At 43.7% G+C, this 101,884-nt stretch overlaps 2 protein-coding genes and 1 long non-coding RNA gene across 5 annotated transcripts; 1 reads left to right on the top strand and 2 right to left on the bottom strand.

Moving 5' to 3' along the window:
* Positions 1-2,226: 2,226 nt before the first annotated feature.
* cep57l1 (centrosomal protein 57, like 1) lies at positions 2,227-7,149 on the bottom strand. 2 transcript variants are annotated; one of them, XM_029737059.1, is made up of 11 exons: positions 7,001-7,149; positions 5,946-6,120; positions 5,652-5,816; positions 5,059-5,180; positions 4,333-4,449; positions 4,158-4,235; positions 3,870-3,959; positions 3,701-3,778; positions 3,362-3,606; positions 3,071-3,215; positions 2,227-2,908 (listed from the first exon to the last, which is right to left on the bottom strand). In XM_029737059.1, exons 1-11 carry the CDS (start codon positions 7,001-7,003, stop codon positions 2,678-2,680), a joined length of 1,449 nt encoding a protein of 482 aa, XP_029592919.1. In that variant the 5' UTR covers positions 7,004-7,149; the 3' UTR covers positions 2,227-2,677. The 2 variants fall into 2 exon arrangements, with proteins under 2 accessions (XP_029592919.1, XP_029592835.1); XM_029736975.1 differs by lacking the exon at positions 7,001-7,149 and adding an exon at positions 6,496-6,703.
* A 624-nt stretch (positions 7,150-7,773) lies between these two features.
* On the top strand, positions 7,774-81,223 carry LOC115176573 (sestrin-1). 2 transcript variants are annotated; one of them, XM_029736680.1, is made up of 10 exons: positions 7,774-7,833; positions 8,675-8,986; positions 76,453-76,518; positions 76,677-76,877; positions 77,328-77,510; positions 77,828-78,064; positions 78,232-78,492; positions 78,698-78,888; positions 79,060-79,204; positions 79,385-81,223. In XM_029736680.1, the coding sequence occupies exons 2-10, from the start codon at positions 8,708-8,710 to the stop codon at positions 79,469-79,471; spliced, it is 1,650 nt and encodes a 549-aa protein (XP_029592540.1). In that variant the 5' UTR covers positions 7,774-7,833; positions 8,675-8,707; the 3' UTR covers positions 79,472-81,223. The 2 variants fall into 2 exon arrangements, with proteins under 2 accessions (XP_029592540.1, XP_029592621.1); XM_029736761.1 differs by lacking the exons at positions 7,774-7,833; positions 8,675-8,986 and adding an exon at positions 74,912-75,186.
* Positions 81,224-82,516: 1,293 nt separating this feature from the next.
* Positions 82,517-83,586, bottom strand: LOC115176679 (uncharacterized). The gene is made up of 2 exons (XR_003872266.1): positions 83,324-83,586; positions 82,517-83,106 (listed from the first exon to the last, which is right to left on the bottom strand). It is a non-coding gene; the product is annotated as an uncharacterized LOC115176679 (long non-coding RNA).
* Positions 83,587-101,884: the final 18,298 nt, after the last annotated feature.

Genomic DNA, 101,884 nt, shown 5'->3' with positions numbered 1-101,884 from the left:
CATTCTTTTTTGAGAGCAGAGGCTTCTTCCTTCCTGACCTCCCATGTTGGCCAAGTTTGTGCAGTCTCTTTCTGACAGTTGACTCATGCACTTCAACACTGATTATGGCAAGAGGTCTGTAGATCCCTTAATGTTACCTTGGGGTTCTTAGAGACTTCTATGAGCATCTTTCGTCAGAATTTGGTGGGACGATCTGTCCTAGGTAGATTGCCAGTGGTCTGGAGTTTTCTCCATTTGTAGATGATCCGTCGGACAGAGGAATGATGTACTTTGATTGGTTGTAAATGGATTAGTAACCCTTCCCAGACTCACTGGCATCAATAATGTTTCTTCTGGGGGCCTTGGAGGTATTTTCATCTTGGCATGATGTGTTACCACACAGCGATATGGTTAAGACTAAACCAGACCAAGTTTCTAATTTAAAAAAAAACAAAAATAATTTCACCTTTATTTAACCAGGTAGGCTAGTTGAGAACAAGTTCTCATTTACAACTGTGACCTGGCCAAGAGAAAGCAAAGCAGTGTGACACAGACAACACAGTTACACATGGAATAACATGGAATAAACAATAAACAAGTCAATGACACAGTAGAAAAAAAGAAAGTCTATATACAGTGTGTGCAAAAGGCATGAGGAGGGAGGCAATAAATAGGCCATAGTAGCGAAGAATTACAATTTAGCAGATTAACACTGGAGTGATAAATGAGCAGATGATGATGTGCAAGTAGAGATACTGGTGTGCAAAAGAGCAGAAAAGCACATAAAAACAGTATGGGGATGAGGTAGGTAGATTGAATGGGCTATTTACAGATGGGCTATGTACAGCTGCAGCGATCGGTTAGCTGCTCAGATAGCTGATGTTTAAAGTTAGTGAGGGAAATATAAGACTCTAGCTTCAGCAATATTTGCAATTTGTTACAGTCACTGGCAGCAGAGAACTGGAAGGAAAGGCGGCCAAATTAGGTGTTGGCTTTGGGGATGACCAGTGAGATATACCTGCTGGAGCGTGTGCTACGGGTGGGTGTTGTTATCGTGACCAGTGAGCTGAGATAAGGCGGGGCTGGGAGGCTGGACCCTATGTACTCTAATGACTTCCTAATCATTTGCACCTGTTTTGGTGCACCCGATTCTAATTCTAGCCATTTTAGGTGATGGTAAAGCTACGGGTGTACACATTTTCTCTGCTTAAGAAAATTGCATTTTGTTTATTTTAATTGCATAACATTTTCAAAGTAAATTCTTTTGTGTTATTTGTTAAATTGGGTAACCTTTATCAATAAATGTGTTTGGAATTTAGCTCAAATATCCAAATATGTTTGTCCAAATACCACTTTCTTTTTCACGACTCTATATACTGTTAACAGAGTGTACAGTTTTGTGTGTGCTTGTTTTGGAGGATAGACTTGGTTCACTCGACCTTCCTCTATGGGGGTTCTAAGTCCTCTTGCATATATGGTGTCCCCTGAGTTTTGAGGCCACTGTGAATGGAAACAAAGACAAAGCTCATCTCAAGTCTCACTTAGTCTACATTCCCAACTCCAGCCTGTCTCACATTCAGAGTCAGTCTGTGTGCTAGTCTGTTTCTGCTATTTCCAATCCTTATGTAGAAGGACTGGCACCCAAGCCAACTGTACTGCACCACCTCAGTATTCCCGTGGTCAGAAAAACATAGATGCTCCTTCGTGCTGCTGTTGGTCAGCTGTCTGTTGACATAAGCTTTCTCAAACAGAACACAGCATGGGTTGACTTTCAGATAAGGAAGCCAGCCGTATGATGCTTATATTGGGTATTATCAAGCTGTTCATACCCTACACAGTAGGCCTTATGGTGTCAATAGGTTTCATAACAGACTTGTCTAGGCAAGGTTTGATACTGGAGAACAATTGGGGAATGTCAGTTGTCTATTAATGTATTGTAAATAAATACTGTAGTCTCTATGTCCCTAAATGAAATATGTCATAATTTCACAACAAGCTGAAATAAATTACAAACTGTAGTAGGGCTGGAGGCCCTAAATTGACAGAAATGTAAATGGTGGCCTCTTCTTACCTCTAGTTTCCTATCCAGGAGAAACATCACCATCTAGTGGATATTGACTATGTGCCCATCAGGGCAGAAAACATTGGACTGAAGTAGTCTGTCTGGGCAAATCTGGCTTTAATAGATGAATGAAAATCACAGGAATATTGAACATAAGAAAAAAAGGTTGAGGTAAAACAAAAGTCTGATGCTGTTATATTAAGTGTTTATTAGACAAAAACGTGAGAATGTTTGTGCATGTACAATGTGTATAACAAAACAAACATAACAAATAATAAAAAGTAACTTCAAATACAATAATATAATGGAAATAAAATATGTCCAAACGCATCACTTCAAAGCTCGCTAGAGAGAAAACTCTTGGATATAAATGTTTATTCTTCAAGGTGAGACATTCATTGGTCATAAATATCTGTTTAGAAAACACCTGACCATGCAGAAGCTGAAAACCACAATGGGGGATCCACAATGCTTTGCTTCTGTGGCTCCCGAAGCCAGACCTGAAGGACCACTATGTATGCAGGCTTTCATCTACATCTCCAATTGGTCATCATTTGTATATAATCCAGTATGGTTTGAGATGAACCTGTACACAGAGGGGTCCTTCAGATCCAGCTCTGATACATGCTGTCCTAGCTATGTCTCCCAAGTGATGTCATCTTTCTTCAGGCTAGTGCAGAGTCTCTGGGTCTCTCTGAGCAGCTGGAGGTTCTCCTCCTGACTCACCCCAGCTCTCTTACCCCCCCGTGAGGTGGTCTTAACTGGGGAGGGGGGCAAGGGTCTCACGCCACCCCCCCCCTTAGCCCTGCCATCCTCACTTGTCGCCCGCCGACGAGGTTTCTGGGGGTTCTGTTTAAGTTTGTCCACCTGAGTGGGGAGAGGAAACAGGGAGAGGTCATACAGTATTATTAGACATGTCAACAACAGCAAAAAGTCCCTCCCCAGTAATCCTCCTCCCTACCCCTCCTGCAGATGCAGAACATCCCCTTCATTCCTCCCAACTCTCTCTCTGCAGTATTATGTACGTACAGTCTGCTGGTGTTTGCGGAGCTTGGTGATCTGAGATCCCTTCTCCTCCATCCTCTTGACCAGCAGCTCTAGCTCCCTCTCCAGGTCCTCCCTGGTATCCCGACACCGCGTCGCATCTATTTGACAAACCAGCTCTTGGTGCTCACTAAATTACACAGACAGAAATATTAAACACACTCAGTAATGTGTGTGTTTAATAATTAATGTTAACACACTATCAGCCCCCTCAAAAATCAGTCAGAAACTTGCATACACATTGTCCACAAACACACACTCTTAGCTAGTACTCACAAGCTCATCTGTCCCAGTTCGTCCTGCAGTGCCAGCAGTAGCTCAGACAGAGAGCCCAGAGCAGGACCTGCCAGTCCAGGGGGAGAGGTGGAGGTGGATGGGGCCCTATGGAGGGCTCTCCTGGCCCCAGCGGAGCCAGACCTGCGTAGGGAACGCACCCGCTCACACAGGTGGGGCTGGTGGTGCTTCATCATGTGGAGGACACTCTGCATGTTAGCGTGCACCGAGTGGCTGGGGCTTGTCGACTAAGAGAAAGATGGGGAGAGATGTGGAGCTCAGTCACAGAGGGATTCTCTCAACAAACCCAATAAATACTTGCAAAGTAAAATGCAGACGTACTGTTCCAGCTACGAAGGGCAGTTTATTTTTGGGGAAACATGGTGGTGCTGGGGCCTCTTGCCGCACCAAACTCGTTTTCTGGAGAGGAAATGTTCTGACATTGTTATGTAGCACAAAATAAAGTTAATTGCAGTGCGCGTCATTAAGTTGTAGTTATTGAATGCAGTACCCTGGAGACATTCTTGGACTTCTTCTTTGATTTAACCTCATCCGGGACTGCAGGACACAGGCAGAGGTTGGTCTCCAGCTCTCTCTGCAGCTGTTAAAGGATGTTTGGGCTTGATGAAAGTGGAACCTTGTGTGTTCGATCATCGGTCATGATGAAAAAAGTAACGTTCCCTATACTTTCAATGTATTTTTCCGCAAAAGGCAGGTAAACGCTATCGGATAATAAAATAAAGTTACAACCGTTTACCCTCCACTACACCACTGCTTGTGTATGTGTTATTACACTAACCTCATCTGCTTTCTCCTGCACAAGTTTCCGCTCGTGTTCCTCTTCCAGGAGTTTCTTTTCCAGCAGCTCAATTTTCCTCTGAGGACAACAGAGACAAGTTGAGAGATGAACTTTTGATTTACCACCACAGACTATGGTTAGTTACGCCTCATTCAACCAAAGCACCACTGGTTACCTCCGCCACAGACTGTGTCTTGGACAGTTTCAGACAGTCCCTCTCCAGTTTCTCCAGCTTTTCCAGCGGAGTGTGGGCATCAGAGCAGTTCTGGAGCCTCTGCTTCTGAAGGGACAACTCCAATGGATAAACAGACACGTGTTAATCTAGTCTGATGCAGAAACAATAACATGCAACATGTCTGCCTAGTTGATGACGAACTGGTGAACAGAGGCCAGCTTATTCACATTCAGCTATATATATGGACAGTTGTGCTCTGGGTGTTCGTAAATTCAGAGCGTTGTCAGATTATCCATTCATAAACGCAGAGTGTCCTACTCTCGGAGCGTTCAGAGCCACACTGGACGCTCTGGCCGAGGAGTAGAGTTGATCCGAGCAACGGCAGTCAAGGACCCAAGCTATCTGGCTTAAGTTGGCTAGTTTGCTAGCTATTTCTAGACACAAATGAGAGGACAACACAGTCTGACCATTGTACTCATCCTAGCTAACAGAGCTGGTTAGGCTGTTTTCATGTTATCTAGAGTGTTGGTGTCTAACTGTGCTCCTGACAACAATTGAATTAATTTTTTTTGCCGACATTGACTGACACCAGCCATACTCAACAAGTGTTGCACGTTTGTAAAATTCATCAGTTATTCTGCGCTCTGGCACACTCATATGAAAGTGCTCTGAAATCAGAGTAGATAGCCAGAGTGAGTTTATGAACACACCCTTAGTGGCATGTACCTGTTTCTCAGTCAGAGTGTTCTTGTCCTTCTCTGCATTCTCCACCATCTTCCTCATGTAGTCCAGCTGCTTCTCAAGGAGCTGACAGCGAGCTTCCGCAGACTGAAGCGGAGTGACCCGCTCTTAACACAGACAAAACACAGGAGTGAGAGATTAGACATGGTTCCTTATCACCATAAGCATCATTCTGAGTACACAGCAACAAGAGACACAGATATGGCAAATAGAAATCGAACCGGATAGACATCAGCAATAGATGGGAGAGGTTGAGGAAGGTCAGGTGTAAAAACAAATAAAATATAACTATTGTAAAATAGACTGTGTCCATAAAATGTATGTAGTGTGTATAATCTGGAAGTAGAGGCCTAAGCGTTGTTGTTCACTAGTTTACTCCAATTAGGGGAAGGGTGGTAGGGTTAGAAAGCAATAAAGTAAAATATATGGGGGATTGGAAGTCATGCAGACAATTACATTGATGGAAGCTACAATCTATCTGTAATATTAAAGCTGATCTACCCCCTTAAAAAATAAAAAAACAAGAGGCACAGAGAGTGAGTTGCAGATATACAGTGTATAGTCTCAAAGTCAAGTACCTTTCTTCCTGGAGCCGCCTGTTTCTGTAGTGTTGCATGGAGCGATGGAGCACTCATATCCATGGGCTGCCTGGGAGAACTGTTTGACGTTCTTCTCAGCCTGCTTCCTTTCCAGCTCCAGACGATGGATCTTCTCCTGGAGGGTCTTGAGAGCAGCAATGACTGCTACCGGGGAGAAAAACACTTACCGTTAGTAACCAAGCTACAAACCACATGCATAATAGTTAGACCAAGGACCTAGAACTGCAGACAGTCCCATAAGTAAAGGCATTTCATTGTCTACATTGTGCCTACCTTTGCTGCCAGCATCAGGCGTAGACCGATACACCTGCGGAGTGATGTTCTGCATGTTCATGGCCGTCTTGGTAAGGGGGGCAGGGGCTTCCCGCACATATGAAGGAGGTGAGAGCCTATCTGGAGGCCGGTAGTAGCTCCCTATGTAACTATTTTTGGAAGGGGAGTCCAGCAACTAGATAGAAAAGCAGCATGGTTGAATGACTTAGCAAAGACACCAGCATGAAGACCACCCAAAGAGTGCTAAACGTGCCCAGTCTTAGCAAGGTGGCAACGCAGCTGTTTTCAAAAAGGCAAACAAACTCTCCTGGAAACACATCGAACGTTCCATTGTTCCTTTTAGCAAGCTAGTTTTAGTAGCTAGCGTGACAATCATGACAAAGTCCCAAACAAAGATAATCGGTTGCAAACAGAAGCACTTGCATCGCTAGTTAGTTACGAGGAAGGATAGCTTGCCAACTAGCTAACGTTATGCGTTGACTAACTAACGTTAGCTAACCCAAAGCATGTCTGGAGTTGTTTTGCTAACTTAGCTATGAAATTGTCTCACCTGATCTTGATAAGCCTCCATATGTAATGGTAGAAAAAGTACCCTCGAAATAAAATACAAATATAGTACATGTATTATTTATCTGGTTCCGATTTGTTGACTTTGGATGGCTAAACTTCCAAATGTTGACAGCAGGCAGTTCTTACAATTAACATTTCCCTCCTACACTCTTCCTTTTACCGCTCTCTGGTTCAGCCTGCGCAGTGTGTTCTCTGCGCAGTTTATTCTAGGCACTATCCACTCAAAAGATTGTCTGCTACAACAGATGTATGGATAAAATAATACTGTAATCCAGACCCAATATAATATATTAATCAAATGCGGTTGGGAACCGGAGCATAACTGAAATGTCTGAATTTATCAGTCTAACAGGAATTAAAAGCCCATCTGCCATGTGTTACAAAGTCTGAACCAATGATTCAATTGATTGAAGTGGCCCTTCAACCAATGTTATGCAAAATATTTGGCCATGGAGAATATTATGAGGAAAATGATATTTTCATACCATCAGAAAGGGGTCAAAGCTGGGAGGCAAGCAGGCAGCCTGTTTGCAGATGATGATGATGACGACGCAGATGAATGCGCAGATTTCTTCACATGCACACGTATGGGTTTTGAGAGCTGTGTGGTATGTTTATAAAGGAACGGAATAGCATGTGCCTGTCTGGCACTAGCCACCTGGTGACAGTCTTGAATGGGCCAGCAGTTTGCCCACTTCCCACTCTGGTAATCTCCCCATCACAGACACCCTGGCTGGATGTTTAGTCCAAATGATGGAAAAACCTCAAAACGATGATGGCATTCTCTACTTACTCTTGTGAATGGCACTATATTTTCATATATAAAAATACACATTTCTATATTCAAAGAGTTGTAATGGTGGCACTGTTGCAAATAGTATTTAAATGTCTTTGTGTCACCTGAGGTTTAGAATTGCTTGTCTGAACATTGAGTGCACTTCTAAAATGTTGTTAATTTACATTTCTGATAAACAAGGGGAAGGGGGGGCTCTGCGCAACAACATCCCTATGTTTGCTGGGAAGTGTATTTTTTTAATACCTCTTCATTCCCGTTTTTTATGTGGGTCCGATTGCTAAAATAATCAAACTCCCAGGTTTCCCATGTCATGGTTATGGGCACGCCTTACACCATACCTATTGGTGAAGATCTGCATAGATCCTCCTTCATTGTATTATGCAGTAGACCATTGGACATGAGTCTTTCCAATCAACTGTCAACTCAAGTTGCTGCTCTGTATAATGAAATCTGCCTCCGCATTTCAGTGCAGACTCAAGACGTCCTACGGCTGCAGGATCTGTGCAAAACAATGTGAATAAAGTAAGTATTTGTGAATGACACCCTTCGTTTGTAAGAGGTACTGAAAAATGAGGGTATATAACTGCCGTTATGCTATAGATATTTGTACAATATTCCTGTTTTGTAGCCAGCTAGCTACTGTTAAAAGGCTTAAGACCGAGAGAGCGAGAAAAGATTGAATGGGCATTTTGGCTAGCTAACCAAACCTGCCTTGTAAACCAGATGCCACACATTTATAAGTAGCTAACGAGACTACTAAAACAAAGTGCAATGGCTGTGGATACAGTCAGATCAGTGCCAAACATTTTGGAAGTACATAGGAAACATGTTTTTATTTTTGCATGTTGAGCAACCTTCCTAGCTGCCAACGGACTGCAAAACGGCTAACTAGCGTTGTAGCTACAGCTAGCTTGTTGTTCTCAGCAGCAGTACTGTACAACTAGGCTTTCTTTGTTGGCAGTAACTTTCTGGTAAACAAACGACTGGCTTTCTCAGTGTTCTCCGTACAGGTTGGAAAGGAAGAAAAGTTGTCTGCATTGTCCATTGATACGCCCACATGTTTATTTTTTTGTCCATTCCCTTTCACTGGTCTCACAAACACACAGAAGCATCTTGGCAATGCATACAATGGCCTTTTTATCCAGTCAAAGTATTTTGTTTCTCATTTGCATTATCAATGCCAACTCTCTAGCTGCGTTTTTGAAGTTTTGACTGACATTGTTTTAGAATTTTCATAAATATTTGTGGTTGTACGGTCTATTGAATGCATTTTGGGGATGCTAACGTAGGGTATACATAAAATATTTTAGCATCTGAGTATTTGACAGCAAACGGTTGGTATTTCATGCACTTCATATTATAGCCTGCCACGAGAAATCAAGAGAATCAGAATAAGATGGACATCCAGGATCAGGATGCCACAGCCAGATGGGAGGCTCTGGGCAGCCGTGACGCGAGATCCAGAGGCACAGCAATGGAGCACATCAGCCAGGAAGTGATGCGGAGAGTGGAGAGTATAGGGCCGATACCAGCCACCGTCCCCTCGACTCTAGCTACTGCAGGGCACCCCACCAGCGACCTGAACGACATCCTGGCCCGTCTACTCATGCTGTCCAAGCGGTGCCCTTTCGATGACGTCAGAGAGCGATGTGTTTGGCTGCTGCAGAACGTTCAGGTAGGAGAACACGCATCGCGAGGTCGACAGATGTGGTGCTGTCTGATTTTATACGGCAGTGGCTGTACCACTACCACAGAGTTTCTAATCCCAGAGGTGCAACATTGTGAGCAGGGCTGGTCCTTGCTGTTCTGCCACCCTAGGCAGGACTCTAAAAAATGCAGAGCTAGAATATCCCCAGTAAGCTAAAATACATATTTTCCAGTAGTTGAAGTTAGGTTCAATTTAGGTTCTGAATGAAAGTTTAAAATACATAATTTATAGATGTCTACGTTTGGGCTGAATCAAGGCTGGTCAAGACTGGACAAAATTGGAGCCAAATTTAGACGTCTATGATTGGTTCAGATTTGGTCCGGACAAAAAATTGATGTCTGTGGATGTGGAAATCAAGGCCGGTCCGGACTGCACCATAAAAAGACTTCCAAAAGGTGTCGGCTTTGGTCCGTGCTTACTGAGGTGCCTACAGTGTTGCCTGAAATATAATTTTATGAATGCCCATCTGTGTGGTAAGCCTACCATTTGTAAAACACAAAAAATAAGTCCAGACAGGACCAAAAAGACATCCAAAAGACGTCGGCCATGTAGGCCCCCAATGTACTTTTATGAATGCCCGTCCATGTGGTAGGCCCACCATTTGTAAAACATGCGTTGCATTGGCTTTATTAATCCTGATTTCTGTGACTAATCTATTTATCTATTTAAGCTCTGAATATCAACTACCCAACTTTGTCAGCAGGTATCGTGAGCCTATTTGTTATGTGTTTACACAGGGAAATGTAGAAGTATTACATTTTTTCTCGCTATGATCAGCTTGTGAAAAATTGACGGATACAAACTTGAAACCACTAATAATGACAATGGGGTGAAACTCCTGGACAACAGTTGTGATTGTCCATTTTACTTTGACCTGTCCTGTTTTTAGGATATGTTTTGAACATGACAGCGCATTTTTATTTGATTGGTTGCCATATAGGTTTGGCTATTTGACCGGTGAAACCTGCATGATGTAAAAAGTGTCCGTCTCATTACATTGTCATACATTTGATCTCCAGCCTGTGGGCTACAGAGAAGGCCACACACTCTTTCTACCATATCCTATATCTGCTACATGATTTATATTAGATTGTATTTTTGACGGAATGTTGGAGTGCCGCAGCGATGCGGAGAGCTACACGGATAGGCGTGCTGAGAATGGACAAGCAAAATATTTGGTGCCTTTGACAAAGTCGGCACTGCTTATCACAGGGCGGCATCAGTGCTCAACTAAAAAGACCATATGCAAGTGAGTGAGAGAAAATGTTTGTTGGAGGTGCGTCTTAGTCAGTTTAGCTCAGAAAATGCCGCCTTAGGCGGCCGCCTAATCCTGCCTAATGAGCGGGATTTTTTGTTTAAAAATGACCCAAAGCTACAAACAAAACTGGGTCAGGGCATAGGGACACTTTGCCTTGTTAATCATCCTAAGGGTGTCTGACTACATAAATATTGTAATGTGTTGCATGCATTGGGAAATGGGCTGAACACTGCACTTTATAGAATAGACCGTAAATGATTAGTAATTTAACCTGAGCTGGTGTACACAGCCTGTATCCTCTTCAGCTAAAAACATGATATGTCTATAACTAACAAACCATTAGAACAGCTCATGAGGATATGGCTCAGGATGTTATTCATAGAAAAAAACCCTGTTAGGTTCCGGGTATAATTCATGTTTGTGTGTAGAAGTGTATATCTGGATGATCGAGTGAGTAAAAGCACGAGGGACACAGCATAGAGAAAGCGGCTTTGCGGTTTAACAGTGGGGGTATTCACCGAGGGTACGCACCACCGTCTGGTATTTCCAAATTATGTTAAGCTGCAATTGTTGAGGTCTTGCCAAAGGTTGCGTTTATGAGTCCTGCACGTCTGCGGCTCCCTTAGACTCCCTGTGTTCTGGTCGTCCGTCCTCACACATATCCCCCGTTTAAGATTGGGGGGGGGGGGGCTTTTCTAATTCTGCTGATATAAGAGAGCGTATTGGAGAGCACAGGGCAGGCAGGTAGGTCAGTCTAATCACACAGGCAGTCCCCTTCCAACAATAGTCTCAAATGTGAGGATTTCCTGCTTGGTGAGAAGAATGCTTCTATAATACCCCTGTACTTAATCCAGGGATTATATCAGTGATGTATAGCTACATGCTCTCACAGTAAGGTACTGTAGGTAGACTGTTCAGAAGGGTCTTTTTTAAATTACGTAGCTTCCTTTCAAGAATGAAATAGAATAATATATTGACGCCTGAGAGATTAATGTGTTTTGTAAATGTTGTTTTTATGTAGAAATAGTCTAATTTACAGTGCATTTGGAAAGTATTAAGACCCCTTGACTTTTTCCACAGTTTGTTACAGCTTTCTAAAATGGATTAAATAAATATTTTTCCTAATCAATCTACACACTATCCCATAATACCAGCGAAATGTTTTTTATTTATGCAAATATATTAAAGATAAATACCTTATGTACATAGTATTCAGTCCCTTTGCTTTGAGACTTGAAATTGAGCTCCGGTGCATCCGTTTTCGTTCGATCATCCTTGATGTTTCTACAACTTGATTGGAGTCCACCTGTGGTAAATTCAATTGATTGGACATGATTTACAAAGGCACACGCATGTCTATATAAGGTATCACAGTTGACAGTGCATGTCAGATCGAAAAACAAGCCATGAGTTCGAAGGAATTGTCCGTAAAGCTCCGAGACAGGATTGTGTTGAGGCACAGATCTGGGGAAGTGTACCAAAACATTTCTGCAGCATTGAAGGTCTCTTAAACACAATGGCCTCTATCATTCTTAAACGGAAGAAGTTTGGAACCACCAAGACTCTTCCTAGAGCTGGATGCCTGGCCAAACTGAGGAATCGGGGGGGGAAAAGAGCCTTGGTCAGGGATGTGACCCTGAACTTGATGGTCACTCTGACAGAGCTCCAGAGTTCCTCTGTGGAGATGGGAGAACCTTCCAGAAGGATAACCATCTCTGCAGCACTCCACCAATCAGGCCTTTATGGTAGAGTGGCCAGACGGAAGCCACTCCTCAGTAAAAGGCACATGGCGTCACATTTGGAGTTTCCCAAAAGGCACCTAAAGACTCTCAGACCATGATAAACAAGATTCTCTGGTCTGATGAAACCAAGATTGAACCCTTTTGGCCTGAATGCCAAGCGTCACGTCTGGAGGAAACGTGGCACCATCTCTACGGTGAAGCATGGTGGTGGCAGCATCATGCTGTGGCAGGCAGCATCATTTTGGTGGTGGCAGCATCATTTGGTGGTGGCAGCACTGGGAGACTAGTCAGGATCGAGGGAAAGATGAACAGAGTAAAGTACAGAGATCCTTAATGAAACCCTGCTCCAGAGCGCTGAGGACCTCTGACTGTGGTGAAGGTTCACCTTCCAACAGGACAACAACCCTAAGCACACAGCCAAGACAACGCAGGAGTGGCTTCGGGACAAGTCTCTGAATGTCATTGAGTGGCCCGGACTTGAACCCGATCGAACATCTCTGGAGAGACCTGATAATAGTTGTGCAGCAATGCTCCCCATCCAGCCTGACTGAGCTCGAGCGGATCTGCAGAGAATGGGAGAAACTCTCCAAATACAGGTGTGCTAAGCTTCTAGCGTCATACTCAAGGCTGTAAGGCTTCCAAAAAGATGCTTCAACAAATGGGTCTGAATACTTAAGTAAATGGGATATATATATCTATATCTGCTCAAAAAAGTAAAGGGAACACTTAAACAACACAATGTAACTCCAAGTCAATCACACTTATGTGAAATCAAACTGTCCACTTAGGAAGCAACACTGATTGACAATACATTTCACATGCTGTTGTGCAAATGGAATAGACAACAGGTGGAAATGATAGGCAATTAGCAAGACACCCCTAATAAAGGAGTGGTTCTGCAGGTGGTGACCACAGACCACTTCTCAGTTCCTATGCTTCCTGGCTGATGTTTTGGTCACTTTTGAATGCTGGCGGTGCTTTCACTCTAGTGGTAGCATGAGACGGAGTCTACAACCCACACAAGTGGCTCAGGTAGTGCAGCTCATCAAGGATGGCACATCAATGCGAGCTGTGGCAAGAAGGTTTGCTGTGTCTGTCAGCGTAGTGTCCAGAGCATGGAGGCGCTACCAGGAGACAGGCCAGTACATCAGGAGATGTGGAGGAGGCCGTAGGAGGGCAACAACCCAGCAGCAGGACCGCTACCTCTGCCTTTGTGCAAGGAGGACCAGGAGGAGCACTGCCAGAGCCCTGCAAAATGACCTCCAGCAGGCCACAAATGTGCATGTGTCTGCTCAAACGGTCAGAAACAGACTCCGTGAGGGTGGTATGAGGGCCCGACGTCCACAGGTGGGGGTTGTGCCTACAGCCCAACACCGTGCAGGATGTTTGGCATTTGCCAGAGAACACCAAGATTGGCAAATTCGCCACTGGCGCCCTGTGCTCTTCACATATGAAAGCAGGTTCACACTGAGCACATGTGACAGAGTCTGGAGACGCCGTGGAGAACGTTCTGCTGCCTGCAACATCCTCCAGCATGACCGGTTTGGCGGTGGGTCAGTCATGGTGTGGGGTGGCATTTCTTTGGGGGGCCGCACAGCCCTCCATGTGTTCGCCAGAGGTAGCCTGACTGCCATTAGGTACCGAGATGAGATCCTCAGACCCCTTGTGAGACCATATGCTGGTGCGGTTGGCCCTGGGTTCCTCCTAATGCAAGACAATGCTAGACCTCATGTGGCTGGAGTGTGTCAGCAGTTCCTGCAAGAGGAAGGCATTGATGCTATGGACTGGCCCGCCCGTTCCCCAGACCTGAGTCCAATTGAGCACATCTGGGACATCATGTCTCGCTCCATCCACCAACGCCACGTTGCACCACAGACTCTCCAGGAGTTGGCGGATGCTTTAGTCGGTGGTCTGGGAGGAGATCCTTCAGGAGACCATCCGCCACCTAATCAGGAGCATGCCCAGGCGTTGTAGGGAGGTCATACAGGCACGTAGAGGCCACACACACTACTGAGCCTCATTTTGACTTGTTTTAAGGACATTACATCAAAGTTGGATCAGCCTGTAGTGTGGTTTTCCACCTTAATTTTGTGTGACTCCAAATCCAGACCTCCATGGGTTGATCAATTGCATTTCCTGTGATTTTGTTGTCAGCACATTCAACTATGTAAAGAAAAGTATTTAATAAGATTATTTCATTCATTCAGATCTAGGATGTGTTATTTTAGTGTTCCCTTTATTTTTTGAGCAGTGTATATGTTTTATTTATTTAAAAAAAATTGTAATACATTTTCTAAACAGTTTTTGTTTTGTCATAGGGTAGTGTTTGTGTAGATCCATTTTAGAATAAGGCTGTAAAGTTACAAAATGTGGAAAAAGTCAACTGGTCTGAATACTTTACAAATGCACTGTGTATGCAGCCTAACATACTATTTGCCAGTTGCAGAATTGCCTACGACCTAAAACAAGCAGCTGTCATGTGCTATGTTTTCCAAGGAGGCAGCCTCTGTGAATTTGTAGGACAGTGTGTTGACAGTTGCAGGGAAGGGAGCGGTCTGGGGTTTTTCTGGTGTTGTGTTCCTCCAGTACTGGAGACTGCTGGGGGTGAAGGGTTAGGAGAGCATGCTGCGGGGGAGTAGGGGTGGGCAGGAGGGTCGAGTTCTCACAAGCTGGCTCTGTATAAGGGGTTCAGAGAGATCAACACTCGGTCAGAACAGCTTACCCAGGCAGTTCATTAGACATGGTCAACGTAAGCAACATCGGTCAGAAGTTCATGCTGGTCTTGTTAAAGCGTTGTGCTTTCATTGGAGGTTCAGTCAATGCATGTAGGAGCGCAGCTTCTTTACACACACAGAGAGAGAAAATACAAAGTCTATGAAAGGCGCGGTCAGACTGATTAGCTCAGTGTGGTCACTGTGTTCCTTAGTGAATGAAGTGCCGTTCTTAACTAAAATGTAGATATAAATAGTCTATTTAGCACATGCTCTTATCCAGAGCGACTTACAGTAGTGAGAGCATACATTTTCATACTTTTCTTTCTGTTAGACAACACAGAAACACCACACAGCGTCTTTCTGTGAGTTATGCTATGAAGCATTTGTTACCTGAAATAGCGTTGCATATTTTGGGGAATATTCAGAGGTGGAAACTTTCCGTGGGAATTAACGGAAATATATGCAAATTAATATGAATACCATTTAAATGTAGATTTTTTTTTTTTTTTTTTGCATTGGATATATTTATCATATGAAGACAAACAAAAACCTTTTACCTCATAAGTAGACAATTGCAAATTATTAAATCCTTCCAATAGAAAAAAACTTAGTTACGAATTGAACTTTAATTAAATGGGTTGAGTCGTCACATGGGATGACTTCACTGAACAACAAAAGAAAGGGAGTATTGAATGATCCATCGCATCTCGAATAGAAGTAGAGGGACTTTTGTCAGCTTGCTTGTTGTGAGCGCTGAGGGAACTTTATGCACTTGGCCAGATGATTCTGCATCTTTGTTGCATTCTTCACATATGATTTGGCACAGTATTTGCAAATGTACACAGCTTTTCCTTCTACATTCGCTGCAGTGAAATGTCTCCACACATTAGATAGTGCCTGTGGCATTTTCCTGTAAATAATTTTTTTATATATAAATAAATAATACAATTCCATGTACAGATAAATAGTTAAGCAGTTAGATGAAACAACTCCTTTGTAAGATACATTTTTAAAAATGAAACATGTATGGCAACAGGTGAATTAACACTCCTCAGTTAGCAGGCTCAAGCAAGCTAAAACCCACATGGTAGCAAAAAGTAACTAGCAGAAATTAACAAGTTAAATGATTTAAACACTCTTTGCTGTAGGCTACTATTTACTAGTTAACAAAAAAAGAATGTATCTCATATTAAATATATTTACCCCACCCAGTATTGTAATCCAAATTTACCAGAAAGCATGTAGTCCTTGGCTCAGACAGTAGTAATATGGGCTCAATAGCATCTCATTCGTGTGCAAGATCTTGAGAATCAGCTGTACATGTGATGGAAGAATGCACTGTGCATGCAGAGGTTTGCAATTCTATTGAATTAGGGATAGTTTAACCAAAATATGCCATAAGATCTAGAATTGCCTTGTGTATCCCACAAAAAAGGTTCACTTTTAAAAGCGTACTTTTTTTTGATGAATTAAGCAAAATTCGCCAAATTCCCGTGCTTAACTTCCCATGAGAAATTCCCTGAAAAATACTGAAAATGTACCAGAAAGTTTGACCCTTTGCAACCCTAACCTGACTAAGAAACAACTACTGAAAGACCGATCATCCTTGTTTCTTGAATCTGCTTGAGCTTCTTAACAAACAGCTGGTACACATTTTGGATTTGATCAAAAAAAGCCAGTAAAAATGACACTGTAATTCATAGTATCCTGTCCTACCATGCTAGTATTGGGGCGGCAGGTAGCCTAGTGGTTAGAGCATTGGACGTGTAACCGAAAGGTTGCAAGTTCGAATCCCCGAGCTGATAAGGTACAAATCTGTCGTTCTGCCCCTGAATAAGGCAGGGCCGTCATTGAGAATAAGAATTTGTCCTTAACTGACTTGCCTAGGTAAAGGTAAAAGTAGGAAAAGCCTCGCCAGTGTTTTAACCAATGCCTTCTAGGCAATAGCACAGGTTGTTGCCAGTTAAGGGAGGAAGTGTCAGCTGTGACGCTTTACGTTTTTTACATATTTTCTTTAGCATGGCTCAGCAGCCGTGGTAATAAACACAAACCTGTGATTAATAAATGAAATGGCTTGGCCTAGTCTGCTGTGCTCTCTGTCTGGCGTCCCTCCACCCAAGAATAGAACCACAGCCAGGGGCTCAGGCAGTCAGGCCCGGCCCCTCTCCTTTCACATGAAAGGCAGAAGACAATTGATTACAACTTGTTTCCCCTTTTTGTTCTTGTTTTTCCTTTTTAAACGTTAGAGTGGATTTTTAGGCTGATGCATTGTCTTTTTGTATGCTTTGAAAAGGGGTTAGTGGGAAGCTACTGCTATATACGACTGTTGCCTTTTTGAGGAGTCCTGCTGATTTGAAAAGGGGTTAGTGGGAAGCTACTGCTATATACGACTGTTGCCTTTTTGAGGAGTCCTGCTGATTTGAAAAGGGGTTAGTGGGAAGCTACTGCTATATACGACTGTTGCCTTTTTGAGGAGTCCTGCTGATTTGAAAAGGGGTTAGTGGGAAGCTACTGCTATATACGACTGTTGCCTTTTTGAGGAGTCCTGCTGATTTGAAAAGGGGTTAGTGGGAAGCTACTGCTATATACGACTGTTGCCTTTTTGAGGAGTCCTGCTGATTTGAAAAGGGGTTAGTGGGAAGCTACTGCTATATACGACTGTTGCCTGATGAGTTTTGTTTGGCATGACATGGTGAGATTATTTCAGAGAATTGTTGTGTTAGTGTACCGTCATGGTGGTAGGATGTTCTCCCCTGATCCTGTGTGTGTCATCCTGTATTTGCTTACTGTATCAATAGAGAGAAACGGAGAGAAAAGAGAAGCCGGTGGTCTGGGACTCTAGGCAGATCTCCCGCAGGTCTCTATAGTAACTTTTTATACTGGTGGGACTGGTGCTACTAACCTTTTATACTGGTGCTACTAACCTTTTATACTGGTGCTACTAACCTTTTAGACTGGTGGGACTGGTGCTACTAACCTTTTTATACTGGTGGGACTGGTGCTACTAACCTTTTAATACTGGTGGGACTGGTGCTACTAACCTTTTAATACTGGTGGGACTGGTGCTACTAACCTTTTAATACTGGTGGGACTGGTGCTACTAACCTTTTATACTGGTGGGCCTGGTGCTACTAACCTTTTATACTGGTGCTACTAACCTTTTTATACTGGTGGGCCTGGTGCTACTAACCTTTTATACTGGTGCTACTAACCTTTTATACTGGTGGGCCTGGTGCTACTAACCTTTTATACTGGTGGGCCTGGTGCTACTAACCTTTTATACTGGTGGGCCTGGTGCTACTAACCTTTTATACTGGTGCTACTAACCTTTTATACTGGTGCTACTAACCTTTTATACTGGTGGGCCTGGTGCTACTAACCTTTTATACTGGTGCTACTAACCTTTTATACTGGTGGGCCTGGTGCTACTAACCTTTTATACTGGTGCTACTAACCTTTTATACTGGTGGGCCTGGTGCTACTAACCTTTTATACTGGTGCTACTAACCTTTTATACTGGTGGGCCTGGTGCTACTAACCTTTTATACTGGTGGGCCTGGTGCTACTAACCTTTTATACTAGTGGGCCTGGTGCTACTAACCTTTTATACTGGTGGGACTGGTGCTACTAACCTTTTATACTGGTGCTACTAACCTTTTATACTGGTGCTACTAACCTTTTATACTGGTGGGACTGGTGCTACTAACTTGACAGCATCATCACATGATTTGGTCACACCAATTTTTCTCCTCTGTGCGGTGATAATGACCTGACCTACACTGAGTGTACAAAACATTAAGAACACCTGCTTTTCCCATGCGACTCACCAGGTGAAAACTATATAGTCGCTTATTGATGTGTAGATGAAGGGGAGGAGACAGCTTAAAGAAGGATTTTTAAGTGTTGATACTGTTGAGACATGGATTGTGTATGTGTGCCATTCAGAGGGTGAATGGGCAAGACAAAAGATTTAAGTGCCTTTTGAATGGGGTATGGTGTGTCAAGAACTGCAACACTGCTGGATTTTTTCATGCTTAACAGTTTCCTGTGCGTATCAAGAATGGTCCTCCACCCAAAAGACATCCAGCCAACTTGAAACAACTGTGGGAAGTATTGGAGTCAACATGGGCCAGCATCCCTGTGGAACACTTTCGACACCTTGTAGAGTCCATGCCCCAATGAATTGAGGCTGTTCTAAAGGCAAAAGGGGGTGCAACGCAATATTAAATTAGTATGCCCTTGAAGGGTTTGACATTCAGGTAAATTTGTCACAGGCCTGAATGAAAAGAATACTGGCCTTGGATGCTCACATTTAAATGTTATATTTACTTTGCGGGCTGAGCAAGTAGCTTATAGCCTATAATGACCTTTCCTTCACAAACAATTACATTTTAACTTGACAATATCATATTTACATTGACTCTTTGGAGGAAAAAAATTAAACTTCAAAAAGGGTGTTTATTGTTAGCGATTTTGAACAGTCATTCTACAGTTGTAGGGCCCTATAAAATCAGTTTGATCTTTTGATAAGTTCCATTTTTTTTACTAGTTTTCTTAGTTTTGTCAGGTTTACACTCAAAATCACACTGAAGTCTGGGAACAATAAATAAATAAAGTTGCAGGGTGTAGTTGCCCTTTTAAATCAATTGTCCACCTAGCAAGAGACAGTTGTTTGGCTAGCGATGTTTTTGTACTGTAGGTTTTATAGCTAGTCTCATGCTATTTTGTACACTTTGCCAAGAGGCTTAGAGAAAATGTTGCAGTTTAAAGTTAATTTCCTGTAATTCAAAAAAATAATTTCATGGCTTATGACATGTTGATATGCTGTCTGGGGGGCCCGACCTCCAGGGGGCTGTAGGGGTGTGCTATGACAGAGGCTACCATATACAGTGTAGGCAACATGTGAGTTTGATGAACAAATGCCCCGCGATTGATACAAATCATTGTGATATCATTCTGCCAGGTAGCCCTACTTTGCAGTCAACATTTAATTGGGAAGAGTTTTGGGGAAAGCCTTTAGAAATTATAATTCAATCAGTGCATGATGACTGAAATGCGAAGATTCAACCAAGACTTTGGACTAAACTTTTTGAATACCTGGTTTCATACCCATCACTGTTTGAATACATTTTGTTAATGAAACATGGGGGGTTGGGCTGCCTGGCGGCGGGACTGAGGGGGTTGGGCTGCCTGGCGGCGGGACTGAGGGGGTTGGGCTGCCTGGCGGCGGGACTGAGGGGGTTGTTTCTCAGGATGCCGGACCAGTAGACTAAGCGGGTTTGTCATCAGATCATCTGGCAGATGTACTGACAGATGTAGGCTGCTGTACCTGCATGTAGAAAGCTTTTTTTTTTGAATGCTGAAATGTGTTCACGTTTCATGTTAACCAACCATCGTCGAATAAGTGGGTTTTTCATACCCTATGCTCCCGTCTCCATGCCTTGACCTATATTCTGAACGTGCGTAACCATAGCAATGTCATCAAAAGGGCACCGCCACACACACACAAAATCCAACCACCGAAGACATACCCCCTTCCTGAGTCCCACAATGCATCCCACCTTTGCTGTGCCAGTGCAGACTGCGGTGAGAGGGGCATGGGGGGGGTGGGTGGTGGTAAGTGTGGAACTAGGTCAGTCAATCCCATTGGCTTAATGAAAATAATAAACGCTCTTCGTATCCACTACATACCAGCACAGTTTACTATAATATGAAAGACCGGAGTATATGTATTTCTGATGGACTGTTTTGTGTCCTCCTTCTCTATTCCTCTCTCAATGGTTAGCCATAGTGCTTTTAATACTGGCGCAGGGGGAGGGAGGCTGAGGTGGGTGAATGGGGTGTTACAGAGAGCGGGCAGTCGCCATGGCACCAGTGGTATGAGGGGCATGATAGGGTGGCCAGTTGCCACCGTTACCAAGAGGCTGGCCTGGGCTTATTTCTGGCAGAGCTATTCAGGAAAAGAGAGGGGGGATAGGAAGAATTAAAAGGAGGAGAGAGGAAAATGAGGGACAGAGAATGTATAAAGGAGAGGATAGAGATGGGTTAACAGAACTGAATTAAATGTCTCTGTATTCAGTCAACTACCTCCAGTGGAAAACTACCAGAACCCCACAACTGCAGTGCAGTGCACACCCCTCTCTCACCCACACAGAGAGAAAGAGAGGGAGAGATGGAAGGGGAATGAGAGAGTGATACAGAGAGAGATCGAGGGATATAGAAAGGCATGGAAAGAAAGACACACACACACACCCTCCCACCATCCTGCAGAATAAAACTGGAGTCATTTGCAGCAAGGGTACACACAGCCACACACTCAGCTACACACACTGCAATGTTTTTAGTCCCAAGCTGTTTGACAAAGATCAGATTGCAGCCCAGCTGTTGTCGATTTAATTTGATTGAATGCATAAATGAAAAATTGTAGGATCTTAGGAGCAAACATCCCCTGTGTGTCTCTTTCTCTCTTCTCTCCCTGGGTATGTGCACGGTATCTTTGTCCATCTTGTAAGACATGCAGGCTTGAGAGGAATCTAAGGATCAGGTGGCAAAGCATGAATAGGTCAATGGCTGGTCTCAGACCCCATTCTGATGTAGGCTGTATTGGTAACTCCAATGCACCATGGATATAAAATAAAAATAGATCTCCACTCTCTTTTTACTGGATTTTGAACTCCAGATTGAATTCTTTAGACATAACCAAAGCATTATAATATTTAGGCTTACACCACTACAATAATGTGTAGCATAGTATAACCATGCACTAGAGGGCGCCAGACATCCACTCTTCACCCTCATGCTCTGGCAAGACCTGGAATTTTCCATGCACTGAACTGAATGCAAGCAAGGCCTGTTCTTTTTATTTATTTTTCTCCTACTGCCCTGGCCAAGGAACAAACATCCCCTGTGTCTTTCTCTCTCATCTTCTCTCTCTGGGTATGTGCACGGTATCTTTGTCCATCTTGTAAGACATGCAGGCTTGAGAGGCATCTAAGGATCAGGTGGCAAAGCATGAATAGGTCAATGGCTGGTCTCAGACCCCATTCTGATGTAGGCTGTATTGGTTAACAACTCCAAGGCCTCTGACTGGGATTTAGCCTAGTTCTTGTTCAGGAGTCAGGAGCTGATGGGCTTGGTGTGTTGATTACATCCCTGCATATATTGGATGGTCTGAAGCTTGATGGTAAATCTTGTGCCTGGTTTATGATTCAGGGCCTAGGGTGGGTGTTATTTGGGGATCTCTTTTCTTTGGCCTTTTTGTAGGTCTAGTTCAAGAATGCTCACAGTGGTAAATCTGTGCCAGGTGTGCTTTAGTGGTCCGGGTTCGTGTTTGGTGGTAACTCTGCCAGGGTCAAAGGCCAATGCATTCCAAGGGAAACACTCAGTCAAACTCACACCAGTTGGAACGGGAGCTCCGGGAGACGTGCCCTGGGCCCATTCACTAAAATGTTTTGCTCATATTACTTTCTTTCTACCTTCTAAAAATACCTCATATTTTGTGACAACCAAAGGGTCTTCTCCTTCAGTGTTGAACTAAGCATGTAACTGTGTTGACAGTCATTGATCTACAAGTCATTTTGCATGCCGAACAACCCCAGGGAATATAATTTTAATTTGACCTTTTTATTTAACTAGGCAAGTCAGTTAAGAACAAATTCTTAATTTCAATGACGGTCTAGGAACAGTGGGTTAACTGCCTTGTTCAGGGGCAGAACGACAGATTTGTACTTTGTCAGCTCGGGGATTCAAACTTGTAACCTTTCGGTTCCTAGCCCAACGCTCTAACCACTAGGCTACCCTGCCTAGTCAAACTGCTCACTGTGCCCAGCTTCTCACGCTGACCAACGCCAGGTAGGCGGCCTGTTCCTGATCTTGCACATCTGCACGGCACCTTCTGCATTCAAATGCTAAAATGGCTTGCGCAATATTAGGCTTTAGGTTGTCACTCAACAAATGTCATTTGCTAGGTGGTTGTTCTTATCTGTGTGCTGTAGAAAATGATGTTTTTCCGGAGAACAAAGTAACCTACTGGAGACAACTTCCATCTGGCTATACCTGCTGAACAGGGCTTACAATAGATTTTATTTTGATTGTTCAGGTTCACCATCAGCAGTTTTGGTAGTTTTGCATTAAACGTCAGTGTATATGGTCATTTTTAGATATACAGGGTAAAGTTGATCATTTTAATAATGAGGAATCATGTTAGCACGGCACACTGCAAGCCCAAAGCGAGAGGAGCAGAGAAGCCAATTTATCTTCAGAAAGGTCATAGCCATTTGATTTTGAGATTGGGAGTGAAATCCAAAATTGTGCTATTTTCATTGGCTATGTCGGGAACTAATTTGTAAACTGTAAATATTGATGCATTACTAACTCAACCACTTAATCTCCTTTATGGCTCTAATCTCAAAGTGGTAGTGGGGTGGTAGATGTCTAATCTCCCTTATGGCTCAGATCAGGTGCCTATATAGTATACACCATAGACATGCATCATTTACACACACACACACACACACACACACACACACACACACACCAGCTCAGAGAGGCCCAGCTCAGAGAGGCCCAGCTCAGGTGCCTATATAGTATACACCATAGACATGCATAATTTACACACACACACACACACACACACACCAGCTCAGAGAGGCCCAGCTCAGAGAGGCCCAGCTCAGGTGCCTATATAGTATACACCATAGACGTGCATCATTTACACACACACCAGCTCAGAGAGGCCCAGCTCAGAGAGGCCCAGCTCAGAGAGGCCCAGCAGCAGATTTTAATTTAGAATGGAAAATAAATGTTTATGCAACAAATGTTATTGCATCGAATCATATAGCACTGAATCACATCGATTCATTCTCTAATCAAACCGAATCTCACTGAATCGTTTCAAACTAAAACATATATCGGAGCCCATGCCAAGAGTGTGCAAGCTGTCATCAAGGCAAAGGGTGGCTACTTTGAAGAATCTCAAATATAAAATATATTTAATTTAACACTTTTTTTTGGTTACTACATGATTCCATATGTGTTATTTCATAGTTTGTCTAAACTATTCTACACTGTAGGAAATAGTAAAAAATAAAGGAAAACCCTTGAATGAGTAGGTGTTCTTAAACTTTTGACTGGTACTGTACAAAGGGCTGGTGTCCCAGAATCTTCTTAGTCCAAAACTAGGCTTAATCTGTGACCGGGAAAACGGCCCGTTTTGTGTGTGTGAGAAGGGACGAACTACTCATTCAGACAATACGACTTGCTAAGTTTCAAGTTCACGGTCTCTTAGATTGATCCTTGTGTTTGTCTACTGTCTAAGGCTTGGTCTATAAGCCCTTGAAGGGATTGTACTCTGCACAGTGACGTGCTCTCACCTTTCTGTAGGCCTAAGCCTTGAAACACTGTAAAGACTTTGCCTTAATATGGATGTTGTTCAGTATTTTTCCTCAAGTCTTTCTCAGTGTTTGTTGTTGTGTGAGTGGAGCGTGGGACATCTGACACTGTACCAAAATGGTTGATCCATGGAACGGCCCTACCCTACACTAGACTGGGTGGTGGCACACATGAGTGTTGTCTCTTTATGACATGTGCCCAAGTAGACAGAACCCACATGTTTCTTTTTAAAAGAGGAAATACGGGTGTTCCTCTTTTCTAAAGTCAGCGGTTATTAAAAATGTGGAGGGGGGGGGGGAATTACGGAAACCACGACTCAGTGGTATGAAACACGGGTGAACGTATTTGAGGATCTGTTAATTCCCTGTTCTTAAACATCCACTCGTGCTAGTTGTGTGTGTGTGTGTGTGTGTGTGTACCACTAGCACTGATGTCCTAGCAGTAGGGGGTCTGTCTTAAACATAGCAGGAAGTCAGACTCGGGTCTCTCTAGCCCTCATTCTCAACTGATGATGATGATGATGAACCGGGCAGCCATTACTGAGGTAACATAATGTCCTGTTCATCATGCTCTTCCTCCCTCTGTGTTTGGGTCCCTCACAACACGACACGCCCCCGGCTCCACCAGCCAACCACTCAGGTAATGCACAGATTACCTCACACCACTGTCGGCACGACAACTGACCTACTCTTAGCTACAGTACATACTGTTACTGCACATCACAATAGCATGTCTTATCATTTTTGTCAGAGTGAGACCGGTAGTTATCTAGAGAACATTGTGTGAATACACACATGTTTTAAAGGCTTAGGTGGTTAAACAGGGTTTCATCCTAAACCAAACCCTTGTTGTCCTAACCATGACCCCTTGCCACACTAGACAAATCCCTTCAGTTTGTCCTCTTATTTGTCCACAGATATGCCTGGATTTTAGCTGAGCTGGTAGAGGTGGTGGACGTGTAGAATTTGTGGCACCACCACTGATCATGATTGATGTTACATCAAGTACAGACTAGTGTAGTGAGTTTCCCCATGGATTGTTTGTATGGATCGGCCCTATATCCTACAATTGATAAGTTCAGGAATGGAATATGACAGGCATCCATCCTCAAAGAAAACAAGAGAGAGACTGCATCCAACCCACGTCATCATGGATTGATTAGGTGGTGCTGGTTCTAATGCTGAGGTGGTGAACAGTTTAGTGGAGCTTTGTAAGAGCTTTATAGTGGGTGTGAAGGCTTACTGCGGGCTTATGTAACTGGTGTTCACAACAGAGCATCAGAACTAGGCCGGGTTCAAAATTCCATTTCAGATCTCGGAGGACAAAGTTTACATTAGGCTGAAAATGTTTGGAAACAATGCTGTTTGTCTTGTGATGTTGGCAAAGGGAGAGAAGGAGGAGCAGGGAGGCCGATGAGAGGAAAGCAGAGGGAGATGAGGAGAGGGGCAAGTGAGATACAGACAGCAAAAGAGGAAGTGGAATGAAAAGTTGAGAGGATAGAACAGAGTAGAGGGAGGGAAATAAAAAATCTAGTCGGGCAGAAAGATCTCGGGAGAGGCACAGAAAAAGAGATGAAAGGAGAGGGAGAAAAAGAGTTTCTGATGATAGCTCGACCAGGGCAGGCTGAGACCTACAGAGGGGAGAAGGAAAAACAACTTTTCCTGCTCTAATCTATCATTTGTTGGCAGCGTGCCACACCTTGTCTGTGTTTCTCAGTTGTTGTTGCAGTCAACACACACTGAACTGAACCCCTTATGAAACCAGAGGGGTATCCTATGACGCAAGTTAGATCTATTAGATTTATAAAGCTAGCCAGCTTCAGTACTGCGTACAGTGTATTCAGACACTGACTTTTTCCACATTTTGTTACGTTACAGCTTTATTCTAAAATTGATAAAATCTTTTTTTGTATAAACTGAAATATAACATTTATGTATACAGACCCTTTACTCAGTACTTTCTTGGCAGCGATTACAGCCTCGAGTCTTCTTGGGTATGACGCTACAAGCTTGCCACACCTGTTTCTCTCATTCTTCTCTGCAGATCCTCTCAAGCTGTCAGGTTGGATGGGGAGCGTCGCTGCAGAGCTATTTTCAGGTCCCTCCAGAGATGTTCGATCGGGTTCAAGTCTGGGCTCTGGCTGCGCCACTCAAAGACATTGAGAGACTTGTCCTGAAGCCACTCCTGTGCTGTCTTGGCTGTGTGCTTAGGGTTGTTGTCCTGTTGGAAGGTGAACCTTCGCCCCAGTCTGAGGTCCTGAACACTCTGGAGCAGGTTTTCATCAAGGATCTCTGTGTACTTTGCTCTGTTCATCTTTCCCACGATCCTGACTAGTCTCCCAGTCCTTTCCGCTGAAAAACATCCTCACAGCATGATGCTGCCGCCACCATGCTTCACCATAGGGATACGCTTAGCATTCAGGCCAAAGGGTTCAATCTTGGTTTCATCAGACCAAAGAATCTTGTTTATCTTGGTCTGAGAGTCCTTTCCTTTAGGTGCCTTTTGGCAAACTCCAAGTGGGCTGTCATGTGCCTTTCACTGAGGCGTGGCTTCCGTCTGGCCACTAATGTAAAGGCCTGATTTGGTGGAGTGCTGCGGAGATGGTTGTCCTTCTGGATGGTTCTCCCATCTCCACAGAGGAACTCTGGAGCTCTGTCAGAGTGACCATTGGGTCCTTGGTCAGGGAGGTGACCAAGGCCCTCCTCCCCCGATTGCTCAGTTTGTCAGGGCGACAAGCTCTAGGAAGAGTCTCGGTGGTTCCGAACTTCTTCCATTTAAGAATGATAGAGACCATTGTGTTTTTAGAGACCTTCAATTCTGCAGAAATGTTTTGGTACGCTTCCCCCACAGATCTGTGCTTCGACACAATCCTGTCTCGGCGCTCTACCAACAATTCCTTTAACCTCATGGCTTGGTTTTTGCTCTGACATGCACTGTGAACAATGGGACCTTTTTTATATAGACGTGTGTGTGCCTTTCCAAATCGTGTCCTATTAATTTAATTTACCACAGGTAGACTCCAATCAAGTTGTAGAAACATCTCAAGGATGATCAATGGAAACAGGATGCACCTGAGCTCAATTTTGAGTCTCATAGCAAAGGGTCTGAATACTTATGTAAATAAGGTATTTTATTTATTTAATTTTGCAAACATTTCTAAAAACCTGTTTTCTCTTTGTCATTATGGGTTAGTGTGTGTGTGTGTGTGTGTGTGTGTGTGTGTGTAGATTGACGAACAATTTTAATTTAGTCAATTTTAGAATCCGGCTGTAACAAAATGTGGAAAAAGTCAAGTGGTCTGAATACTTTCCGAATGCGCTGCATGTGTGTTTCTGTGTACAGGTGGCCATCTGAGAAACATGCTGTCATCACCCATTCTTTCCTCACTAATATTTCTCCTCTCATCAGTTCTCTCAGCAAATGCAAACACACACATGACAGAACTGAGTCTTGTTGGTTTCGCCTGTAGCAAACTAGTTGTCATATTGGATCATTTGTCATTTAATAACATCTGTGAAATTAAGGTTTTATGCTCATGAGAATACTGTTTTGGAACAGATTTGGGGTTAGTTTCAAGAAATACTCAAATATTTTGAGGGCTCTTCCTGTAATGACTTTCTATTACATAAATCGTCTGTGGAGAGGAGGAAAGTAACTGGTGAGAGAGGGATGTGTGTGTGTGTGTGTGTGTGTGTGTGTGTGTTAAGATGTTGTCTGTGGGATGTGCAGTGTCCTTTTCTGAGGTGGTTGTCGAGCTGGCGATGCCTCATGGCAGTGTGCTGAACACATCTGTTATGAGCCCTCCACACCCTGACATCAGCTTACTCAGTAACTCTGGACACTGTGTCTGTTTGCCAATGTGTGTTAGAGGATTTGTGTGTGTCTGAGCTCCGTCTCCTCCCTTCTGCAGGCATGCATCCAGCTCCTATTAATACTAGGTTCTGACCTCTCCTTTATTCTCTCCATCCATCATCCTGAAGACTTGTAGAAAACAGAGTGAGAGAACAGAGAGAGCAGCAAAACAACAAGCTCGCTCCTCCCCCTCAGCCGCTCCCATTGGCCTAGACACAAGCCTGATCTGGCTGTGATTGGCCAGATGCAGACACACCTCTAGAATCTGTTTGTGTTCTGCAAGAAACATAACTAACAGTCAAGGGAGATGGGAGGGGGGCTGGGGGGATTAAGAGGGGTGAGATATGGGAAGGAGGGGGATGTAGATTGCTTATGGGATTCTCGAAAACATCAATTGAACCATTTCCAAAAACTTCTAGGTAATGTGTGTGTGTGAGAGAGAAACCAGGCCAACCTTATTTAGTCAGCAGTATTAATGGGCCCCTGTGCTTAACTGGGGGTGTGTTTCCCCTTTTTAAAAGGTTGGCCAACAACTTGGACTTAAATAACTCTGTACACACCACAGTAGATCTTTGTTTAGATTAGAAAAAGCAACGTCTTCATAGCTGAAATAATGCTAACGATATTGACTTGTTTTTGTGGTTGAATAGCCCAACTGTGTAACCAACAGACATGAATCACTGACACTTGAATAGCAGGCAATCTGTCATCAACTTACAGTGCCTTCAGAAAGTATTAACACATTGTGTTACAACGTGATTTTAAAATGGATTACATTTAGATTTTGTCACTGATCGTCACACCATACCCCATAATGTCACAGTGGAATTTTGTTTTTATAAATGTTTACAAAAGTCTTGACCCTTTTGTTATGGCAAGCATACATGAGTTCAGGAGTACAAATGTTGCTTAACAAGTCACAGATTCCATGGACTCACTCAGTGTGCAATAATAGTGGTTAATTTGCTATTTGAATGTCTACCTCATCTCTGTACCTCACACAGTTATCTTTAAGGTCTCTCAGTTGAGCAGTGAATTTCAAACCGATTCAACCGCCAAAGACCAGGGAGGTAAAAAAAAGAGAAAAAGCAGACATTAAATATCCCTTTTGAGTATGGTGAAGTTATTAATAACACTTTGGATGGTGTATCAATACACCCAATTACTACAAAGATACAGGTCTCCTTCCTAACTCAGTTGCCGGAGAGGAAGAAAATCGCCAATGGTGATTTTAAATGGCTGTGATAGGAGAACTGCAGATGGATCAACAACATTGTAGTTACTCCACAATACTAACCTAATTGACAGAGTGAAATAAAGACGCCTGTATAGAAGAAAAGTATTCCTAAACATGTATCCTGTTTGCGATTCCCTTTCCCGATAAGGCACTAAATTAATACTGCGAAACAAATTGGAAAACAAATATTTTTTTGGTCCTGAAAACAAAACGTTATGTTTGGGGCAAACAACAAATCACTGAGTACCACTCTTAGTCTTTTCAAGCATGGTGGTGGCTGCATCTTGTTATGGGAATGCTTGTCATTGGCAAAGACTAGTGAGTTTTTTTTTGTTTTTTTTAGGATGGAAGAAACTGAATAGAGCTACGCACAGGCAAAGTCCTAGAGGAAAACCTGGTTCACTCTGCTTTCCAACAGACACTGGGAAACATTCACATTTCAGCAGAACAATAACCTAAAACTCAAGCCCGAGTATACATCACTTGCTTACGAAGACAACATTAAATGTTCCTGAGTGGCCTAGTTACAGTTTTGATTTAAATCAGCGTGAGAATCCACAGCAATACTTAAAAATGGCTGTCTAGCAATGATCAACAACCAACTTGACATAATAACAAAAATAATGGGAAAATATTGTACAATCCAGGTGTGCAAAGCTCTTACCCAATAAGACTAACAGCTGTAATCATTGCCAAATGTGACTCTAGTAATAGTATGTCTTGACTTAGGGGGTTGAATAATTCTCTTATCAAGATATTGTATATTAGTGTTTAATTTTCCATACATTTAAAAAAATAAAAATCTTCATTTTTTTCTTCCACTTTGACATTACACATGATTGTGTGTAGATCGTTGGCAAAACAATTCAATTAAATCAATTTTAATCCCACAACAAAATGTGGAAAAAGGGGTGTGAATACTTTCTGAAGGCGCTGTATACAGTCATCTTATCTAGTACAGAACTGTTCCGTGTTTCATGTTTGTTATATTTGTGTGCTGGCTCAGGAAAAACATGTTTCATCTGAACCTAGTGAGCCCCATAGGCTGTTAATCATAGAGCGCGTAGGGGCCTAGAAGGTTTGGTACACTAGGTCTGTGGAGGGGCTCCTGACCACAACCGAGACTGTGAGAGGGCTCTCTATTGTTGGTGTTCATAGACTCAGGGGTGATGGTGGGGTCAAGGCCTGTTCAGGTCTTATTTTGAGATCGGAGTGAGATATAGGGAGATTTTGGCCTTGTTCCAATATCTAGAAAATTCATCAGTGCATCTTTAAGAATAGACCGCTCTGAGAGGGACTGGTTTGGTTAGTCCTGGGTCATAGGCAGCTGAGTGGTTCTGGTCTCCATACGCCAGAATGGGTTTGCCACTATGTATCATTGTGTATGTGCTTGCTCGTATGTGCATATTATTGCATACGCGTGTGTGTGTGTGTGTGTGTGTGTGTGTGTGTGTGTGTGTGTGTTAACATAAACCAGGTCAAGGGAGGGGATGTGTGCCACTAGTGTTATGAAAGTGGAGAGCACAGTGTCATCCCATCCTTGTTTACCACTTCCCGTGTGTGTGTGTGAGAGAGAGAGGTATGTGTTATTGATAGCTATTAAAAACCCTGTGGCTCGCATGCAGGGGTGTGTCAAGGGTGTGTGTGTGTGTGTGTGTCATGAAGGGGTGTGTGTGCGTGCGCATGTTTCTGTGCGCATATTTTTCACAGAGCACTTATTTCCAATGTGACCAAGGCTAAAGGTGGAGCCAGGACACCTTAACTCCCATAGTCTGAGCTGCTATTCACAATGTCCCCACTGTGGGCGTAAAACACACCTCCATTTTCCATGTTGCTTATAGGGATGGGAATTTCCAGGGACATCACAATACGATATTATCACATTACTTTAGTGACGATACAATATGTTTTGCGATTCTCAAAATTCTTTATGTATTGCAATTCGAAACTGATTTTATCGTAAGTCGATGTTCCAAACATATTTCTCACCATATGTCTGCTGCAGAGGGACGAGAGGGAGCCATGAGAACTAGTTTTGATCAGTCATCGAAATAAGTGCTGTAAACAAATTGGCTTCCTAATGAAAAAGGTGAACAAGCTATGAAGGTGTGTAGGTACAGCCAACTAGCACCAAAATAACATTGTCGATATGATATCGTCAAAAAGAATATCCTGTACTGTATGCATCATTTTTTTCCCCCCCGATCATTATTTGCTTATGGGTGCATTTCACACACTTTTTGCATTCTAATTGGATTGTAAGGCTGATATGAATGTCCTGCATTATACTTAAAAATCACTTCAACTTTTTAAATGCTCTTTTGCTGGTATCAAAGCTAGCCAATGTCAATGAGTGTTAGCATTATTGCTAATAACTGCTCCGTCCAAAATAGGTGTTTTTGCAACGATCACAATTAAATATAATCTAAAGGAATGTTAAAGCAATAATCAAAACAACATTGTATGCCTAAAAATCTATGTTGAATGGGCGCAGATGGCGAATGGAAGTTGTTTTCCCCCAAGGTTGTTGTGGTTTAGAGTAGGCATTCCCAAACTTCTTCACTCTGGGCCCCCTTCCAACGTTGGAACAACCTGTGCCCTGTCTATTTCAGTGGGCACAAGCACTGTTCACAACACAAACTGTTCACACCCCTCTTGTTGGTGGAGATAATTTTGCAGGGTTGAAGCTTATTTCCTTCAATTCTACACATTTTGTCATGGGGTGCAAAGAACATTTAGCAGTTTTAAAGCTAATTGTCTTGCAATTCTATACATTTTGCCATGTCATGTGTATTCATGTGACATTTGAGTGACAAAAAAATTACAACAAGATCTATGGGCAAAAAATAAAACAAATAACAAATCATTAGGTGACATTGGCTAGTTGATTTGGACATTTCTAACAAGTTATAAATTATCCTCTAAATAGACTCGCGCCAACCCCTCGCACGCCCCACAGTTTGGGAACCACTGGTTTAGGGGGCTACTTAGTGACTGAGTATTGTTATGTCACTTGACCAGCCACCTTACTGTATGCAACACAATCCCCCCCCGTCGTCCTTATGTCACTTAACCAGCCACCCACCTTACTATATGTAACACAACCCCCCCATCCTTATGTCACTTAACCAGCCACCCACCTTACTATATGTAACACAACACCCCCCCCATCCTTATGTCACTTAACCAGCCACCCACCTTACTATATGTAACACAACACCCCCCCATCCTTATGTCACTTAACCAGCCACCCACCTTACTATATGTAACACAACCCCCCCCATCCTTATGTCACTTAACCAGCCACCCACCTTACTATATGTAACACAACCCCCCCCATCCTTATGTCACTTAACCAGCCACCCACCTTACTATATGTAACACAACCCCCCCATCCTTATGTCACTTAACCAGCCACCCACCTTACTATATGTAACACAACCCCCCCCCCGTCCTTATGTCACTTAACCAGCCACCCACCTTACTATATGTAACACAACCCCCCCATCCTTATGTCTCTTAACCAGCCACCCACCTTACTATATGTAACACAACCCCCCCATCCTTATGTCACTTAACCAGCCACCCACCTTACTATATGTAACACAACCCCCCCATCCTTATGTCACTTAACCAGCCACCCACCTTACTATATGTAACACAACCCCCCCATCCTTATGTCACTTCACCAGCCACCTTACTATATGTAACACAACCCCCCCCCCGTCCTTATGTCACTTAACCAGCCACCCACCTTACTATATGTAACACAACCCCCCCCATCCTTATGTCACTTAACCAGCCACCCACCTTACTATATGTAACACAACCCCCCCATCCTTATGTCACTTAACCAGCCACCCACCTTACTATATGTAACACAACCCCCCCATCCTTATGTCACTTAACCAGCCGCCCACCTTACTATATGTAACACAACCCCCCCCGCCCCCGTCCTTATGTCACTTAACCAGCCACCCACCTTACTATATGTAACACAACCCCCCCCATCCTTATGTCACTTAACCAGCCACCCACCTTACTATATGTAACACAACCCCCCCATCCTTATGTCACTTAACCAGCCACCTTACTATATGTAACACAACCTCCCCCATCCTTATGTCACTTAACCAGCCACCCACCTTACTATATGTAACACAACCCCCCCATCCTTATGTCACTTAACCAGCCACCCACCTTACTATATGTAACACAACCCCCCCCCCCCGTCCTTATGTCACTTAACCAGCCACCCACCTTACTATATGTAACACAACCCCCCCCCCCCCCGTCCTTATGTCACTACCCCCCCATGTTGTCAGCCCCCTCCTGTGTTGTTTGTGAGAATAGCTGTTGTTCACTCTTGTCTGTGCATGCTGGCGTGCAGAGCTGTTGATTCCATCCCCACCAGATTGCTGTCAGTTGTTTACGTTGTGTGTGTGTGACATGCTTGGGCATGTTTGTCTCAAACCTCTAGCAGTAAGGCTGTATAGAAGGCCAACATGTCCTGTTCCCCTCACTGTTAGTCACTGCAGGCCTGTTTCACTAGGCATTCTGTTCTCTCATTCTGGATGTTTACAAGTTCGACTCTAACCTTTACAGAAACTTTTCACATATAGACACAGTTTCCTACTGTGTTACATGTGCAGTATCAGTCAAGTTTGGATACACCTACTCATTCCAGGGTTTTATTTATTTTTATGTTTATTACAATGTTCTACATTGTAGAATAATAGTGAAGACATCAAAACTATGAAATGGCACATATGGAATCATGTACTAACCAAAAAAGTGTTAAATCAAATCCAAATACATTTGACAGTCTTCAAAGTAGCCACCCTTTGCCTTGATGAGAGCTTTGCACACTCTTGGTATTCTCTCAACCAGCTTCAAGAGATGGTCACTTGTAAGTGTCCCACCCGCGGTACACACTATCAACAGCCAGTGAAATAGCAGGGTGGCAAATTCAAAACAACAAATCTCATCATTCAAATTTCTCAAACATACAAGTATTATACACCATTTTAAAGATGAGATTATCCTTAATCTAACCACAGTGTCCGATTTCAAAAAGGCTTTACGGCGAAAGCATATCATTAGATTGTTAGGACAGCGCCGAGACAAGAAAAACCACAGCCATTTTCCAAGCAAGGAGAGGCGTCACAAAAACCAGAAATACAGCTAAAATTAATCACTAACCTTTGATCTTCATCAGATGACACTCCCAGGACTTCATGTTACACACTACATGTATGTTTTGCTCGATAAAGTTCATATTTATATCCAAAAACCCCATTTTACATTGGCGCGTGATGTTCAGAAAATGAATTCCCACAAACTTCCGGTAAATGAGCACATCAATTTACAAAAATACTCATCATAAACGTTGATAAAATTTACAAGTTATTGAAAGAATTATAGATACACTTCTCCTTAATGCAACCGCTTTGTCAGATTTTAAAATAACTTTACGGCGAAAGCACATTTTTTTTCAATATTCTGAGTACAGAGCTCAGCCATCAAAGCAAGCTATACAGTTACCCACCAAGTTCTGGAGTCAACAAAACTCAGAATTAGTATTATAAATCTTCCCTTACCTTTGCTGATCTTCGTCGGAATGCACTCCCAGGACTCCCACTTCCACAAGAAATGTTATTTTTGTTCGAAAAACTCCATATTTGTGTCTAAATACCTCCGTTTTGTTCGCGTTCAGATCACTAATCCAAAGGCAAAACGCGAGAGCGCAAAACCAGAGACAAAGTCAAATAGTTCCATTACCGCTCGTAGAAACATGTCAAACGATGTTTACAATCAATCCTTAGGGTCTTTTTAACATAAAACCTTGATAATATTCCAACCGGACAATAGCGTATTCATTACAGAGGAAAAAGGAGCGGCATGTCAGCGTGCCCGCGCAGTAAACAACTCACTGGTCCCAGGCAGTCCACTGATTGACTGAGCTCCTATTCTCTGCCCAGTAACAGATGCATGAAACAAGTTTCTAAAGGCTGTTGACGGCCAATGGAAGCCTTAGGAAGTGCAAAATGACCCCACGGACACTGTAGTTTGAATAGGGATTAGATAGAAAAACTACAAGTTACTTCCTGGTTGGATTTTTTTTTCTCAGGTTTTTGCCTGCCATATGACTTCTGTTATACACAGACATCATTCAAAAAGTTTAGAAACTTCTGAGTGTTTTCTATCCAAATCTACTAATAATATGCATATCCTACCTTCTGGGCCCGAGAAGCAGGCAGTTTAACCTGTTAGGGCTAGGGGGCAGTATTTATTTACACGGCCGGATAAAAAACGTACCCGAATTAATCTGGTTATTACTACTGGCCAGAAACTAGAATATGTGTATATAATCTGTGGGCAGAACTGGAAAGGCATGTGCCAGCAAGGAGGCCTACAAACCTGACTCAGTTATACCAGCTCTGTCAGGAGGAATGGGCCACAATTCACCCAACTTTTTGTGGGAAACTTGTGGAAGGCTACCCAAAATGTTTGACCCAAGTTAAACAATTTAACCTGTCTGGGCTAGGGGGCAGTATTTTCACGGCCGGATAAAAAAAACATACCCGATTTAAACTGGTTACTACTCTTGCCCAGAAACGAGAATATGCATATAATTAGTAGATTTGGATAGAAAACACCCTAAAGTTTCTAAAACTGTTTGAATGGTGTCTGTGAGTATAACAGAACTCATATGGCAGGCAAAAACTTGAAAATTCTGTACAGGAAGTGCCCTCTCTGACCATTCCTTGGGCTTCTTGGCTCTGTTTATTGAAAACTTAGGCTCTTTGCTGTAACGTGACACTTCCTACGGCTCCCATAGGCTCTCAGAACCCGGGAAAAAGTTGAATGATGTAATTCCAGCCCCTGGCTGAAAAACATTAGCGCCTTTGGTAAGTGGTCTATCAGAGGACAATGAGCTGAGGCGCGTGCACGGGGCGACACCATGTTTTTATTTTCATTGTACTAAAACACGATTTCCCGGTCGGAATATTATCGCTTTTTTACGAGAAAAATGGCATAAAAATTGATTTTAAACAGCGGTTGACATGCTTCGAAGTACGGTAATGGAATATTTAGATTTTTTTTGTCACGAAACGCGTCGGGCGCGTCACCCTTCTTTACTCTTTCGGATAGTGTCTTGAACGCACGAACAAAACGCCGCTATTTGGATATAACTATGGATTATTTTGAACCGAACCAACATTTGTTATTGAAGTAGAAGTCCTGGGAGTGCATTCTGACGAAGAACAGCAAAGGTAATAACATTTTTCTTATAGTAAATCTGACTTTGGTGAATGCTAAACTTGCTGGGTGTCTAAATAGCTAGCCCTGTGATGCCGGGCTATCTACTTAGAATATTGCAAAATGTGCTTTCACCGAAAAGCTATTTTAAAATCAGACATAGCGAGTGCATAGAGGAGTTCTGTATCTATAATTCTTAAAATAATTATGTTTTTTGTGAACGTTTATTGTGAGTAATTTAGTAAATTCACCGGAAGTTTGCGGGGGGAATGCTAGTTCTGAACGTCACATGCTAATGTAAAAAGCTGGTTTTTGATATAAATATGAACTTGATTGAACAAAACATGCATGTATTGTATAACATAATGTCCTAGAAGTGTCATCTGATGAAGATCATCAAAGGTTAGTGCTGCATTTAGCTGTGGTTTGGGTTTATGTGACATTATATGCTAGCTTGAAAAATGGGCGTCTGATTATTTCTGGCTGGGTACTCTGCTGACAATCTAATGTTTTGCTTTCGTTGTAAAGCCTTTTTGAAATCAGACAGTGTGGTTAGATTAACGAGAGTCTTGTCTTTAAAATGGTGTAAAATAGTCATATGTTTGAGAAGTTGAAGTAATAGCATTTCTAAGGTATTTGAATAACGCGCCACAGGATTCCACTGGCTGTTACGTAGGTGGGACGATTTCGTCCCACCTACCCTAGAGGTTAATTTGGGCACGTATTCATCTGAATTTCTGATTACTGCCCCCTGTCACCAAGAAGTTGATGTGTTTGAGCCAATCAGTTGTGTTGTGACAAGGTAGGGGTGGTATACAGAAGATGGTCTTTTACCAAATAGGACTAAGTCCATTTTATGGCAAGAACAGCTCAAATAAGCAAAGAGAAACAACAGTCCATCATTACTTTAAGACATGAAGGTCAGTCAATTTGGAAAATGTCAAGAACTTTGAACATTTCTTCAAGTGCAGTCGCAAAAACCATCAAGCGCTATGATGAAACTGGCTATCATGAGGACCTTCATGGTTGAATTGCTGCAAGGAAACCACTACTAAAGGACACCACTAAGAAGAAGAGACTTGCTTGGGCCAAGAAACACGAGCAGTGGACATTTAGACCGGTGAAATCTATCCTTTAGTCTGATGAGTCCAAATGTGAGACTTTTGGTTCTAACCACTGTATCTTTGTGAGACCCAGAGTAGGTTGAACGGATGATCTCCGCATGTGTGGTTCCCACCGTGAAGCATGGAGGAGGTGGTGTGGGGATGCTTTGCTGGTGTCACTGTCAGTGATTTATTTCAGATTCAAGGCACACTTAACCAGGATGGCTACCACAGCATTCTGCAGCGATACGCCATCTCATCTGGTTTGCGCTTAGTCCCACTATCATTCATTTTTCAACAGGACAATGACCAACACCCCCCCCAGTGTAAGATGACCTGGCCTCCGCTAACACCCGCCTCAACCCAATTGAGATGGTTTGGGATGAGTTGGACCGCAGAGTGAAGGAAAAGCACCCAACACGTGCTCAGCATATGTGGGAACTCCAAGACTGTTGGAAAAGCATTCCAGGTGAAGCTGGTTGAGAGAATGCCAAGAGTGCAAAGCTCTCATCGCAAAGGGTGGCTACATTGAAGAATCTCCAAAATAAAATATATTTTGATTTGTTTTAATGCTTTTTTTGGTTACTACATGATTTCATAGTTTTGATGTCTAAACTATAATTCTACAATGTAGGAAATAGTCAAAATAAAAACCTTAATGAGTAGGTGTGTCTGAACTTTTGACTGGTACTATATATGTCTGTCCATGTTGCCTGCATAAATCCTCATGCATATGTACAGTAGGCTACCACTTTTTTCTGTGTACCTCTTCTGTGCGGAGCGGATTTGGGTACAGTGTCCACACCTTAAATGAAGATGTGTTGGTACATTCCTCAGAGGAGAGGGATCCTGTCAGGCGGAGCTCCTACAGCGCGCACACACAGCCACAGAGCCTAACATACCTAAAACTCACTGGGTCGTTCCATCTCAAAAAGCACAAGAAAGTGGATTGACACCCACCATCTCAGATTTTTTGGAAATAATTTCTGTAGTCAGAAACATAAGAATAGCATTCCTGCAACATTATTATTTTGTTGAAATATAATTGGATCTCTGAGAAATTAAGATAATTCATGGGGGGGGCAAATGCAAATAGTCTGGGTAGCCATTTTGATTAGATGTTTAACTTGTTGGTATTACAGACTAGGACAGGGAGAGGTTGAAAATGTCAGTGAAGACACTTTCCAGTTGGTCAGCGCATGCTCGCAGTGCACGTTCTGGTAATCCATCTGGCCCTGCGGCCTTGTGAATATTCACCTGTTTAAAGGTCTTACTCACATCGGCTGCGGAGAGCGTGATCACACAGTCTTCTGCAACAGCTGGTGCTCTCATGCATGTTTCAGTGTTACTTGCCTCAAAGCGAGCATAGAGGTAGTTCAGCTTGTCTGGTAGGCTCGTTTCAATGGGCAGCTCTCGGCTGTGCTTCCCTTTGTAGTCTTTAATGGTTTGCAAGCCCTGCCACATCCGACGAGCGTACGAGCCGGTGTAGTATGATTCGATCTTAGTACTGTATTGATGCTTTGCCTGTTTGATGGTTCGTCGGAGGGCGTAGCGGGATTTCTTATAAACTTCCGGGTTAGAGTCCCACTCTTTGAAAAAGCGGCAGATCTAACCATTAGCTCAGTGCAGATGTTGCCTGTCATCCATGGCTTCTGGTTGGGGTATGTATGTATGTACAGTCACTGTGGGGACGACGACATCGATGCACTTATTGATGAAGCCAATGACTGATGTGGTGTACTCCTCAATGCCATCGAGGAATCCCGGAACATATTCTAGTCTGTGCTGGCAAAACAGTCCTGTAGCTTAGCATCTGCTTCATCTGACCACTTTTTTTATTGATCTAGTCACTGGTACTTCCTGCTTAAAATTTTGCTTGTAAGCAGGAATCAGGAGGATATAATTATGGTCCGATTTGCCAAATGAACGGCAAGGGAGAGCTTTGTATGCGTCTCTGTGTGTGGAGTAAAGGTGGTCCAGAGGTTGTTGTCGTCCCCCCCCCCGGTTGCACATTTAACATGCTGATAGAAATTAGGTAAAACTTATTTAAGTTTTCCTGCATTAAAGTCCCCGGCCACTAGGAGCGCCGCCTGTGGGTGAGCGTTTTCCTGTTTGCTTTTGGCGGAATATAGCTCATTTGGTGCAGTCTTAGTGCCAGCCTTAGTCTGTGGTGGTATGTGGACAGCTACGAAAATACAGAAACTCTCTAGGTAGATGGTGTGGTCTACAGCTTATCATGAGATACTTTACCTCAGGCGAGCAAAACCTTGAGACTTCCTTAGATATCGTGCACCAGCTGTTATTTACAAAAATACATAGACCGCCGCCCCTTACCAGATGCCGCTGTTCTGTCCTGCCGGTACAGCGTATAAGCAGCCAGCTGTATGTTGATAATGTCGTCTTTCAGTCATGACTCCGTGAAGCATAAGATATCACAGTTTTGAACAAACAGTTTGGATTCCAAAAAATTCTAACATTGGCTAAGACATGAGGATTTTAAAGGAATGGTCAAAAGCCACCCACGGACAACCTACAGCTCATGCCAATCTCACCCCAACAGCGAGTATACAGTATCAGTTCTCTACGCACATATCCCAACCAAAAGCCATGGATTACAGGCAACATCCGCACTGAGCTAAAGGCTGGAGCTGCCGCTTTCAAGGATCAGGACATTAATCCGGACACCTATAAGATATCCCGCTACGACCTCTGACAAACCATCACAGGCAAGGCGTCAATACAGGACTAGGATCGAATCCTGTTACGCTTGCTCTGATGCTATCAAGGTTTACAAAAGGAAACCAAACCGCAAGATGCCCAGTGACGCAACCCTACCAGACGAGCTAAATGCCTTCTTGCTCTCTTTGAGGCAAGCAACATTCAACCTTGCATGAGAGCTGTTCTGGACGACTGTGTGATCACGTTTTCCATAGCTGATGTGAGGAAGATCTTTAAACAGGTTAACATTCACAAGGCCACAGGGCCAGACGGATTACCAGGATGTGTACTCGGAGCATGCGCTGGCAAATGTCTTCACTGACATTTTCAACCTCTCCCTGACCCAGTCTGTTATACCTACATGTTTCAAGCAGACCACCATATTGTTTTAGATTTAATTTTTATTAGGCCTGGCCTGGCCCAAACCAACACCCCAACTATTTCCTGTTGCTCCTGACCTACAGTGCCTTCAGAAAGTTTTCACACCCCTTGACTTTAACATTCCCCCCCCCCCCCCCTTGTTAGACTGAATTTTTAATTGATTAAATATAGATGTTTTGTCACTGGCCTACACACAATACCTCATAATGTCAAAAGTGAAATGAGGTTTTTTGAAATGTTTACTACTTAATTAAATGAAAAGCTGAAATGTCTTGAGTCAGTAAGTATTCAACCCCTTTGTTATGGCAAGCCTACATACGTTCACACTCTGTGCAATAAGTGGTTCACATTATTTGAGTGTCTACCTCATCTCTGTACCTCACACATACAATTAGCTGTAAGGTCCCTCAGTTGAACAATGCATTTCAAACAGATTCAACCACAAAGATCAGGGAGGTAAAAATAAAAAAGCAGACATGGGATATCCCTTTGAGTATGGTGAAGTTATTAATAACACTTTTTAATAACACTATCAATACACCCAGTCACTACAAAGATCCTTCTTAACTCAGTTGCCAGAGGGGAAGGAAACTGCTCAGGGATTTCACCAATCTTGTGTGTGTGTGTGTGTGTGTGTGTGGGGGGGGGGGGGGGGGGGCTGCTGTAGTTTGTGTGTTCATGAGCCCCCCAGTCCCTGCTGGTTTAAACTTGTTCCTCTGTCATTGTGGGATGTAGCGCAGTGGCTCGGCTACACAAAGCAGTTAGTAATAACAGAGGCCTTCCCTCTGCACAGGACGGGGGGGGGGGGGGCGAGACATGGCAGGACTGAAGTGGGTTGGGTGGGGGCAGGGTAGAACTGGGGTGGGGTGATTGGTCGGGGGGTGTACATTGTTGGACTGTGGGGGGGGCGGCAGAGTAGGGCTAGGACAGCACAGCATTATTCACATCAGAGGGTTACCTACCTAGCAGCCATGGTACTGCTGCGCTACAGCATTGGGTAGTGTTCTATGGTAGTTTTAGGCTCCATGCTCTCATGTGTTTCATGTGTTGCTGCCATGCTACGTTGTTGTCTTAAGTCTCTCTATGTAGTATTGTGGTGTCTCTTGTCGTGATGTGGGTTTTGTCCTATATTTTTTTATTTTTAATCCCAGCAGGAGGCCTTTTGCCTTTTGGTAGGTTGTCATTGTAAATAAGAATTTGTTCTTAACTGACCTGCCTAGTTAAATAAAGGTTAAATACATAAATAAAAAACTTGTGTGTTCCAAATCAAAGTTTATTTGTCACGTGCGCAGAATATAACAGGTGTAGACCTTACAGTGAAATGCTTACTTACAGGCTCTAACCAACAGTGCAAAAAAGGTGAACAATGGGTAAGTTAAGAATGAAAAATAACAGTAGCGAGGCTATATACAGGCACCGGTTAGTCGGGCTGATTGAGGTAGTATGTAGATATGGTTAAAGTGACTATGCATATATGATAAACAGAGTAGCAGGAGCGTAAAAGAGTGGTTTGTGTGTGGCAGGACACAATGCAGATAGCCCGGTTAGCCAATGTGCGGGGGCACTGATTGGTCTGGCCAATTGAGGTAGTATGTACCTGAATGTATAGTTAAAGTGACTATGCATATATGAGTAGCAGCAGTGTGAAAGAGGGGTTGGGGGGGGGGCACACAATGCAAATAGTCCGGGGTAGCCATTTGATTACCTGTTCAGGAGTCTTATGGCTTGGGGCTAAAAACTGTTGAAGCCTTTTTGTCCTAGACTTAGCACTCCGGTACCGCTTGCAGAACCTTTTGAGGACCCGTGTCAAATCTTTTTAGTTTCCTGATGGGGAATAGGCTTTGTCGTGCCCTCTTCACGACTGTCTTGGTGTGTTTGGACCATTCTAATTTGTTGGTGATGTGGACACCAAGGAACTTGAAGCTCTCAACCTGCTCCACTACAGCCCCGTCGATGACAATGGGGGCGTGCTCGGTCCTCCTTTTCCTGTAGTCCACAATCATCTCCTTAGTCTTGGTTACGTTGAGGGATAGGTTGTTATTCTGGCACCACCCGGCCATGTTTCTGACCTCCTCCCTATAGGCTGTCTTGTCGCTGATCGGGCCTACCACAGGTGTGTCGTCTGCAAACTTAATGACGGTGTTGGAGTCGTGCCTGGCCATGCAGTCATGAGTGAACAGGGAGTACTGGAGGGGACTGAGCACGCACCCCTGAGGGGCTCCAGTGTTGCGGATCAGCGTGGCAGATGTGTTGTTACCTACCCTTGCCACCTGGGGGCGGCCCGTCAGGAAGTCCAAGATCCAGTTGCAGAGGAGGTGTTTAGTCCCAGGATCCTTAGCTTAGTGATGAGCTTTGAGGGCACTATGGTGTTGAACGTTGAGCTGTAGTCAGTGAATAGCATTCTCATGTAGGTGTTCCTTTTGTCCAGGTGGGAAAGGGTAGTGTGGAGTGCAGTAGAGATTGCATCATCTGTGGATCTGTTTGGGCGGTATGCAAATTGGAGTGGGTCTACGGTTTCTGGGATAATGGTGTTGATGTGAGCTATTGCCAGCCTTTCAAAGCACTTCATGGCTACAGACATGAGTGCTATGGGTCTGTAGTCATTTATGCAGATTGCCTTCATGTTCTTGGGCACAAGGACTATGGTGGTCTGCTTGAAACATGTTGGTATTACAGACTCGGACAGGGACATGTTGAAAATGCCAGTGAAGACACCTGCCAGTTGGTCAGCACATGCCCGGAGCACACGTCCTGGTAATCCGTCTGGCCCCCGCAGCCTTGTGAATGTTGAGCCTGTTTAAAGGTCAACATGTAGATATGGTCAAAGTGTTCCAGTGTAGTAGATGATGGAGAGGTGGTGATGGAAAGACAGCGAGAGAAAATGAGAGGGTGTGGGATTGAGATGAAGACATGAAAGTATTGATCGAGAGAAATAAAAAGCTGTAATGTGAGAGAAGTAGAGAGTGTGTGCTGTTTGTTTCCAGAGGAAGTGGTGTGTGTGTGTGTGTTAAAGTAGGTAGAGTGGGTTAGAGGTGGTCTCCGCCTGGAGCCTGGAGGGGAAGTCCCTTCTTGCAGCAGCCAGCTGTGTACTTGTCTGTGTGACATACTGTATACACACACGCACATACGTGCACAGAATGTGTGTTCTGGATGATGCATGTACAAGCTCAAGGACATCCAGTCTTCCACAGCAACTGCATATGTAGTGACAAACTACTGCATGTCTAGTGACAAACTACTGCATGCATAACTCAAAATCCTCTCTTTCTCTGTCTGCAAGCACATTCACACACATATACAGTTGAAGTCAGAAGTTTACATACCTTAGCCAAATACATTTAAACTCAGTTTCACAATTCCTGACATTTAACCCTAGTAAAATTCCCTGTCTTAGGTCAGTTAGGATCACCACTTTATTTTAAGACTGTGAAATGTCAGAATAGTAGTAGAGTGATTTATTTCAGCTTTTATTTCTTTCACCACATTCCCAGCGGGTCAGAAGTTTACATACACTCAATTAGTATTTGGTAGCGTTGCCTTTAACCTCTCTGGGCTAGGTGGGACGTTAGCGTCCCACTCTATTCAACAGCCAGTGGAATCGCGTGGCGCGAAATACAAATACCTAAAAAATGCTATAACTTCAATTTCTCAAACATATGACTCTTTTACACCATTTGAAAGAACTCTCGTTAATCCAACCACGTTGTCCGATTTCAAAAAGGCTTTACAGCTAAAGCAAAACATTAGATTATGTCAGGAGAGTACCCAGCCAAAAATAATCACACAGCCATTTTTCAAGCGAGCATATATGTCACAAAAACCCAAACCACAGCTAAATGCAGCACTAACCTTTGATCTTCATCAGATGACACTCCTAGGACATTATGTTATACAATACATGCATGTCTGTTCAATCAAGTTCATATTTATATAAAAAAAACAGCTTTTTACATTAGCATGTGATGTTCAAAACTAGCATACCCACCGCAAACTTCCGGTGAATTTACTAAATTACTCACGATAAACGTTGACAAAATACATAATTATTTTAAGAATTGTAGATACAGTACTCCTTTATGCAAACGCTATGTCAGATTTTAAAATAGCTTTTCGGCAAAGCACATTTTGCAATATTCTGAGTACATAGCTCAGCCATCACGGCTAGCTAATTTGACAACCACCAAGTTTGGGGCAACCTAAACTCAGAATTACTATTAGAAAAATTGGATTACCTTTGCTGTTCTTCGTCAGAATGCACTCCCATGACTTCTACTTCAACAACAAATGTTTTGGTTCCAAATAATCCATAGTTATATCTAAATACCTCCGTTTTGTTCGTGCGTTCAGGTCACTATCCGAAGGGTAATGCGCGAGCATTTCATGACAAAAAAATTCAAAATATTCCTTTACTGTACTTAGAAGCATGTCAAACGCTGTTTAAAATAAATTTTTATGGTATTTTTCTCGTACAATAGCGATAATATTCCAACCGGACAACGTTGTATTCATTCAAAGAGTGAAAGAAAAAATGGTGAGGTCTCATGAACGCGCATCTCCAGTCTCACTGTCTCCAGGCAGACCACTTACAAACTCTGCTGCTGTACTTTGCCCAGAGACAGGAGACGCGTCATTCCACTTTCTGAACGCTTTCAAGAGCCAATGGAAGCCTTAAAGTGTCACGTAACAGCACAGATGCTGTAATTTCGATAGAGATGCAGCAGAAGGACTACAAATTGTCAGACAGGCCACTTCCTGCATGGAATCTTCTCAGGTTTTTGCCTGCCATATGAGTTCTGTTATACACAGACACCATTCAAACAGTTTTTTAAAAACTTTAGGGTGTTTTCTATCCAAATCTACTAATTATATGCATATTCTCGTTTCTGGGCAAGAGTAGTAACCAGTTTAAATCGGGTATGTTTTTTTTAACCGGCCGTGAAAATACTGCCCCCTAGCCCAGACAGGTTAAATTGTTTAACTTGGGTCAAACATTTTGGGTAGCCTTCCACAAGTTTCCCACAAAAAGTTGGGTGAATTGTGGCCCATTCCTCCTGACAGAGCTGGTGTAACTGAGTCAGGTTTGTAGGCCTCCTTGCTGGCACATGCCTTTCCAGTTCTGCCCACAGATTTTCTATGGGATTGATGTCAGGGCTTTCTGATGGCCACTCCAATACCTTGACTTTGTTGTCCTTAAGCCATTTTGCACAACTTTGGAAGTATGCTTGGGGTCATTATCCATTTGGAAGACCCATTTTCGACCAAGCTTTAACTTCCTGACTGATGTCTTGATGTTGCTTCAATATATTCACATAATTTTCCTACCTCATGATGCCATCTATTTTGTGAAGTGCACCAGTCCCTCCTGCAGCAAAGTACCCTCACAACACGATGCTGCCACCTCCGTGCTTCACGGTTGGGATGGTGTTCTTCGGCTTGCAAGCCTCCCCCTTTTTCCTCCAAACATAGCGATGGTCATTATGGCCAAATAGTTATATTTTTGTTTCATCAGACCAGAGGACATTTCTTCAAAAAGTAGGATCTTTGTCCCCATGTGCAGGTGCAAACCGTAGTCTGGCTTTTTTTATGGCGGTTTTGGAGCAGTGGCATCTTCCTTGCTGAGTTGCCTTTCAGGTTGTTATTATTATATAAAAAAAAATCACCTTTTATTTAACCAGGTAGGCAAGTTGAGAACAAGTTCTCATTTACAACTGTGACCTGGCCAAGATAAAGCAAAGCAGTGTGACACAGACAACAACAGAGTTACACATGGAGTAAACAATAAACAAGCCAATGACACAGTAGAAAAAGAGTCTATATACAGTGTGTGCAAAAGGCATGAGGAGGTAGGCAATAAATAAGCCATAGGAGCGAATAATTACAATTTAGCAGATTAACACGAGTGATAAATGAGCATATGATGATGTGCAAGTAGAAATACTGGTGTGCAAAAGAGCAGAAAAGTAAATAAAAACAGTATGGGGATGAGGTAGGTAGATTGGGTGGGCAATTTACAGATGGACTATGTACAGCTGCAGCGATCAGTTAGCAGCTCAGGTAGCTGATGTTTTAAGTTGGCGAAGGAAATAAGTCTCCAACTGCAGCGATTTTTGCAATTTGTTAGTCACTGGCAGCAGAGAACTGGAAGGAAAGGCGGCCAAAAGATGTTGGCTTTGGGGATGATCAGTGAGATATACCTGCTGGAACGTGTGCTACGGGTGGGTGTTATCGTGACCAGTGAGCTGAGATAAGGCGGAGCTTTACCTAGCATAAACTTATAGATGACCTGGAGCCAGTGGGTCTGGCGACATGTATGTAGCGAGGGCCAGCCGACTAGAGCATACAGGTCGCAGTGGTGGGTGGTATAAGGTGATTTGGTAACAAAACGGATGGCACTGTGATAGACTGCATCCAGTTTGCTGAGTAGAGTATTGGAAGCTATTTTGTAGATGACATCGCCGAAGTCGAGGATCGGTAGGATAGTTAGTTTTACTAGGGTAAGTTTGGCGGTGTGAGTGAAGGAGGCTTTGTTGCAAAATAGAAAGCCGATTTCTAGATTTGATTTTGGATTGGAGATGTTTAATATGAGTCTTGAAGGAGAGTTTACAGTCTAACCAGACACCTAGGTATTTATAGTTGTCCACATATTCTAGGTCGGAACCGTCCAGGGTGGTGATGCTAGTCGGGCGGGCAGGTGCGGGCAGCGAACAGTTGAAAAGCATGCATTTGGCTTTACTAGCGTTTAAGAGCAGTTGGAGGCCACGGAAGGAGTGTTGTATGGCATTGAAGCTCGTTTGGAGGTTTGTTAGCACAGTGTTCAAGGAAGGGCCAGAAGCAAGAGCGACATCATTGATATATACAGAGAAAAGAGTCGGCCCGAGAATTGAACCCTGTGGTACCCCCAGAGACTGCCAGAGGTCCGGACAACATGCCCTCCGATTTGACACACTGAACTGTCTGCAAAGTAGTTGGTGAACCAGGCGAGGCAGTCATTAGAAAAACCAAGGCTATTGAGTCTGCCGATAAGAATACGGTGATTGACAGAGTCGAAAGCCGTGGCCAGGTCGATGAAGACGGCTGCACACTACTGTCATTTATCGATGGTGGTTATGATATCGTTTAGAACCTTGAGCGTTGCTGAGGTGCACCCGTGACCGGCTCGGAAACCGGATTGCACAGTGGGGAAGGTGCGGTGGGATTCGAAATGGTCAGTGATCTGTTTATTAACTTGGCTTTCGAAGACTTTAGATGGGCAGGATGGAAATAGGTCTAACAGTTTGGGTCTAGGGTGTCACCCCCTTTGAAGAGGGGGATGACCGCGGCAGCTTTCCAATCTTTAGGGATCTCGGACGATACAAAAGAGGTTGAACAGGCTGGTAATAGGGGTTGCAACAATGGCGGCGGATAGTTTTAGAAAGAGAGGGTCCAGATTATCTAGCCCAGCTGATTTGTACGGGTCCAGGTTTTGCAGCTCTTTCAGAACATCTGCTATCTGTATTTGGGTGAAGGAGAAGCTAGGGAAGCTTAGGCGAGTAGCTGCGGGGGGGGGGGGGGGCGGAGCTGTTGGCCGGGGTTGGCGTAGCCAGGAGGAAGGCATGGCCAGCTATTGAGAAATGCTTATTGAAATTTTCGATTATCATGGATTTATCAATGGTGACCGTGTTACCTAGCCTCAGTGCAGTGGGCAGCTGGGAGGAGGTGCTCTTGTTCTCCATGGACTTTAGTGTCCCAAAACGTTTTGGAGTTAAAGCTACCGGATGCAAATTTCTGCTTGAAAAAGCTATCCTTTGCTTTTCTGACTGACTGCGTGTATTGGTTCCTGACTTCCCTCAACAGTTGCATATCGCGGGGACTTTTCGATGCTATTGCAGTCCGCCACAGGATGTTTTTGTGCTGGTCAGGTCTGGAGTGAACCAAGGGCTATATCTGTTCTTAGTTCTGTATTTTTTGAATGGGGCATGCTTATCGAAGATTACTTTTAAAGAATGACCAGGCATCCTCGACTGACGGGATGAGGTCAATATCCTTCCAGGATACCCGGGCCAGGTCGATTAGAAAGGCCTGCTCGCAGAAGTGTTTTATGGAGTGTTTGACCGCGGATACAGGCAATGAGGCAGTGATCGCTGAGATCCTGATTGAAAACAGCAGAGGTGTATTTGGAGGGCAATTTGGTCAGGATAATGTCTGAGGGTGCCCATGTTTATGGATTTAGGGTTGTACCTGGTGGGTTCCTTGATGATTTGTGTGAGATTGAGGGCATCGAGCTTAGATTGTAGGACTGCCGTGGTGTTAAGCATAAACCAGTTTAGGTCACCTAACAGATCGAATTCTGAAGATAGATTGGGGGCGATCAATTCACAAATGGTGTCCAGGGCACAGCTGGGAGCGGAGGGGGGTCGATAGCAGGCGGCAACAGTGAGACTTTATTTTTGGAGAGATTCATTTTTAAAATTAGAAGTTTGAACTGTTTGGGTATAGACCTGGAAAGTATGATGGAACTTTGCAGGCTATCTCTGCAGTAGATTGCAACTCCTCCCCCTTTGGCAGTTCTATCTTGACGGAAAAAGTTGTAGTTGGGTATGGAAACCTCAGAATTTTTGGTGGCCTTCCTAAGCCAGGATTCAGACACGGCAAGGACATCAAGGTTGGCGGAGTGTGCTAAAGCAGTGAGTGAGTAAAACAAACTTAGGGAGGAGGCTTATGATGTTGACATGCATGAAACCAAGGCATTTTCGATCACAGAAGTCAACAAATGAGGGTGCCTGGGGACACGCAGGGCCTGGGTTTACCTCCACATCACCCGAGGAACAGAGGAGGAGTAGGATGAGGGTACGGCTAAAGGCTATCAAAAATGGTTGCCTAGAGCGTTGGGGACAAAGAATAAAAGGAGCAGATTTCTGTGCGTGGTAAAATAGATTCAGGGCATAATGTGCAGACAGGGGTATGGTGGGGTGCGGGTACAGCGGAGGTATTCCCAGGCACTGAGTGATAAGAGGTTGTATCTCTGGACATGCTGGTTATAATGGGTGAGGTCACCGCATGTGTGGGAGGTGGGACAAAGGAGGTATGATGAGTGGAACTAGGGGCTCCATTGTAAACTATAACAATGATAACTAACCCAAACATCAGTATTCAAGGCATATTGACATTTGAGAGAGACATACAGCGAGGCATAAAGTAATAACAGGTGAAAATTGGGAGATCTAGCTAGACAACAACGGGTGAGTCAACAACAGCTGATCAGCTAAAACAACAACAGGTAAAATGGCGATGACTGGGCAGAGAGGGTCGGTTAACTACACACAGAGCCTGAGTTTGCGGCTGGGGCCGACAGATAATCACGGTACTCCATTCTGTTTATTTTTTGTTTAATGGACAGTCCAGCAGGCATCAGCTATGTAGCCAAGAGATCATAGAGTCCAGGGGGCAGCAATAGATGGAACAGGGAAGCCGCGGAGTACTTGCTACTACGCTAGCACGCGTGCGACACAGCGCTTAAAGTTAGTAGCCCGGGGCTAGTAGAAGCGTCTGCTCCGATGTCCGACGGAGGCCGGTTGAAGGCACAACGGATGGAGTATTCGTCAGCAGACCAGTTGTGGTGGTGAGGCGCCGTGTCGACAAGGATCCAAACCAGATGGCGAAAGAGGTATTGTAGTTGTAGTAATTTAGTTTGCTAGCCGGGAGATGCGCCTGGCTCACGGCTAACTAGTGTTAGCTTCGGGGCAGGGGCGTTAGCCACTATAGCCACTCGGTAGCAGCGGTGATCCGGTGCCGAGGTCCAGAGCTTACGGCGAGGATCCGGTGGAGTAGTGGGTCCTAGCCGTGTTTGGGTGCTGTCCGGGTTAACAACTGAGTAGGCCGGGAGGTGGGCCTCAGGGATAGCTTCGGTACTAGGTAACTCGGTGGGTGCTAGCTAGCTGTAAAGATCAGGATTAATGGTCCTGGGATTACGGCAGGAATCCGGCGTTGTAGTGGAGAGACAGTCCGATACTGGTAGGCTGGCGAGTATTATCCAGGCTAAAAAAAGGGCTGGTATCTGTGCAGAAGGGTAAAGGCCGCTAGGAGTGGCTAACAATGACTAAATAGCTTGTAGCTGGTTAGCTTCTGATGGCTAGGTGGTTCTTGCTATAAGGTCTAAAAATGTAAAATAATAGCGGTTCCGTATCACATTGGGTGAGGCAGGTTACCGGAAGGTATAATTTAATTAATATGGAAAAGAGATTGAAAATAAAATTTTAAATATATATATATATACAAAAAAGACGAAAAATACAAAAGTACACGAGAGGACTAACAAAACACGTCTGCACTGCTACGCCATCTTGGGAACGATGTCGATTATAGGACTCGTTTTACTGTGGATAAAGATATTTTTGTCCCTGTTTCTTCCAGCATCTTCACAAGGTCCTTTGCTGCTGTTCTGGGATTGATTTGCACTTTTCACACCAAAGTACGTTAATCTCTAGGAGACAGAACATGTCTCCTTCCTGAGCGGTATGACGGCTGCATGGTCCCATGGTGTTTATACTTGCGTACTATTGTTTGTACAGATGAACGTGGTACCTTCAGGCGTTTGGAAATTTCTCCCAAGGATGAACTAGACTTTGTGGAGGTCTACAATTTTTTTTCTGATATCATGGCTGATTTTCTTTTGATTTTCCCATGACGTCAAGCAAAGAGGCACTGAGTTTGAAGGTAGGCCTTGAAATACATCCACAGGTACACCTCCAATTGACTCAAATGATGTCAATTAGCCTATCAGAAGCTTCTAAAGCCATGACATCATTTTCTGGAATTTTCCAAGCTGTTTAAAGGGCACAGTCAACTTAGTGTATGTAAACTTCTGATCCACTGGAATTGTGATACAGTGAATTAATCTGTCTGTAAACAATTGCTGTAAAAAATACTTATCATGCACAAAGTAGATGTCCTAAACGACTTGCCAAAACTATAGTTTGTTAACAAGAAATTTGTGGAGTTGTTGAAAATTTAGTTTTAATGACTCCAACCTAAGTGTATGTAAACTTCCGACTTCAAGTGTATGTGTGTATATATATATATGTATGTGTGTGTATATATATATATATATATGTGTGTGTGTGTGTGTGTGTGTGTGTGTGTGTGTATATATATATACATACACACACACACACACACACACACACACACACACACACACACACAGCCTCTCTTTCTCTGTAGCTGTGGCAAAAGTCTGGCTGTTATTGTAGGCAGCTGGTGGTGGGCTTTCCAATCTAAACAGCCCCAAACGCTGAGGTGGCAGAGCTGTGGAAATGGAGGAAGAGAGAAAAAGGGGGAGAGAGAAAGAGTGGGTGAGACAGGGCTCCAGACTAAACATTTTCCCTAGTTTTTCAGTTGGTGGCACCAGCCAATGATTTGGTCTCACCCAATTTTTCTGCGGCGTCATGCAATAGAAAACATGTGTATCATCGTATAAAGTTATTCACAGTGCAATAGACTACTGAGAAATAAGTTCATCTTTTCATGTTGGGATTCAGAATATGTTCATGTGCAACCTAATAGTGATTGTCATGCATTTCTTTGGTTCAATAGAATAAATGTATGTGCACTAATATCATAGATGATTCACCACCGGAGTAAGTGGAAACTCAAAACACATTATCTAGATCGCTTACTCTAAATATAATACCCACTGTTAGTAGTCATGTACTAATCTAATAGTACATATAATACCCACTGTTAGTAGTCATGTACTAATCTAATAGTACATATAATACCCACTGTTAGTAGTCATGTACTAATCTAATAGTACATATAATACCCACTGTTAGTAGTCACGTACTAATCTAACAGTAAATGTAACATCCAAAACAGCTGCCCGATGAGGCCTTTGCAATCGCAATGCCAAAGCACATGATGATTTAGCATGCTCCATATCCCAAACATATATCAATAAAGGTTAGTCCCGTGTCGCTCAGTTGGTAGAGCATGGTGCTTGCAACGCCAGGGTTGTGGGTTCGATTCCCACGGGGGACCAGTACGGGGAAAAAATGTATGAAATGTATGCATTCACTACTGTAAGTCGCTCTGGATAAGAGCGTCTGTTAAATGACTAAAATGTAAATGTAATACCTACAGAAAGCTGAGAACCTCCTCTCTTCAACTGTGACATGATAGCTGTGTTTTGCCAGTAATATGATTTTTTTTTTTTTCCCCTTCTCCCCGAGCATTTCTTACCCCAGGAAAGGAGAGAGGGAGTGGCTAGCTTGACACAGCAGATGGCCCCAGGGAAAGGGGTGCAGGGGCAGGCAGACACCATTACAGGAATCATGAGGATAATGTACTTTACTGTTTGACCAAGTCATGGTTTATCCTCCTATGAGGGGACCATAGGATGCACCGATGTGACCAGTTAAAATTGTAACTCGCACAATCAAGTCAAAGGGTTGCAAAATGGGATAAATGTTCGCAGTCTGGGGCCCTGTAGTAGAGCGGCAGGTTCGGTGGGGTGACCACTAAGCCTGAGAGAGGGAGGATGGGATCCCTACTGGGCCAAAGCAAGGGCAGGAAACTGGGGGCAGGGGAGTCGGGCGAGGGCCAATGAGGTCTTCCTCTTGTCCCTGACAGAGGATACGCACACGGACGCTCCCCAGCTCATGTGAAACCATGTAACACCTCCAGCCACCGACTGAGGTTATGAGAGGCAACAGAGGCGCCCCACGGCCCTGTCCTCTCGCCTCCTTCCTCTTTACGTGGTCTACCCTCGCTTGCCTTGTCCCAACATTGGGGTCTCCATTCATTCGGACTCACATTACATTATTTACACAGTAGCCTAGGTCCTATAAACACACTTTCCCCCTCCAAGTAAAATCACAGAATGGGTTTATGGTACTGTACGAATACCCCCCCGCCCTCACACTCATTGAATGGACACTGCTAGGCAGTAGTAGTAGGCTATGTAAACAAGATGTTGCATAAACTAAGGCCTGGCTTACCGAGTCAGGCCTGGGGCCCAAAGGTCACACTCACAAAACATCTAATGAAGCACTGAAGACTACATCTGTTGTGGAAGTCAGAGAGGAACTGGGGATTGTTATTGCTCTCTAGTGTTAACAGCTTGGTCTGTGTTTTCCACTGTAGATTGTTTTGGTTGATCTTCATATTGTCATCAGTACCACTGTCAGTGTTCCAAGTGGGGGAATCGGCCAGCCCCATCCCTCAGCCAGCCTACTTACAAAACAAGTGGCAGGTGTACCGTTTTTGTAGTTTTTCAAAGAAGTGAAATAAGGTGATTGCATTGGAGAAAGAGAGCAAGTGAATTAAGGTGATTGCATTGGAGAAAGAGAGCAAGTGAAGAAGGGAGATTCTACATAAAGATAAAGCATAGAGAAATAAAGACAGAAGGAGAAAGGGAAAAAAACCGGGGGAGGCCAGAGAGTTAGCAGGCGTGGTTGTGTTGGCAGGTAGCCTGCGCAGCTGCTTCATACAAGGCCCCTACACAGCAGGAAGGGGATGGTGCGTGCACACACACACACCCATATCACTCTCTAGGCTGCAGAACTGAGCCTCCCTTCATTGTGTTTTGGTTGTGCTCTAGTCCTTCACCTCCAGCTGTGTGTGTGTGTGTGTGTGTGTGTGTGTGTGTGTGTGTGTGTGTGTGTGTGTGTGTGTGTGTCCTTATGGAGGTGTATGTACTGCGTTATCAGAATGCTGTGTAACTTATTCAGAAGCAGGACTCTTTGTCCCAGCCTCTCTTCTGATAGTGTTGTTCGCACACAGAACCTCCAAGCCACTCGACTTTTTTCTGTTAAAGGTAGGGCCAAGCGTTCTGAGGAAGAGTTCGGGGACCGGAATTCTGAGAAGCCCTGTCCTACTGTGATGATGCCATGATCCGAAGACTGGTGATGACGACACGGGACACTTGAATGATGATGTGAAATACTCTCTGTCTGTGTGTGATGAACAGCAGCACTGCAGGGAATGAAGGTCTCAGTGGCAAACCCCGGGGGGGGGGGGGGGGGGGGTCAAATGGAACTTGATTTGGGAGGGCATTTTTAAATCTGGGTGGGTTTCGCTCACAAACAAACAAACAAACACACCCTCTCTTCATGGAACACTGTTCTGCTGACCCAGTAGGACAGCACAGAGGAACGTTGGGAGCCTTCGTCATGGTGACAGGTCCCCAACTCTGACTCTGGGTCCTGCCCCTAACGAAGGGGGAGGGGGACCCTTTCAGCTGAAGTAAACTTAAAAGAAAGCCTCCATAAGTAGCATAACACCTAGCGTTAACATGAATGCTAACCCCATTAGCCTTAAACTATGACACGGCATGCTCTTTAGCATTAGCCTAGCTTAGCCTCATCACAGCCAGACAAACTAATGGAAATAGTGAATGGGGAGAGAAATGCATTGCTATAAGGTCACACGCTGGCATTCCAGCAGGGGTTCTTTGTAGAACCGCCGATGTTCCATTCACTATCCATGTAAACCCTGGTGATGGAGTGCTGATGTCATGATGTCCGCTCGCTGGTGTTCTGTTAGCGTCCTGTGAGCATTTTTGAGGCCTCGTTTCCTCACTGCTTCCTGTTCGGAAAGCAGTAGGGGTGTGTTCCTCTTCCTTCCTGACCCCTGAACTCTATCTGTCACCCTTACCTCAACTTTACCAACAGTTGCACTGTACTGTGGGTCTGTGCGTGCCACTTTACTGTGGGTTTGTGGGTGCCACTTTACTGTGGGTGTGTGTGCCGTTGTGCATGTTTGCAGCTAATGTCTAGAAAAGATTCACAGAGAATGAAACTTCTGAGAAAGAGCAAGATGAATGAAAAATATAAGAAAGGAGCGATGTCACAGCCCGTGAAAAAGTTGTCAAAAACCAGGCAATCAAAGTTTGTTACGTCAACAGGATATAGCAGGTGTACCGTATCAATGTGCAGGGATACTTGTGATAATTGAGGTAGATATGTACAAGTCAGCTGGGTAAAAGCAGGGTTCTCTGTCCCTGTGACATCAAACAGCTGCCGCCATGGCCCAGCTAGGTGGGTCAAGGCCTCTGGTCTGTTACCACTGACGCACAGTGCCTCCAGACCTGATTAAGTCACCTCCAGTGAACAGTGGGGTGTGTGACATCAGTGATACCCTAGCATGAGATCACAAGTCAACACAGAAGGATATATGAACCTGGGCCCAGACAAACATTTGTTTTAGCTTGCTTGGTGCGCTAGTAGGGATTTTACTTTAGGATCAATGGAAAGGTCTTTTAATGTGCAAACTCTGCTCACTCGCTGCCACGGTCGAGCTAAAATGACTGCACCTAGAGACAGAGAGGGAAGAGACCGAAAGAGAGAGCGACACGCAGAGAGCGAGAGAGGAAGGGGGACGGAGCGAGGGGGATGATTTGGGGACAGAGGGGCGAGTGGTTGGGGTCATCAGTGCATTGTGGGAAAGATGGGTAGTCTCTTATCGAGGCCTTCTGGAACATTCTCTGGCTGTGGCCATAGACATCTGTCATCGCTGTGGGGACCATGTTTTTGTGTACTGCTGTTGTCACCGTGGCAACCAGGGGTGTCTGACAGGACCCGTCTCTCACCCTTAGTTAGAATTCAGTCCTGTAGACCTGCCAGGCAAGCTCTGGATACTTGACACACACTTAGTAAATGTATGTGCACAGATGTTCCTCTGCCAATGTACCCATGGAACCCATGTACCCGTAAGAGATAAGCCTGCATACTTTGTGGAGCCTCATGAAAAACAACTTCTACTGTATTTATCTGAAGTTCTCTTCATGTGTCCACGTGCTGTTATTCATAGGTCGAGTCAGTTCCTTCCATCAGTCAGTCACCCCTCTGGCCTGCTCAGAGCAGATGGAGGCCCTCTCTCTCTAGCTAGAGAGAAAGGGCAGAAGGGGAGAGGAAGAGATGTGCAAAGAGAATGATGGAGACAACCACAGTCAGACTGATAGAGAGAATGGGAAAGAGGGTGAAGATGTGGTCTCACCACAACCCTCTCCTAAAATTTTTTTTTTTTTTTTTTAATTCTCTGAAAAGCTCTTAACTTTGTTTGTCCCCAAACACCCTTCTGCTCAGCCCACAAACAGGCTCCTTTTCCTAAACACAAACTGCACAACACTACCTCAGAGCAAACAACATTCTCCTACACAACCCACTAAACAAAAACAGACCCCTCACTGAAAATACAATTCCTGGTCGCCGGAATATAAAATGCTTTTCAAGAAGTGTTTTCGTGTTTGCTGATTGGTGAAATGTTTGGAAAACACTTTCTTGTTTTGTACACTTGTTTCCATATTGAGCCAACTGTACAATTACTCACTTGAAGGAGTGTGTGTGTGGGTAGTTCTTGACATCACAATTTGGTTTGTGTCTTGATAAAGATATTTAGCAGCAAAGTTGGAGCAAAATGACCCAGAATAGCTGCAAACTTGAGCTTAAATGCATTTCTTTTGTCTCTAGTTTGACCATGGGGAGTTGTGACCTGGTCCAGCTGGGTAGAGGAACTAGTTTCTCAGGCGAGTGTGGGGATTGAGGCCCACTCTGGCTGCTGCTGGTTTTGGGGTGGGGGGTGGATAGCAGGGTTGAAGTGGGTTTTTCATGTCTGGTGTCCAGGCAGTATCCAGACAGTGTTGTGTTCCCTGCTGTAGGCAGTATGTGTGACAGCAGTGGAGGCTGATGAATTTGCTGGTATTTGAGCCTGAGCATCTGGTTCTTTGAGTAGGCCTGCTATTTATCAAACTGAAGCAAAGTCTGCAGGGAGGGGAAGAAACATAATGCTATGTAGGTTAACCCCCCTTAACTCTCTCTCTCTCTCTCTTTCCTTTCTAGCTCTCTCTTGGTCCCTCACTCTGTTATTCAAAGTCCTGTTTGTTCAGGGAGTTGTACAGTGCCCTAAAGGAGAAAGGGAGGGAAGGAGAGCGAGAGAAGAGGTGGGATGGTAGACGCCCAGTTGCGTCTCTGTTCTGTCCAACAAAAAAAAGGGTTCTGGTATTTTGTGGCACAGAGAATCTGGCACCTGCTGTTGTTCTCCACTTTAAGAACAAGTCTACTTATCGTAATGTAGATCATTAAGCTTTTCAGGGAATCTGTTTTTCTTAGAAAGACTGGAAGATAAAGGGTCTGTTGACACAAGCTAGCTCACTCAAGTTGAATGGTTGGATGTTTCCCAATGCAATGGTGTCGAGTTGATAAACACTCTGTTTTATAAACATTTTGAAAGGTGGTGGCGGGAAGAAATATCAAATTTACAGAAGTATTCACACCCCTGAGTCAATACTTTGTAGAATCACCTTTGGCAGCTATTACAGCTGTGAGTCTTTCTGGGTAAGTCTCAGAGCTTTCCACACCTGGTCTGTGCAACATTTTGACCATTTTATTTTCATAATTCTTCAAGCTCTGTCAAGTTGGTTGATGATCATTGCTAGACAACCATTTTCAGGTCTTGCCATAGCTTTTCAAGTAGATTTAAGTGAATTGTAACTTCGCCACTCAGGAACATTCACTGTCTTGATAAGCAACTCCAGTGTATATTTGGCCTTGTGTTTTAGGTTATTGTCCTGCTGAAAGGTGAATTAATTTCCCAGTTTCTGGTGGAAAGCAGACTAAACCAGGTTTCCTCTAGGATTTTGCATGTGCTTGGCTCCATTCTGTTTCATTTTTATCCTGAAAAACTCCCTAGTCCTTAATGATGACAAGCATACCTATAAGATAATGCAAACACCACAATGCTTGAAAATATGGTGAGCGGTACTCTGTGTTGTTTTGGATTTGCCCCAAACATAACACTTTTATATTCAGGACAAAAAGTTAATTGCTCAGCCAAATCTTTTGCATTATTACTTCAGTGCCTTTTTGCAAACTGGATAAATGTTTTGGAATTGTTTTGTTCTTTACAGGCTTCCTTCTTTCACTCTGTCATTTAGGTTAGTATTGTGGAGTAACTACAATGTTGATCCATCCTCAGTTTTCTCCTATCACAGCCATTTAAACTCTGTAACTGTTTTAAAGTCAGCATTGGCCTCGTGGTGAAATCCCTGTGCGGTTTCCTTCCTCTCCGGAAACTGAGTTAGGAAGGACGCCTGTATCTTTATAGTGACTGGGTGTATTGATACACCATCCAAAGTGTAATTCATAACTTCACCATGCTCAAAAGAATATTCAATGTCTTTTTTTTGTTTTTGAGGTAGTCATTCAAAAATCATGTTTAACACTGTTATTGAACACAGAGGGAGTCCATGCAACTTATGCGACTTGTTAAGCACATTTTACTCCTGAACGTATTTAGGCTTGCCAGAACAAAGGGGTTGAATACTTTCAAAAAACATAATTCCACTTTGACAATGTGGGATTGTGTGTGTGTGTGTGTGTGTGTGTGTGTGTGTGTGTGTGTGTGTGTGTGTGTGGACCAGTGACCGTAAATGTAATCAACTCAGAAAGTCACTGTACATGCATATTTGAGTATTTGTTATTTAAATACTTATTTTCTATGTATTTGAGTATTTTCAAATAATGTGTCCCAAATCAAGTACTTATATTGGAAGTATATTTGAAAGTATTTTCAAACAATTTCCTATAAATAGCCTACTGTTTTTCAATTATTTTCTAATACCTGGGTTACATGCATGGGAGTGTCTCAGATACTTTCCAAATGCATTGCAATATTCAACTACTTGTCATTTCAAATGTCTTTTGAAAGTAATGAAATACCCTAAGAAGTATTTGAACCCAGGTCTAGTTCGACCACATTCCACCAGCAGTCTCATTGACAAAAACAACGATCAGAGAGAACGCTCCGAGGCAGTCAAGGGCAGGTAAGACATGGATGTACCAGAACAAGAGAGACCGACAAGATGGGGTGACAGAGGAGGGCTGGGAGATAAGGGTGTGAGGAAAGAAAAGGCTGAAAACAACTTGAGTCTTTCGAGGTACTGGTAGAACATATTGTTTTAGATTGAACCTCCCTCCCAGGCCTGGCCTGGCCCAAACCAACACCCCAACTATTTCCTATTGCTTCTAACCTACAGTGCCTTCAGAAAGTTTTCACACCCCTTGACTTTTTCCACATTTTGTTATTACATCCTGAATTTAAAATTGATTAAATTTAGATTTTTGTGGTCACTGGCCTACACACAATACCCCATAATTCCAAAGCGGAATTCGTTTTTGGGACATTTTTACAAATGTAATAACAAATGAAAAGCTGTAATGTCTTGAGTGTAATTATTCAAGCCCTTTGTTATGGCATGCCTAAATAGGTTCAGGAGAAATACTGTGCTTAAGTCACAAGTTGCTTGGACTCACTCTGTGTGCAATAATAGTGTTTAACATGATTTTTCAATGACTACCTCATCTCTGTACCCCACATATAGAATTATCTGTAAGGTCCTTCAGTCGAGCAGTGAATTTAAAACACAGATTCAACCACAAAGACCAGGGAGGTTTTCCAATGCCTCAAATAAGGGCACCTATTGGTAGGTGAAAGAAAACATTGAATCTCCCTTTTTGAGCATGGTAAAGAGATTAATTACACTTTGGATGGTGTATCAGTCACTACAAAGATACAGGCGTCCTTCCTAACTCTGTTGCCAGAGAGGAAGGAAACCACTCAGGGATTTGACTGAGGCCAATGGTGACTTTAAAACAATTACAGAGTTTAATGGCTGTGATAGGAGAAAACTGAGGATGGATCGACAACATTGTAGTTCTCCACAATACTAACTTAATAGACGGAGTGAAAATAAATATTCCAAAACATGCATCCAGTTTGCAATAAGGCACTAAAGACTGTGAAAAAGGTGTCAAACAAAATAACTTTATGTCCTGAATACAAAGCATTATGTTTGGGCCAAATCCAACAACGCATCAGAGTACCACACTTAATATTTTCAAGCATTGTGGTGGCTGCATCATGTTATTGGTATGCTTGTCATCGGCAAGGACTAGGGTGTTTATGATAAAAAGAAAAGGAATAGAGCTAAGCACAGGCAAAATCCTTGAGGAAGACCTGGTTCAGTCTGCCTTCCAACAGACACTGGAAACAAATACAACTTTCAGCAGGACAATAACCTAAAACACAAGGCCAAATACAGTTTACACTGGAGTTGCTTACCAAGACGACATTGAATGTTCCTGAGGGGCCTAGGTGTTATTTTGACTTAAATCGGCTTGAAAATCAATTGCAAGACTTGAAAATGGTTTAAGTAAGATGACACTTGTTATGGGTTAGCACTCCAAACATGCCTTCTGATATGCAAAAACAATTCTGCGCGTACACGCTCTCTCTTTCACGCTAACACACAAACACACACAAATAATCCTGCAGCAACAGGAAATGTGAATTATTTACATTTACATTTTAGTCATTTAGCAGATGCTCTTATCCAGAGCGACTTATAGTAGTGAATTCATACATTTCATTTCATGCATTTAAAAAAAATTATAATTGTACTGGCCCCCCGTGGGAATCGAACCCATAACCCTGGCGTTGCAAACACCATGCTCTACCAACTGAGCCAGATTATAATGAATGGACATTTGTGTAGGGTTGATGCATTTATTTTTTTTATGGCAAATCAAGTCTAACATTTTAAAGTGTAAATTACAAACTTGAGAAGCCTTTTTAAACCTCTAATACTCTACAAGTTTGCATTTTTTGCTGTGCAGGAAAATTCCTGCAACAACCGGCTGATCTACGCCTGTATGGTGGCGAGTAGGCTATATTCTCCAATCTTTATTTTCACACTGCTCGGGCTGTGCTTCTTTATTTTGGACCTGACCTTTCCCCTACAGTTTTTCCCCAGTTACTGTCTCCCTCATACACTGTCTCATTATACCCAGAACATTCTCACTATGCTCCCTACTATCTCGGTTTTTCACTAAGGCCTATTACGGGTCTCTCCTGTTCAATCTGCTGCATGAGAACTGCACAACAGGGATTTGTAGTTCAGAGATGATCTGTTGTAGATGTTTCTGCTATCCGTTTTAGACATGTCTATGGTAAATCAAAGTAAACCCAATGGGGTAAAGTTGCACCATTGTCCTGCAGTGCAAGACTGGTGTCTGAGTCTCCCTTCCCAGCCTCTCGTCTCTCCCTACTGTACTACAGTTGCTCCATTGTACTACAGTGCATGATAGTCTCCCCTCCCCCTGACTAGCTGGTGTGGTGTTAGTGGAATGGAAGATGACCATCTGCTGCCCCAGTTTCCCAGTGACTGGACAACCGCCTTACAGCCTTCCCTTATGGCACCGTTCCACTTGCCTTTGTCTGTCTGCCTGCCTGTGTGTATGTGTGCGTGCGTTTTGTGTCATTGTGTGTGTGTGTGTGTGTGTGTGTGTCTGTGCACACTGTGTGTACCTGGAGGAGGTCCTTGGCTGTATTGTGTTAGTGTTTCCTGTGGGACTCCCATGAACCCACCCATGAACAGTGCTGCTGTCTTCACACTGAGCCAATGGGGCCTGTAGACCTGGCCTTCAGGAAAGGTAAACAAAGGGTCTCTGCTTCTTTTTTTACTTCGCTTTAGTGCAGTTAATGAACACGATTTTTCGAGGCGCCGCTACAGCCTGGGGTTCGATCCCGTGACAGGGAGCCCCATCGGGCGGCACACAATTGGCCCAGCGCCGTCCGGGTTAGGGGAGGGTTTAGCAGGGGGCTTTCCTTGGCTCTTCGCGCTCTAGCGACTCCTTGTGGTGGGGTGGGCGCCTGCAAGCTGACGAGGCCGTCAGTCGAATGGTGTTTCCTCCTACACTTTGGTACGACTGACATCCAGGTTAAGCGAGCAGTGTGTTAAGAAGCAGCACAGCTTCACGGGTCATGTTTCAGAGGACGCAGGTCTCAACCTTCGCTTCTCCCGAGCCCGTTGAAGTTGCAGCGATGAGACAAGGTCGTAACTACCAATTGGGAAGAAAATGGGGTAAAATTACGAGAAAAATAAGAGAATACGATTCCACACCGTGGTCACCAACCTTTTCTGAGTCAAGATCACTGAGTCAAAATGCAAGCTGAGATCTACCACTCTGACTATTTTTCCAAACGTAACTTAAGCCTATGCAACATTAACTCGATTTAAAAACAGTTCTGTAGCAACGAGGTTTGTGCAGTAGGCTATAGGCCTAGTACATTATCACTGGCTGTGCTTCAATTGCCCTGCCAATATTGTTCTTCTCAGACCATTTAGAAATGATATTTAAAAATGTAGGTATATGATCACACTGGTAATAGATCATGTATTGTATTACTTGTAAGGCACAGCTGAGTGAGCTTAATAATGATCATCTTTTTGTTTTTACTGGACTGATGGTCTGCATCTGAAGGTCAGTCTGAGGGGAGGGGGGAGCAGCGTTGAGGCTGCCTCTCACCTAACTCACTTCCCTCCGCTCTCCCTCCCTCCGCTGAGAAGGGGGGGGGCTGTCTTCCAGCTGATGGTGAAACTCAAGTCACTGCTTTATTTCTGCCTCATGCACCAATTAATGTTGTTACTCCGATGACCAGAGAGAGTGAAATATTCCTCTATTATTAAAAAATACACAAGCCCGGGGACTCCCGAGTGGCGCAGCAGTCTAAGGCACTGCATCGCAGTGCTTGAGGCGTCACTACAGACCCGGGTTCGATCCCAGGCGGTGTCACAACCGGCCATCACCAGGGGTCCATAGGGCGGTGCACAATTGGCCCAGCGTTGTCCGAGTTAGGGGAGGGTTTGGCCAAGGGGGTTTACTTGCTTCATCATGCTCTAGCGACTCCTTGTGGCGGAACGGGCGCCTGCAGGCTGACCTCAGTCATCAGTTGAATGGTGTTTACTCCGACACATTGGTGCGGCTGGCTTCCGGGTTAAGAAGCGCGGTTTGGCTGGTCATGTTTCACATTACTTGACCTTCTCCTCTCCCGAGTCCTTTGGGGAGTTGCTGCGATGAGACGATCTTAATTGCTTCACAATTGGATATCACAATATTGGAGAGAAAAGGGGGGGAAAGAACACACCGCTAATAATAACGCAAGCTTATCACAACACTTTGCTATACTTGTTCATTACAGCTGCAGTGCTGGTTGTAGCGTGAGTCGAGGTAGGGAGAACGCACATTTTATGGTTTATAAAAGTGTTGAACAAAGTGTTGACAGTGCTGAATAACAACTTAAACATGAACTTACTTATAAAAACAGCAGCTGTATTCATTGAGTCTCTAGTCATGTTTTGAAATCTCACAGTCTCAACTTTGCTGTGTGTTCAAGGCTTCTTTTTACAGTCTATGGCTCGAGGAAACTGTGCAGACACGGTGATCTGAGCGATCTGATTGGCCAGCGGTAGGCCTATAAGTGCACTTGATTTGCTGTCTGGGCCTGCCGGGTAGGCGGAGACACATTAAATGGTTAAAAAGGGGAGCACTTTGCCCTCCTGGTGATAGGGCTACTGAATCAAGGACACCTACCACCAACCGCATGAAACAAATGAAATAGAAATTGGGGCGCAAGGCTCTATCATTGTTTCGTTTTTTACAGAAATGTTTGATGATCGACTAGGAATGCCTTCGAGATCAGTTGATGACCACTGCTCTACACATACATGGATTTACACACGCACACACATGGACACACACACACACACACACACCAATGATAACATGGATCATTGGATTTTCAAATCAACCTTTCCTCTGAGTCTGCGCTCAGTGTTCAGAGGCAGTAGCTATGTGCTGACATGTTCCAGTGGTCATTGTTAAAGTCTAGTCAGACGGGCCCACCAAACATTCTCAAGGTTATAGATACTGGCAGATGCATGCATGCATGCATGCATACTGAGGGCTGTAGACATTATTGGTGTCTGTGTGCCATATGGTGCCTCTACAGGAGATGGACAGACAGACACCTCAGTAGGTGAATATGGACAGACAGACACCTCAGTAGGTGAATATGGACAGATCATGCCCCTGTAGCTGATCCAGACTTAGCTGGGCTGGTGAAGTATAGAGAATATTCCCCTCTAGCCCACACAGTTCTATTCAAGTCCAATGTCTTCATAAAGACAGACAGCAATAGGGCTTACAGTATGTTGTTGGCAACAACAAGAAAAGGCCTATGTTAGAAACTACAATAAAGTATCTACTGTATGTGATAATGAGAGACATGCAAGGGGTTATGTAAAAAAACACACCCAAATACAAATAGATCTCACACAGTCACCCCCAGGTATTCTGTTCACACATCTCTGCTTAGCCGCTGTGTCTCACATTAGTTTTTCTCGTTTACCAGTTGTTTTTTCTTCCCCTCTATTCTGTTCTGTAACTTGTTATTGAGAGAGTGATGTTGCCCCCCCCCCCCCCCCCCCCCCAAATGGGCTTTATTGGCATGGGAAACATATGTTTACATTGCCAAAGCAAGTGAAATAGATAATAAACTAAAGTGAAGTTAACAATCAGAAATGAACAGTAAACATTGCACTCCCAACAGTTTCAAAAGAATAGAGACATTTCTAAATAAATAGACAGATAAATATAGGTTGTATTTACAATGGTGTTTGTTCTTCACTGGTTGCCTTTTTCTCATGGCAACAAGACACATCTTGCTGCTGTGATGGCGCACTGTGATATTTCACCCAGTAGATATGGGAGTTTATCAAAATTGGATGTGTTTTCAAATTCTTTGTAGGTCTGTGTAATCTGAGGGAAATATGTGTCTCTAAGGTCATACATTTGGCAGGAGGTCAGGAAGTGCAGCTCAGTTTCCACCTCATTTTGTGGGCGGTGGGCTAATAGAGCCGGGTCTGCCTCTGTTTCTCTCTCTCTGTCGGTGAGAAGGTGAATGCGTGGGTGGTTTGAGATGCAGTGTGTCTGATGGCTCTCCTGTTAGGGATGAAACCTCTGACTGCCTTCTGTTAGCTCTTTGTCTTGGTACTGGAGAGGGGTGATCTGAGGGTATTGGATTTCATATATATCAACTTTGTATAACTTAAGCAGTGTTTCCCCAATATGCATTTAGCAGCATCGCACCGCCGCTGCTAAATCGTGGCCGCCACTGCCCCCAGAAAGTTTTTCGGGATCTGAAAACATTTGCAGTGGAAACTTAAACCACTAACCAGATATAAGGTATGTAGAAAAGATAATGGATCTATATATATTTTTAAATCACTGAGATCATCTGCATTTGCCTGTATATGATATATGCGGGCTCATAATAATTTTAGTTGCCAAGTGCATTTGAATCCTAATCTTCAGTCAAGGACAGGTTATGAGACGGCAGGTAGCCTAGTGGTTCGAGCCTTGGGCCAGTAACCGAAAGGTTGCTGGATCGAATCCCCGAGCTAACAAGGTACAAATCTGTTGTTCTGCCCCTGAACAAGGCATTTGCCCACTGTTCCCCGGTAGGCCGTCATTGTAAATAACAATTTGTTCTTAACTGACTTGCCTAGTTAAATAAAGTTTTTTTTTAAAAACATGTAAGATGGGAGCCTCAGATTGCATGCGTGACTGACATCACTGGTGAAAGATCGTTCAATTGTTCTGAGGTTGTTTTGAATGACAGCATGACAAGTAGTTTGTACTTCTGCTGGGCCATCTGTGCTTCCGAGTGTGTCTTCTCTTTTATTACCTGTGGCTTATCTTTCAGCCTGTCACATGACTTCATGGCATGACCGTTTTATTAGTGGTTTCTCCTTTCAGTACCACAACATAATAACATGCTGGGGACAGAGAGAGAGGGGGGTGAAAATAGGATTTTGTGGAGGAGGGATAATGGAGTGGGAGATTTAGGGAGTGGGAGAGATGGGGAGAGGTGAGCGGGAGGACAGGATGATTGTGATTTGTCGGGGAGGGATTGGGGAAGGTTGAAACCTGAGAGGGAAATCTGTTTGAGCCTTCAATCAGTAACTCTGACTGGAGTTTCTCCTCAAATAGGCTGCCTATTCACTGAAGAGATCTTAGGACTAACTGAGAATTTGTGTGTGTGCATGTAAATGTGTGTCTTTTCTATGTTACAAGTGTGTGTGCGCCTCCCAGGTGTGTGGGTGAACAGTTATTGATTTTCAAATTGGAAGTGGCTAGTTATTGATTCTCTGGGACAATGTCACTCCAGACTGATACACAGTGTTTGCTTACCCGTGAGGTTCTCTCCCGTTTCTCACTCACTGTGTCGGAAAAACCCTTCTCCACCTCCTCTCTCCCTCCATCCTTGTTATGGTCATGGAGGTAAGTCTATTAAAGTCCACTGAGCCATATGGAAGATTTCCTTCTCCTCTCCTGCTTGTATGGTCCTGTTGTTGATTAACCACAGGGCAAACATCTCAACCGCAGCCCACGCCATCAGAGGACTGCTCAACCGACCACACACACACACACACACCCACACCACAGAGGGAGTGAGACGTTTCACCAGCCAGTCCCTTATTCTCTAAATCTCCTGTCCTGAGAGTCCAGGTATTACAGTAGTTTTTGTTAATAGAGCTAGACATGGGAGACTGTCATCCATGAGACAACATGCCAGTTGAACTAAACCTTACATGGGTCAACATGTTTGTCTGAAGAAATCAGTTTTTCCAAAATTCGACAGACTTCAAATTTACCATAAATGTACCTTGAATTCCCTTTTGGACTAACATTTCTGTCTAGCGTGTATGTAAGCCTAATCTTGTCCATTCTGTGCTTTTTTTGTGTGTGTGTGTTCTTGGCAAACGTATGTTTTGGGTTGTATGTTCAGGTTAAGCAGTAGGGCTGGTAATTACCAGGGACCTTACAATACGATATTATCACGATACTTAAGTGCCGATATGATATGTGATTCTCCTGATTCTATATGTATTATGATTCGATTTTTGTGAGTCGACGTTCCAAACATATTTCTCACCATATGTCTGCTGCAGAGGGACGAGAGAGAGCATGAGAACTAGTTTTCGTCATTCATGGCAATAAAAGTGCTGTAAAATGAATTGACTCCCTATTTAAAAAGATTGAACAAGGTAAGACGGAAAAATACTGGAGTTTTGGCGCAGTTACAGCCAACTAGCACAAAAAATAATATTGCGACATTGTCAAAACTATTTGGTATATTGTCAAAAATAATATCCCAATATGTATTTATCGATTTCTCCTGTTCACTATTGAACATACATGGTCATGTAATGGGAAGTAAATGCATGGCAGACTGACAGTATTCTAGTCAATGCCATTCTGACATTACTCAGTCTAATATTTATATATTTCTTAACTTTTAGATGTGTATTGTTGTGAACTGTTAGATACTACTGCACTGTTGGAGCTAGGAACTCAAGCACTTACCTACACTCGCAATAACATTGCTAAATATGTGTATGTGACCAATAACATTTGATTTGAGATGGTGTGTTTTTGGTACTTATGATGTTCCCCTGAAGAAAGTGAGTCAGAACATTCAGTGTATGCTCTTTATACTGTAAATACCACTGTTGAGTAAACTCTACCACTATAGAACATTTAAAGAAGAAATGGAGGGAGGGAGAGGAAGCTAGTCAGTGAGAGATGGCGACCCTAAAGGAGGGAAGGAGGGAAGGATGAGGCGAGAAAAGAAGACGGAGGGGAAGATGATGAATGCAGGGCCTCAGCTGTTACAGCCACTACATTCTCCTCCCTCCATATTTGAGAGGGAGCGATGTTCTGCTCAAACAAATAAGCATTTGAGAAACAATTCAATATTAACAAGTCCGTTCTGGCTGTAGTGTGCCGTTCTAACAGGGATGTGCCAGTGGTTTGTTCAGCCGGCCGGTGCCGGAGCTCATCCTCTAGTTATGAGGTAACGGACCTGGAGAAAACGGTAGAGCCACAGCCATTAGGCAATATCATATCCTCTCTGCTTCATAGTGAAGCTGGATACTCATGACACCCAGGAAACAAAATGGCAAGAATACCACTGCCTTGCAGGAGGGAGAGGAGAGAGGATAAGACAGGTACCCAGCCTGGTTCAAATCTCTCACCTGCTGGGTTGAGATGGATAGAGAGATATAGATAGATAGAGATATATATTACACACAGTTATTGAGAGGGAGAATGCACTTGTCATATCTCGGATGTTTGCCATTATGTCTGCGACGTGTTGCATCAGACTGTCTCTGTCTGTCCGCTGCCCAGTGTGTCAATCATTCATAATCAGTGGACAGGATTAGATCTGGACGTCCCTCTCATATCTGCACTCTTTCACACTTCCATAATGTGCTATAGTAAGACCTGTCCATCCTTGAAGTTGATTCTCCCCCCCCCCCCCCCCATGCCTGCTCTTCTCTCAGTCCCGCTCTCTCATACAAAGAGTTCATTGACACTCATTGTTTTTCTTTCCTTAAACCGTATGCGCAATCAGATGAGACTGATAACGCCCTACATGTGTTATGTGGCGGCTGGCAGAGAAGAGAGGTTCATGGAGTTATATAAGTTATGAGGTGTTGTTACCTATGACTTAGTGACACTACTCACATTAGTGTTGGAACATTGGCCAATGGTGAGCTGTTTTTTTTACTGTTGTGTGGCCTTGTTTGTGGAGATGGAGAGAGTTAGACAATGATTCACTACCCTATCTGGTGAGGGGTTGGATCTGTTATGAATGCTTATTAAGGGTTATTATAATCTGATCAGGGATGTGTTGGACAGGGTCCCGGTGGTGAGCTGAGTCTGGTTCTCACAAACCAAAAACCACAGCTGGTACTGACTGCCATGACACACAGCTCACCAGCTGCATGTTGCATCTCACTGATCTAAGGTCAGTTAACTGACCCCACATCTTTGTATGTTTCTTTACCATGCGCACCCTCTTCCTCTTAAACCTCTGGTCCCTAAACTTTACCCTTGAATTCTTTCCTGCACCCCTCTGCAGTGAAAAAACCTGTGGTATCTTCCCCAGTTCCCAGAGGTGAACCCTGTGAGGCAGCGAACTCTGGAAGAGGAGATCAGGGGGAGTGAGAGGGGGTTGGGGTTACTGTATGTTAGCACAAATCATAAAGAGGAGGAAAGTGTTTGAGGTTTTTTTCTCTTTTGTTTTAGATTCCTCCCTCCTCTCTACCCTCACTGCAATCTATTACATTGTTGTGCTCTTTGCTCCATGGAGTTCCGCTCCACTTCATGGAATCCAGGGAAAGCGGTTTCCTCCTGGTGTGCGTTTGTCCTGGGCCGGGGCCCGTTGCTCTCAACCGCGCCTCTCAGCTCAGGAAAGCCAGCGTTTGGCGAGGCTGCTGCACTGTGATAGCATGCCAGAATAAACACATCAGAGAGGGGGGGGAGAGTAGAGAAAAGGAGAGGGAAATAGAGAGGGGAGTGGGAGTAGAGGGAGGAATTAGAGAGGATTTAAACTCTGGTTTATATAATGTCAGTGGTTCCCACGTTCTCACCTGTTGCTCTTCGACTTTGACTTTCTGAAAAATGCATGAATAAATTCTCACTGGTCATTATTGTTGTTAGGCTACGTAGAGGACCACTGATCACCAGCAACATACAGGTAACTGCCAAAATAAAGGAAACGCCAACATTTTACATTTGTCATTTAGCAGATTCTTTTATCCAGAGCGACTTACAGGAGCAATCAGGGTTAAGTGCCTTGCTCAAGGGCACATCGACAGATTTTTCACCTAGTCGGCTCTGGGGTTTGACCCTACAACCTTTTGGTTACTGGCCCAACGCATTTAACCACAAGGCTACCTAATGCCCCAGCATAGTGTATTTTTTTTTTATATATATAATTTTTTTGTATTTCACCCCCTTTTTCTCCCCAATTTTGTGATATCCAATTACGATCTTCTCTCATCGCTGCAACTCCCCAACAGGCTCGGGAGAGATGAAGGTCGAGTCATGCATCCTCTGAAACATGACCCACCAAACCGCCCACTTAACCCGGAAGCCAGCCGCACCAATGTGTTGGAGAAAACGCCGTTCAACTGACGACCACTGTCAGCCTGCAGGTGCCCGGCCCTCCACAAGGAGTCGCTAAGGCGCAATGAGCCAAGTAAAGCCGTCCTGGCCAAACCTTCCCTTAACCCGGACGACGCTGGGTCCAATTGTGCGCCGCCCTATGGGTCTCCCGGTCACGGCCGGTTGTGACACAGCCTGGGATCAAACCCGGGTCTGTAGTGACCCGGATTGGAGCTTGGTTCGGATCAGCCAGGCTCTTAAACAGAGTGTTAGTGACTGCAAGCAGTGCCTTAGACCGCTGCGCCACTCAGGAGGCCCCCAACATAGTGTCCTTAATAGGGTTTGGGCCACCATGTGCCAGAACAGCTTCAATGCACCTTTGCAAGTGTCTTTACTGCTATCGGAGGGATGCAACTTCATTCTTCCACAAGAAGTTTCATCATTTGGTGTTTTGTTGATGGTGGTGTAAAACGCTGTTTCAGGCGCCACTCCAGAATCTTCAGAAAGTGTTCAAATTGGTTGAGATCTGGTGACTGAGACGGCCATGGCATATGTTTTCATGCTCATCAAACCGTTCAGGGATGGGGGCATTGCCATCCTATAAGGGCATAGCCATGGTAGCCAAAATAATGGCCCGCCCAGCATTTTTTATGCATGACCCTAAGTATGATGGGATGTTAATTGCTTAATTAACTCAAGAACCACACCTGTGTGGAAGCACTTGCTTTCAATATACTTTGTATCCCTCATTTACTCATGTGTTTCCATTATTTTGGCAGTTTCATGTATAACTCAAGGCTCACCATCTCCAGGTATACAATTATAGCTATGCGGCTGCACAAAGAAAAGCAAGCAATTGAGTTACAGTTTTGAACAATGTGACGTGTGACATTGTTTGACATGTGAAGGAAGAAAGGTCCTACTGTCCTGAACTTCAAAGTGGGCATGGATGGGGACGTGAGGGTTAACTGTGCAGTGTTATGCCAAGTCTTAGCCGTTATGTTAACTGCTTAGTGATGGAATGGACTGGCTCGAACCAAGAGCGTTGTTTGAAGAGTAGGAGAGCGACAGAGGGGGGAAAGGGGAGAATACCTACTTTTCACTCTTTGCAAATGAACAAGAGTCAACTGTAGTGTATTTGTATATATATTTTGTGTTGATTTATCTCTTGTCCATTAAGTTTAAACAGACGTTACCAACAACTGGAGAGCCTCAACTGTAAACGGTATGAAAAGACAGAGAGAAACAAAGTGACATAAGGAATATGCATGCTGCATACAGTACGCTGGTCTTGTGAAACTGCTCTGGGTTAAGCTGCGGATAGAGGTCTACCTGTTACTCCCCCCACGCACACACCAACACTGACTTGTAAACACACTCACACTCAAAATGGCTCTTAAAAATTGCTGGGAGAATTAGTTAGCAAAGTGAAAAGTTAGTCAAACTCTCTCTCCCAGCTATAGCAAAACCTTTTTTTCTTTTTTCTTTTTTTTTTACCAGAGGAACAAGAGGGGGAGAGCGAGAGAAACGATTGGACCCTGTAAATGTTGTTCTGGCCTGTGATTGGTGAAAGCCTGTTGCTAGGCTTATGTCATTGTACGAGAGGGAGTTTTTTTGCTTCCTTTCTGCTAAGCGAAAGGTCAGGTTTGAACTGGTTAGGAGGACTTCTACCACTTGTTGAACTTCCCCATGGTTTTGTGATTTGCTCTCTCCGCTCTCTTGTATTTTCATCGCAAGTTAAAAACACTGCAGACACTTTTGGGGCACATAATGTGTACAGCTTTGGCTTTCTCTCTCTTCTCTCTTTTACTCCCTTTGACTTGTATCCTCTTTTTATTGGCAAAAGCAGCTAAAAGGTTTGCATTTACAATTGCCTTCTTCTAAACTTTTTTTCCTAAATGCCCAAGTGTTTAAATGCTACTCTTTGAATAATTTGTTTTACAGGCTCTCTCTTAAAATGAAAAGATAAATAATTACAGAGTAGGTACAAAATCACACACTATCATGTGTTACATATTTGCATGTATTATACATGTTATTTGCTTTTGTCAAAGTTAAGGGAGTGACACTGAAATTCCTCTCTACATTCTCTTATGGACTTGTCCTTTTATGTCAGTTGAATTTCAAGTTGAGAGGATCAATGTTTCAGAATGCCAACCGGAGCTTGAACTTCTGACTGGACTGATGTTTGCTCTCGTTTGTTTATTCAGGGCCCACTCTAATCTTAATTACTTTTATCCTGTCCATCAAATGTTATCAAAATCACAAACCAGTTGCATGGAGGTTATGGTTAATAGTTTACCAACAGGTCTCTAACTTCACTCGAACCACAGCCACCCCACCCAAATATGTCATCTTTCTATGTCTACCATTGTTTGTCTTATCTGTAGCTTAGAATGTATTCCCAGTCAGTTGTAACAACAGGATATTAACTAATGTGTGGCAATGCTCTCCACGAGTCCCTTATCTGTGTGTGTGTGTGCGTGCGCGGGTAGTTTGTGCATCATGGTTGGTTTGATAGAACTGCTATGACATAATGTTAGTCTCACAGCAATGAGTTAATGATGTCAAACCCTCCACACCGGTCAGTTAGACAGCTCATTCAGACTCAGTGAAGAGAGGACCACATCATATCCCTCTCTCTTCTTTTCAGAGGCTCACTATCTGCACTGTGAGAACCAGCTTGAGAAGGATCCCTGCAGGCTCTCTACCAGCCTCCCACTGCCGTCTAACTAATCATCATGTTATAGTAACCTCCGCCCCCACTCCGCCCCTGGGTGGCGTGGGTTGTGGTTACAGTAAAGCCCTCCGAGTAGGTGGTGACGTGGTAGGGCTGTGTACGCCCCTGAAAATAGTGTTTGGCCCTGTCTGGGGAGCTGGGGGCCAGTTGGGGCCCTGCCCTAGCCTAGGCTAACTCTTTTATGTGAAAAGGGCATGTCGTAAGCTGAACGCTGACCAGGCCTCTTCTGCTCTGCAACTTTGCTGAGCCATGGGGCTCACACACTGTGCTTGCTCTGCTGCTGTGCTGCTGGGAAAATGTAGAGTGCTGACTCCAGCCCCAGGGCATGTTTACCCCGACCCCCGCCCCTCCCTAGGGGTAACAGGGGGGAGAGGGGCACTGTCACACAATGAATCTGCCAAATGGCGTGCTATGTATCTAACCAGGTCCATATCAGACAGGCTCTTAAACATAGTGTTAGATTGGAGCTTGGTTCAGATCAGCTTGGTGATAAACAACCATCTGGGCTCCCTCACACCACCCCTCTATGTTACCTAATATAACTTGTTTTAGCAGGTTTTTATTTGGTTCTTCCACCTGCCACCCCTGCCTTGAATTTATTATTCAATAATATTAATATGATCAGCCTTCCAGTGGCGTTGTGCAATGTGCTTCTAATGAGGTTGTTGTTGGTATCTCTGCCATGGAACACTTGACCTGGCTGGCTGTGCTGCAGTAATAAGCAATTATCACAATTATGCAGCCGCTATTTACCACCATTAATTTATTATACAATAGTCAGATACTCAGATTTCATGCCACTGCAGTACCTTTGTTTGAGTAGTCATATCTAGACCAAAGCTCTTTCATGCTCCAACCATCTGACAAAACAGCATTCTAAAATGACTCATAAATGACTTCAGGGTACAGTACAGTAAAAAACACCAACACCGGTGACTGGTGACGACACCGCTCCAGGCGGTGTCTATACTGACAGGCTCTATGATAGACCCAGAAAGGGAACCGTTTCCTGTCTTTATCGAGACTTCCTGGTAGGTTTGTTTGAGGTGCTATACAGCCCTGTCTGATTTGGTTTAAGGCTGCTTAATAAGAACTGATAGTCTAAGTGGAAAGCTGGAATTGATTTTCTGTTTGTAGACCTGTACTGTCCAGGTATCTTACTGTGCCATTATAAGATCTGCCACCATATTTACAGTTGTGATGCTCCCCCTCCCATTTATAACACACAGAGTAAAGGACTTGCTGTTATTTTCTCTGTTGTTTTTAATGTACATGACATAGATAGCAGGTGCCTGCACACGTCCATGTAGCACCGGGTCAGCTGTGGGTGGAAAGGGTGAAAAATGATTTATGAATCATGTAATAATGCCATAATAAGCAGGCAGTTGGTCGAAGTGACCATTTCACGCCATATTGTGCGCTGCAGAGTGATGATAAGTCGATATCCATTGCCAATCAATGGCAGCAGCAAGGAACAAAATTAGAGACACGATTGATGATGTTTTCGTGGGGCTCGCTCTGTGCTCAAGTTAAGACGCTCACCTCTACACAGTTCACTCCTCCCCTCTCCGTCCCCTTATACCCTCATTGGACGAAGGGGGGTTGTTTTCGCCATCGGATTGGCTTTTGCGCACGTCAATCAACCAAGGCTCCGTTTATTTACGGACTGTATCCGCAGAGAGAGAACGGTATTCTGCTGTAGGACAGCACCGGCTGACAACTGAGCACTTTATTAACCAGTCCCTCAAGAAACAAAGCGAGAAAGGAAACAGCCATTGAAGTAGACCTTTTTATATTTGTATACCTGAAAACATAGGGTCGCACTGAGAACACATTATGAAGCACGCAACTGCAGCAACAGAAACCATTGAAAGTAATTCATTTAAAGTGACAGACGTATTTAAAATATGCACTCAGTGTGAACGGATAAGCAAAAAGGTAAGAGGAAAATAAAGGGTAACTTCTTTTGACAGTAAATGCATGTTTTGGAAAGCCCGTGCTTTCGTTTCGGAATTTAGATGATTAATTTGTGACAAGACAATTTCATGTCATTTTAGCCACTTGTTTTGTGTGGCTTCGAGCGAAGGAACTGCAGTGCAGTCTTTTCTTTTGTGTCCAACCTTGTTTACGCGTTTGAGGAGTTTGCGCTGCTTGTCAACTCTACTTTCTTTCCAGATCTTTGTCATCCTACTGCCGACTCTATAGACCGTTCGGTATAAGGTTCTACTTTTTTCGGTTGGTGTCTTTAAATGCACGACAGTATTGTCGCTTTCGAGTAATCTTCGACCGGCAGTTCTAGGTCATTCATTCCGCCAGCTCATTGTGCTGCGCCGCGCAGAGGGACAGAAACGGAGCAGACAGTCTCGAGCCCTAGCTTGTAGGACATGTCGCAATCAGCGACTTTTCAAGTTGACAGTTGGCTGTTTTTATGTTGAGTGAGATGTCAATCATATTTTGAATTAGTTTATTTAACTACTTTAGTATGCGAGCCTTTGATCAATAACATTGTGTCAAATATTGTATCAAGGGTATTACTTGTATCAAACTGCAAATGGTTACATAGCCACTGTAGGCATGATACATTGTGTCTATCAAGCCTTCTTTTTGTGTATTTTGATAGTTTTGTAACATTTATAGAGACTGCTCTTCAGTGGCGGTTCTAGACCATTTCAACTGGGGGGGCCAAGCTGGGGCCAGTTGTACTGTTATAGAGGGGCCAGTTACATTAGACGTTATTGTTGTCATATCGTTTTCTTCACTGCATTGCAGGCATTAGCAGGCAAAAGACCATGTTCATAATCATCATCGTTGCCACTGTCTAATAATGGATGTAAAAAAGAACAATAGCAAAAATGGATGCAAATATTATTTCATACTCCACATTTAGGGGGGCCACAAGGGGGTCTAAAATTGTTGTCACAGGGGCACTGCCCACCCTCAGAACCGCTAGTGCTGCTGTTATGGCTTGCTGCAGCGAAATGTTGAGCAAAGAGATTTATTTCTGCACAGGCTGCGGTTGCAGTGCGCCAACCCGACTACAGAGTGAATATGTGGGCTAGTGGAGGGGGTGAGGGATACGATATCCCACAGAAGGATGTACAATATTACACGGTCAGGGCTCGCAGCCAAAATGGTACGAAAAATCGCAATTCGAGTTTTGGCTCTTGCATAACTATGTGTTTTCTGTACTCTTTTGTCTTGCAGGACTTTGGAGTTCGAATCCCAAGACCCCTGGGAAATGGACCAAGTAGATTTATCCCTGAAAAAGAGGTATGGAGAACAAAAACTATTTGTTTTTGGACTTCAAAACAACTAACAAGTAAAATATCTATGCAAATTATCAATAACTTTGTTTTATTACAGATCTTTAGTTAGCATCTTATACCAATAAGGGAATTACATTAAATTCACTGTCTCTATTGCGTCAGATCCTTCAAGTCAGTAAAGTAGACCCCAGGACACAATCGATATTTGAGGACGCATTCGCAGCACTGGGTCGCCTTGACAACATCTCTTTGGTGATGGGCTTCCACCCACAGTACCTGGAGAGCTTTCTGAGGACACAGCACTACCTGCTGCAGATGGACGGGCCCTTATCCCTGCACTACCGCCACTACATAGGCATCATGGTGAGATCCCTAACCCCCTACTCCAACCTCTACACGACCACAGTATAGCCACTACATAGGCATCATGGTGAGATCCCTAACCCCCTACTCCAACCTCTACACGACCACAGTATAGCCACTACATAGGCATCATGGTGAGATCCCTAACCCCCTACTCCAACCTCTACACGACCACAGTATAGCCACTACAGAGGCATCATGGTGAGATCCCTAACCCCCTACTCCAACCTCTACACTACCACAGTATAGCCACTACAGAGGCATCATGGTGAGATCCCTAACCCCCTACTCCAACCTCTACACGACCACAGTATAGCCACTACAGAGGCATGATCAAGCCCTCTATATCTCTCTACCTACAGAGTACGTTTTGAATTCTTGAACACTCATCTATAGACTGTACATTTAGAGTTCTTGGGCAGTCTGGTAATTGTCTCCCTTCCCTCCCAGGCTGCAGCCAGACACCAGTGCTCCTACCTGGTCAACCTGCACGTCAACGACTTCCTCCAGGTGGGAGGGGACTCCAAGTGGCTGAATGGCCTGGACGGAGCCCCACAGAAGCTGCAGGCCCTCGGGGAGCTCAACAAGATCCTGGCCCACCGGCCCTGGCTCCTCACCAAGGCACACATCGAGGTATGCGTGGGGGGCTGGATCTGTGACACACACACTCCCAGAACTGGACAGAGGGACAGGTTAGGGTTATGTAACAGAGACTGAAATTATGGGATGAGGCCTGGCCAGAGTTACACAGCTGCTAACTTTGCAGGGTTAGTTAAATAACTTTATGAAAGGGGATCTGTAGAGAAGAGGGGAAGGGATGGGTAGAGAGACTAAAACAATTGGAAGGGGATAGATGGATAGAATGTGAGACAGGAAAAGAAAAGATTCCACCCAAAGTAAACTACTGATTGACTTACGTATCAGCTTCCCCCCCCCCCCCTCTTCTCCAGCACCTGCTGAAGGCTGAAGAACACAGCTGGTCCCTGGCTGAGCTGATCCATGCTGTGGTGCTCCTCACACACTACCACTCCCTGGCCTCCTTTACCTTCGGCTGTGGCATCACCCCCGAGATCCACAGTGACGGGGGGCACACCTTCAGACCCCCCTCCCTCAGCCAGTACTGCGTCTGCGACATCGCCAATGGCAACGGGCACGGACACCTGGAGGAGAGGAGAGGCAACCACCAGGTGAGCGGGAGGAGGAGAGTCAGGACTGTGTGGGTGAGCGAAGGAGAGAAGCTGTAGGTTTGTTGTCACTCGGCTTTGACACCCGTGTGGTTGTGAGCGCAGCGATTGTTGTGGTTGCCCTGTGTATGACCAGTGCCCTGAACCAGAATGTGTGTTCCTGTGTCTAGGTGTCGGAGGTGTCTGGTGAGGTGGAGGTGCTGATGGAGAGGATGAAGCAGCTGCAGGAGTGTCGTGATGAAGAGGAAGCAAGTCAGGAGGAGATGGCCACACGCTTTGAGAGGGAGAAGACCGAGAGCATGCTGGTGGCCACGGCAGAGGACGAGGAGTGCGTGCCATCCAGAGACGTATCCAGGCACTTTGAAGACCCCAGCTACGGCTACAAGGACTTCTCCAGGAGAGGAGAACATGTACCCACCTTCAGAGTGCAGGTATATAATACACACACACACACACACACACACCTTCAGGGAGAGCCAGAAAGAGAGAAAAGGAGAGAGAAAGTGAAGTTTTTTTTGTTTTCGCAATAACTTCAAGATGACGTTTCCTAAACGTTACCATGTTGCGCTATAGACTATCTGATTGATCAGTTGATATCCAGACATTCTGATTAAACCCTTGCTTTCCTCTCTTCAGGACTACAGTTGGGAGGACCACGGCTACTCCCTGGTGAACCGTCTGTACCCTGACGTTGGACAGCTGCTGGATGAGAAGTTCCAGATGGCCTACAACCTGACCTACAACACCATGGCCATGCACAAGGACGTGGACACCAGCATGCTGCGCAGGGCCATCTGGAACTACATCCACTGCATGTTCGGCATCAGGTACGCCACTCACTGGCTCTGTACAAACACACATCTACTCATGTAAATGTATATATTTCATGATGTAATATGCTAGATTCAGTCAAAAGAATTATCACGTGTTTAATATATTGACAAAGTGCAGTAATTTGGTACAGTAATGTAGTTAGTAAAGAAATAACTCTGTCTCAGGTATGATGACTATGACTACGGGGAGATTAACCAGCTGTTGGACCGCAGCTTTAAGGTCTACATTAAGACCATGGTGTGCAGCCCGGAGAAGACCACCAAACGAATGTACGAGAGCTTCTGGAAACAGTTCCAGCACTCCGAGAAGGTCAGGGGACAACTTTCTATTTTTTTTGTTTTTATTATTCAATGGGTTTATGTTTCTATTGTTAGCATTTAACGTTTCTATATAGTTTCCTCTCCTAGTTGTTGATCTGTGTGACTGGAGGAATGTTGTGGAGCCGTTTTGTAACGCGTTCTACTCTCTCTTTCTCCCTCACTCTTCCAGGTCCATGTGAATCTGCTTCTTATGGAAGCACGCATGCAGGCAGAACTGCTCTACGCTCTGAGAGCGATCACCCGCTACATGACATGAAGTGCTTTTGGCGTTTATCATTGTTTTTTGCTGTCATTGTCTTTGCTCTCGTGGGACACTTCAGAAGAAATAAACCAATGGGGGAAACAGAAAACTAAAAAGATGAAAGGACAGAAAGGAGCCCCGTCCGTCGCGACGAAGCTCGTCCTCGTGATGTGGAAAGAAAAACGAACAGAACAAATGAGAGGGAACAAAAAAAAGCAAATGAAAGAAGAAGAAGAAAAAAAAGAACTGCAAAAAGAAAAGTCATCTCAACCCACTTGTGGAAAGATAAGCTGTCCTCTTTACCCGCAGTGCCAAAACTCACCATGAGGGGGCAGCCTGGAGCAGACACTCTGCTGGGCCAGAGGAAAAGAAACGGATGGCACAGGCCACCCTTCCAGTATTCCAATACACCTCAGTGGATGATGTCAATAGAATCTCCGTATAGTGTGAAAACCCACAGCAAATCTCCAGAAAGCAAAGCAGTGCACCAATCTGCACTTGATCATGTAGTCACTGTTTTTTGTTGAATATATTTTGCTTTAGTTTTTTGTATTAAGAGAAGTTATCATGTGGTTGATGTTGTTATTGCGGTAACTGGAGATGATGGAAACATTATTTGGCCTGTGTGTTAGTGTGCCTGGTTATGTCATACAGCACAGTATAGTGTGTAGAGGTGCTGCCTGATATTGCTGCTCATGTAAGCAAGGGGTCATATTGACCCCCCCCCACCCCTAAGAACCCTATCCATCATAAACCCACAGCATTACCCCCCCCTTCCCCAATACCCCCCACCCTGAAACTGTTTGTGTAAGCTAACCCAAGAAGTGTGTGAAAACGGAGAGGTGTTGGAAAACCTAAAAAAGAACACTGTCTGAGCCCTATTTAGTTTGACTGTATGTATGATGAACCCTGTATGAGAGACTGATGTCTGTGACAAATATCATGTGTGTGTGTGTAACTCCATGTGTTTTACAGAAAATATCAAGAAAAAAAGTGTGTTAATTTCAAGCAACAAACAGGAAGAAAGCGAGGCAATTTGAAGGGTGAAACTTCTTGCCTCTGCTGTAGCTCTTTCCGTGTGGTGACTGTTACATTTCTTTGTTTCTGGTAAAAAGCTTTGTCCTGTAAGAAAAAGAACATGAAAGTTAAAACAAAACGTTGTCTTCCAGGGGATTGGCTTCCGCTTGTCATAACGATGACCTCACCTGTCTGTCTTCCGCTCACCCTCGACCTTTGACCCTGGCCTGGGCATCCTAAAATTTTCAAAGCTTTGGTTATTGTGAATTGTACCAGTAAATAAATACCTCTTCTGTTTTCTTTTCTATCACATTAAGAAGTGCTCTTTGGCGAGCAGAATGACTCTATCACTCTGGGTCGCTTGGCTTTCATTCGTAGGAGCCCAGTTGGTCCTCATTGGACCGACTGTGGTCGATACGGCCCGACTGCAGTCGGTCATAGATGTGCTTGTTCCCTCTGTGGGAGCCTAACCAGTGCAAAAGCAGTTTTTTTAAACGAGGGGTGGACTCTCCACCCTTTTATTTTTGACTAAAAACAGTAAAGTATTGCATTCTACTGAGGGTGGATTGATACAGTTGGACAGTTGAATGATTGTTTCACGTTAAGAGGAGGGAGATGAGGATATTGATGATTATGGAATGGTACATTATTTGGGGTGGTTGTGAGAGGAAGTGTAGAGGTTTTATCAAACTTCTGACTGATGTCAGATACAGAAACTTTTTATATAAAAAAATTGAATATGTTATTGAATCATTGTATTTGTTTGTTTTCTCTGTAGAACTGTTGCTGCTGCATCAACATAATCATATCATTATTACATATAAATGATTTATACATTGAATCATTCATGAAACAAGCCCACCAAATTGTAGTCACAGCACACATGCATGTATTATCTGCAACCTTAACAATAAACATCTGATCTCCATCAATGACATTTTACAATATGTCATCAGTAATGATGTAGGAAACATTTGGCTATTACAGATGCATTTTGCACAGTTAATGCAATTATGAGTCCCACACATAAAGAAATGTTTCGTACAACCGCATAAGACTGTTAGGTGTGTGAGTCTAAATCCTGGCAGTGTTTTGGTTTCCTGTGTTGTGTGGACCCACTGGTTCAATGTCTCGTTTTGATTTAGATTTGGTTGACTTGTCGACTAACGTGAATTCAACGTGAAGAAAAGTCACCATCTCATTGGATTTAGGTTAAAAGTTTGTTAAAGAAATTACTAAATTATCTTGCTTTGAAAGCTTTTTTCCACTTTGATTCAACATCAACACATTTCATTTTTTTGTTGAAATTATGTGAAAACGTTGATTCAACTAGTTGTTGTCCAGTGGGGAGTCAGTCCTCCCATTTATACTACACTGACTCCGTGGTTCAGTGTCTGCTTGTGTTGACGAGTCAAGGCTGAACGTTACTCCCACACCTGTTGTGCTAGAACACGGACCTGTCTAATGTGCAGTGAGATGAGGGAAAATTCCTTCTCGGATCACCTTGGAGCTATATTCTGCTCACCGTCCTGTTCCGTTCTCCCTGCGGAAACTCCCTGGCATCCTTGTGAATGACTGGCTGTAGACTGAATTCTTTGGATGGTCAGGGACGTTTCTATTAAGGGCAAACAGAGGGTGACTTGGTCCATATCTCTACTGATGCTGAACTGCCTCATTTCCCTATGACAATCTGAACAGGATGAGACTATTATAGACAATAGATGCACGTAATACCTCCACGATCACCCAACTAACTAACTTTATCAACCCAGACGGACAGGTGTCTATCATGTAGAGAACAATATGTCATTTACTATGGCTGATGAAATGCTATTGGGTTGTGGTCACTGTAAGGTGTTATTATTGCAGGATAAGTTAATTTTATTTTGACAGGAGTGCCGTTTTTGTACTTCTTATTTGATGTAATGATAATAACGATGTGATTTAAAAACCGCTGTTCTTTACTAACTTTGCAGCAGTACTGCCTGGCCTGGTCCATATCTGTAACAATAAAGGCTTTGAGAAGGAGAACGTTTACGACACTTTGTTTTGTTGTGGTTTATTTACTTACAGCAGTTCACAGATTAACAATGTCTTAACTTTTTATCACCACAGAGGCAATTTACAATTATTGTCATATGTAAGAGTAGCTTATGATAATATTACATTACCAGTTACAGTATGGTACAACAATTTGTTATTTAAAGGGAAAACAACAGTTTGTCATACAAGTCAGAGGCTCAAAAATCCATATGTCATAGCTAAGGCCAAGAGGGTTTCCTGACTAGGAAAACACTCTAAACCCAAGTAACAGCCTATAACTAAGTCCCAGAGTTGTCCCTGGTCAGGGCCTTACTAATGGTATTAGACTGAGTGGTGGGACGGGAAGGTAAAGTGTGTTGAGTACAGACTGACACTGGAGAAGAGACAGTGTCACAGGATGCTAGCAGGGCACAACAAGAAGAAAGGCTAGGACATCACACTTTAGGGAGGGAGACTGAGTAGATGGCTGACAGTCTGAGTCTGGATCCTGTCCCTCAGCCTCTGAGCCACAGGAAAGAACTCTGACTCCCAGAATGCTCAGTGGAAGTCCCTCATGTAATCACCAGAGGTCCATTGCAGCGCTTCCTCGTCTTAAGGGAAAGGGGGATACCTAGTCAGTTGTACAACCGAATGCATTCAACTGAAACGTGTCTTCCGCATTTAACCCAACCCCTCTGAATCAGAGCTTTATCAAAACGATACAAAAGAAAGTATTTGTTTACAGCAGTAGACCAAAGCATATAACAACTATTAAAGGTTATTCATGAAACTTTCAGTAAAATAACCTCTTCTAAATAATTTCCATACCTAGGTACAGTGTTTGGACCTCAAGCAGTGCCTCTCTCTCCTGGTTGTCCAGTGTGGATGGGGAGTCTGTCCCCACCCCCCTTCTCAGTGAGGTTCCACAGGGTCTGACAGCCAGCTGGCCCAAAGTCCCTCACTGTCTGCCAGCCTGCACACACACATCACATGACAGGGGTGAGAGGGGTTTAAGTCACATATGATTCACACACTGCCTTACATTAGCTCTCCCTGAGTGCGTCTGCTGCTAAAGGTGGGCTGCTAAAACTCTGGACAGTTCTGCCCCCCCCCCCCCCCCCCAACAGCATTAGAGAGGAGCAGCTTCAACAGCATGAGAGACAGAGAGAAGGAAGGAAAATATAGCTTGTTTGGTCATATTATATCAAAGATATTGCGGTCGTACTGTCAACCGGTGCCTGCGTCATAGTGTGTTTCGTTTCTGGGTCTGACTGGAAAGGCCCTTTGGTGTGGTGGAGAAGTTCTCCTCTCCCTCTCTCTGTCTCTAATGTAAAGCAGCATGCATGGCCTGTCATAAACTGTGATCAAAACAGGATATTGAGCTGCCTGATTTGGGTCCACAGCCAGTGCCGAGGAGAGAGAAAAAACGTCTGTTTCAGTTTCAGGTTTTATTTGTCACATTCACCAGTGGAGTGTGATGCTTAACCTGCTAGCTCCACCCAACAGAGCAGTAGTATATTAGTACAACTAATAACTAAAAAATAAGAAATAATAGAATAAGCTATATACATGGTCAGTGCCAATACCACATTTACAATGTGCAGGGATACTGGAGTATTGAGGTAGATATGTACATGTAGGCAGGGATACTGGAGTATTAAGGTAGATATGTACATGTAGGCAGGGATACTGGAGTATTGAGGTAGATATGTACATGTAGGCAGGGATACTGGAGTATTGAGGTAGATGTGTACATGTAGGCAGGGATACTGGAGTATTGAGGTAGATGTGTACATGTAGGCAGGGATACTGGAGTATTAAGGTAGATGTGTACATGTAGGCAGGGATACTGGAGTAATGAGGTAGATGTGTACATGTAGGCAGGGATACTGGAGTATTGAGGTAGATATGTACATGTAGGCAGGGATACTGGAGTAATGAGGTAGATGTGTACATGTAGGCAGGGATACTGGAGTATTGAGGTAGATATGTACATGTAGGCAGGGATACTGGAGTATTGAGGTAGATATGTACATGTAGGCAGGGATACTGGAGTATTGAGGTAGATGTGTACATGTAGGCAGGGATACTGGAGTATTGAGGTAGATATGTACATGTAGGCAGGGATACTGGAGTATTGAGGTAGATATGTACATGTAGGCATGGATTAGGAGAAAGTGACTGGTAACAGGATTAATAATAATAATAAACAGTATGGCAGCAGCATAAGTGATGGGTGTGTGTGTGTGTGTGTGTGCGCAAAAGTGTCAGCGTAGGTGTGATACACTGAGTGTACAAAAACATTTCCATGAGATAGACTGACCAGGTGAATCCAGGTGAAAGCTATGACCCCTTATTGAAATCAACTTCAATCAGTGTGGATGAAGGGGAGGAGACAGATTAAAGAAGGATTTTTAAGCCTTGAGACCATTAAGACATGGATTGTGTGTGTGCCATTCAGACAGTGAATGGGCAAGACAAAAGATTTAAGTGCCTTTGAACGGGGTATGATAGTAGGTGCCAGGCGCACCAGTTTCCCATGTGTATCAAAAATGGTCCACCACCCAAAGGACATCCAGGCAACTTGACATAGCTATAGGAAGTATTTGAGTCAACACGAGCCAGCATCCCTGTGGAACGCTTTCGACACCTTGTAGAGTCATGCCCAATGAATTGAGGCTGTTCTGAGTGCAAGGGGAGGGGGGTGCAACTCAATATTAGGAAGGTGTTCTTAATGTTTTGTAAACTCAGTGTAGATATAAACAGGGCTGTAATGTGACTGGTAGCAGGAATATCTAAATACTTGTGTTAATATACTAATAGTAATATATACATGTAAACATGAGTAATAGTGACCAGTAGCAGGATAATTAGATAGATACTAATGGTGTCAATAATCAATGAACAGCAGCGTAGGTATGAGGGGGAGCAGTAGTCTGTCTGTCTCTGTGTCTGCCTCTCTCCCCTCTCTCTCTCAGTAACAGTACACTACAGTGTGTGGGAGGGAGGCGGAAGGGAAGAGCACACAGCTAAAGCTGAGAAACTGAGAATTTCACACCCGCATGAACATGGCCTGTACCAGTCAGTCCTGAAACCATCATTCCAACCACCTAGAAGTTTCACAAGAAACCAACCAGGCTCTAAAGAGCACAGAACATCCTGTTCTCTCTTTGGCTCTTTCAGACTGCAAAAGGACCCAAACCGAAAAAGGATGTGCAACAAAAAAAAACACAAAGAAGAAAGCAAGAAATTGAAGAAGTAGGTGATGTTTGGCACCTGTCCCCAGCACACAGGAAACTGGTACCAAACAAGGAGTGACTGTATAGAGTTTACAGTGAAGGGTTTGTACAGTGTGATATGTTTATTGACGGGACATACAAACAGGTGTACGTTTCGGAGTAAATTACCTTCATTAGAACCTTGGCTGGCCTTGGTATATCCTGTCAATACATTTATCAGATCTAAGTGTGGGCTGTTTGGGTACACCTTTTTTCAGATATTCTGAGAACATTATGGGATGTTCTGAGAACATTATGGGATGTTCTGAGAACATTATGGGATGTTCTGAGAACATTATGGGGATGTTATTAGAACATTATGGGATGTTATTAGAACATTATGGGGATGTTATGAGAACATTGTGGGATGTTATTAGAACATTATGGGGATGTTATTAGAACATTATGGGGATGTTATTATAGCATTATTGGGATGTTATTAGAACATTATTGGGATGTTATTAGAACATTATTGGGATGTTATTAGAACATTATTGGGAGGTTATTAGAACATTATGGGGATGTTATTAGAACATTATTGGGATGTTATTAGAACATTTTGGGAACATTATGGGGATGTTATTAGAACATTATGGGGATGTTATTAGAACATTATTGGGATGTTATTAGAACATTATTGGGATGTTATTAGAACATTATTGGGATGTTATTAGAACATTTTGGGAACATTATGGGGATGTTTTGAGAACATTATGGGACCATAATTTCACTCTTACATTACCCTAAAAACACTGAAACTCCCTCAGTGTGTTCAGCAGGTCGTGTACTAGGTGCTTCTTAACTGCCAGGGTAGGTCCCACTGCAGGGTGGATGAACAGCACCCTAACCAGCTTCACCAGCATGTCCTCCTTCTCCCGCCCCCAAATGGGAGAGGTACAGGGTGTACGGGCGTCCCTGGCTGGAGGTGTGTGGGTGTGTGTACGGTAGGGGGGTCCCCCCTCCCCTCGTAGGTGTTGTAGAGCACCAGCAGCACGGACACACACCCCTCAGCTGTGAAGAGGTGCTCTCTGGCCTCACTGCTCTGAGATGTTAGGTTACCCAGAGTGAAGAGCAGACGCACCACCAGGTCCTGTGTGGAGGAGAGACAGAGGATTAGGTTGAATGTGTGTGTGTGTGTGTTATCCACATAAACAAATACCTTGGTGATTATAGGGACTAATACAGTAATACATTTCTCCTATCAGATATGACCTGGCATTCATCACATTAACCGTTTCTCCCCCACCACAACAACAAGGATTGAAACCTGTATACCATGTTTGTTTCTCAATCACACTCTGCCCATCCCCTAAAGTGTGTGTCACAAACTCAGAAACACACACAGTTACCCTGGGCCTGGCTGGGCTGACTGGCCAGTGTGGCTGATATGAACTGGGCTGTAACGTACTGTACTGACAAGGTTATGGGGACAGGCTGTCCTGTCAAAGAGCTATCCAGGACACAATGTGATCAACCGTGTGTCTATGTATAATAACAGGGGGATATCTGTGTGTTTCCTGTGTGTTTCCTGTGTGTGTGTGTGTGTGTGTGTGTGTGTGTGTGTGTGTGTGTGTTTATTTCCTGGGTGATTAAGAGTCCTCTCTGATTGCAAGAGCCTTCCTCCCCACCCCGTCTCCCTAAGGGCAGGGTGACTTCGCATACGCACACTGCTGTAACTATACTGGGACTTGGAGTACATAAACAACTTCCTGAAGATAAATAGGCTTAGTCAATGTGCAGTATAAACACTGGGAGTAAATGGGCTCATCTGCTTCCCATACCACACACACACACACACACACACACACACACACACACACACACACACACACACACACACACACACACACACACACTCAGAGATACACACACACACACACACACACACACACACACACACACACACACACACACACACACACACACACACACACACACACACACACACACACACACACACTCAGAGATACACACACATAGATACACACACAGATACACACACAGAGACACACACACACAGATACACACACAGAGACACATGGAGAGATACACACACAGAGACACACAGAAAGATACACACACAGAGACACACACCAAGACACACAGAGAGATACACACACAGAGACAAATACACAGAGATACATACGCAGAGACACATGGAGAGATACACACACAGAGGCACACACACAGAGATACATGGAGAGATACACACACAGAGACACACAGAAAGATACACACACAAAGACACATGGAGAGATACACACACAGAGACACACACACAGAGACACATGGAGAGATACACACACAGAGACACACACACAGAGACACATGGAGAGATACACACACAGAGACACACACACAGAGAAAAATGGAGAGATACACACACAGAGACACACACAGAGACACACAGAGAGATACACACACAGAGACAAATACACAGAGATACACACACAGAGACACAAACACGCACGCACGCACGCACGCACACACACACACACACACACACACACCGAGAGAGAGAGACACACACAGAGAGACACAGAGACACACTCAGAGACACATAGAGACACACACAGATACACAGGGGGCCCAGCTCACCTGTTCCCGCTGGCGTTTACTCATCAGTTCTATAAATAGTGTGTAGCAGCCAGGGGTCTGGGCCAGAGCCAGGCAGCACTCAGAGTAGGAGGACAACAAATAGCACTGACCAGATAGGCTCTCACTGGACTGCTATTGTCACAAAAAAAGGATTGTCTTTATTGGCATTACTTGTGGAAATAGGGAGTGCTACATGCTTTTAGAATCATATACTGTCAGATAGTGAACTGTTGATTCATGTAAGGTTGTATGAGAAAAAAACTCATTTTTTTACACACTTAAAAGTAATGCACAAGGTCAAGGAGTGTTGTAAATGGTCTGAGGTCTATACTGTCCCACTTTCAATTAAACAGTTAAACGTAAGGTTTTCAGCCTGAGGTGAGATGTTTTAGGTGTACAGTGTGTATGTGTGTGTGTTTGTGTGGTACAGGTACCTGAACACCCTGGCGATGTTGATGCAGATATCTTGTTCTCCGTAGTGATGGTGCAGCGCCTGGCACCATCACCAGAGAAGAGAAAGACAGAAAGAAAGAGAGAAAGACAGAAAGAAAGAAAGAGAGAGAGAGAGAGAGAGAGAGAGAGAGAGAGAGAGCGTGAGATCACTGTCATGAAAGAAACTGTTTTTTCCAACACGACAGTCGTGGCCAAAAGTTTTGAGAAAGACACAAATATTAATTTCCACAAAGTTTGCCGCTTCACTGTCTTCAGACATTTTTGTCAGATGTTATTATGGAATACTGAAGTATAATTACAAGCTTTTCTAAGTGTCAAAGGCTTTTATTGACAATTACATGAAGCTGATGCAAAGAGTCAATATTTGCAGTGTTGACCCTTCTTTTTCAAGACCTCTGCAATCCACCCTGGCATGCTGTCAATTAACTTCTGGGCCACATCCTGACTGATAGCAGCCCATTCTTGTATAATCAATGCTTGGAGTTTGTCAGAATATGTGGGTTTTTGTTTGTCTACCCGCCTCTTGAGGATTGACTACAAGTTCTCAAAGGGATTAAGCTCTGGGGAGTTTCCTGGCCATGGACCCAAAATATCAATGTTTTGTTCCCCGAGCCACTTAGTTATTACTTTTGCCTTATGGGAAGGTGCTCCATCATGCTGGAAAAGGCGCTGTTCGACAGCCAGACTGTTCCTGGATGGTTAGGAGAAGTTGCTCTCGGAGGATGTGTTGGTGCCATTCTTTATTCATGCCTGTGTTCTTAGGCAAAATTGTGAGTGATCCCACTCCCTTGGCTGAGAAGCAACCCCACACATGAAAGGTCTCAGGATGCTTTACTGTTGGCATGACACTGGACTGATGGTAGCGCTCACCTTGTCTTCTCCGGACAAGCTTTTTTCCGGATGCCCCAAACAATCGGAAAGGGGATTCATCAGAGAAAATGACTTTACCCCAGTCCTCAGCAGTCCAATCCCTGTACCTTTTGCAGAATATCAGTCTGTCCCAGGATGTTTTTCCTGGAGAGAAGTGGTTTTTTTGCTGCCCTTCTTGACACCAGGCCATCCTCCAAAAGTCTTCACCTCACTGTGCATGCAGATGCAGTCACACCTGCCTGCTGCCATTCCTGAGCAAGCTCTGTACTGATGGTGCCCCAATCCCGCAGCTGAATCAACTTTAGGAGATGGTCCTGGCGCTTGCGGGACTTTCTTGGGCGCCCTGAAGCCTTCTTTACAACAATTGAACTGCTCTCCTTGAAGTTCTTGATGATCTGATAAATGGTTGATTTAGGTGCAATATCCTTGCCTGTGAAGCCCTTTTTGTGCAAAGCAATGATGATGGCACATGTTTCCTTGCAGGTAGCCATGGTTGACAGAGGAAGAACAATGATTCCAAGCACCACCCTCCTTTTGAAGGTTCCAGTCTGTTATTCGAACTCAATCAGCATGACAGAGTGATCTCCAGCCTTGTCTTCGTCAACACTCACACCTGTGTTAACAAGAGAATCACTAACATGATGTCAGCTGGTCTTTTTGTGGCAGGGCTGAAATGCAGTGGAAATGTTTTTGGGTGATTCAGTTCATTTGCATGGCAAATAGGGACTTTGCAATTAATTGCAATTCATCTGATCTCTCTTCATAACATTCTGGAGTATATGCAAATTGCCATCATACAAACTGAGGCAGCAGACTTTGAAAATTTATATTTTTGTCATTCTCAAAACTTTTGGCCACGACTGTACACAAAGCGTTGCCTGCAATAGCGCTGAATGAGAAGACAACTGGAACATTCTATCACTCTCATTTCCCTTAGACTGCCAGCAGCATAACAAGCAGCCAGACATGCCGCCACGAAGCCTTTCATATCAAATCATCCATTAACCGCTAACTCAGGACGTTATCTTAATCAGACTGAAGTTGTTAACAATACAGAGGTGATTTTCTATAGAATGAAACATACTGTACTGTACTGTACTGTACTGTACTGTACCGTACTGTACTGTACTGTACTGTACTGTACTGTACTGTGGAGCAGAGCTCTGTGTGTTGTGGCCAGAACAGATCAGAACATTATGAAACAGTAGACTAAAAACATAATTCCTAGTAGCTGGAAAGGCGAATTAAAGTTCCCCTCACCAGAACTCTGAGAAGTTTCCTGAAGCAAAATATTTCGCATTTTGTTCCATTAATTGTTTTGTTTTTTTCTCAAGTTTTTTACTTCTACTGAGAAGTTAACTGTTCAGCTGTTCTTCAGCTGTCGAGGAACTTAGCAGAAAGTTGCTCAAGTTCCTGCCCTTAACTGATGTGGGATCAGCTCTACTGGGCCTTGACCTTTGTGTGCATAACTGATCCTAGATCTGAAGTTCAGGGTAACTTGTCTCTCTAGACCAGACCTGAGCAATTGGAGGGCCACATTAGAATATATTTTTTCCATCGCGGGCCAGAATCATATTACAGGATTATACATCATGTGTATGCATATGTTGACAGATAAATCTACTTTAAATCATGTCCATATATGTCCATATATATATATATTTTTTTACATGCACAGAAATAAACCACATCAATGTTCTCCTTTTGGTAGGTATTTTCATTATTAAACATGCAATGAACTACACGGAGGTAAAAGTACACTGTGCATTCAGCACCACGGACAGAACACCACGGACACAAGAGAGAGAGCTCAACATTACATTTAAACTACTCAATCAGTGTGAGGAGTGAAGTCTCTGATGGGCATTGACTAGAGCAGTGAAGTCAGGGATAGTTTCTGACGTCGCTATGCGCAGGATTGCTGAGAGGTGAGAGTCATTAAGAGATGATCTGTGCCTTGACTTGTTATATTTCATCGCTGAAAATGTCTGTTCACATACATAGGTTGACCCAAACATTACGAACATCTTCTGACCATGACTCCTAATCTTTGGAAAGTTTTGATAATTGAGAGAGGCATAGAACCTCGTCAGTAATATTGTTTTGAATAGTTCTCCAATCACTGCATCAGACTGAAGATCGATAAACTCAAGTTGCAGGTCAGTGGGAGCATTATCCACTGTCATGACGTTGGCCTGTGGGGTAGGTTTATGCCCCCCCATAAATACCTTTCTCCCTTCCCTCTTGACTCTACAGAAGGACTCTTGAAGAAGCCTTTGTTAAACATATAGAGTCTGGGAACATCAAAAGGTGGGGGGAAAGGAACCATATTTCGGTAATCCAACTAGTTGAAAATATGCGTTGGTACTTAAAGAATATGATGTCAGTTCGGTTGTCATCTGAGACATTCGTATTAATGATAGGATGACATAAACTGTATCGTGGAAAGTCTACACATTATAGTTATCAGATTCACATGGAATTGTTGTGCAATTTAAATGTTTAAATATGAAACTATTTGTGAAAAGATTAAATGTAATTTTAGCTTCCAAATGAGAGAATTGGGTTTTCATGAGTGAACTATGCCCAACTCAGTGGCCCCGCCCATGTGAAGAGACATTGGTTATAAACTATGAAACTCTCCCTTCCTACATAAAGCCCTTGACGACAATGTAACTTCCTGTTCCGGGTACATTAGGGCGACGGTCCGATGTCAGAAGGATTCAGATAATAAGCTGTTCCGAGGACGTGAGGACGGCGGTTCCACGTTAAAAGGACTAACATGTCAACTACAGAACTAAGCCAACCTCAGCGTGAGCTTTGGTTGCGAATGGTATGAACTTTGAACTCTTATTCACTACAGAAGTGATACCTCCTAGCCGTTGAGTTAGCAGCGGCCGCTGTAAACATGGGCTAGGAAAGGAAGGACAAAGGATCTCTTCTAACAAACAACACGACACTGCCAAGTATCCTGTTTCCCTCCAGAGACACTCTTAAAGGGAAAATGAAGATCTCGGTTGGGCAACGTAGCCAGCATCTACAACCAACCTACCGCAGCGCAGCTCAGAGTAAATATTTATTGCATTTTCCTTTTCCAAATGGGCGGTTATTTAGAATGCATAAGATTCTGTATTTACGATAGCATAGCTTCTCCCTTTGTTCCTCAGTCTTCCCGCTCTTTCACTCAAACCCAACCCCCTTTCCTTTGTGTAACCAGCCGTCATGTCGGCTCCGTCCACCAGGGACGTTTTCTGTTTGACATAATTTGCATTCTGTGTATATGTAATTCTGTGTGATTATTTAGGTATTTTTAGTAAATAAATAATTAAACCAAAGTTTGTATTGCTGATTCAACTTGTTAGCCAGGGTTCGTGAAGATAACAAAGAATTTACAACTTTCAGATGAGACTGAAATAAGGTGACGATTAATATTGACTGCTATTGATGTAAAATATTACTAGGTCTTTAAGAGTTTATTCGGAAGATAACAGCTCTATAAACACTCTTTCGTGGTGCCCCGACTTTCTAGTTATTTACATTTACATGATTAGCTTAATCAGGTAATATTAATTACAGAAAAAGGATTTTATAGAAAAGCATGTCATATCACTTAATCCGGCATAGCCAAAGACACGACACCACACTGAAGGTGAAAGGAGAGGAAACCAACAGCATGTCATTTTACAACAAATTGAAATCCTCAAAACGATGAGAAAAGTCACCGTTCAAAGCATGCAGCAGCGACTCTTCTCCCGCTGTTCATCTGATAGGGAACAGACTAGTAGTGTCGGAAGGTGGGTAAGATTGTTGGTTTCTACTTGGCAGGTCAGGAGGAGTAATTTTCCCTTGAAGGCTTTGACAAGGCTGTACATCTGACATGCAAAAAAGCCCTTCCCTTATAGTTTGGAATTCAGTTCATTCACGAGGGCCATGATGTCCACGGTGAAGGCAAAATCAGCCAACCATTCTTTATCTTGCGGTTGAGGGAAATCCACATATTATCCTTTAATTTGCAAAAACTCAGCAATCTCCGACTTCAGGTCCCACATCCTTTTAAGCACCTTTCCCACGTTTGTGTGGTAGGGGAGATCTGCCTGACCCGACTCTGTCTCTTCCAACAGCGAGACAAACTGCCTGTGATTTAAAGATTTTGCTCTTATGAAGTCTACCACTTTAGTGACTGTATCCACAACATCTCATTTTCAGAACATATTTACAGAGCACCTCCTGATGAATAATGCAGTACAGGGATATCATTTTCTCATCTGGGTTCAGCTCAGCTACTTGATCTTGTATCCTTTTCAAAAGGCCCACCTTTTTTCCTGTCAAGTTTGGGCACCCATCAGTGGTCACACTGGATAACTTTTCAAAACTTTGCCACACACTTATTAACCTCCTCCAATAAATATTTCTCTGTGGTTGTGCTCTTCATTGACTGCACTGAAGCAAGCTCCTCTGTAAAGTCTGGGGTTATGCCTCGTAACAGGCTGACCACACCGCTCACATCGTGTGCGCGAGCATTGCAAAATAAATGTAGAAATCTATGTTATTCAATTATTGCACCCACACTGCTCGCGCGCGCCAACGAGTGTCTGCATTGTCAAGTGCTAAAATAGAAATCAGTTATATTTGTGACGCAGATCGCGCTGCAAGTCCTGCCTCTCCCGTCTCCTCATTGGTTCATAGAAGCAGGTACCCACGTGCCATCTCCTCATTGGTTATACCCACGTGGGTGACTGAAAGACCAACGAGGTCAGTGGCAGTAATGCACATAATTTATGAAAGTTGCCAATCACAATATAAAGTCAAGAGAAGAAAAGGCCTGGAAGGAAGAGAGATGACTAGAAACGATTCAGTTGACCGTTTTATGTGTGGAATAATTGGCGGAGTAGAGGACCTTGTGCATTTCAGGTAAAATAACAACTCAATGCTTATATCCCAGGACAAATTAGCTAGCAACAGCAAGCTAGCTAAATAGAACAAATTAGCTAGCAAGTGCAAGCTAACTAGCTAAATTGCCATAAATGTTTAATGCTTTTCAACCTGTCCCCAAATTAATATAATTGGTTCAGAGTTTGTTTTGATATTTTAACCTGCGTGTTGTGATCGTGTTTGTTGTGGGGGGACGAAATAAATGTATGCACGATGGCACACAATAGCGCACGTGCGCAGCCGGTTTGGGTTCCGTGTAAGAATATCAACAACTGCGCTGTGTCACGTGCATCACTGCTCTCATCCAGGGCCAATGAGAAATAGGTGAAATCCTTTACCTTGTCTTTCAACTGTTGTTCCATTTTCAAACAGCTCTTTCTTGTCGGGGCAAAGTATTGCTGCAGCGTCAATTAAACATTCTTTAATGAATTCGCCTTCAGCGAATGGCTTGCTATGTTTAGCAATTTTGTGGGACAGTACATAGCTAGCTCTCGCAATTCCATTGTTTGCTGAATGCAGTTTTGTGATAAGTCCTTGCTGCTTTTGCAACTGTGAAAGCAACTCATTCGATGCACTTGCCCTCTGCTCAGAAGACATATTCCTATATTTCTCTGCATGGGAAGTGTCAGGACAAGTTGTAGTCTTTCCCAACAGCGATGCTCTCTTTGCACACTAAGCACACAACTTTCCCTGATACCTCAATAAAGAAATATGTCGATGTCCACTCTGGCTGGAACACCCTACATTCATTGTCTACTTTTCTTTTCTTTGACATCTTTGAAAAACGTATTTTTGCGCAATTTCTAGCTAGCTACTATTTGTATCTATGATGTGTGTGCCAGCCTGTCAGTCACTGTTTGTCCTCGTGCAGTTGTTATTTATATGTGCCTTCAAAATAAATGTCCCACAAGCGGTGGGAGTTAAATCATTACACAAAGGAGAGTTTTCATTGGGCTTTTAATTTGAATAACAAATACATTTTTCAAAACTTTACTATAGCAAATTCTTTATGTGATCTGAGCATGATTCCGCGGGCCGTATTGAATCAGGTCGCGGGCTACATACGGCCCCGGTCCAGCCTTGCCCAGGCCTGCTCTAGACAGACAGGTTGCCCCCCACAATGTACAAATGTTCTGCCTTACACGCATGTACGGATATAACGTCAGTTTGGCATAGAGACATTTTTGCCCACATCCCCCGGACACAAAATAGTAACTAGAAAGATGGAGATCACAGAGGTTACTTTTAATGACTACATTTCTCAAGTGGCTCGTTTGCATTGACTACCTTCTTTAAAACCAATGTAAAGGTTTAACCTGCAACGCTTTGTTTTGAATCACAACGTTCTGGCATGTCTGGGAAATCTGCTGTTGTGTATTTGTGCAGGGAAGAGATGGGAGAAAGAGAATCATCATGATGACATTGATTGTACTCACAGCCAGGGTGAGTTTGGCGAGCTGCAGGTTGAGTCCTGCAACACTGGCCCAGCATACCTTGCTCGGCCAAGGCGCCATGGAGATGGTCACAGGTGTTACACAGCCTCTCTACGGTGTCCTCTGATTCACCTGAGGAGTGTCACATGATTGAGAAAAATATATATTTGTTAACTTTTTTTTGCAAATATACCACTGCCGTGTATAATTGATGCATATGCAGACTATGAGTTATGCACTCATATGTTACAGTATGTTAGGATTTGGCCCTCAGTGAATATGCATGATTAACCTCATGTACTTTACATGAGAGAGGGTGGGGTGCTTTTACTTGTGTTTTCTAGGTAAAATAAATGTGTTTTTCTTCTGTTGAAAAAAAGGTGGCCAACTGCCTCTTTCAGAACCAAACAGTTTGGCCACACGCTCGACTCAACATACTGCAATTTCTCAGCCAATCTGAGAAGTGTTTTATGCATGAGCCAGGAGGTACTTGGTACAATAAATATTTTATATTTATCCTTCAAATGAATTTCCATTAAATTTCAAAAGTGTTAAAATATTTATAGCCGTAGATACCATTTGGCGGTCGTCAGACTGCAAAGTCAAACTAGGAGAATTCTGTGCACAACACTATTTGTTTAGCTTTTTTTGACGGTTAAAATGGCTCTGTGCTTATTTTTTTTATTTGTGTGCGTGTGTTTTTCTACCAAAATCTATTTCCGACCTTACATATTAGCATGATAATGAAATCAGTTGAATAGCATATGAGAAACTTTGTTTTTGCAATATTTCCCCAGTTCCCCAAAATGAATACAATTATTTGTCCATTTATGAAAGAGGTGCTTTATGTACAGGACCTAGATGGATTAGGGAACGAATTGCAATTCAACACCGTCCAGTCATCAGTGTCCTAATATTGAGAATAACATCTGTTTGCACTTTCTTTTGGAGTCCGTTTCATAGCAAACAGAACACTTCCTGCGGCGATGGACTCCAGCTCTTGCAAAATAGAGACACTCTTAACTCTCCACACCACTGATTCCTCTTCAGCCTCCTGGCTGGCTGATCTATCTCCATTGCCTAACGCCGTTCCTAACTCTGTTCCTAACGCTGTTCCTAACGCTGTTCCTAACTCCGTTCCTAACTCCGTTCCTAACGCTGTTCCTAACTCCGTTCCTAACTCCGTTTCTAACTCCGTTCCTAACGCCGTTCCTAACGCCGTTCCTAACGCCGTTCCTAACTCCGTTCCTAACGCTGTTCCTAACTCCGTTCCTAACTCCGTTCCTAACTCCGTTCCTAACGCTGTTCCTAACTCCGTTCCTAACTCCGTTCCTAACTCCGTTCCTAACGCCGTTCCTAACGCCGTTCCTAACTCCGTTCCTAACTCCGTTCCTGACGCTGTTCCTGACGCCGTTCTTGACGCTGTTCCTAACGCTGTTCCTAACGCTGTTCCTAACGCTGTTCCTAACTCCGTTCCTAACTCCGTTCCTAACTCCGTTCCTAACGCCGTTCCTAACTCCGTTCCTAACTCCGTTCCTAACGCTGTTCCTAACGCTGTTCCTAACTCCGTTCCTAACTCCGTTCCTAACGCTGTTCCTAACGCTGTTCCTAACGCTGTTCCTAACGCTGTTCCTAACGCTGTTCCTAACGCTGTTCCTAACTCCGTTCCTAACTCCGTTCCTAACTCCGTTCCTAACGCTGTTCCTAACTCCGTTCCTAACGCTGTTCCTAACGCTGTTCCTAACGCTGTTCCTAACTCCGTTCCTAACTCCGTTCCTAACGCTGTTCCTAACTCCGTTCCTAACTCCGTTCCTAACGCTGTTCCTAATGCTGTTCCTAACTCCGTTCCTAATGCTGTTCCTAACTCCGTTCCTAACGCTGTTCCTAATGCTGTTCCTAACGCTGTTCCTAACTCCGTTCCTAACTCCGTTCCTAACTCCGTTCCTAACGCTGTTCCTAACGCTGTTCCTAACGCTGTTCCTAACTCCGTTCCTAACTCCGTTCCTAACTCCGTTCCTAACTCCGTTCCTAACGCTGTTCCTAATGCTGTTCCTAACTCCGTTCCTAACGCTGTTCCTAACTCCGTTCCTAACGCTGTTCCTAATGCTGTTCCTAACGCTGTTCCTAACTCCGTTCCTAACTCCGTTCCTAACTCCGTTCCTAATGCTGTTCCTAATGCTGTTCCTAACGCTGTTCCTAACTCCGTTCCTAACTCCGTTCCTAACTCCGTTCCTAACTCTGTTCCTAACAGACAAAGAAACAAGGAGACAAAAAGGGAAGAACATAAAACACAGTTAGACAAGGCTACCGCCTCAAACCCCAACATGGTGCTGAGGGCTGAATATGGTTCACAAGTTCAGCGTCTTAAAATAAATCGCTCTGCAGGAAGTTTGATGCAACGAAGGTCACCGTTCTCATCTGAACTTCCTCTGATTTGTGTATGTGTGTGTCTGTGTGTGTCTGTGTCTGTGTGTTTGTGTGTGTGTCTGTGTGTGTGTCTATGTGTGTGTCTGTGTGTGTGTGTCTGTGTGTGTGTCTGTCTGTGTGTTTTCTATCTCACATCCTGACACCTCTTTACTGAACATTTGCATATTATCTGTGTGCCTGGCAGCCTGGTGCAGGAAGCGGTGGTTACAGACCAACAGCTCTGACAGCCATTGGCTGCTGCTTACAGAAGGTGGGAGTGAGGCCCTTAGCAACAACACTCTGCCTGATCAGTGTGACACACTGCTAAGGTCTCATAGTCGAGAGGAAAGAAAGGTGTTTATCTTGGAGATTAGATGAACATTCTTCGTTCTTTTCATTTAGCAGCTTACTGTGTCCTCCACCAGTCAATATGTAAACATCAAACCAACTCTGACTTTAAGCTCAAATAAAAACATTCTTCAAAGTCGGGGTAACAAAGGTAAAACTAAATCAAAATATTCAAAGAAACTTGTCACAAACTTGTTATAAGAACTAAAGGTTTTGACACATCTACCCACCTACAGGGTACCAAACATCTATGTGTGTTAGGTTTAACACTTGTCCTGGTGTAGGCTACCCTCTCCGTTGGTCGTTGCTGTACATAGTTACCCTTAGTTGATCCTAACGTACAGCTAGAACTGTATGGTTCAGTAAACTATTGAACTATGGTTGCAAAGCAACTGTAATTTACCAAAGTTACTGGAATTTTTGGCAGGTGTCCTAACGGTAAAAAACGTTGGACCAATAATCAAAAGGTTGCTGGTTCAAATCCTGAGCCGATTAAGTGATACATCTGTCGATGTGCCCTTGAGCAAGGCACTTAACCCTAATTGCTGCTGTAAGTTGCTCTGGTTAAGATCGTCTGCTAAAATATATTTTTTTAAATTTCTGGTATATTTAGGTAATTAACAGGTAATCTACAGTAATTTTGGTCATTTATTCTTGAATAACTTAAAATAATGTATTCATGTATAGTATAAATGTTTTATTGTGTCCATACTTTCCATGAGTTTCTAGTGCATAAACTATGGCTTACAAATTAATTGCAAATGAAAAGAGAAAATGTCTTGAGTCAATAAGTATTCAACCCCTTTGTTATGGCAAGCCTAAATAAGTTCAGGAGTAGAAATTTGCTTAAACAAGTCACATAATAAGTTGCAATTGTCACGAACCGGCTCGAAGCCCGTAACAAAAAGGGAGACAACGTGGAGATAAAGAATAACAAAATATATTTATTAACTAAAGTTAACTATATACAATTAACAATGGTGTGTGTAGTCAGTAATCAGTAGTGTAAGTGAGTGGTCGTGTGTATACATGTGATAATGAGGGGTGTTGAAAGGTGCCAAGACAAACAAACCAAATAGCCACAAAAATGCCACAACCAAAATCTGTCTGTGTCTACATGGAGAGAGTCTCCTCCATGAATGGGGAAGTGGTACATTTATCCTGGGACACACCCGGGCCCAGGTGTGTCCCATTTCTCTGATGACCCTCCCGGCTCTGCCCACCGACATCCTATTAAGGAAAACAAGAGCAAAGAGAAAGAATTTGGCAGACAGAGTGGGAGGGTCGTCACACAATAGTGTTTAACATGATTTTTGAATGACTACCTCATCTCTGTACCTCACACATCCAATTATTTGTAAGGTCCTCCAGTCGAGCAGTGAATTTCAAACACAGATTCAACCACAAAGACCACAGAGGTTTTCCAATGCCTTGCAAAGAAGGACACTTATTGGTAGATAGGTAAAAATGCAGACATTAAATATCCCTTTGAGCTTGGTGAGGTTATTAATTACACTTTGGATGGTGTATCAGTCACTACAAAGATACAGGCGTCCTTCCTAACTCAGTTGTCGGAGAGGAAGGAAACCGCTCAGGGATTTCAAAATGAGGCCAATGGTGACTTTACACAGTTCCAGAGGGCCTCCCGAGTGGCACAAGCGGTCTAAGGCACTGCATCGCAGTGTTAGAGGCGTCACTACAGATCCGCAGCCGGCCGCGACCGGGAGACCCATGAGGGGGCGCACAATGACTCAGCGTCATCCGGGTTAGGGGAGGGTTTGACCGGGATGTCCTTGTCCCATCGTGCTCTAGCAACTCCTGTGGCAGGCCGGGCACATGCACGTTGACATGGTCACCAGTTGGACAGTGTTTCCTCTGGCACATTGGTGTGGCTGGCTTCCGGGTTAAGTGAGCAGTGTGGCTTGGCAGGATCGTGTTTCGGTGGATGCATGGCTCTCTACATTCGCCTCTCTTGAGTCTGTACAGGAGTTGAAGCAATGGGACAAGACTGTAACTACCAATTGGATATCATGAAATTGGGGAGAAAAAGGGGTAAAAAGTACAAAAATAATACAGTTCCAGAGTTTGATGGATGCGATAGGAGAAAACTGAGGATGGATCCACAACAATGTATTTACTCCACAATACTATTGTTTGCAATAAGGCACTAAAGTAAAACTGCACAAAAATGGGTAAGAAATTAACTTTATGTCCTGAAATCATTATGTTTGGGGCAAATCCAACACAACACATCACTGAGTACCACTCTTCACATTTTAAAACATGGTGGTGGCTGCATCCTGTTATCGGTATGCTGGTCATCAGCAAGGACTGGGGAGTTTTTTTAGGATAAAAATAAATGTAATAGAGCTAAGCAAAGGCAAAATCCTAGAGGAAAACCTGGTGCAGTCTGCTTTCCAACAGAAATTGGCAGACAAATTCACCTTTCAGCAGGAAAGGCCAGATATACACTGGAGTTGCTTACCAAGACAACATTGAATGTTCCTGAGTGGCCTAGTTAGAGTTTTGACTTAAATTGGCTTGAAAATCTATTGCAAGACTTGAAAATGGCTGTCTAGCATCAACAACCAACTTAACAGAGCTTGATGATTTAAAAAAAAAGAATAATGTGCAAATATTGTACAATCCAGGTGTGCAAAGCTCTTAGAGACGTACCCAGAAAGAATTACAGCTGTCACCGCTGCCAAAGATGATTCTAACATGTATTGACTTAGGGGCGTGAATTTTTATTATATTTCAGAAATAAATTTTCAATAAATTTGCTAAAATTTCTAAAAACATGTTTTCACTTTGTCATTAGGTGTAGGTGATATGTAGACATTGCACCTACTATACAGTCTTGTATAGGGTTAGGGTTAGGGTTAGGCACCTACTATACAGTCTTGTATAGGGTTAGGGTTAGGGTTAGGCACCTACTATACAGTCTTGTATAGGGTTAGGGTTAGGCACCTACTATACAGTCTTGTATAGGGTTAGGGTTAGGCACCTACTATACAGTCTTGTATAGGGTTAGGGTTAGGGTTAGGCACCTACTATATAGTCTTGTATAG

The sequence above is a fragment of the Salmo trutta genome, chromosome 1, assembly GCF_901001165.1.
Source record: "Salmo trutta chromosome 1, fSalTru1.1, whole genome shotgun sequence".
Taxonomy (NCBI): domain Eukaryota; kingdom Metazoa; phylum Chordata; class Actinopteri; order Salmoniformes; family Salmonidae; genus Salmo; species Salmo trutta.
Note: the sequence above shows the minus strand (reverse complement) of the source record. Positions and strands in the feature narration are given on the sequence as shown.

Bases quoted from the DNA above. Each gene is read 5' to 3' on its own strand.
- LOC115176573 (XM_029736680.1), top strand. From the start codon at position 8,708: ATGGACATCCAGGATCAGGATGCCACAGCCAGATGGGAGGCTCTGGGC. The intron at 8,987-76,452 runs GTAGGAGAACAC...TTTGTCTTGCAG, and splicing joins GGCTGCTGCAGAACGTTCAG to GACTTTGGAGTTCGAATCCC. The intron at 77,511-77,827 runs GTATGCGTGGGG...CCTCTTCTCCAG, and splicing joins TCACCAAGGCACACATCGAG to CACCTGCTGAAGGCTGAAGA.
- cep57l1 (XM_029736975.1), bottom strand. From the start codon at position 6,516: ATGGAGGCTTATCAAGATCAG. The intron at 3,960-4,157 runs GTTAGTGTAATA...ATCCTTTAACAG, and splicing joins TGCAGGAGAAAGCAGATGAG to CTGCAGAGAGAGCTGGAGAC. The intron at 2,909-3,070 runs GTACGTACATAA...CTCCCCACTCAG, and splicing joins TCCGCAAACACCAGCAGACT to GTGGACAAACTTAAACAGAA.